Genomic DNA, 126669 nt, shown 5'->3' on the forward strand with positions numbered 1-126669 from the left:
CACTCTCAGTGAGCAATGGACTTGGACCCCACGTCCCTTTGTACCTCAATGCTATTAAAGGATCTATCATTTGCTGAATTCTTAATCCTTTCATTTGACATCCAGATGTGCAATATCTCATACTTCCCCAGATTCAACTCCATCTGTCACCTCTCTGCCCATATCTATAACTGATCTATATTCCACTGTATTCCTCAAAAGTCATTTACATTGTATATATCTCCACCAAACTTGGTGTCATCCACAAACTTGCTATTCCACCCACCTATATTTTCAGCCGAGTCATTGATATAGGTATATCACAAATAACAAAGGCTCCAGCAAAGGTCCTTGTGGAACACCCATTGGTTACAGACCTCTAGCCAAAGTAACAGTTTTCCATCGCTACTCTCTGTCAGCTAATGAATAGCCCAGTTCCAAAGTCAAACTTGCAATTCAGCCTGGATTCCATGCATCTTTATCTTGTGAATCAACTTAGCATGAGTGGCCTCATCAATTGCCATACTAAAGTCCATGTAGATAACTCCCACTGCCGTACCCTCATCAAGTTCTTTTGTTACCTCCTCAATCAATATGTAAAGTATGACCTGCTCTGTACAAAACCATGCTGACTGTCCCTAAGAAGACTATGCCTTTCCAAATTTGCAAAAATCTTATCCCTCAGTAGTTTCCCTACCACTGATGAGGTTTACTATTCTACAATTACATTGATCATCCTTATTTCTCTTATTGAACAAATGAACAACATTTGCTTCTCTTCAGTCCTCTAGAACCTCACTGACACTCGTGAGGATATAAAGATCTTTATCAAAACCTCAGCAATCTTCTCAATTGCTTCTTCCAATATTCTGCCATATTTGTCATCTGGCCCTGAGGACAGACCACTTCAGTGCTTTTCAGAAGACACAGCACTAAGTTATCCTTAATCTCAAGATGTCATGCTCCATTAATATGCCCTATTTTGTTTTCATTATCCTCCAATTCTTTCTCCTTGGTAAATACTGACTCAAAGTATTCAGTTAGTACCTCAGCCACTTTCTCTGACTCCAATTCCCTTCCTTACAGTAGAGTGAACGTACCCTTTGCTTAGTCATGAAGAAGGATTTTGGCCCAAAACATTGACTGCTTACTCTATTCCCGAGATGCTGCCTGTTCCTTCAGCATTTTGACTGTATTGCTTAGGATTAACAGCATCTGCAGATTTTCTCATGTTTCCTCTTTTTTCTTTTTAGAACATGTCTCGGGATTCTACTTAATCCTGCTCACCAAAGAAATTTTATGCCCCATTTTGCTTGAGCACTTTCCAACTATCATTATATTCTACAAGGATTCAGGCTGATCTTAGCTTCCTAAACCTTACAAATCCTCCCTTTCTCTTTCTGACTAAACTTAGGGCACCTTGGGTCATCCAAAATTCCCATATCTTACCTTCCTTGTCCTTATTACCAGAACACGCTGATACTGAATTCTGATCAGCTGGTCTTTGAACAATTCCCACATGTCAGATTTGGGCTTGTCTGGTAGCAGATGGTCCCAATCAACAGCTTTTAGCTCTAGTCTTATGCTGTCATAGTTTGCCCTCTCCCAACTTAGTACATTTATGCAATATTTGATTTTATCCTTCTTTATAGCTATCTTAAGCATAATGAGTGTGGTTACTATTCTAAAAATTTTCACTCACTGCCAGATTTTTCAGCTGCCCTGGCTCATTTCCCAAAACCAGGTCCAATATATTTTCTCTTATAGTCATTCTCTCCATAAACTGTTTCAGGATCCTTTCTTCGATGCACAAAATAAGTCCCAACACATCTAAACCTCTTGTGTTAAGTAAGTTCCAATTAATATTGGGAAGTCAAAGCCCCCCTACTATGGCAAACCTATGTATCTTATCATAATGTATCTACATATCTGTTCCTCCACTTCTTGTTGGCTTTTGGGGGCCCGAAGATCTATCCCATCAGCTTAATCCACCTTTTTTATTTCAGGGCTCCACCCAAATTGTCTCTGTGGATGATACTTCGGTGTGTCCCCTGTCAGTCCTGCTCTAACAGTCTCCTTTTTCAGTAGTGCATCCCTTCACTTTTATACTCCTTTCTAGAATGTTGAAAACAACAAAGCCCAGGAACACGCAATGCTGAGTTCCTCTAGTGTGTTGTACGTGTTCCCAGGAACACTGAGCTGTCAGTCCTGTCCCTCACACAATCAGGTCTCTGTAATTGCAACAACATTGCAATTCCATGTACCTATGGAAATATGCCTGTAACCCTGAAGCCTTTTTGAATTTATAACTTTTGTAAAATATGACGAGACAAGATGGAATCTGTGTGATCCCAGAGTGCTTAGCTGGTTTGTTGATGTAGCTGGATGGGAAGCCTGCAAGGGTATGGGATTTACAGCAGGGAGTGCTTTGGCATTACATGATTGAAAGCAGAGAAAAACAAGTCACGGTTGTTGGGGGAGGGGGTACAAGCCTCAAAGCAAAAACACTCATTAAAGACAAACACAGCTCATTCAAGAAGGGTGCTAGATAAATCAGGAATGCGGTTAAGGCATGGAACAACATCAAAGATATGAATTACCAGACTCTGTAAATGTATAAAAATGATCTTATTTGAGCTGTAAAATTGAAGTTACCTTAATATACAGAAGTAGTCTTTCCTTGCAAGTAATAAATACACTTATAATTTGATCCACTCTGAATTTGTTGTAGCTGGTACTATATATTTTGAAGACCTAGCTGAACAGTACATGACCTACTGATCCAGGAATTTGTTAGGTGTGTCCAGAAAGGATTTTTGACACAATATGTAGACAGGCTGACTAGAGGAGATGGCATACTGGATCTGGTCATACAACAGTTCTCTCAGTAGGTGAACATTTTAGAGAAACAAACCACAACTTTGTCATTTACCATGTCACCATGCCAGAGTGGGATAGGAGCAGATGACATGGGAAATGCTTTCTTGAAAAAAAAATAATGCAGGCTGCTTTAACTCTTTTATCATATAGCCATGTTCCTCCTCTCCTCTGTGAAATTAAAGTTACCTGACCTACTTCCCTCAGTGCCTCACATCAGGCAAATTCACACTCTGCCACCACAACCACTTTAGTTCTGAACTAAGCCAGGGGCTCACTCAGCTGAGACATCTTGCAGCTTAATGTTCTCACAGAAACTTGATCACGGACTAGATCTTGCCCATTGGCACACAGTCTGGGAGATCAAACTCCTAGCGGTATAGCAAGGAATAAGTGATTGGCCCAATTTTCTGACTGGGAGGCAGGTCAGAAGGCGAGCAATTCAGGGAATTGCCCACACATCTGACTACCTTTCAGCCAGTTAAACTGGGCCCATGGGTGTCCAGCAACACATAAAGCTGTCTGGAACAGGTCACTGTGCCTCTTATACAGATGGACTTCCAAATGCTCCTTCCCCAACACCTGCAGCCTCAAAAACTGCCCTAACCTTAAAACCTTTATATACAAATCACATTTGTATATAATGCCAGTTAATGAATCATGCTAAGCATATCACCAAACACACTACATGCATTCACAACAACTTCCCCTCTCTCTTACAGGAAAAGCTACTATATTATTTATATATAAACTACTGTACTGTGCCAATGGCTTTTGGGACTGCCTGGTGAAGGAAGTCATTGAAATAAAACTTGAGGAAAAGATATTTAACAAAGGTTTGGCTCTAAGTAAGAACTGGAATTCAATTGTAAATAAGTTGGGACAGTGGAAACCTGATTGGCTGAGGACAAATCAATTAGGAAGGAAGGACAGTGGGGTATAAATACCACCATGCTCAGGTATCATCCCTGTTGAAGATGGAAGAGTTTGTCACCAAAACATTGCCGAGAAATTGAGGCACACCTTTTTTTTACTGTACTAAACAGACATGACATACAGTACAAGCAACCAATCCAGTAATTCATTATATATGACAAAATTGGTGAAAGCATGAATTATTATTTTCATCCTAAACAATTTGGTAAAAATTTATCAGCATATCTCTGTATGGAAGCAGTGCCTCCAGACATTGCAGCTGCTGTATCATTGTTGCACTAAGGGAGAAAAATATGCTTCATAACAACTACATTACAGCAGCATAAGAGGCCATGAGTGGGTAAGAGGTAAATGAGATAGAGTGTGACATGACATGTTTTCAGTTTGTGCGCCCTAAGCCATTATGAATCACGGGCTTATCAGTAGCCAGTGATAGCAGCATTCATACCAACAAAAGAAGCCAGCAGTATTACCAGTAATGCTTGTAGACAAAAGAAGAGCATCGAAAAATTAGTCTGGCAGAGACCAAGAGCAAATTTTTAATGATGACATGTTCTGCTAATTTACTCCTAGTTTTACTTAGTGAAAATGCATTCTTACAACACAGTTTCTGAGAGAGAACATGGCAGACTATGAAAAGACTTCAATTTCTGGACCAATGTCTTTATATACATTGTTAAGTTCAGAAATCAGAATCAGGTTTATTATCACTAGCATGTGACCTGAAATCTGTTAACTTAGCAGCAGCAGTTCAATGCAATACTTAATATAGAAGAGAAAAAAATAAATTCAAAATAATAATGATAATAAGTAATTCAATTACAGTGTATGTATATTGAATACATTAAAACATGTGCAAAAATCAGAAATACTGTATAGAAACATAGAAAACCTACAGCACAATATAGGCCCTTCGGCCCACAAAACTGTGCCAAACTTTAGAACTACCTAGGCTTACCAATAGCCCCTAGTTTTCTAAGCTCCGTGAACCTATCCAGGAGTCTCTTAAAAGACCCTATAGTTTCCGCCTCCACCGCTGCCACCGGCAGCCCATTCCATGCACTCACTACTCTCTGCATGGAAAACTTACCCCTGACATCTCCTATATTAAAAATGTATATTAAAAAAAAGTGAGGTAGTGTCCAAGGGTTCAATGTTCATTTAGGAATCGGATGGCAGAGGGGAAGAAGTTGTTCCTGAATCACTGAGTGTGTGCCTTCAGGCTTCTTTACTTCCTACCTGATGGTAACAGTGAGAAAAGGGCATGCCCTGGGTACTGGAGGTCATTAATATTGGATGCTGCCTTTCTGTGACACCATTCCCTGAAGATGTCCTGAGTACTTTGTGGGCTAGTACCCAAGATGGAGCCGACTAGATTTTTAACCCTCTGCAGCTTCTTTCAGTCCTGTGCAGTAGCCCCTCTATACCAGACAGTGATGAAGATGACTGAGATATTGACCATCCAGCAGCCCAGCAACCAAATCTTCTGCTTCACACACTGCTCCTTGCACCACATTCTATCCCTGAACTCCCAACTTTCAATTGTGGCAGCTACATAATCTTCACAGACCCACCACAATCTACAGCAGTCCAGGCCTCCCAGCTAAAGACAGACTCACAACCAGATCAATTTCCTTTCCTCTTCTAGAAGATGACTGAACATGATCAACAGCAGCAACAGACTGACAGGGTTGTACCTGCCTGCTGGTTCAGCAGCCTGAGGAAGAGAGGGCAGTACTGGAGTAGCTGCCAGTGGCTCTTGGCTAATCTGTCTATTTTAATCTTCAGAATACAAATGGTCTAATGGATGCCCTGCTACTTCTACCTTCCGTCACCATGTCCCTCCCTTTGCCTCTTTCTTCCTTGAGATAGCCTGTGGCTGGGTGTTGGCAGGCTGCTCAGTGGAAGGCAAAGAACTGCTGAGTGGTGAAAGCAGCCCAGTCCTGGAAGCCAGTTTGCCCTCCATTAACTCTGTTTACACTTTCCATTGCCCGGGAAAGGAGTAATGTAATCAGGGTTCATACCCATCATGGTTACTCTCCCATCTTCCCTCACCTGCCAGACAGAAAACACAAAACCTTGAGAATGGTAAACCACCAGATTCAAGAGCATCTTCTATCCCACTTTTAGGAGACTCTTGAAAGGATCTCCAAGAGGCTAGGAGATGAACACCCCGTGTGCCTCTTTGTGGCTCTTGGACTTCATTCGTCTACCTGCACTGTGCTTTCTCTGTAATTGTAACAGTATATTCTACATTCTTTTTTCCCTTTAACCACCTAAATGTTTAATCAGGTATGATTGGATGGCATGCAACCAAAGACCTTCAACTGTATCTCATTACTTATGAAGAAGGCACTCCATGTATCATATTGGATAGAAGTGCTTCAGTCCGGTAGGAACTAGGAATAGGCAATGATGCTTGTAGCCAAAGCATCAGCTCCTCAGAGGATGACTGATGTTGTAGAAACATTGGAAGGTGAAAGGAAAATGTGAAGCAAACAATGTATTGAGTGCCATGATTAACAAATAAGAAACAGCGTACCCTGACACCTTTTACATCCTTGCCTGGAACTTCATTCAAGCTAGCTTGAGGACATCTCTGCCTATCTACCGCTAGCACATCACCTGTAGCACCAGAGGACCCAACACATTCGCCAATGCCACACCACCATAAAGAATGCCTATCGTTCTAATCCTCAGCCCCTTTTTGGGAAATCTGATCTCCTGGCTATCCTCCTCCTAGCTGCAAATAGGTAAAGGCTAAAGAGGCAGGCAACGAAGAGGTGGTCATGGGAGGTAAAGGAATGGATATGGCCGTATTTAAGCACTCATTAAAGGACCTGTTGTTACAGACTTTGTAAAAACATTTGTGGATGAACGTGTACCCATAATATCATTCAGCGTCTTCCCCAACCAGAAGCTCTGGATAAACCAAGAGATCTGGAATCTTCTGAGAGCTAGATCGGTGGCATTCAGGGCCCACCATCTCAGTTGTGATGGGGCAATTCCAGATCAAACTAGAATCACACAAGTATGCTCAACAGCTGTGGGAGGATTTAAGTGCCATCACCTCCTACAAAGCAAAACCAAACAACATAAATGACAACAAATTCTTGCTACCAGATGAGCTCATTGCCTTTTGTGCTCACTTTGATTGACAGAATATGGAGGCACCTTCATGAGCCTCCACGGACCCCAGCAATCTTGTGATTTCAGTCTTTGAGGCTGATGTGACAGCATCCTTCAGGTGTGCGAACCCATGGAAAACACTCAGCCCAGATGGAATGCCTGACCAAGTACTGAAGACCTTTGCTAGTCAATTGGCTTGAGTATAAACTGAGATCTTCAACCTCTCCCTTCAGCAGTCTGACATACCGTACCCACCTGCTTCAAGCAAGCTTCAGTCATACTGGTGTCTAAGAAGAACTTGGTAACCTGCCTCAATGACTATCGCCCAGGAACACTTCCACGGTGATGAAGTGCTTTGAGAGATTAGCCATGAACCATATCAACTCCTGCTTGAGTATTGACTTGGATCCACTCCCATCTGTCTACTGTCACAACAGGTCACCAGCAAGTGCCATTTAATTGGCCCTTCACTCAGTTTGTGGGACATTTGACCAATGGAGATTCATGTGTCAGGATGCTCTTCATTGACTACAGCTCAGCATTCAATACTATCATCCTCTCGAACTCATGACTAAGCTCCAAGACCTGGGCCTCGATACCTCCCTGATTTCCTCACTTGGAGATCACAGTTGGTTTAGAATGGTACTCCTCCATAGTCACCATCAGCACAGGTGTAACACAAGGCTGTATGCTTAGCCTTGTGCTCTACTCAATTTATGCCTATGAATGTGTGGCTAAGTACAATTTCAGTAGCACATTTAAGTTTGCTGACAACACTACTGCTGTTAGTCAAATCAACTGTGGTGAAGAATCAGCATATAGGACAGAGATTTAAAATGGTGACATAACAACAACTTCTCACTGAACATCAGCAGGAACAAAGCTGATAATTGACAAGCAGAGGAGGAAACAAGAGATCCATTGATCCATGGTCCTTTTTAATGGATTGAAGACAGGAGAGGCTCAGTAACTTTAAATTTCTTGCTTTACAGGGGCCAGCACCCACATAAGTACCATCACAAAGAAGGCACAACAGCACTTCCACTTTCTTAGACATTTGTGGAGATTAGGCATGTCATCTATAACTTTGACAAACTTCGATAGATGCACAAAGGAGAGACTCCTGATTCATTGCATCATGGTCTGGTATGGAATCTCCACTGCTCAGGAACGGAAAAGGCTACAAAAATTGGTAGATGTAGCTCAGTCCATCACAGGCAAAGCCCTCTGCATCATCGAGCACATCTGCAAGATGTTCTGCCACAAAACCAGCAGTTTCCATCATCAAAGACCCATCATCCAGGCCGTGCTGTCTTGCTACTACCATCAGGCAGGAGGTCCAGGAATCTTTGATCCCACACCATCAAGATCAGCAGCAGTTATTACCCTCCAACAACCGTGCTCCTGGGCCAGCGTGGGTAAGTTCCCTCACCTCAATCCTGAACTGACTCCAGAACCTATAGACTCGCTTTCAAGGACTCAACAACTTGTGTTCTCAGTACTATCTATCTATCTATCTATCTATCTATCTATCTATCTATCTATCTATCTATCTATCTATCTATCTATCTATCTATCTATCTATCTATCTATCTATCTATCTATCTATCTATCTATCTATCTATCTATCTAGCTAGCTAGCTAGCTAGCTAGCTATCTATTATTTATTTATTATTTATTATTATTTTATTTGTGCAATTTGTCTTCTTTTACACATTAGCTGTATGTCAGTCTTTGTTATTTATAGTGTTTTCCCCATCAATTCTATATATTTTTTTATTTTCTAGTAGATGTCTGGAAGAAAATGAATCTCAAGAAATGGTGGCATGTATTCTGATAATAAATTTACTTTGATCTGTGGCACGAAGAGGAGGGGTGCCAGGCAAACACACAAAAAAAAGTCTTGTCATTCGCTGCAAAGACGAAATGAAAAGCCATGGTTCAGTGTCTCAACAGCCACCTGCATTAAAGAGCGAAGTTTCAACAAAGAATCCCTCCGCAGAGACGGCTCAAACAGAGCCTGACAAGCGCCGCGGACGACCTGACGAGAAGAATCAGGGGTCCTCGGCTGATGCACAGCTGTTTCTAGCGGTTTGCACATCTGTGAAGTGCATGGTTTGGGGCGGGGAAAGATTTTCCCGACCATCCTCGTCTCATCTGAGCTCAGGATACATGGAGAGTTAAAAAAAAGCGCGCCATCCACAAGGAGCGAGAGCTGTTAAGTGATTGAACACTGGACCCCAACCTCCTCCTTCACCTCTGGTCTGTTACGTGAGTCGGTGGGCAGTGGCGACTCTTCAAAGAGTGCGGCTTCAAACTTTCTTCCCCGCTTACTAATGCAGTGTGGAGGGCGGGAGATGTTTTCACTTAACCAGAGTGTCATGAACTACAGCGGCGGAGAGGTAGGGGCTTTCTATGACTGGGAGGCAGCCGGTCCCTTCTCGCTCGGCCCCACTGGTCATCTGGTCTCCGCCGTGTTCCTGGGCATCATCGGACTGTTGGGCTTCACCAACAATTTCCTGGTGTTGTTGCTGTTCTGCCGTTTCAAAGCACTGCGCTCGCCCGTTAACCTCCTGCTCGTTAACATCTCGCTCAGCGACCTGCTCGTCTGCATCTTGGGCACCCCTTTCAGCTTCGCTGCCAGCACCCAGGGGCGCTGGCTCATCGGGAAAGCGGGCTGCATTTGGTACGGATTCGCGAATGCCCTTTTCGGTGAGCTTCAGCAGAATATCTCGTTAAGCAGTAAATTCCAAAAGGGAATTGGATCTATGAATGAGGGAAAACTTTGATTTACACGTCATATCTAACTCAGTGATATCTCATTACTAAATAAGAAATCCCATAATTGTGCCTGTCGTCGTTCTGCTAGTGAGAAATATTGTATAATCAGTTATTGTTTGCCATCGTTCAGAACTTCCCAGAGCTCTTTCTAGCCAAAGTTGTCAAAGTTCCAGTCAGCGTTGTAGTTACAGTGAGATGGAGAGGTTGCAGCGGGTGAACGGGCTCTCACAAACCCGTTGGATTAAGAAGAGGGTGATCAGTTTTAGTGATGCTGGATACAGACTGAGAACGGGGTAAACTTCACTGATCTTTCAGATAGTTGCATGGGATTTTAAGCATTTAACTGAGAGACATCCCATTTGAATGATGGTAGCTTTGACATCTCATCCCCCCCCCCCCACCACCAAAAGTGCCTCAATGGAATGTAACCCTGTGCTTACGCTTTGAGATTTATCCTGTAAGGTGGCAGCTATGTGATATTTTGATCATGTGCATATCAACAGATGTAGTAAACACATAAAATATAAATCTAAGTATCTTAAATTTGCAGTTAGTGTGTAAATAGTGAGAGTAGAGACAGGATGATTTGGCAGATAAATGTGTGGCTGAGAAGCTGGTACGGGGGCAGGGCTTCAGGTTCTTAGATCATTGGCAGCTCTTCTGGGGGAAGTATGACCTGTACAAAAAGGACAGATTGCACTTGAACCCAAGGTGGACCAATATTCTCGTGGGTACGCTTGTTAGAATTGTTGGGGAGGGTTTAAGCTAATTTGACAAGGGGATGGGAACTGGAGTGAAGGGACTCAGGATAGGATGGATGGTGAAAAAACAACTACAGCATGCAGTTAGACTGTCAGGAAGGGCAGACAGATGATAGGACAAAACTGCTGCCAGCAGGGTGAGTATCAGTGCATTAGGAATGCAGATACAAAAAGGGTAGCAAATACAGTATTCTATGTGTAATATCTCAATGCACGGAGTAAAGAAATAATGTGGATGATCTTGTTGTATGTTTACAGATTGTTGGGTATGATGTTGTGGCCATCACTGAATTGTGGCTGAAGGATGGTTGTAGTTGGGAGCTGGATGTCCAAGGTTACACATTGTATCAGAGGGATAGGAAGGTAGGCAGACGGGGTGGCGTGGCTCAGCTGGTGAAGAATGGCATCAAATTATTAGAAAGATGTTACATAGGACTGGAAGACGTTGAATCCTTCTGGCTTAAGTTAAGAAACTGGAAAGGTAAAAGGACCCCGATGGCAGTTATATACAGACCTTCCAAGAGTAGCTGGGATGGAGACTAGAGAATACAACAGGAAATAGAAAAGGTATGTCAAAAGGGTAATGATATGATAGTTGTGGGAGATTTTAGCACGCAGGTCGATTGGGAAAATCAGGTTGGTAAAGTATCTCAAGAGAGTGAGTTTGTTAAATGCCCATGAGATGGCTTTTTAGAGCAGTTTGTCATTGAGCCTACTGGGGGATCAGCTATATTGGATTGGGTGTTATGTAATGAACTGGAGGCGATTAGGGAGCTTAAGGTAAAATAAAAACTCTTGGGAGACAGTGATCACAATATGATTGAGTTCAACATGAAATTTAATAGGGAGAAAGTAAAGTCTGACATAGAAATATTTCTGGGGAGTAAAAGAAATTACAGTGGCATGAGAGAGGAATTGGAAGGAGATGCTGGCAGGGATGACAGCAGAGCAGCAAAGGTTTGATTTTCTGAGAAAAATAAGGAAGGTGCAGGATAAAAGTATTCCAAAAATGAAGAAGTACTCAAATGGTAAATAGTACAACCGTAGCTGACAGGGAAGTCAAAGCTAATGTAAAAGCAAAACAGAGGGCATGCAACAAAGCAAAAATTAGCAGGAGATAGAAGATGGAAAATGTTTTAAAACTTAGATAGCAACTTAAAGTATCACTGGGGGAAAATGAAATATGAAAGTAAGCTAGCAAACAATATCAAGCTGGATAGAAAATAAAAGAGAGATGAGAGTGGATATATGAGCCCGAGTAAATGAAGCCAGAGAAATAATAATGATGAACAAGGAGATGGTAGATGAACTAAATGAGTATTTTGCATCAGTCTTCACTGTGGAAGACACTAGCAGTGTGCCAGGTGTTGAAGGGTGTGAGGAAGATAAGTGAGTACATTTACTATTACAAGGGAGACAGATCTCAAAAAGCTGAAAGATCTAAAGTGCATAAGTCACCTGAACTAGATGAACTAGGGTTCTGAAAATGGTAGTAGAGATTCTAGAGACATTAGTAATGATATTTCTAGAATCTTTGGACTCTGGAATGGTTCTGGAGGACTGGAAAATTGCAAATGATGCTCCACTCCTTAAGAAAGGGAGGAGGCGGCAGAAAAATATATATAGACCAGTTAGCCTGACCTCAGTGGTTGGGAAGATGTTGAAGTCAATTGTTAAGGATGAAGTAATGGAGTACTTGGTGACATAGGACAAAATGAGACAAAGTCAGCATGGTTTCCTTAAGGGAAAATCTCACCTAACGAACCTGTTCGAATTCTTTGGGGAGATTTCAAGTAGGATGGTTAAAGGGGATGCAGTGGATGTTGTATATTTGGATTTTCAGAAGGCATTTGACAAAATGCCACATGTGAGGCTGCTTACAAAGTTAAGAATCCATCATATTACAGGATAGTTACTAGCATGGTTAGAGTATTGGCTGATTGGTAGGAGGCAGCTAGTGGGAATAAATCAATCTTTTTCTGGTCAGCTGCTAGAGACTAGTGGTTTTCTGAGGGGGTCAGTGTCGGGACTGCCTCTTTTATGCTGTAAGTCAATGATTTAGATGATGAAATAGATGGCTTTGTTGCCAAGTTTGGAGATGATACAAAGGTTGGTGGAGGGACAGGTAATGTTGAGGAAACAGGAAGGCTGCAGAAGGATTTAGACAGTTTAGGAGAGTGAGCAAGAATATGGCAACTGAAATACAATGTTGGAAAATGCATGGTCATGCACTTTGGTAGAAAAAATACATGTGCAGACTATTTTCTAAATGGGAGGGGGAATAATCCAAAAATTGAAGATGCAAATGAACTTAGGAGGTCTTGTGTAGAACACCAGAAAGGTTAACTTGCGGGTTGAGACAGTAGTGAGGAAGGCATATGCAATGTTAGCACTCATTTCAAGAGGTCAAGAATGTAAGAGCAAGGATGTGAGGCCTCACCTTGAGTATTGTGAACAGTTTTGGGCTCCTCATCTAAGAAAAGATGTGCTGGTATTTGGGAGGATTCACAGGAGGTTCAAAAGGATGATTCCTGGCATGAAAAGGTTATCAAAGGAGGAATATTTGATGGCTCTGGGCTGGTACTCACTGGAATTTAGAAGGATGAGGGGGAATCTCATTGAAACCTTTTAAATGTTGAAAGGCCTAGACAGAATAGATGTGGAAAGGATGCTTTCCATGGTGGGAGAGTCTAGGACAAGAGGGCACAGCCTCAGGATAGAGGGGTGTCCATTTAAAACAGAGATGCGGAGAAATTTCTTCAGCCGGAGGGTAGTGAATTTGTGGAATTTATTATCACGGGCAGCTGTGGAGGTGGGTCATTCGGTGTATTTAAGGTGGAGATTGATTGGCCACAGCATCAAAGGTTATAGGGAGAAGGCTGGGGAGTGGGGCTAAGGAGGGGACAAAAGGATTCAGACATAATTGAATGGCGAAGGAGACTTGATGGACCAAGTGGCCTAAATCTGCTCTTATGTCTTATGGTCTTAATTATTCATCCTGAGATGACTTATTAAAATCTATTTTTCATACTATAGGCTGTAAAAGTAAAAAAAAGGTACCAAAATTTAAATTCAAAAAGTTTAAGCCATTAAATAACTTTCCATGTTTTTATGCTGGGTTTCTGATTCAGGAAACAGTGATTGAGTGTATCATTTTGAATAAGACAGAACATCCTCTATCATTGTGCCTTGGTACATTCAATATTGTGAATCCATCATGTCACTTATCTTCAGCAGACTGATGATGTCTTGTAAAATGTTACTTGGAGAAGTCCTTTGAGTCCATTTCAGCTGACATCAATCCCTCTTTTAAAGTAGTCTGGAAAATTAAAATTTCTGATATAAGCAACAAGTTGCATGGCAGATTGTACAAGCAAGCATGTTTAGCAAGAGATCAAGGTTTAAAACTTGCTTTTTGTCATGAGTTACTGCTTCCTATCAATGCAAATTAAATCCGTACGTAGCTGTAACTTTGTGCAGACTTGGTCAAATTGGCCAAGGTTCTGCAAGTATTTGTGTAGATTTCAATTCTTAAACCCTTAAGAAATTAGCACATGTATACATGACATGTCAAATATTTAATCATGTCAAGGTTTTAAAAAAGGACTTGGAGGTACACATTGAAATCAATTGTTCACATCTCCTCACAGTTCAGATTTGCACTCTACTGGCAGTCAAAAGTACATAGATCAGAAGCCTAAATGAATTGTTATACGAACATGATTTCTTAGATACTTAAGGTTTTTATTTCCCATGTAGATGTTCCAACAATACGTACCATTCTCTATAATGTTGTTTGTCAAAAGCAATTCAAACTTTACTGTTTACTCAAATGAAGTTTGAATTAAAGTGTCGGGGCACTGAAATTAAATGATTAGGATAACTACAGGTTAAAAATAGCATTACTGGTTCTATCGTTTATATTTTTGTGAATAACCAATGACATATTGAAATATGACAGCAGGATATTATATTTATCCAAACAGTTGCTATTTACCACATGAAAGCAATAAGGGTTTAATAGCAGGTAATGGATATTAGTATTCAGAAGTCAGTCTTCAAATGCATAGAAATGATTTAATGATATCTCTAGCAACTCGAGGATGATAAAGAAACAGTTGTCATTCTATGTGCTGTGCTTACTGTTGTGCAAAGTAGCTGTTCTCACCTTTATCTGAATATTTTGGGAGCCTAATGATATCTTGGTAGTATTTCTTGCCTTAATATGTGGAAGAAAGGCACAAACATAGTATTTTCAGTGAGAATCAGAAACTATTGCAGGAGATGAAATGCTGAAAGGAAAGAAAATGCTTAAGATACTCAGTAGGTGACCCAGCAAATAAAGAGAATTAATATTAATATTTTATGTTGACCCCCTCAGAAGAACTGCCAATGAAGTTAGTCCCCCTTTTTAAACAGATTTACAAGACATTCCTGGGCATCACAAGTGGTAAGCTGTTACATAATTTCCATAGAAGAGGATTGTCCCAGAATATATTGTTCTGCTGTGTTTATCCTAGCTATTATCCTTTCGAAATACAAAGTCTAATTGTTGCAAAATAAACTAAGGTTCAGGACATTTTATCATGAAATTGCATAGGAGTGAATTGGTGTTTAGGTGTTCTCCTGTTTCAGGTCACTGCTTAGATAGATAGATAGATAGATAGATAGATAGATAGATAGATAGATAGATAGATAGATAGATAGATAGATAGATACTTTATTCATCCCCAAGGGGATTTTTCCAGTGTCCCATACACTTATTGTAGCAAAACTAATTACATACAGTATTTAACTCAGTATAAATATGATATGCATCTGAAATCACCCTCCCAAAAAGCATTAATAAATAGCTTTTAAAAAGTTCTTAAATAGTTTACTAAAGTGCATTGAGTGGTAACTTAAGCTCAGTCCTAACCCCGGCACTTTAACATGTCTTGCTCCTGGTGGTTGAATTGTAGAGCCGAATGGCGTTGGGGAGTAATGATCTCTTCATCCTGTCTGAGGAGCATTGCATTGACAGCAACCTGCTGCTGAAGCTGCTTCTCCGTCTCTGGATGGTGCTGTGCAGAGGATGTTCAGGGTTTTCCATGATTGACCGTAGCCTACTCAGCACCCTCCGCTCTGCCACCGATGTCATACTCTCCAGTTCTGTGCTCACGACAGAGCCCGCCTTCCTTACCAGCTTATTAAGATGTGAGGCGTCCCTCTTCTTAATGCTGCCTCCCCAGCATGCCACCACAAAGAAGAGGGCGCTCTCCACAACTAACCGATAGAACATCTTCAGCACCTCACTACAAACATTGGATGATGCCAGCCTTCTGAGGAAGTATAGTCAACTCTGTGCTTTCCTGCACAGGGCATCTGTGTTGGCAGTCCAGTCTAGCTTCTCGTCTAACTGCACTCCCAGATACTTATAGGTCTTAACCTGCTCCACACATTCTCCATTAATGATCACTGACTCCATATGAGGCCTAGATCTCCTAAAGTCCACCACCATCTCCTTGGTCTTGGTGATATTGAGACGCAGGTAGTTTGAGTTGCACCATATCACAAAGTCCAGTATCAGTTTCCTATACTCATCCTCCTGACCTTAGCAGCGAATTTTAACTTTGCTGCATGGATGCCTATATGAAACAGAGCATTGCTTGCTTAGAGCAAACATCTAAGTGAGATGCAAACTGCTGGAGGAATCTAGTAGGTGTAGCAGCACTTAAGAGACAAAGGGATGTTTCATGTCAAAACGGTGCTTCTGGACTGAGAATGCAGAGGGAAAATAGAGAGCAGAAAGAGGTGTGAGGAAGGAATGAAGCAGGGTCTGCAAGTCACTAAGTAGAACTAGATAAGGAGGGCACTGATGAACGGACAAGGCCATTGGGGGTTGGGTTTACAGTTTGCCAACAGTGACTGATGGATGATAGACAGAATCAGGTGAGAGATAAAAGGGGCAGATGGAGCCAGGTTGTGGAAGAGTTGGGAGATGGAGGTAAAAACACATGTGGAGAAAAAAAAGGCTTCAGATGCAGGAATCTGATAAGTAAGGAAGGTGACAAGGAATTAGATAAGGGACGGATGATAGACAAGCTGGAACCAGTGGAGGGAAAGAATAGGAGACTCAGTAGGTTGTGTATATGGGTTATATACAGGTAGAAACAGATGGGAAGGCAACCATATCTGGGTAATGGAGGCCTGGGCACTGTTGGAACCTAAGTGAATCAAAATAAGAATGGAACAGAGTACCTGAAATTAGGAAATTCAGTGTTCATACTGTTCGGTTGTAGACTATCTAGGTGGATTAAGAAGTATTGTTTGTCTCGATCGCATTTGGTGTCAATCTGCAAGTAAAAGAGGCTGAGGATATACATGTCAGTGCAATAACTTCTTTTTCTTTCTATATTATCATACATTGCATTGTACTGCTGCTGCTAACTTAAATTTCACAGCACATGCTGGTGATAGTAAACCTGATTCTGATTATGAATGAATTGCCATATCACTAGGAACTCAAGATGACCTTTGCAGTCAGAGTGTAGGTGTTCTGCAACTGGTAGTCTATTCTACATTTGGTTCCACTACAATCACTGGAATTAATGTCCAGTGTGACGTACAGTTGCAAAGGCAGAGTTTCTGCCCCTTTCCCTCTTATTAAATTTAAGCAGCTATGTTTGGATGAAGACTATAATAAGGACAAAAACAAAAAAATGAGTGAGGACAAAACTGAACCCTGGTGAAAGATTATCAATGAGCAGATACTGATTCATTTAGTTGCCATTTGCTTTACTAACTGTTGATGGAACGGTGATAAAATAGTAACTCGTGAGTGTATTCTTTCTTGGATTATACATTAATTTAATAATGTAATGTATAACCCAATGCCGCAGCTTTACTAGAACAGCTTGGTAAAAAGTGAATAAACTCAGCTACTCAGGCTCTTGCACTGCTGATATTTTCTGAGTTCACACCATTAAGTGTGTCTATATACACTCAGTGGCCACTTTTTTAATGAGAGTTTTGCCCACAGAATTGCTGCTCACTGGATAATTTTAGCTTTTTTTTTGCACCATTCTCTGTAAACTCTAAAGACTTTTCTGCATGAAAATCCCAGAAGATCAGCAATTTCTGAGACACTTAAACCACCCCATCTAGCACCAACAATTATCTCATGGTCTTAGTTTTGCATAGGCTGTAAAAAAATAGTTTATATTCTTGCCCTTATTGGTGGGGATTACAGCAAAAGATAGTCTGCTTGGCATTTTAATTGAAGATTATCCATCTTGTAAAAAGAATAATGCGATTGTCACCATTGCATTCAGTCGGTCATCTAACAATACTGTATAATTGATAATTAATTTGAAATTATCATTGTTGCTCAGTAGATGAATAAAACTAGAAACAAAAACAAAATAGTCAACAAATTGAGCTGTAAAGTCCAACAATTTGCAGCACTGTCAATATTGACAATGGCAATAACCCCTTGATGGTTTTCAGCTGTTACTAGAACAGCTAATGAAAGATAATGTCTTTTAAACTATAAAACATATTAGAAAAAGTGTATTGGACCCAATAGTACAAAATATTCCTTCATAATACTAGCTATACCACTGTGTTGACTCAGTTTGAAGAACTTTGTAAAAAAAAACTGCACCCTTGTAATTCTTTGAACAAATGACAAGCATATCATATGACAAGCTGTGGTGCGTTAACCTGGATTTTGTAGTTTGTAATTCTCAGTTACAGCTCTGATTCCTGATTGCCTCATACTTGCCAAGTTTAGTTCTGGAAATCTGAACTTGCAAGTAAAGAATGCTCTGTATCCAAAAAAAAACCAGCCATAAAATCACCCTGGAAAACTTTTGATAGATGGATAATCCATTTTTTTTAGCTTTGTCATTAATTAATTGTTATTAAGCTTGAATTCTTCTGAATAATCCAACATTCAAAAATAGAAAAAATAGTGAAATAAACTTATTAAAAGAATAATTAATAGCATCACTTAAAATCTAGGAAAGTAAAATCAATGTGGCTGTAAATAAGAATAACTAAGGAAAGTGTAACCAACCCTTTTATACATTATTCTACACAATTCTGAAATCTCCTTTCAGGCGAAATCCAACATGATGTCAAATTTGAGGGAGTTATAGGAGATCCGTATTTAGCTGTTGATTCAGTGGCTGAAATCTCTTAGCAAGTTTGAACTTGTGCGTTTGAAGGTACACGTGCTTTAGACTCAACCCTCTTGCGTTTATAGAGTTTTATGCTGGCAGATTACCATGGAATTGATAACATTTACCAACATACAGTGGACACATTGAGTTTGGAAAGCCGCAATTGACTTAATCTTCTTAGACAAAAGATGAGTTGCTGCTCCTCAAGGCTATGTAAGCTTTCATTATAATGCTATAGGACATTGGGATTTGAAGGATCCATTGGTAGGATAAGCAAACTATAAGTAGGTGTCCTCTCCCAGGTCAATAACTGTACGACAAAGCAATGGATAGGCTGTATTTTTCACATGCACAAGATAAGTTTCCTGAAATAAACGCTGTTTTCTGAGCTCTGTCATAATAAGAGATTGATCGGCAGCAGAAGAAAAGATTCAAGGATATTCTGAAAACTTTGGAAAATTTTCAACACCCTTTCAATCCCAGGGAATCCTTAAGCCTCAACAGTTCAAGACTGAGACACAGTTAGGATACTATCGAAATTCTTAAATCAACATGTTATAACTATTTAGAAGGCTAGCAGTGGAAGAATAAATAACCAAATTATGAACTAGCACATTGGAATAATTAGCATATTATTATAGTAGAAACAAAGCCTTCTTGTAACCTTGTACATTATATGTCGCATATATTTGTATTAATCTGTTGGGAATTGGAGGGTGCAGAACTGGAGGTCCTGGAGTCCATTTCTGGTCTTTCATTACCTGGCATCCATAATCCTCAGTGACGTTCCACTACTTTCTCTGCTTGATAAGTGAGTCAGGAAACATCAAAAAAATCCTCTCAAGCAAAAACACTTACTTTGATAATTAATTGAGCTGAAAGACTTAAATGAGCTTCTTGAAATGAATTATTAAAAGCATTACTCACCAGCAACTTGGTGAATAAAATAATGTTTAACATATAATAATCAAGACAGAAAAATGCTGGAAACACTCAGCAGGTCAGAAACCATCAAGGAAGAGAAAGAGACTTGATGTTTCAAATTGTGATGCTTTGCTCAAATTCAGAACAAATGCTTTACATTTGCTGCATTTTCTGATATTGCTCTGTAATTGTACAAGTGGCCATAGTGCTCACAAAGAGTTAATTGAACAAATTCTATCTGGCCATTGGTCTTTCAATAGATTAGAGCAGTGTACAGTGGAAAATCTGAAGCAAATTGTTGGAGAAGTGGCCTGCCCTCATTTCCTGGAATGTCTTCCATACTGTGACACTTTCAACAAACATATGGCCAATGTCTCTGCTTTAAGTCTGGCCAACAGAAAACATGGGAGATAATCCTGTTCTGCAGGTGTTGTAAAGCATTTGTAGTGAACAAATATGTACATGCCTAATTTGACACATCCACTGGTATGGAATTCCTGTAAGCATTGTTTTCAATGGAAATCTGGAATCACTATGTTATGAAGAGAGAGAGTTCACAGAATAATCATTCTGGTATCAGGCAACAAACAGAAGATTAAGATGGATGATTATTCTGGAAAGTTCTCTACGGGATTGATAGTAGTGAAACTGTAAAGAGAGTTTCTTCAGTATGTTCTTGGGTAGATATAAATTATATCGGCACTGGAGGTGAACTGGCCCATCAGATAATGCCCTGCTATTCAATAAAATTATTGGCTGATTTGACTGTATCCTCAACTCTACATTCCCACCTTCCATATGTAACTTTCCACCAGTTTGCATATCAAGGATCTATCTGTCACTTAAACAGATTCAAAGACTCTGCTTTTGCTGCCCTTTGTTCCAAAGATGCATAAACTTCTGTGAAAAAAATTCCCCTCCTCCTGAATGCCCAGAAAATATGGACATTTCCTTATTTTTATATTCCTAGTTGTAGATCCTTTGGTGAAAGAATATGTCCTCTCCATGCCACTCTATCAAGGCCCTCAGGATCTTCAAACGAGAGAAAAACTATAGATGCTAGAAACCCATTTGCAACACACACAAAATGCTGGAGGAACTCAGCAGGCTAAGCAGTATCTATAAAAAAAAAGTAAACAGAGGATGTTTCAGGCTAAGACCCTTCATCTGGACATAATAAGATCCCCTCAGGATCTTGTATATTTCAAAGTAGTCCCTTCTCATCTTCTAAATTCCCACCTGTATAAGCCAAGACTGTGAAACTGTTCTTCATAAGACAACCAGTCAAGGAAACTTTTGTGACCTGCTTCCAAAGTATTAACATATTTCATTAAATTAGGAGACGTAGACTGAACATAGTACTCCAAATGTTGTCTCACAAGTGCCCGATGTAATTGCAGAATAACTGCAATACTATTGCATTCAATTCCCCTAGCAATAAACAATGACTGCTTTCTGTTAACAGTTTTCTTAAAGATCGTCTTTAGTGGAGAAACTGAAGGAGTTGGACTTGGTGTGGCTCAAGTGTCAGGGAGGGGTGGGTGTGCAAAAACAGTGTGCAGTCTAACAGCAACTCGTATCTTAGTTGCTTTTCTTGTAATCACAAGGCCCTGTTGGATATTGTTAATGTGGTTAAGTTGGCGATTAACCATATCTACTCCTGCCTTAGAAGTGACTTAGATCCTCTCCAATTTGCCTACCAGCACAACAGGTCCACAGCAGGTGCCATCTCATTAGCTCTTCACTCAACCCTGGAAAATATGGACAGCAATGGTGCATAAATCCGAAAGCTCTTTATTGACTACAGTTCAGCATTCAGTACCATCATCCCCTCAAAACTAATCAATAAGCTTCATGACATTGGCCTCAATATCTCCTGTGCAATTGTATCCTTGATTTCCTCACTTGTAGACCCCAGTCAGTTTGGATTGGCAACAACATCGTCTCCATGATCTCCATCAGCACAGGTGCACCACAAGGCTGTGTGCTTAGAGCCCTGCTCTACTTGCTTTACACTTTTGACTGTGTAGCTAAGCACAGCTCCAATGCCATATTTAAGTTTGCTGATGACACCACTGTCATTGGCTGAATCAAAGGTGGTGACGAATCAGCATATAGGAGGGAGATTGGAAATCTGGCTGAGTGGTGCCACAGCAACAATCTCTCACTGCATGTCAGCAAGACCAAGGAGCTGATAGTGACTTCAGAAGGAGGAAACCAGAGGTCCATGAATCAGTCCTCATTGGAAGATCAAAGGTGGAGAGGATCACTGACTTTAAATTCCTCTGCATTATTATTTCAGGGGATCTGTCCTTGGCACAGCACATAATTGCAATTATGAGGAAAGCACATAATGTTTGTACTTTGGAGTTTGCAATGATTTGGCGTAACAGCTAAAACTTTGGCAAACTTCTATAGATGTCCAGCGCTGAGTTTATTAGGTGGATGCATCACAGCCTGGTATGGAAACTTCAGTGCCCTTGAATGGAAAATCCTACAAAATGTAATGAATATGGCCCTCCCCACAATTGAGCACATTGGCATGAAACATTGTCAAAGGAAAGCAGCATTCAACATCAGCCAGGATTTGCTCTCATCTCATTGCTGCCTTTAGGAAGAAGGTACAGGAGCCTCAAGACTCACACCACCATGTTCAGGAACAGTTATTACCCCTCAACCATCAGGTTCTTGAGTGAAGGAGCTAACTTCATTCAACTTCACTTGCACTGTCACTGAACTGTTCCCACAACTTTTGGACTCATTTTCTGGGACTCTTCATCTCATGTTCTCCATATTTATTGCTCATTTATTTATCATTATTATTTCTTTCTTTTTGTAATTGCACAGCTTGTTGTCTTTTGCACATTGGTTGAACACCTAAGTTGGCACAGTCTTTCATTGATTCTATTATAGTTATTATTTTATAATGGATTTATTGAATATGCATGCAAGAAAATGAATCACCGGGTTGTACATGGTGACATATATGTACTTTGATAATAAATTTACTTTGATATTGACTATGAATGCTCCAAATCCAATTCACTGACTTGTTGGCGGACTGCAAAGTAGCTGCGAGGCCACGGTTGCAGCAAGGACAAGATCTGAAGCTGCGATGTCACCTGTTTACAGATGCCCAGGGGAGAAGCTTTGGAGTCGGTGAGCTCCACTGAAGTGCTGGGAGCGGCGTGGCACAGCATCCAAGCTAGAGTTGGTGTTGCTCCCCAGTGTTTGCTCAGCAGAAGGCAAGCCATATTGTGTTCGACTGCAGATTACTGCAATATTCACGGACTCAGGGTTGTGGACTATATTTTTTTTTACATGACTGTATTTTACTGATATCTTATACATGCCTTGTGCACTGTATGAATGTTAGCACTGTGTTTGGTTCCTTGGCCCTGGATTAAATTTGTTTTGTTTGGTTTACTACTGAAGTGTTACAGTGAACTGAAACAGTCAATGCCTATAGATCAGTTCCCGGGCTGATTTTCACTGACTGGTCATTTTCCTATCAGCATCTGAAATATTCTTGGGTAAAGCATTTAAATAGTTATGCTTTGGGATGTACTGTTCAGCTTCTGGGATTTTTGTAGTTGCATGATTTTTCAGAGTAAAAGCTTAATTCCAGTTCTGGCTTTGTTCCATCTCTTGGCTTTGGGTTGCATCAGTAGTTATAGGCAAGCAACACAACAAAGGACTTTGATGTGCTCTACTGACTTGGCATCCAGTGGAAGATCTGTGCGCAGTTGTACAACAGCAACAAGCTCAATCTGAGACAGCCCAGCTGAGGTTAATTGAAACCCTGACCAGCAGATTACCAGTGAGTTCAATGATGTTGATATCAGACACTGAACAAAACTCATGTGCATCAGTTGTCGTATCCATTACCATGTTCCATTTCAATGCTCTTCAGGAGTTATGTTTGCATCATGGTTCAAATGTTATGAAGATAAGTTTTGGGTTGAGTTCACAAGTAAAAACAACTCATAGAAGACAAGCACTTTTCTCCAAAAATTGCTGAACTTGAGGGCTATTTCAACTGCATTCTGCCATAGAACTCATGAAAGATTATTTGAGAGACTCTCTGAGCAGTTTTGTAGTTCAGTATCTCTCTTCACTGTTCACTACCATTGCCTAAAACTTGTGAAACCCTTTCACCAAGCTTGGCTCATTAGGTAACTCTGCTGACAGCCTCATGACTCAGCAGTGAGAAGGCCACCTTTCATAAACAACATACGCCTAGGGTCAGTATGATTTGAGGTTCAACCAAACAGGAAAGTTAGGATGTTCCAATTAAGGAGCACAGGTAGTAGTGAATGTTGTGTAAATACTGCCTGTACACAGTAATCAGTAGCCCAGAAATGAGAGATCATACACCAACATAAAATTATAAAGAAAGTATATTTGCAAAATTTTCAACTTACAGTCACAGAAAACAAATAGAAAAATAAAAGGGCCCATTACAGTAAAACCAGTCCAGAGTGCACATAAATGTTGGAGCTCTTTTCTGGATTATTTGGAGGTGTATTGCTTTACTCTTGTGCTGGACCCACAGTCTGCCTCCACATTCCAAACTTCCTTTGAACAAACTAGCACACTCAAGTGTATTGGCCCTTTCCCCTTGGAGCGATTCATCTGCATAAAACACTTCTTGCACTGTCCTTCCAACAGCATTCTGCAGCATCTTCCCTTGTGCCCCGCTCTGCAGCTCTCACCAAAAGACCCCAAACCAGACTACAGTCCTTCAGAAATCTGATCCCACCCAGCTCTCTTGAATCTTCCACGGGGCAGAAAGTTACAACTGGCTGACACAACATTCCTCAGTTAGACAACATTGCCCCTTATCTTCAGCCAAAGCCAAAACACTCTTTCCAGCAGGACACAGTGCTTTTATAGAAAACTGCTAAAATAAAATACCTCACAGCATAGCATAGAAATCTTAAACCAGAACATTACATTTGTTAAAACATGACACTGATGACTTCATCGCACATGCTGGTGCCATCAGCCCCTGTATGTGAAGAGTTCAGGCCGGGTAACATGATTTAATCACAATTCAGATGTCTGATTCCTACTTCTGGGCTTCAGGCACCTGGCCATGCTGACATTCATAAACGGCTTCTCGCGAGACTGAAACAAGATCCTGATATGACCCTAGAAGCTATCATTGAAGAATGTCGACATTTGATGAGCCTGAAAAATGATTCCAACCTGATCAAACAGAACCCTGTCAATGCCGTTTCCACCGGCCCCGACGTCACTCAGCAGGTCTCTGGGCAGCCAAGCTCAACTTGCTGGAAATGTAATGCATGGTATTATGCAAGAAACAGCCCTTGCAGGAAACACAGTTGCAACAAATGCTAAAACCACGGTTATAAAGGAGGCTTTTGTGGTCCTTCACCAGGGACCAGTGAATCACAAGGATATGAAGGTTCAAAGGTGATAGGTGCAAATGGGAGTGGGGCAGGGGGTGAAGCAAAGAGCTGGGAAGTTGATTGGTGAAAAAGATAAAAGAGCTGGAGAAGGGGGGATCTGAAAGGAGAGGGTAGAGGATCATGGAAGAAAGGGGAGGGGAAGGAGCACCAGAGGGAGGTGTTGGACAGCTACGGAAATAAGGTGAGAGAGGGAAATGGGAAAGGGGAATGGTGAAGAGGGGTGTGCAATTACTGGAAGTTTAGGAAATCTTCAAACAGTTGGAGGCTACCCAGATGGAAATTAAGGTGTTGCTCTTCTAACTTGTATGTGACCTCATCACACCAGAAGAGTCTGTACTCCAGCTGAAGGAGCAACACCTGGCCGAGCTGATTAACATTTCTGGAATCTTCTGGCAAACGAGACAAAATCTGCAGATGCTAGAAAACCAAGTAACACACACAAAAATGCTGGAGAAACTCAGCAGGCCAGGCAGCATCTACGGAAAAGAGTACAGTCGACGTTTTGGGCTGAGACCCTTCATCAGGACTGGAGAAAAAAGATGAGGACTCAGAGTTGGGAGGTGGTGTGAGGGGAGAAAGAAACACAAGGTGATAGGTGAAACTGTGCAGTGGGGGAGGGGTGAAGTAAAGAGCTGGGAAGTTGATTGGTGAAAAAGATACAGGGCTGGAGAAGGGGGAATCTGATAGGAGAGGACAAAAGGCCATGGAAGAAAGGAAAGGGGAAGGAGCACCAGAGACCAGAGGGAGGCGTTAGGCAGGCAAGTAGATAGGATGAGAAAGGGAAAAGGGGATGAGGAATAGAGAAGGTGGGGAGCATTACCAGAAGTTTAAGAAATCAATGTTCATGCTATCAGGTTGTAGGCTACCCAGATGGAGTGTAACGTGTTGTTCCTCTAACCTGATTGTGGCCTCATCACAACAGTAGAGGAGGCCATGGATTGACATATCGGAATGGGAATGGAAGGTGGAATTAAAACTTGTGGCAACTGGGAGATCCTGCTTCTCCTGGCAGACAGAACGTAGGTGCTCAGCGAAGCGGTCTCCTAATCTACGTCAAGTCTCGCCGATATGCAGGAGGCCACATGAGCCACAGGAGCAGTCAGCAGAGAGGCATGTCCAGACATGCATACACATAGTTTACCACACAAGGATAAGCGCCAGGAGGGAGATCAGTGGGGAGGGATGGATGGACAAGGGAGTTGCATTGGGAGTGATCCCTGTGGAAAGCAGTAAGTATGGGGGTTGGGGGAGGGGAAGGTGTGCTTGGTGGTGGGATCCCATTGAAGATGATGGAAGTTATGGAGAATTATGTGCTGGATGCAGAAGCTGGTGGGGTGGTAGGTGAGCACAAGAGGAACCCTATCCCTGGTGATGTGGCGGGGGGATGGGATGAAGGCAAATGTATGTGAAATGGAAGAGGGCAGTGTTGATGGTGGAGGAAGGGAAGCCCCTCTCTGAAGAAGGAGGACCTCTGGAACCTTCTGTTTTTATTTTAGATTTTGAATATCTGCAATACTTCAACTTATTTAATGAAATCAGAATTATTTCCAAGGAAGTTAGCTCATTATTCTCTATTTCTCAAATCTGTGCTTTAAAAAAAAACAAGAAGGTGACAATGCAACAATAGCATACAATCTTGACAACATTCAGAACTAAATCAGTCATGTGACCACAAGTTTAATTGCTGTACTTGTCAAGCTGGAGATTTCACTTTTGTCTGATGTATGTAATCTACCACAAAGAACTACCAGAAGGACTTCTGCCATTCCTAAATTCCCTGATTCCTTTGGATGTCAGTGCTCTCAATTAGTAATGAAGCCATGCCTGCTAACTTTATTAACTTGCAATTACAAACAACACTTCTTTTTCTGTTTCTCACTTCACTCAGACCATCCACAGAAACCCATGTAACTGGACAAGGATTATGACTCATCAGCACATGGTGTTTACTCTGTAGGTAGGTTCCATGATGAGGCTTGAGTTGGAAGTGGTTCAGAAGGATTAGATTTTATTGCACAGCTTCTCATCCAACTTCTCTACACTTAAATGGATTCATGGAAAAGGCAGTGTTGATTATAAACAGTCTTGATATATTGTGTCTGGTGCTCCCGGTTGGCCTGCTATATATTGGTGAGACCCAATGCAGACTGGGACACCGTTTCACTGAACATCTATGCTCTGTCTGCCAGAGGAAACAGGATCTCCCAGTGGCCACACATTTTAATTCCATGTCCCATTCCCATTCCGGTATGTCAATAGACAATAGACAATAGGTGCAGAAGAAGACCATTCGGCCCTTCGAGCCTGCACTGCCATTTTGAGATCAGGGCTGATCATCTGCTATCAATACCCAGTTCCTGCCTTGTCCCCATATCCCTTGATTCCCCTATCCATAAGATACCTATCTAGCTCCTTCTTGAAAGCATCCAGAGAATTGGCCTCCACTACCTTCTGAGGCAGTGCATTCCAGACCCCCACAACTCCCTGGAAGAAGAAGTTTTTCCTTAACTCTGTCCTAAATGACCTACCCCTTATTCTCAAAACATGCCCTCTGGTACTGGACTCTCCCAGCATCTGGAACATATTTCCTGCCTCTATCTTGTCCAATCCCTTAATAATCTTATATGTTTCAATCAGATCCCCTCTCAATCTCCTTAATTCCAGTCTGTACAAGCCCAGTCTCTCTAACCTCTCTGCGTAAGACAGTCCAGACATCCCAGGAATTAACCTCGTGAATCTACGCTGCACTTCCTCTATAGCCAGGATGTCCTTCCTTAACTCTGGAGACCAAAACTGTACACAATACTCCAGGTGTGGTCTCACCAGGGCTCTGTACAAATGCATGAGGATTTCCTTGCTCTTGTACTCAATTCTCTTTGTAATAAAGGCCAACAGTCCATTAGCCTTCTTCACTGCCTGCTGCACTTGCTCATTCACCTTCAGTGACTGGTGAACAAGGACTCTGAGATCTCTTTGTATTTCTCCCTTACCTAACTCTACACCATTCAGATAATAATCTGCCTTCCTGTTCTTACTCCCAAAGTGGATAACCTCACACTTATTCACATTAAACGTCATCTGCCAAGTATCTGCCCACTCACCCAGCCTATCCAAGTCACCCTGAATTCTCCTAACATCCTCTTCACATGTCACACTGCCACCCAGCTTAGTATCAACAGCAAATTTGCTGATGTTATTCTCAATGCCTTCATCTAAATCATTGATGTAAATTGTAAACAGCTGTGGTCCCAATACCGAGCCCTGTGGCACCCCACTAGTCACCACCTGCCATTCCGAGAAACACCCATTCACCGCTACCCTTTGCTTTCTATCTGCCAACCAGTTTTCTATCCATGTCAATGTCTTCCCCCTGATGCCCTGAGCTTTGATTTTACCCACCAATCTCCTACGTGGGACTTTATCAAATGCCTTCTGAAAATTGAGGTACACTACATCCACTGGATCTCCCCCTTCTAACTTCCTGGTTACATCCCCGAAAAACTCCAACAGATTAGTCAAGCATGATTTCCCTTGGTAAATCCATGCTGGCTCGGCCCAATCCTTTCACTGCTATCTAGATATGCCACTATTTCATCCATAATAATGGACTCTATCATCTTCCCCACCACCAATGTCAGGCTGACAGGTCGATAGTTCTCTGTTTTCTTCCTCCTTCCTTTCTTAAAAAGTGGGATAACATTAGCCATTCTCCAATCCTCAGGAACTGATCCTGAATCTAAGGAACATTGGAAAATGATTACCAATGCATCCGCAATTTCCAGGGCCACCTCCTTTAGTACCCTAGGATGCAGACCATCTGGACCTGGGGATTTGTCAGCCTTCAGTCCCATCAGTCTTCTCATCACCGCTTCCTTCCAAATGTCAATCTGTTTCATTTCCTCTGTTACCCTATGTCCTTGGCCCATCCATACATCTGGGAGATTGCTTGTGTCTTCCTTACTGAAAACAGATCTAAAGTACTCATTAAATTCTTCTGCCATTTCCCTGTTTCCCATAAGAATTTCACCCAATTCATTCTTCAAGGGTCCAACATTGTTCTTAACTATCTTCTTTCTCTTCACATACCTAAAAAAACTTTTGCTATCTTCCTTTATATTCCTGGCTAGCTTGCATTCCTACCTCATTTTTTCTCCCCGTATTGCCTTTTTAGTTAAGTTCTGTTGTTCCTTAAAAACTTCCCAATCATCCGTCCTCCCACTCACCTTAACTCTGTCATACTTCCTTTTTTTTAATGCTATGCAATCTCTGACTTCCTTTGTCAACCACTGTGGCCCCTTTCCCCCCTTTGAATCCTTCCTTCTCTGGGGGATGAACTGATTTTGCACCTTGTGCATTATTCCCAAGAATACCTGCCATTGCTGTTCCACTGTCTTTTCTGCTAGGCTGTCCGTCCAGTTAACTTTGGCCAGCTCCTCCCTCATGGCTCCATAGTTTTCCCTGTTCATCTGCAACACTGACACCTCTGAGCTGCCCTTATCCTTCTCAAATTGCAGATAAAAACATCATATTATGATCACTACCTCCTAATGGCTCCTTTACTGCAAGATCGCTTATCAAATCCTGTCAATCCATGGCCCCCTCTACTGTCCACACTCTGTTATCCACACTCAGGTTGGAGGAACAACACCTTATATTCCATCTGGGTGGCCTCCAACCTGATAGCATGAACATTGATTTCCCTAACTTCCGTTAATGCCCCTCCTCCTCTTCTTACCCCATCGCTATTTTTTCCCCTCTCTTTCCCTCTCACAATAACTCCTTGCCTGTCCTCCATCTTCCTCTGGTGCTCCCCTCCCCCTTTCTTTCTTCCAAGGGCTTCTGTCCTATGATACTCCCCCTTCTCCGGCCTTGTATCATTTCTGCTCAGCAACTTCCCAGCTCTCAGCTTCATCCCTCCCCCTCCAGTCTACTCCTATCATTTTGGGTCTCCCCCACCCCCTCCCACTTTCAAATCTCTTACTATCTTTTTTTCCTTTAGTCCTGATGAAGGGTCTCGACCCAAAATGTCAACTGTACTTCTTCCTATAGATGCTGCTTGGCCTGTTGCGTTCCATCAACATTTTGTGTAAGTCTTGAGAATTATTCGTTTTGAACATATGAATAACAGTTCATATTTGCAAGGGTAATTTGCCTGAGAATTCCTTTCCTATCAGAAAAACAATCTTACAGGAAATATAGAAATGATTGGCAGTCATGATGGATCCCCTCCACCCAGGACATACCCTCTTCACTTTGTGACCATCAGGAAGGTAGTGTACACTCTCAGTGATTCAGGAACACCTTATTCCCCTCTGCCATTTGATCTCTAAATGGACATTGAACCCATGAACACTTCCTCAATAATCCTTTTTGCTTACACTACTTATTTTAACTTAAGTATTAATATATATGCTTTTTTATTGTAACTCAGTTTTAAAAATATTTATTTTTCATGTATTGCATTGTACTGTTGTTGTAAAGTTAAAAAATTTCAAAACTTACACTGGTGATATTAAATCTGATTCCACTATTTTGATACGCAACACAAACTGAAACACAATTCTCCAGAGACAATGAGCAATTTTAATCAATATCTGAATAAAAAAGGAATGTATCCAAAATTACATCTACTTTAGAATGTTCCAAATATTTATAATTGCATATTAATCAAATTTTGGTTAGGGCTATTGACTTGAATATTATCACATTAATATTTAATTTTGAACATATGAATAATCTGCTTGTTTTTATTACCAGGAACTGTATCGCTAGTATCTTTGACTGTACTTTCATATGACCGTTACATTACAATTACCGGGGTTGCAGAAGCGGACAGGACAAACTACAAGAGTGCTTTTGTTGGAATTTCAGTTTCCTGGATCTACTCTTTGATATGGACAGTGCCACCACTATTCGGATGGAGTAGCTACAGTCCTGAGGGACCAGGGACAACATGCTCTGTGAACTGGTATTCAAAAGACATTGCCAATGTGTCTTACATTATGTGTCTCTTCATTTTCTGTCTGGCCATCCCTTTTCTGGTGATCATCTGCTGCTATGGAAAAATGCTGCTGGTAGTGAAGAAGGTAAATGGCATTTCTATTACACAGTTTCATCAAAGTGCAAGCACTTTGGAATGGCCTAAGTCAATGGTTTGCTGAAAATGGAATTGTAGTTTTGTCAATCAACACAAATGATTTCTGTAAAAACACTGTCTAAACTTCGAGAAACCAATAACCTGGTAAGAGAGAAAAGAAAGCATGATTCAGCAAGGTGAGCTGAGAATGCCAGCCCTTAACATCAAGGCACCAATTGCTTTGGAAATGTGGCTTGGTGAGCCTGGTGAAACTGAAATCAATAGGCATAGCTGGGTAAAACACTCCATTGATTTGAGCCATACCTCATACAAAGAAAAGTGGCTTTAGTTGCTGGAGTCTAATTATCTCAATCCAGAATATCCTGGCAAGATTTGAACAAGGCAGTGGTTAGACTCAACTATCCTTAGCTGCTCCATCAGTGATCATTCTTACATCATAAGGGAACACATTCTTGTGATTGCAACATGTTCAAATCCACTTGCAACTCCACAGAAAATAAAGCAGGCCGTACCAGCCTAAGAGTATGTTAAAAGCTAAGAAACTAGACTGAGAATAAGAAATCGGTCATTCAGATTGTTCTATAGATCAAGGGTTGTGAACATTCAGCTTGTTCAAAGCTAAGTTCCATGAATTTTTGGACTGTAAAGAAATTGGGGAAATGGGGATTAGTTGCTAATGTGGAATAGAGGTAAACGTTAGCCTTGGCAGCCATGCTGATATTGTGCAATGGAATGAATGAGGAGTGGTAAGCATCTGGAATGGCTTCTCCTACTGGTGCAGGTAGGTAATTGAATCAATTCTTGAAGGAAAAAGTGCCAAACTATCTGCAGTTTCCTGTAAGTTCTGGCCTATTTATATTCAAATTTGATATGAACAATTAGTTTGCCAGGCAAAAATTTGTATATTTTAGACAGAGTGAGGAAATTATGACTTTCTACTTAAATCTATAACCACCGGTACTAAGTCAGCAATCTACTCCCCAGTTCTTGCTGTGGAATTATAATTATAACCTGAAGTTAGCTTGATGGTGAGATTACTTAATTTGACTGTGTGCAATTCTAGATCTATGTGGAGCAAGTAAGATGTACATGTATTGGCAGATCTCTTGAAGTGGGAAGTTATCAAATGAGTTTTTTGAAACAACATAAAAGAATATGTTACTAATTACATTTTCATGTTGCAATTGATGAAGTATTTTGATCTTTCTGTCAGTGTAATGATGTGACATGAAAGGAGTCAATGTGAGGGGCAGAAGTTGATATTTGAATCAACCTTACACAGCCAACATTATCATTGTCAAATTTCTGACAGTGTAACACAGGATTCTACTTGTAATCCATTAATGAGCAGAAAAAAAATACCTGAATTGCTAACCCCACAGCTGACAAAACGGTGGCATTTGACATTTCCTTCACAGGAGTCACTTACTGCTGACCTGCATTGCTTTTTAAAAGACTAGAGTTGTTTTCAAAACATATTAGATGATCAGGAGCAAAATTGCATCCTTTGTCATTTCCTATTGCCTGTGGTGACAGCATAGATGAAAATTAAATGGTGCACTTGCTATTTCCTTTGTTCCTAGAATCCAGTCATTAAGGTACTGCAGGAATTTGTTTTAAGAAAAGTGTAATGAAGACTAAACTAGCATACAATGAGTAAGCTACCATATACTGATAAAACTTAATAGTCTGACATGCTAGGGACTTTGATGCCAACCCAGAATATTTTTTCAGACAATTAGATGATACTCCTGTTAATACAACATGTTTTTCATCCACTTTTTTGAGATGTATGCAGTATTATAATAGATATCCCATTAAGTTTGAAAGAAGATGGGGAAAGGGATTTTGGGTTTTTTATAGAGAACATTGAAATGGGGCCCTGGCAAGTTGAAAATGAGTGCAGAAACTCCTGCCTGGTGAAGGGAAAAGGGACATAGAAACCAGGAACTTGGCAAGTTTGAATGGAGTGCAGCTGCTGTGTGACCCGGTGAGTAGAATGGAGCACAACAAACACAACCAAGTGAACAAGATGCTGAACCATTAGGATTTCTGAGTGGTTAGATAGTAGATTATCAGAGTTTTACTGGAAAATGCTCTGCTTTAGTGCCATTAAGTAAAAGTCTGAGGAGCATATGCATGTTGTTTTTTAAGGCTAAGTATTAATGAAGATTAAACTGGATCACATGGAATTTTCAGATGGACAAACAGGAGGAACTGAATAGGCCAAACAAAGAATGGTGGTCTTTATCAGACTTCAAGGAATCTATGCTCCAAAGAAGCTCAGAAAACCTTATGAAAGTTCAGAGCCCGTTTATAAATACCTGCACCATCCACCTTGAGACTGAGGGTGCTGCCTTTCACAGATTTCATTTGTTACTGCCATTATTCAACTGTTGATGCTGAAATACACTCTAAACATCTGAGCATTACACTAGATAAGTCCTCTAGTATCCAGGCCAAATCTGCATCCCACTGGTTTCTAAGGAGCTTGCAAAGTTTTGAACAGGAAGCAAGGAAGAAATCTGAAATTATTTGACTTTACTGCTTTAATTGTAGTTAATATAACTTAGTAATTTTTAAAAATGATTTACAGCAATTTTCTTTTAGAAACATAGAAACATTTCCCCCATTTTGAATGTAAGGGGCATTTAAAAACAGTTATTTTCATTGAGAGTTTCCATAGCTGGCAATGATCCACTATCGGTTTGCTGACTATTATAAGCCATGCAAAGGGTATAGCATAGAAACACACACTTTGACTGGACTTGTCAAAGCTGACGAGATGTCTGTGTATACTAATCCCACTTTCCTGCACTAATCCCATATTCCTTTATTCCATTCCTATCCAAGCCCCTGTGCAAATATTTGCTTGAATGTTTAGATCATACCTGCCACTGCAGTGTGAAAAAAATACTCCTCTGATCTCCTTTAAATACTTTACCTCACTTCTCTCAATTTAAAATTATGTCCTCTAGTTGTAGACTCCCTTACCCATTGACAACATACAGTAACTATTTGCCCATCTGTGCTCATCATACATTTTATAATCATCTATAAAATCACCAGTTCAGGGTGAGGTACATTTAGAACACCTCTTATGGACAGGAAGCAGCCTTCTACCAACTAGAAAGTAGCCCATACAGGAACTAATACAACATTGCACTAAAACTTGCAAACATATTTTCATACTGTAGTGACATGTGACAGAACAGGGGTGGTTGCACTTCAAAGGAAGTTAGTATCCATTAATATTCAGGGTATTATAAAGTTATATCTATTAGCACTGTTGCAAAGTTCTCATTCAGAACATGAGATACACTTGCCTTCAATGAGAAGCCACACTGCTGTGCCTGTTAAAGCTACTAGTACTCCATCCAGAAAGGCTGCTAATCTAACACATCTCAAGTGTAACCTTTGCTTGAGTGACACTGTTAATGTAAAGGTTTTACCTTCTTTCTATGGAACCCATAACAATAAAATAAAATCAATTTCAGAACAACCTAGAAAATCATCCCTAGTTGATTCTGCCAAATGCTCTATCCACAAACACCCTCTTCTGAAATTCATATCACTGACTCCACCTCTGTTCAAAGTTGAGCTTCTTTCAGTGACCGTTCATAATGATCCAACCTAAACTAAAATGATTTTTTTGCTTCAGATTTATATTCAAACTTATTGAGTATCGCTGAATGCAAAGCTGATTTGAAGCAGCACAATGAAGTTCTGAACATAATTTTTCATGTCAGCGTTGGGTCAGTAAGTATCACTGTTAGCTCTGGTTTGGATTGTTATGGTTTAAAGTCCGGCTTCAGTAAACTAGGCTGACATTTTTCAAATGAGCCATAAGAAAAACTCCACTCAAAGAAAAGACACATGGCACTACATTGCAGTATAATAGAGCAGTAATCCCACATGGCCTAGACAATATTTATACCATAGTACTCCAAAACAGGCAAACTGATCACTTTGTAGAAATTCAAAGCCATATTTCTAACAATACAATATAGTTAAATGACATGGGGATTCCTATATAATTTTTTAATTAATTTTACTTAGAGATACAGCATGGAACAAACTCCTTTGGGCCACCAAGCTGGTCTGCCCAGCAACCAATCAATTTAACCCTACCTAATCACAGGACAATTTACAATGACTAATTAACCTACTAACTGGTACATCTTTGGACTGTGGAAGGAAATTGGAGCACCCAGAGGAAACCCATGCACATCACGGGAAGGACAGACCAATTTTCTTATAGGGTACACCAGAAATGAACTCTGAACTCTAACTATAATAGCGTTGTGATACCTTAGGTTGCATTTTCTTGCAGGTATTTACAGGGGAAATGAAACATTAGAATTTTAAGAAAATCTATACATTAAAAAAAGGCTGATAACCTTTATGCAAAAGAAGAGAAACCATACAAAGAAAGAGAATACTGAGTACACAAGTTGTAAGAGTCCGTGAAGGTAAGTATGTAGGCTGCATATTAGAGTGGTGTGGAATTAAGTTATCCACACTGATTCAGAAGCCTCTTGGTTGCAGGGTAACAACTGTTCTTGAACTTGGTAATGTGTGACCTCCAGCTTGCTGTGTCTCCTGATGGCACAAGCAAGAAGGGAACGTGGCCTGGATGGTGGGTTTCTTTAATGTAAGCTGCTTTCTTGTGGCAGTGTTCAATGTAGATGTGCTCAATAGTGGGGAGAGCTTTGCCTGCGATGCACTGGGCTTTCTGTAGTCTTGGTGTTTCCATTCCAGGCCATGGTGTAACCAATTAAGATACTTTCTGAAATGCATCTATAAATGTTTGTCAAAGGTTTTGGTGACATGCTGAGTCTATGCAAACTTCTAAAAAGTAGAGGTCCTACCTTGTCATCTTTATGATGGCACTTCCAAGCTAGTCCCAGGACAGATCCTCTGATTTAACGCCAAGGAATTCATATACAAGTATTTAACCAAACTATGCAATTGCTAGGCAGTGTGTGATCCAGTATTGCAGTTGTGATGTTCCAAAGACAGAATGGTCTTCTGGACATTTTATAGAGATGCTTAAAATAATATAATTCGTGTTGAAATCATTGGCTTATGAATGAAGTAACTTTACATATTGCTGTGACTGGAGATCATGCAAGAAATTATAAATAGAACATAAAGTTTACTTTTTGTCTGAGCATTTATATTGACTGGATAGATTAAAGACTTGGAATTTACTTGGCCTAGAGTAGGTCTGCAGCGGCAGACATATGGTAGATAGGAAAAAAAGGTATTCTTTTGATTAAATCCATACTGGCATGCACTTCATGTTTCCTACTTGATTTGCCTGTCCATGGGCATGTGACTGTAGATTAATTTGATTTCTCAACAAAGAAACAGTGCATCAAAAGCTGCAATAGCTGCTGACACAGCTTGAGAGAGTATTTGAACTACTACTGCATGACTTCAGTGTACATCAGTAAAATGTCAACAATGCTGGGAATTGTGATCTGGATTGATCCTTCAAAGTTAGTGAATGATTGATAAAGTCCACTAAAACATATTTACATTTGAACACACAAATATATTTATGTGTTTATACAATTCCTGAAACCAATTGCCCTCTTTGGTGGAGATGATCCGGCAGAACTAGTTGAACAGGATATGAGTTTGTTGTGATGTTGTAGGGGGTATTTATCCCTCAGTCAGTCGTTAAAATAGATTATGTTATCAAATATTTAACCTATCCTTTTGGAAGATCATTGTGTCCACATTTGCTGTACTTTCTTTTACATTGTAACCATAAATTCGGTTCATAACTACTTCACCAGAACACTTCTTTAGAAGGATATTCTGAGGTCATCCCAAGCCCTTTTTAAATGTAATTGTATATTTAATCACAGAATGGCAGATGTGTCACCAATGTTCGATTAGTAGTTTGAAAGGTTCGAGGAGAATATTAAAATACTCTGACAGATTGTTTAGTAAATATATATTTGAGATTTTCAAGTGCAGGATGCTAACCCCAGCCTTCCAGCCAACCTCGACCCACTGCATTTCACCTAGCATTAAAAGAGACCTATGGTAGACACCATCTCTCTGGCACTACACTTATATCTCAAACAACTGGACAGTAATGATGCCTCTATTAGTCTATTGTTTGTTGACTACAGCTTGGCCTTCAATACTGTAATTCCAAGCAAACAAATCTCCAAACTCCTAGATCCGGGATTCAACATTTCTCTTTGCAGCTGCGTTCTTGACTTTCAGACCAACAGACTGCAATCAGTAAGAATAGGCAGCAACCCCTCTGGCCCTCTGCCATGGTTATTCTCAACTCTGGTGCCTCACAAGGCTGCGTCTTTAGCCCTGTACTCTCTTTCATATACAGTTATGACTGTGTGGCCAGACTCTGTTCTAACTCCATCTCCAAGACTGCAGATTGGGCTGCACCTCAAATTCCAACGAGTCAAAGAACAGGAAGGGGACAGAGAGCTTGGTGTTATGGCAAAACAAAAGAGCTGGTCAATGACTTTAGAATGTGTAGTGGTACATGTGATCCTGTCTACATCAACAGTGTTGAGTTTGTGAAGGTTTAGAGTTTCATATTCCTCGGAATTACCAACAGCCCATCCTAATCCAACCATGGAGATGCCAAGAACAAGAAAGCTCACCAATGCCTGTACCTCCTCAGGAGGCTAAAGAAATTTGACATGCCCCTGTTGACTCTTACCAACCTTCATCAATGCATCATTGCTTGGTATAGCAACTACTCTGACCATGACCGCAATAAAATGCAGTGAGTTGTAGACACAGCTCAGCACGCCATGAAAACAAGACTCCTCTCCTTAGACTCTATCTATAGTTCTCATTGCCACAGTAAAGCAGCTCATATAATCAAAGACCTCATCCAACCCAGAAATACTCCCTTCATTCAGGCAGAAGTTACAAATCCTGAAAGCTCTTACAATGAGGCTCAACGATCACTTCTACTCCACTGTTGCAAGACAGTTGAATAGTTTTCCTTGTATGATAAGATGGACTCTTGACCTCACAATCTTGATCATAACAATCTTGTTATGAACTTGCACCTTAATGTCTTCCTGCACTGTGCTTTCTCTGTAGCTGCTTTATTTTAATATTGTTTTACTGTGTACTACATCAAGAACTGTATAATTAATTGATCTGTATGAAAAGTATGAAAGACAAGCTTTTCGCTGTTTCTCACATGTGCCAATAATAAACCAGTCCAATTTCTGTCAGTTTCCTTGCAGTCTGAGAGATTGCACAGGATCAACATAAGCTGTAGAGCTGTAAATTTAGTCAGCTCCATCATGGACATAAGCCTCATGGTATCCAGGGCATCTTCAAGGAGCGATGTCTTAAAAAGGCGGCATCCATCAATAAGGACCCCAGCACACAGGTCATGTCTTGCTCTCATTGTTACCATCAGGAAGGTGGTACAGAAGCTTGAAGACACACACTCCACCATTCAGGAACAGCTTCTTCCCCTCTGCTATTGAATTTCTGAATGGATATTGAACCCATGAACATTATCTCACTACTTTTCTTTTGCAAGGACAACAAATTTCATGACATATGCCAGTGATATTAAACCAGATTCTGATCTGATTCTCAACACAATTAATATTGGCTAAATTTCACTTTAGAAAAGATATGCTTCAATTACTTCAAATTTATAATTTAAGACCTCATGATTCACGGCCATGTTCATTACTGCAAAAATATAACTTGAATTAATAATTTAATAAAATTTAAATTTTGTATAATTTCTTCTACTTATTTAAACTGGTTAATTGATTTTGTAAGACACCAGGACATATAAGTTTGCATTATGGCACTATGAATATTTGCAGCTTCTTGGTTATCTCTTAGTTTAACATCATCAGGTATTGCTCTGAGTTCCAGAATGCCAGAGTAGTGTCTGCCATTGTTGTTGCAGATGAGAGGAAAATAAGAGGTTATCCACTTTGGAAGGAAGCACGAAAAACAAATTGTTATTTAAAACGTATTACATTACAAAGACGTTATCATAAGTTCATGAAGGATACGGGTCATGGAAGCAGTTTTGTTCCCCTTTTCATGGTGTTACGAACCCCGTAACTGGGTCACTTATCAGCGAAGATAGAGAGGTCCGTTGAAGTCTGATGGTACTATTTTTTAAAAATTATTTATTGATAAAGGGCACAAAAATAAGATTAATGCAAACATACAGATAATATACGTCGTCAATACTAAATCTAAAAGCGTGGGTATCATAATAACCAATAAGAAATAGCTCTATCGTTGTCTAGGGGATACTGTATTGTCCGATGGAAATATAAAAGTCACTGTTAGTTTGTTCACGCTGCAGCATTTTGGGTTTGAGAGAGAGATGGATTAAACTTGCCCAGGTCTTTTATGATGCCAATCCTTTGAGTCAGGGAGTTGGTTTCCCTGTTGCTAGCTAAAAGCCGTTTTCCATGGTACCAGCCACCAGTCCCAGACAACGGAACTGAATGCACATGGCTTCCTTCAAATGGCTTCCCGCTGTTACAGGGTTGCTAGCGTTTCTTCTGGTGCGTCTGAGGGGCTGTTCCCCCAGACCCTCTTTTATCCTGACTCGCAGGGTCGCAGATGTCAATCAGGTTGGGGGTGATGCAATCTCTCCCTCAACCAGCCCACTTTGCCTGAGGGCTTCCACGTAATACAGTCTCCAATCCACAAATTCGCCTTCCGGAGACAATGGCCATGTCCCGTAGCTTTACATTGCCGGGGGAATGAGACATTCTGCACGTCTCTCTCTCATTTCCTGGGCCCCCTGACCCAACCCAACAGTGATCTTGCGATTCTCACAAAGGAGGGGGCTGCAGGCATAACACCCACTTTCTTCAACGCGTTTTTACCAGCGGTTAAAACGAAATAGTACAGAGTCTTACAGGATTGTGGAATCTAACACAATACAAAAGCTTCTCCTTTTCACTACAGAGGAATACAGTTATACAGTCAATTCAGCATCTAAACAGTTAATGATTACTGTGCTGTCTTTACGACAGTTATTTAGTTTATAATATTTTCGCTTAGTAATTCATTCAATAGTATTTTCTAGTTAGAATTAGAAGTGTTTAAAGTGTATTCATTGCATGTAAAATATATCGGCATGCGATGACGTCACATCCGGTTTCGCCGCGTCTTGTGGGAAAACACCGGTTTGAAATTAGCGCGAGGGTGGGGGCTTACCACAAGGCTCACCTGAGCAGAAGTTGTTTTGCAGGCATGAGAAATCACAGTGAGAGCAACGCTGTAAGTTAATAGATAATCGATATATTGAACTAAGATATTAATGCTGATCCTGATAGAGGTAACGACGGTAGATAATGTTTATGCTTTCGTTAGTTAAAGAGTCGCGGATAGTTTGCATGGAAGTGTATTTAAAGTAGTCAATGGAGCAGGTAACCTCTCCCTGTATACTGCACCTTAGTGTAATGTAGTTATAGTCACCTTTGCAAGTATTTACACTTGAAATGTGATATTAAGGAAGGAACAAATACTGTATCAATCTTGTATTGTTTTATCAACAGTTTTCACCATATGTTAATGTGAAGAGTGAACAGTAAATGGTTAATCTTACTGCGATCTGGTTCTTATTAACTGTGGTTTATCCGGACGTTAAATTCGGCGTTTCGTTACACCCGAAGGAGAACGTGACAGTGAAAAAGCGGCATTATCAGGTGTTTCAAGTGCTGCAATGTCAGCTCAATCCAGCATCAAGTCGACGCCGCTCAGCGACAAGGGCAGTAAACCGACATCAAGTAAGCCCACCCGGGCGTTATCAGGTGTTCCAAGTGCTGCAATGTCAGCTCGATCCGGGATCAAGTCGATGGCGCCCAGCGACAAGGGCAGTAGAACGACATCAAGTAAGTCCGCACAGGCAAGAGCCAAGGCAGAAGCCGCCAAGGTGCGACTGCATTACGCCAGACAAGAAGCAGTTTTGAAAATGAAACTGGCCACCAGAGAAGCCGAAATCCAGAAAGAAGAGGCTGCCAGAGAAGCCGAAATCCAGAAAGAAAGGGCCGCCAGACAAAGAGAAGAGGCTGCCAGAGAAGCCGAAATCCAAAGAGAAGAGGCTGCCAGAGAAGCCGAAATCCAGAAAGAAAGGGCCGCCAGACAAAGAGAAGAGGCTGCCAGAGAAGCCGAAATCCAAAGAGAAGAGGCTGCCAGAGAAGCCGAAATCCAGAAAGAAAGGGCCGCCAGAGAAGCCGAAATCCAGAAAGAAAGGGCCGCCCGAGAAGCCGAAATCCAGTTGGAAATGGCAAAAATATCGACAGAGTTGCAAGTGCTGCAGCTAGAAAGAGAAGAAGCTGCTGCCATGGCGGAAGCAAAGTACATAGAAGAAGCTGAAGGGTCGCGTGATCTGACCGCAGCAAGATCTACTTTAGAAAGGACCAGACTGGAACGCACAAGCGACTATGTACAATCTCAAATAGACAGGCAGGCTCGTCTCCCCTCTCCATACGTATTCGATAACTTCCCCAGCTACGAGGAACCTCAGAGAGTCACGATTGCATCACATCCATACGAGGAAGGAAATTTACCCTCACGGCTCCGTGATGAAGTCAAGAATGAAAGAACCGACAACGCTCCTTCACCCCCACAACAGGACGGCGGGGAGGGAGAGGTTCACTCCAGGACAACAATTGTCAGCTCGAACTGTACAGAAGTTTGCGGTCAAACTCAGTCAAGCCGTTCTTGTTCCGAGATCTGCCTCACTGAGGTGTACCCTAAAGAAGCACAACAAGACATTACCAAGCGTAAAGTAACCGACGAGACGCTAGGTCAGTCAGTTTTCGTTCAAACCGAGCACGGAAACAAACTTGCACAATCAGCTCAAGATACCATTTCTTTAAAAACCAAAGACACCAAGGTCTTCAGAGATGAAGCAAATAATGGGGTTGCCCCATTGCCAATCAGAGAACCACGCCAGCGCTCACCAGATAACAAAGAGCAGGCAGTCAAACGGTTCACGTCCTTACGGAAAACCTGGAAAAGGAAACCTGAGATACAGCAACGCACCCGATTGGCCCACGAGGTACTGTGCACCCTAATGGCAGAGGTCACAGCCATTATAAACGCACAATCATTCCTACCTGTGTCTTCTGACCCAGAAAACCCCTTTATACTTTCGCCATCAACGCTCCTTACGCAGAAGGCAGGAGCACCTCCTCCACCAGGAGACTTCTCAGACAAGGATTTGTACACAAAGCAATGGAGACAAGTCCAGGCTCTGGCAAATCAGTTCTGGCCTCGCTGGAGACAAAAATATCTACCTTTGTTGCAACAGAGACAAAAGTGGACAGAACCCCGAAGGAATCTTCAAGTTGAAGACTTAGTCCTGCTCAGGGACAAGCAAGTCGCTCGCAACAGCTGGCCAACGGCCAGAATCACTGCTACATTCCCTAGCGAGGATGGACATGTCAGGAAGATCGAATTGAAGACTACCGACCAAGGCGATGTAAAAATTTACCAAGGGCCAGTTACAGAAGTTATTCTACTTCTACCCAATGACTGATTAAAAGACTAAGTTCTGTACTCTGCTCATTGTGACCTTACGAAGGTCAAGCGGGGAGTGTGCTGTCTTTACGACAGTTATTTAGTTTATAATATTTTCGCTTAGTAATTCATTCAATAGTATTTTCTAGTTAGAATTAGAAGTGTTTAAAGTGTATTCATTGCATGTAAAATATATCGGCATGCGATGACGTCACATCCGGTTTCGCCGCGTCTTGTGGGAAAACACCGGTTTGAAATTAGCGCGAGGGTGGGGGCTTTCCACGAGGCTCACCTGAGCACAAGCAGTTTTGCAGGCATGAGAAATCACAGTGAGAGCAACGCTGTAAGTTAATAGATAATCGATATATTGAACTAAGATATTAATGCTGATCCTGATAGAGGTAACGACGGTAGATAATGTTTATGCTTTCGTTAGTTAAAGAGTCGCGGATAGTTTGCATGGAAGTGTATTTAAAGTAGTCAATGGAGCAGGTAACCTCTCCCTGTATACTGCACCTTAGTGTAATGTAGTTATAGTCACCTTTGCAAGTATTTACACTTGAAATGTGATATTAAGGAAGGAACAAATACTGTATCAATCTTGTATTGTTTTATCAACAGTTTTCACCATATGTTAATGTGAAGAGTGAACAGTAAATGGTTAATCTTACTGCGATCTGGTTCTTATTAACTGTGGTTTATCCGGACGTTAAATTCGGCGTTTCGTTACACCCGAAGGAGAACGTGACAATTACAGTGTCACTTCCTTTAATATCTTAACGTCTTGTACCTTACTAAAGTCTTGTAGCATCAGACTTCAATTTAATAACCACCTATTTTTATTTCCTCCCCTCAGCAACAAAACTAAGGACTTGTGATCTTAGCTTCCGTGCATCTACAAAAGTTTATGTAAATACTAATCTTTCGGTTGCTTTCAAACTTAACAGGCAGGCTTCCATGGGGTTGTCTTTATTATTCACATGCTTTGTCGAAATCCCGTACAACTGGCTTTGCTATTTAAAAATGGCATCCCCATTAACCGTTGCCTCTTTTCCGGTTAGTTCCCACGTGGGAAGCTTGGGTACTTTGGCGAGGTAAACTCCCGCCCGCCTCTTTCATAGGGGTTATTTTATCAACACCATGTCCCAAACTTAGACCATCTTCTGAATTTCCACCCAATTCTTTAATGTTACACAGGTGGCTAGCCCTCTCGTCAGGACCCTTCAGGCTATGTGTTTTCAGTTTGAAATCTTTGCTCAAGCTGCATTTCAAATTCTGCCTTTTCACACCACACTCTGGAATAACAATAGCACAGCCCCCCCACCGCCCCCCCCGTCATCTCCCGGCTTAATCTGTAAGCGATCCGCAGGGTTTAAAATTTTTTCATTAGATTTGGGAACTACAGATTTCCTGTTTCCTTCAATAATAATATTTATCTCCCCATTTTTGAGCTCCGCATTAACTTTTAACACACCCTCGAGCACAAACACCTGGGAAATCTCACTTCCCACTGTTACCAAGGTTAACCCTTTCTTCACTGAACCAAGTCTATCTGACCCACAAGGACGGCCAAATACCTCAGACTTTTTCTGAGCTCCGTTACTAGGTTCAGTACAACGTGCATCCCCTTCTTGGACACACTCAAACGGGACATTGGCCTCTTCCAGGCTTTCAATACCCGTACTCTTTTCAAATTCTAAGTTCCCCCGATCCTCCCAGTTACTCTCTGGGCAACTCCCTCGGAGTAAACTCAACCCTGCGGGCTGAAACAACCTCATCTGCCAACCCAGCAGACTTCTTCAAGGCAAGGGCACCCTTTTCATCTAGGATTGCCCTCATTTCATTATCGGGAACACCTTTAGAATTTACAAATTCTTCAAACAGTCCTGCCAAACCAGACAGATCATCCCTGTCCAACTCTGAACCACTTAACCACTCTATTGGTTCCTCATCTTTATTTTCTGCCTCTAGAACCTTTCTCCTCACTAAGGGCAGATCTACCTCCTCTTGCTTACCCTCTTTCACTTTACTACTCTTTGTTTTACCACCCTCTAAACCCTCTTGGTACAGGGTCGGTAGAAACGTCTCGGTCAAATCGAAACTGGCCGGATTTAAACTGCTCCCGTTCTCAGCTGCCTCTCTCGGCAGGCTGCATGCGGGGTAGATCTTGGATTCTAGGGGCAGGGCCACAGCACTCATCGGCCGGCGGGTCGGCCATGGCTGCCCAAACCACCTGCTAAATCATTACCGAGAAGGACGTCCGTGTCAGTTCTCGGGAATTCTGATCGCACCCCTATTTCAACTGGTCCAGATACCAGCTCACAATCCATAATGACCTTATGTAAGGGCACCATTTCTGTCCCTTTACTTATTCCCTTCACAGCTACCATTCTCGTCTTGCGACCAAACTCTAGTACCTTACTGCTGATCAACGACAGCTCAGCCCCCCGTCTCTCTCCAGATCCGTACGGGAACTGGTGTGTCTCCCTCCCTCACAGACATGGTTCCGTGTGACAGACAAGTCTCAGACCCTTCTCGTACTCTATCTACCCGGGGCTCTCTTGTCGATATACTGATTACCATGGCACATCTGATAGGGACTGCTGCTTTCCCTTTTCCTGTCTCTTTCCTCGGAGCAAAGCACCTAGATGCAATATGCCCACCCCCCTTTCCACAATTAAAACAGGTCAAGCCCGGAAATCTCTGGCCGTCTGGCCTTTCCCCCTCAACCTTACCACTAGCTCCTGGCGGGACCTCTGCCTCAGCCAGTGGACTTTCTCGATCATTCCCACGGTCTCTCTGGGAACTTTTATTCAAGGAAAACTTTGTCTTGTGGGTTAGGGCATATTCATCTGCGTACCTAGCAAATTCTGCGATGGACTTATTCGCCTTCTCATTCAAATACGTCTGGATATCCTCCGAAACACAACCTTTAAATTCCTCAATCAGAATTAACTCCCTGAGATGCCCATAATCCTCTTCCACTATCTCTGCTGTGCACCAAAGGTCCAAGAGCACATCCTTCTCATAGGCAAACTCAGTATACATCTGATTCCACCCTTTCTTTAAATTTCTAAACTTTTGTCTATACACCTCAGGTACTAACTCATAACTGCGGAGAATGGCTGCCTTTACTTTGTCATAACTCTCTTCCTCTCCCTCCTCCATGGCCAGCGCCATATACGCCCGCTGTGCCTTCCCCTTTAACACACTTTGTAACAGCGCCACCCACTGATCTCTGGGCCACTTCTGATTCACTGCCATCTTTTCAAAAAGCAAGAAATAACTATCAACATCCGTCTCCTCGAACGGAGGGACTAACCTCAACTCTCGACTAACATTGTACCGCTCCTCTCGGTCTGATCCCGGAACTCGAGGCTCTTGCTGTAACTTCTCCATCTCCAAGTCATGTTTCCTCTGTTTCTCTTCCTCAGCTGTTTCCAGCTGTTTTAACCGCATTTCATGCTCTCTTTGTTTCTCAGCTCTTTCCTGCTCCCGTTTCACCTCTAACTCCTTTAGCTGGAGCGCATGCACCCTCTCTCTCTCAGCTCGTTCATTCTCCTTCTCAGCTGCCTCCAGCTTCTTTAACTTAATTGCATGTTCCAACTTTAATTTCTCCAACTCTAACTGAGCTGTCCCACTAGCTGGTACCTTTTCAGGGATATTTTCCAATATCTCAGCTGCAAACACATTCTTCCCAATATAATACTGAGTTATTGCCCTTCACACCTCCCGCTTTTTCATTGACGACCTCACCTCTGCGAGGTTTAACCCCTTCGCCAAATTTATCAAGTTTGATTTGGTCGCCGCCTCTAGCGCCTCCAGAGTCGGGTTTTCTATAAATTCACCCATATCCATCTTTGCTGGTTTCCCGTCTGGCTACCCACATAACCAGATCCAAGTTTCTTTTTGACTTACAAGCCCGATTCACTGGCCTCCCAATTTGGTGTCAAATCCCGAGACGAGAACTCCACTTGTTACGAACCCCGTAACTGGGTCACTTACCAGCAAAGGTAGAGAGGTCCGTTGAAGTCTGATGGTACTACTTTTTAAAAAGTATTTATTGATAAAGGGCACAAAAATAAGATTAATGCAAACATACAGATAATATATGTTGTCAATACTAAATCTAAAAGCGCGGGTATCATAATAACCAATAAGAAATAGCTCTATCGTTGTCTAGGGGATACTGTATTGTCCGATGGAAAGATAAAAGTCTCTGTTAGTTGGTTCAAGCTGCAGCATTCTGGGTTTACGAGAGAGATGGGTTAAACTTGCCCAGGTCTTTTATGATGCCAATCCTTTGAGTCGGGGAGTTGGTTTCCCCATTACTAGCTAAAAGCCGTTTTCCGTGTTACAAGCCACCAGTCCCAGGCAACGAAACTGAACGCACGTGGCTTCCTTTGTTACGTATCCCGTAACTGGATAACTCACCAGCAAAGATAGAGAGGTCGGTTGGAGTCTGATGGCCCTATTTTCGAACGTTTTATTCATAAAGGGGGGCACAAAATTAAGGTTAAACCAAACATTCAGAACATATACATCGGCCAAACTCAATCTAAAGCACGGGTATAGCAATAATCATCATTAAGAAATCATCTCGACTGTTGTCTAGGGGATAATATATTGTCCGTTGGAAATATAAAAGTCACTCAGAAGTCTGCAGGCTTCAGTCTTTTGGGGAATCGCTGGGTTTCACATGTTTCAGAGAGAGTGAGGAGAAACGACAGAACTTGCCCGGGTCTTTGACGAAGCAACACCGTTGAATCAGGGGAGCGTTGTTTCCCTGTTATTAGTTCGAAGTCCTTCTCGGTATTATCAGCCACCCGCTCCCCAGGCAGACAAGTTACGGAGCGCACGTGGCTTTTGACTGGCTTCCAGCTATCAAGGGAGCGTTGAGCGATCGAGTCCTTCTGGTGCGTCTCTCTGGGGTACCGCCTTCTGCAATCCCCTTTTATCTTGTCTTGCAGAGTTGTAGATGTCCAGCAAAGTAGGGTGATGCAATCCCCGCCCCCACATTGCCTGAGGGTGTCCATATCCGTGGTAGCTGTCACGTAGCAGGGTTATGCCCTCAGCACAGGTGTCTCTAAAAGCCATGGCCAAAACCGTTACATTGTCTCTCATTTGCCTGGGTCCGAGACCCGAATTAATAGTGCTCTTGCGATTCTACGGAAGGAGGGGGCTGCTCCCGCCCCTTCGGCCCCTCAAAGCTGTGGTACATTCATAACACCTTCAAATGGCTTCCCGCTGTTACAGGGTTGCTAGCGTTTCTTCTGGTGCGTCTGAGGGGCTGTTCCCCCAGACCCTCTTTTATCCTGACTCGCAGGGTCGTAGATGTCAATCAGGTTGGGGGTGATGCAATCTCTCCCTCAACCAGCCCACTTTGCCTGAGGGCTTCCACGTAGCACAGTCTCCAATCCACAAATTCACCTTCCGGAGACAATAGCCATGTCCCGTAGCTTTACATCACCAGGGGAACGAGACATTCTGCACGTCTCTCTCTCATTTCCTGGGCCCCCTGACCCAACCCAATAGTGATCTTGCGATTCTCACAAAGGAGGGGGCTGCAGGCATAACAATGGAAAGATGTCCGTGCATTGGAATCAATGTGGAGAAGTATTGGTAGGTCAATTCCTAGGATGACAGGATTGTTCTACACAGAGAAGTTTGATAGTTTCACGGAAACTTAGAAGAATGTGAGGTGATTTAATTGAAGCATAAAATTTTGAAGGAAAAGAACAAGATGGCTGCTGAGGGTATTTTCTTTATGATGGTATCACATGAAGGCATAGAGTTATATGGCATAGATGAAGAGGCCCTTTGGTTAAATCATCCATGACAGTTTGCATCCTCCTGAGCTAGTATTTGAAAATCACTTTAATATTATATGATCACTATTCTACAATATTTTCTTACTTTCTAGAGCTGTTTCTCTAGTGCCAATCTTACCAAATTGCATCAGCAGTAGTGCAACTTACAAAACTTATCAGTTGTAAGATATTTAACTGTATTTGGCTGAATAATTATAGAGTTAAACAGTATGGAAACAGACCCTTTGTCTCAACTGGTTTGTGCCAACCAAGATTCACATCCGAAGTATTCCCACTTGCCTGTGTTTAGTCCAGAACCTCCTAACCCTTTGATATCCACGTTCCTGACTAAGTACCTTCTGAAATGCTGTTAATGTACTTGCCTCACTCACTTTCACTGGTAGCTCATTTCATACATTTACCACTTTCTGGGTAAAAATAAACTGCCCCTCAGTTTCCTAATCATTCTCTCCCCTCTCACCTTCAACCTATGCCTTCTAGTTCTTGATTTCCCAACCAGGGGGAAATGACTCTGTGCACTTTATTTCTGCCCCTCATAATTTGATATACTATTACAAAATATCCTCTCATTTTCCTATGTTCATATGAAAAATTGTCTCAACCTGCTGTATCTCTCTCTATTAGTAATTCCTTTGGTTCCTGTCAACTTCCTCCCAAATCTCCTCTGCACACTTTTCAGCTTAATGGCATCTTTCCTGGAGCAGGGTGACCAAAACTGAAGATAATATTGCAAATCCAACCTCATCAGTGCCTTGTACAACTGCAACATGACATCTCAACTTCGATACTCAATGCCTTGACTAATACTGAAGAGTCACCAACAATGTTATTTAAAGGGCCAACCATGATAAACATACATCCAAAGTCAGACTGCTGCACACTGCACACCCAGTTTACACTGCACATTGTTTGGACTGAAGACTGACCCTCAACATTTTACTGCAACTAAAACTGCACTCCCATTGGCATTTGTCTTAAGCTAACACTCTTCTTCATGGCCATACAAAAAGCATCCCCCAGACGCTGCAAGCATTCATGGGACCAGTTCACCTTCATTTACAAATTTCCTGTGTCAGGATTTTTCCAGCTTGCTACTGCAGCTCTCTGCAGAATTTCAGAACTGACCATATATTGCTGCATTCAGGAGATCACCTTCAATTCATACTTGAGAGAAGGTTTCACCCACTTTTCCTTTAGCCCATAGGAGCAGGCAGAATGGGCACAGAAATTTGCCTACATTGTAGGCATTCATTGACCATATTCATGTCCTGCAGGGAACACTTGACTGGGACCCTGGATGTTTAATGAGGTTTAATGTTTAATAAGTTTAATGAGGTTAGCCAAAAATTTCCTATTAGCAAGAAAATCTCATTTATTAAAGGGAAGTTGCCTGCTTTTGTTCTAACCTGTATCCTGAAGTTATTTATTTTCCTCTGTAGGAGAATGTTGAAAGTGGTAGAGTATTGCAAGAAACTTCAGCAAATCCTGAGCTATATAATTATTGAGATTCAGTGCAGAATAGGCTTCTCTGACGCTTCGAGCCATGCCTCCCAGCAATCCCCCGATTTAATCTGAGCCTAATCATGGGAAAATTTAAAATGACCAATTAACTTACCAAATGGTAGGTCCTTGGACTGTGGGAGAAAACAAGGGTACCAGGAAGAAACCCACGCGATCACAGGGAGAATGGGCCAACTCCTTACAGACAGCAGTGGGAATTGAACCCTGGTCACTGGTACTGTAAAGCATTGTGCTGCCATCCCAAGTCTCCTGGGAAACATATCAGTGTACTAATTACTTTGATCAACAACCATTGCAGAGAAACAACTGAGCAGGATGTTAAGAAAACTATCTGATTTGGTGAATATAATATTGGCAACTCTAGTCTCTAAGCACTTGTCCCACCTTTTGAAGTAAGGACACCCGTCTGGCAGGTTATGTGATGAGCAAGACTTTTGAAATTCCTTCCAATAACCTAAGAGCTCTTTTCATGCCCTCAGTAATCTCTGGTGCAGCCATGGAAAAGTAAGTTCTCTGATAACTAGTGATAGTGTTGTGTGGATATGTCTTTAGCAATGGAAGATGAGCTGTCATCTGTGTGTCTACTTAACAGCAGCAGCAAGAAATTTGTTCAATTAACACCTGCTGTCCCTGAAAAACATTACATTTTCTTTTCAGAAAACAGATAACCTGATTTCTGTTTTCGGGTAAACTTCTAGATCAGTGTTTCCCAACCCTTTTTAGTCCAATGTCCCCCTAAGACACCATTATAATTGCCAACGCCTCTCTTAGGCATAATATATTTTCCGGCACCCCCATAATGTAAAGACATGTCTACCAAATTCTAACATGAGAAAATTGATTCTGCTTTAAATTTTTATTTCTCTTTAACTTGGCTTACACAGTACCTGTGTGCTGTACAGCAGCTTTGATATAAATGTGATCCTTGAGCTTGATGGCTTTTAACAAGTGCTGAAATATCTGGTTCAAGTTGTGACAGCAACAGCCTTAAGTCTCCGTGTGTAGCAATGTCCAAGCAGTTTCTGATTTTTTGTAATTATGTGGTTCACTGCACTGAAGCCTCTGTCAACAAGGTATAAGGATGAAAATACTGTGAAGAGCAGTTTGGCTCTTCTCCAAAGACCAGGAAACTTTGTATGTCTGCGTAGCTACATACCACAAAAGTCGACAGTTTTGAAAAGCATTTTTGCTTCTTCATCATTCTGAACTTCAGTAACTCCCTCTTACAAGCTCTCTTCCTGTTTCTCGCAAGGAGATGGGTTAATTAACCAATCTGGAATTTCCCGATCATTCAAAACCTTGAATCAATTCTGAAAATCCTTCTTCAGTGACTGTAGGTATAAACAACACTCTTGAAAATGACCATCTTTGAAAGAGAGTGCCATATTTTCAATGCAGGGAAACTCTGTGAACATTCTGCTTATAATGTTTTGTTTATATATTTCCAATTTTCTGATAAAAGTGGATACTGCACATTTTGTCCAGATTAAATTGAAATTCTCACCCTGCAGTTTCATGTTTAGAATGTTCATTTTGTCCTACAGATCAGCTAGGTATGCCACGTCTCCAAGTAGAAGTTCAATCTTGTTTCCCAAGCTCTTGTCGACTTCGAGCAAAAATTCAATCACAGTATCAAAAAGATCAAAGAAACGTTTTAAGCCTTTTGACAGCCAACACACTTCCGTGTGGTAAAGCAAGAATTCAAACTCCTCATCATTATCTTGGCATAACTGATGGAAAATTATGCTATTTAACAGTTGAGCTTTAATTTTGTTGATAACAGATATTACAAGAGTCATACTTGAAAAAAGTTGCTGGCTAAGGTTTTTGGCTGCAAGATGTTGACAATGAATTACACAATGGATTGCAAACAGACTTAGAATTTATTTCTTCATAAATGCCACTAAACCGCATGGTGACCTGTCGTACTTGGTGCTCTATTTGTTGTACAAGAAATCATGTTCCTAATCGGAATACTTCTATCCTCAATATACATTTTGAGCTCTTCATTGATAGATTTTCCATTGATGTTTGCTTTTAACTTTTTACAAAAGAGAATCTCTTCATAAACTTTTCCATTTTTGATAAACCTTCCATATGTCATTAACAATGCCCCATTGTTTCACACAGTTAACTCATCCAGTTGTATCCCAAATTCTGTGTTTTGTAGCTTTGTGCATAGGTGATGCTCAATGTCTTCATTTATTTCATCAATACGATGAGCTGCAGAGTTATTACCCAGATGAATTGATTTTAAAATGCTGGCATCCATTTTGAGAACAGTGGTGAGCACTTCCGATACAGCAGGCATTATTAATCTTTCATCAATTGTATGAGATTTTCCACACTTTACTATTATTTTGGAAATGTTATAAGAAATAATGAGAGCACCAAAAGGTCATTTTTAGCTTTCTTGGCAAATGACTTGAGTGTGCAACATTTTTCAAATGCTTCTTTCATCTTCTGGAACTGAGTAATACCTATGGAGCCTTTTCGTGGTGTCTTTTACAGAAGTGCTCCTGCAATCTTGATGGCCTCATTAGACAGTACAGTATTAAAAATAAGACACTTGAGACATCATTAATCTGATGGGAATGAAATAAAACCATACTCCAGGTATGTCACATTGTATTGACTTACTTTCTCCAGTTTCTGTTTCTTATAAGGATTAGAATTCAAGGCTTCACTGCCTTCAGACTCATAGAGGTTGTGCCATATGTACAAACGTTTGTATTTATCTATCATTAATAAGGCTAAATTAAAATAAACTAACACAAACTGGGAACGCCTATCAGATATTGATGACAGCGGCGAGTTGAAACGGCTGGTCAGGTTTCATACCTCAAGTTAGGATGCCGCTTACCACAACCCCAAAAAATTTTGAAGGCCCCCTCCTCCTCAACAACTTCTATTTCCCCTAACACCCCCTTAGGGCATGTAACTGCCCCTGTTGGAAATCACTGTTTGAGATAAATATGCTACTTGTTTTTCATTCAAATGTTACTGCATACCTTGAAAGAATCTTGATCGAGAGGTGAATTGCACATTATGCTATCTCTATCTGAATTTAGCTCTAATGATTTGCAATTATTTTTGCTTGCATCATATCCCCAATAATGAGGTTGACATTCAAACTGCAAATGGTTCTTTTCTTACTCACAAAAATTACACCTTATACCAGCGAAATAGGGCCAGAAATAAGTTTAATCAGAGGAAAACTATGTTTTTCATGAACTGAAGTATGAACAATATTAAGGGTTCGGCATGGACTAGGAGGGCCAAGATGGCCTGTTTCCGTGCTGTGATTGTTATATGGTTAATATCAAGCTGAAGCATTTTTGTGCTGAGATCATAGATATTTTTGGAGCATTGGCCTTAAAGAATTGAGTACAGGAGATGGGATGTTATGTATTTGTATAAGACATTGGTGAGGGCTAATTTTGAGTATTGTGTGCAGTTTTGGTTGCCTACCTACAGAAAAAATGCAAATAAGTAAGAAAGAGTACTTAGAAAAGTTACAGGAATGTTACCCGGACTGGAGACTTGAGGTATACAGATAGGGTTAACACAAGCAGGTTTTTTCCACTGAGATTGAGTGGGACTACAAGCTGAGGTCATGTGAGCTCCATTTCAATGTTTAAGAGAGGTTTGGAAAGGTACATAGAGGGAAGGGGTATGGAGGGCTGTGGTCCCAGTGCAGGTGGATGGGAGTATTCAGTTTAAATGGTTTGGCACAAACTAGATGGGCCAAAAGGCCTGTTTCCGTGTTGTACTTTTCTATGATTCTATGATGTGCAAGGAAGTCACATTCATTCGACATGCTGTCAAGAATTATTTTTCCCTGCCAGAAATATGGGTGATCATTGTAGTTTCAAGTAAGGGATCTAAGGTTATTTTAAGTGGGTAGGATTAAATTGTACGGTGTGAGTTGTCAGTATACAGTACTTCTAAAGAGGCAATGAAGAGCTGTCATAACAGGACAGCAGTTGTACTAAAACAATTGAAACTATTGTGAGCTAATAAATGATCATTTCCAGATAACAGACAATCAGGCACATGATTAATCCCAGGCTATAAGATCAGGAATGAAAACAGAAGCGCTCAATAGGTCAGGGGTCAGGTACTATGTGTAGAGGATCCTTCTGACACATTTCCTTTTGCACTGGGTGTTTTCATCTCTAATGACCCCAATGATCCTCTCAGCAGTCCTCACAATACTTTGTAGGGACTTGAAGTCAGACACTTCGCAATTCCCGTACCAGACGTGATGCAGCTGCTCAGGACACTCTCAATAGTGCTCCTGCAAGAATTGGATAAAGTAGGGGAAGGGGAGGGCAGAGAATTTTTGATCAAAGAGGCAGTGTTAAGGGACCAGGTGATACAGTCTGATACAGAGGAGTCACGTATAAACAGTGAGGAGTGGTCAGCTTGCACCTTCCTAACGTTCACTGTCATCCCTTTGGTCTTTTCCACGTTGAGACTCAAGTTGCTGTGCTTGCACCGCTCTACCAGCTGCTCTACTTCCTCTCTGAAAGCTGCCTTGTCATTGTCAATGAGGCCAAGCACTGCTGTGTGGTCACTGAACTTGATGATTCGGTTTGACCTGCATCTAGCAACGCAGTCATGCGTTCGTTAGTAGTGTGAACAGCAGTGAGCCAAAAATGTTTTTGTAAACATGGATTGACTGTGGCCTTTCTGTTAAGTAGTCTCGAATCCAGTTATAGAGAGAGAGAGTCTGAGGCTCAATGAGGACAATTTACCCACCAGCTTCTGAACAATGATCATATTAAATGCCGAGCTGAAGTTAATAAAAACATCCTGGCATATGAGGCACCATTTTCTAGGTTGGACAGGATGGAGTAGACTGCAGAGGCTAGAACATCATCAGTAGGCTGATTTGAGTGAGAAACAAACTGTCCAATATAGCAGAATGTAATGTGATGGAAAGAGCAGCTGCTGTTGAGCTGATTCCCCCGATCTGAAAGCAGAATACCAATCTCCCAGCCATGTCCAGACCTCTGCTGTCAGCCACAGCCAATTTCCGCTCTAACTTGTTTCTTTTTCACATCTGCACAGCCCAACCATTGCTCTCAGCAGGGAATTTTTGCATGGCCTGAAAACTGTGAGGCAAGTTAAAAATATTTTTGTAATAAGTCAGAATATGAAATTTTTCAAATCAAACACAAACCAAACCCACAACACAAGTAAACGATGTTAGGCAGACAAAACAACTGACAGACACAATGGCAAAAATAAAATGTTTCGACTAGACGGTGTCGGCGTTCAGTGGGCTGACAGTTTATTAACAACGCGCTACTCACTTCCATTCTGTGTTTATTGCTACAACTTGTAAGAGTGTTGCCACTTTAAACCCTGACAATGTAAATATGTCAAAGCTCTAAAATGTGTGAAAGTAAAGGTACATTTATTATTTAGAAAATGTATAGATTATATTAACACTCAATTAATTACAGGGTATTTCACAATTATATTAACAGATTTCAAAGGGAGAGAAGGAATCTGAAAAGGTGGGGGGATGAAACAGCCTTTGATAAAGCTTTCAGACTTCGGAGTTCACCCCTAATTTGAATTGTGTGATGAAGTTTTAAACAGTCTTATTCTGCACAAGATGGCAACTAGGGGGCAGAAGCTGAGAAAGACACAGGGTATATAGTAAATCTGGGGACTGTGGATTTCCCTGTTCTCAGTGCCGCTCTACCCACTGAGTATGCACCAGCTCCTTCAAAGAACAAACCAGTTAATTCCTCTCTGGCCTTTTGCCATGGTACTACCACTCTATATTCATCCAAATGACGTTTACAGACAACTAATACAACAATACCACTTCTCCTCTCTGGTCAAATTTGAACCAAGCATTAAATAAAAATACATTTCATCACAGTTCCTTTATTTTTGTAAAAATCGTAATCGTTTCTTTCCCCTTTCTAATTGCACTATTGTGCTACAAACTATTTTTCTTTGTTTACTCAAGGTAAATTCTTCATTATTTTAAACATCCATACCAGATCACAACTCCGTTTTTTTGGCTTTCAGAAGAACTCAGCTTCCTAATTCTCCCCTTATTTCTGTAATTCCTTATCTCCAGAACAATTCAAGTAAATCACTTCAATCCAAAAGCTTCACGAGCTCATGAGCTTCCTGAAGCGTTCTACCAAGTGGACACAAAGTTACAGCTGTCAGCACATTAAAAGTCAATATTTATGGCAGTTTGACATCTGTATGTTGACAGATGAATTTTAACCAGACAGAATTTAAGTCTCCAGTGAGAAGTAGCATGAAGTAGGGAATTTTGATTACATCAATGAAAGCACAATTGATATAATCTTCAAAAGCTTTTGAGCTTTTCAGCTACACATGTTAAATACATAATTCATTTTATAGATCATTAACAATTATGTAGCACCAACCAACCTTACACTTGTACAAGGATTTCTTTCAAACACAGTCATTTCTTATGTATATTTAAGTGGCAAAGCAACTTGTCTTTGCACTGTTCACTTCCCCATCACCCCTTGGAACATATTCACACATTGCTATGTCACTGCAGACACAAAGTTTTGCATTGAACCAAGACTAAGAGCACAGAGATCTGCAACCCAGAGATCAGAACACCCATTTCCTTATGTGTACAGAACTTAACATCTGTGAAGCCAAAAGTTTCATTAAATAAATCACTGGGAGTTAAAATTAATTTCACAGATCAAAGCAAAAGAGCTAAGCTATTGTATTATCTGCTGATCTTTCACATATGGTGCAGCTGGGATAGGGTCAGCATTATGATCCATGCTCAATTAACTTGAAAAATTGGAGTGAGTCATCATCTTCAAAATCAGAATCAGCTTTATTAACACTGACATATGTTGTGAATTACTTTGCTTTGTGGCAGCAGTACACTACAAGGCCTAAAAATGACTATGTTACAATAAGAAATGTATGATAACATAATAAAACCCCTCAAGCTCTTAATGAAATATGTTGGGCCCAGGATAGATCTTCAGAGACATTGCCACTTGGGAAATTGAAGCTGCTCAAAGCATTCAATGCTGACCCCTTGATGAGGACTGCTGTGTGTTCTCCTGATGTCCTCTTTCTGAAATCAAAATCAGTTCTTTGGTCTTATTGACTTTGAATGCAAGATTGTTGTTGCAACACTACTCAATCAGCTAATCTATCTCACTCCTGTACGCCTCCTCCTCATCATCTGAGATTCTGCCAACAACAGTTGGTCTTTCAATGAACTTGTAGCTGCTGTTTGAGCTGTGCCTAGCCACATAGTCATAAGTGTAGAGAGAGTAGAGCAGTGGGCTAAGTACATAGCCTTGAGGTTCGCCGGTATGGGTTGTCAGTGAAGAGATGTGATTCCTGATCTGCATTGACTGTGCTCTTCCGCTGAGGAAGTCAAGGATCTGGTTGCAGAGCGAGGTACAGAGACCCATGCTTTGGGGCTTATTGACTAGTACTGAAGGGATGATGGTGTTAAACACTGAGCTGTAATCAATGATCAGCAGCCTGATTTAAGTATTGTTATTGTCCAATGGTCCAAAACCAAGTGGAGAGCCAATGAGATTTCATCCTCTGTCGACCTATTGTGGCAGTAGGCAAATTGCAGCGGGTCCAGGTCTTTGCTTAGGCTTGAGTTTCTTCTGGCCATGACCAACCACTCGAAGAACTTCATCATTGTGGATGTGAATGCTACTGGGTTACAGTCATTGAGGCAGCTCATCCTGTTTTTCCAGAGCAGCAGTATGATCAATGTTGCTTTGAGGCAGTGGGAACCTCTGACTGCAGCAGTGAGAGATTGAAGATGCCCTTGAAGTTGGTTGGCACAGGTTTTCAATGATCTGCCAGGTACTCCATTGGGGCCCGACTTGTAAGGGTTGTGATGCTGGCCTCTATGTCAGGCATCACAGGGTAGCCAGATGCTGCAGGGATTCACAGAGGTATACTGTATTATTCTCCCTTTCAAAGCATGCATAAACAGTGCTCAGCTCAGTGGGACAGGAAGCCTCACAGCATTCATGACGTTAAGTTTCACCTTAGAGGAAGTAATGGCCTGCAAACCACGCTATAACCAATGTGTTTCTTCTTTCTTTAACTTCACCCAGAAATGCTTTTTTACTCTTAAGTTAGCCTTCCTCAGGATATTCCTGGACTTCTTGGAGAGTACTGAGTCGCTGGTCTTGAGCACCACAGATGTAGCCCTCAGCAGACCTCTGACTCCTGATTCATCCGTGGCTTCTAGCTTTGGTATGTCCGGCATAGTCTCGAAGGCACACACACTCATGCACACATCTTGAAATCAGTGACAACTGAGGCATATTCATTCATATCCAAAGATGAATCCCTGAATATGGTCGAGTCCACTGATCCAAAGCAATCCTGTAAGCGCTACTCGGCCTCCCTTAATCATACCTTCAGTGTCCCCGACCACTGTAACCTATATTGTAAAGGTAAGTCCAGGTTGTGAAGGACAGTCTCTGTTGTGAGTCGTAGAAAAGTACAACATAGAAACAGGCCCTTTGGTCCATCTAGTCCATGCTGAAAACATTTAAACTCCCATCAACCTGCACTAGGACCATAGCCCTCCATACACCTATCCAAACATCTCTTAAACATTGAAGTTGAGCTCACATGTACCACTTGAGCTGGCAGCTCATTCCCACAATCTCACAACCCCAGAGTGAAGACATTTCCCCTTACGTTCCCAATAAACTTTTCACATTTCACCCTTAACCCATGACCTTTGGTTGTAGACCCACCCAACCTCCATGGAAAAAAACCTGCTTGCATTTACCCTATATATACCCTCATAATTTTGATATCTCTATTAAATCTCCTCTCATTCTTCCTTGTTTTGTTAAATAAAGTCCTAACCTACTCTATCGTTCCATGTAACTCAAGTCCGCCAGACCCAGAAACATCCTTGTAAATTTTCTCTGTACTCGTTCAACATTATTTACATCTATCCTGTAGGTAGATGATCAAAACTGCACACAATACTCTAAACTAGGACTCACCAATGTCTTATACAATTTCAATAAACAATCTCCTCTTTTGTACTCAATACTTTGATTTATGAAGGCCAATGTGCCAAAAACTTTCTTTACAACCCTATCTACCTGAGACGCCACTTTCATGAATTATGGATCTGTATTCCCGGATCCCTTTGTTCTTCCGTACTCCTCAGAGCTCTACCGTTCACTGTGTAAGGCTTACGCTGGTTTGTCCCACCGAAGTGCAACACTGTGACAGCACAGGCTGGCAATGCTAATTCTCCTACTCACATTGCCCATTTGCCCAGTTAGTCACTCCCCCTTGTTCTGTCCCTGGTCTAGCTTCCCCAGTAGTTCACACACCTTGCCCTACTGTTCTGCAGTTCTAGGGAGTTCACCATTTACAGACAAACAATTGCTAGCTTGGCAAATCAAAACAATCCCTTCAGTTAATGTGCTCTGCTGATTTATAGCTCATTAAAAATAAGGATTCTAGACAGGCATTCCAAACAGTTTCACTTATTTTCACTCAGATCATTACATCCATTAGTAGCCAGCAGAACAGCCCCAAAAGTCCCGAGGGACAGTTTGTGATGTCCTAAAATAATGCCTGGGTTAATGGGAGTAGCATCATCACAACTTACACGGGCAGCCCCACTGGTGGGGAGGCATTATTCTTTTATAATCTTCTGAGCCTGTGGACACTGATCTGTGGGTTTAACTAAGGCATATGTTGTGGAATAAAACTGTAGGGCGTTAGAATCCCTGTTTAAAATGTTCCAATTCTGCAACTGAAATAATTATTATGATCTGGTCACATGATTATCCCACCTTCCCCCTCCCCTCAGACCAGCAGTAGAATTTTCTGGTCCTTCTAGGCCAGGAGGGGGCAGACTTGAACCCTCAGTCTGGCTTTGCTAGGGAGGTGTGGAGCGTGGATTTGATTGTTGGTGAATACTTACATTGGAAAGTTAACAACAAAGCATGTTTGGAAAAAGCCTCTGTATATTTGTTAATTTTTGTACATATACATTTGTTTTTATTTGTCTATTTGTAGATACTTTTTTTCTCTTTACAACTACTGGGTGAGTTTTGTTCTTTTTTCTCACCTAGCACTAAATAAAACTCATTGCACTAACATGTTGTTGCCGCTTATCATCTGTTTTTTTTCAACTAGTGACCCTCAACTGACACTCTTACCCACACCTGATAGTGAGGTGTGACAAACACCTTACACTTGTTTTCACTAAGTTCCATCTGCTGTTTTTCAGTCCTATTTCCTGTTGGTTCAGATCCTGCTGCAAGCTATGACAGTCTTCCTCACTGTCCACTACATCATCAATCTTGGTGTCACTTGCAAATTTGCTCTTCCAGGTTACCACATTATTCTTCAGACCATTGATATAGATGACAAACAACAATGCACGCAGCATCAATCCTTGTGGCACTTCATTCATCTCAGGCCTCCAGTAAGGGAGGCATCCATCTAGAAGCTCTCTGGCTTCTCCCACAAAGCTAATGTCTAACCAATTTGTACCTCATCTTGAATGCTGAGCGACTGAACCTTCTTGACCAGCCTCCTGCACAGGATCTTGTCGAATGTCATGTTAAAGTCCATGTGGGTGTCAGGCCCTGGGGACTGATCCACCCTAATTTGCCTCAAGAAGCAAACACCTCCTCCTATGTAATCTGCATGGGGTCCATGAAGTTGATGGCATTTTGCCTCACTTCTATATACTCTATGTCCATCTTCTAAGTAAATACAGATGCAAAAAATTCATTTAAGATCTCGATCTTTCCTATCTCTTTTGGCTCCACCAATGGATTACCAGTCTGATCTTCTAGAGGTCCAATTTTATCTCTTGCAATCCTTTTACTCTTAGCTTATCTGTTGAATCCCTTAGGATTTTCCATCACCTTATCTGCTTGGGCAACCTCATGCTTCTTTTAGCCCTCCGGATTTCTTTCTTATGTGTTCTCTTGCATTTCTTATAGTCCATAAGCACCTCATTAGTTCCTACCTGACCTCTAATGCACCCCCTTTTTTTTCTTAACCAGGGCCTTAATATCTCTTGAAAACCAAGGTTCACTACACATGTTATCTTTATCTTTTATTCTGACAGGCAAATACAAGATTTGTGCTATCAATATTTCACTTTTGAAGGCCTCCCACTTACCAAGTACATCTTTGCCAGAAAATAGCCTGTCCCAATCCACATTTGCCAAATCCTTTCTGATACCATCAAAACTGGCCTTTCTCCAATTTAGAATCTCAACCTGCAGACCAGACCTATCTTTTTGCATTTTCATTTTGAAACTAACGGCATTATGATCACTAGATACAAAGTATTCCCCTACACAAACTTCTGTCACCTGCCCTGACTTACTCCCTAACAACAGATCAAGTATTGCACACTCTGTCATTGGGAGTTCTATGTACTGATGAAGGAAACTTTCCTGAACACATTTGACAAACTCTATTGCTTCTAGTCCTTGGAAAGAATGGGAGTCCCAGTCATTATGTGGAAAGTTAAAATCACCTATAATTATCTCCCAGTTTAAGACAGTGCTGGTGAACCTCAGCAACTCTGGCAGGTGGCTAACGAAACAAAGAAAGCAACCAAATATTTGGTTAATCAGACCTTTTTCTGGCAAACAATCATTGCAAGTAACTTCCCTTTGGACGTGGAGGCAATTCGATGCGGCAGAACTGAGGCAAGGCAATGCAGTGGGCCTGTTGTCGAGAGCAAGGAAGACCCAAGGTTTGATCCTTTTAAGCGCTGTGCCAAATCAGAAAGGTCAGTCACAGGCCAAATTGAGACGGCGGTGTCCAGGCCCCCAGAGCACCGGCAAATGAATTTGATGTTTGGACGGATTTCAGGCGCCGGGCGAGATTGGAAAGGTCAGGGTGTCGGGGCTTGAGATGAGGGGCATTCCAGTTCAGATTGCTGCACCACAACTCAGCTCCACGCTGAACAATGTGGAACTATGAGACTCTCTGGACTTCAGTTCAGAATGCTATTTGCTTGTGATTATTGTTTGCATGATGCTTTTTTTCTCTCTGCTCACTGGGTGTTTGATGGTCTTTTTTAATATGGGTTCTTTAGGGTTGGTGTGGCTGTAATGAAACCCAATTTTCCTCGGAATCAATAAAGTACGTCTGTCTGTCGGTCTGTTTCTTAGTTTCATGGCTGTCTACTAGAACACAAATCTCAGAGTTGTATAATGGGTACATACTTTGGTAATAAATGTACTTTGAACATTTACATCAACCTTATGTTTCTTGTAAAAGTCTGTGATCTCTCCACACATTTGTTCCTCTAATCCCTTAGATTGTTGGGTGTTCTATAAGATAGACGCATTAACATGGTCATACCTTTCTTAATACTCAGTTCCACCCATAATCTGAAATGCAAAGGGACATGGGCAGAGTTCCCTAAAGTTTAATTTGTAGCTTGAGTCAGTGGTGAGGAAGACAAATGCAATGTTAGCATTCATTTCAAGAGGACTAAAATGTAAAAGCAAGGATGTAATGTTGAAACTTTATAAAGCACTGGTGAGGCCTCATTTGGAGTATTATGAACAGTTTTGGTCCCCTTATCTTAAAAGGGTGATGCACCATCAATAACTCACTCTGAGACGTAAGGCGAGATATCGGCTTTTATTGACTGGAAGAAGGAACAAACCATACTACATCCTGGAGACAGAGAGGCTGGGCTCAGACCTCAATCGCCTTTATACAGGAGTCTGTGGGAGGAGCCACAGGAGCAGTCAGCAGGGGCCGTGTCCAGACAGGTATATGTAGTTCACCACAAAGGGATGTGCTGAAACTGGAGAGGATTCAAAGGAGGTTTACAAAAATGATTCCAGGCTTGTCGTATGAAGAGTATTTGATGGATGTGGTCCTGTATTCACTAGAATTCAGAAGAATGGGGGTAACCTAATTGAAATCTATCGAATGGTGAAAGACCTTGAGAGGGTGGATGTGGAGAGAATGTTTCCTAAGGTGAGATAGTATCAGACCAGAGGCCACAGCTTCAGAATAAATGGGTGTCCCTTTAGAATGGCGATGAGGGGGAATTTCTTTAGCTAGAGAGTGGTGAATCTGTGGACTTCTTTGCCACAGGCAGCTGTAGAGGCCATGTCTTTAGGAATTCTTAAAGCAAAGGTTGATAGGTTCTTGACTGGTCAGGGCATGAAGAGATAAGGGTAGACAGTAGGAGGTTGAGGCTGAGAGGAAAAATGGATCAGCCATGATGAAATGGCAGAGCAGACTCGATGGGCCAAATGGCCTAATTCTGCTCCTGTATCTTATGGTCTTATAATGCCTCACTAGATAAGTTCTCCAGTCTGTCCTGACTGAGCACAGCCATGATATTTTCCCTGATTAGTAATACCACCCCTCCTCCTTTATTCCCTCCCTCTCTGTCATGTCTAAAACAATGGAATCCTGGAATATCAAGCATCCAGTTCTGCTCTTCCTGCAGCCAAGTCTCAATAATGGCTGCAGTATCGTAATTCCAGGTGTTGATTCATGCCCTGAGATTATCTGCCTTTACTACAACATCTGCATTGGAATATACACAGCCCAAGATATTAGTCGCACCAAGCTCAGCCTTTTGCTTCCTGTCTTTGAGGATTTAACAGCATCTGTCTCCACAACCTCTTCATGATCTGTCTGACACTCTAGTTCCCATCCCCCCTGCAACTCTAGATTTTTTTCTCTTCAATCATCTAGTAAAAATTGCTTCTGCTTTCAATGAAGGACTGTTTTTTAATTGCATTCAATAAAAGAATAGTTGTGAGACTGCTTAACTCCAATAACTGCATGTACAGCCAGGTTACATCATCAGTGAGCTGCTCATGGTTCAGAGTAGCCAGCCAGGGTGTCATATGAGCTGGTGGTGGTTCAGAGACGGCGAGCTGGGCTGATGGACTGAGAGAGCTGGGTTGTGCCATCAGACCACAGGAGGAGCCAGACTGGGTTCAGAAGAGCTAACCTGGGTGTAGACAATGCTGCTGGCTGCTAGTCAGAGGCACCAAAGTTGGTGCCTTCGAGTTGGCATGAAGGCGGCGTGTAGTGAAACCATGAGTGACTGTGTTAGATGTTTCTTTTGCGGTCACAAGACCCTGTTGGATATTGATTGCCGCAGGCTGCTTCCCTTGTTTAGTGATGAGCCAGGTGACGAGACGGCAGCGTTGCCTCAGTTGTAGCAAGGACTGGGCCTTCAACAGCAGGCTTGCTTTGCAGGATGGTATCTGGGCTCAGTTGGGGGTGGCCTCTCTTGTCAGTGCTGCCTTCTAATGTTGGATTGTTGGAATTACTGGTTAGACTGTTGGGAACCATCAATTTGCAGGACTTGTCGCTTAGGATCTTACTAAAAATATGTTTTCTGACGTAACAATGTTCTGTTTTTTTCCCATTCTCGTTATTTTGAATGTGCATATATGCTTTTGCACCTTGACCCCAGAGGAATGCTGTCTCGTTCAGTTGTATCTATGTATGGTTTGAAGGACAATTAGACTTGTTTTAATTTGATAAGATAAAAACAAACAAAACCAAGCAATATACATTAGCACCGGAACTCCCCTAACACAGAAAACGTACACTCGGTGGTTACTCCTGTACCTAATAAAGTGACCACTGAATGAATATTTGATGGTCTTCTGCTGCTGTAGCCAATCCAGTTCAATGTGCTATGCATTTGGAGATATTCTTTTCCACATCACTGTTGTAACGCATGGTTATTTGAGTTACTGTTGCCTTCTTAGCAGCCTGAACCAATATGGCCATTCTCCTCTGACCTCTCTCATTAACAAGGCGTTTTTGCCCACAGAACTGCTGCTCAGCGGTGTTTTTTTTTTGTTTTTGCACCATTCTCTATAAACTCTAGAGACTGTTGTGCATGAAAACAGCAGTTTCTGAATTATTGAACCAGCCTGTCTGGCACTAGGAATCACTGCATGGTCCACATCATTTAGATCATATTTCTTCCTTATTCTGATGTTTGGTCTGAACAACAACTAAACCTCTTGACCATGTCCACATGCTTTTACACATTGAATTGGGTGATTAGATATTTCCATTTACAAACACGTGTCCCTAAAAAAGTGGCCACAGAGTATAGGTTTCAATTAAGGCTAAGATATTAAAATGCTTAAACATCTATATAATCTATTATTCTGCTTTACAGGACAGTTTTTTTGTGTCCTGGAAAACTAATATTAACTTTCAAGATTATTTAAATTCATTTGAACCTCACAAATGATTCTAAGGAAGTTAAGTGAGGTCAAAACCACTCGTACAATAATTAGTCCCACTAACTGTTGTACAATACTGTCTTGTTAAAATATTTGCAATCACTTTAACAATTTGATATTTGGGACATTTTGCCCTCCATTTATTCTGAAAGGTAATGGTGATGAGAACTTGTCTCCCTTGCCTGTAATCACATTACAACTTCTGAAGAAAATGTTATTGATGAATCGGCATGAGAAGGTTTAAAGTAGTAGCATTTTGGGCTACCAGTTACTACCATTTGGTCGACCGCCTACTATGCCTTGGTGATTCCACTGCTTGTCATTATGCTTTCTTATCATTGCATGATATCTATATTATTTTCTTCAATTTTAATACAATTGAAAAATGTTCAGCAAATAACTGATTGGTTAAAAACAATTAAATCAGCACTTTCTCCAGTAACAAGGGGTAATTAAGATGTCTTTTGACATATCCCACATAAGAAAACTTAGAGATTTTGACTTAAATAAGAGAATAAGCATGCAATTCATCAACAGTAGATATTCTAAAACTGTGACTCATAAGTTACGTGTTAACTTAATAATAATAAGTACTTTATTGGTCCCAAGTGGGAAATTATTTTGTTATGGCAGCAACATTTAAAAACACACAGCAATAATAAATAATAATAATAAATATAATAATAATATTAACTAATAATAAAGTACAGAAGAAAAATATACACAATAATAATTTACCAATGTGCAATATTACAGTCTTGGTTAATATTCTGTTAAATTTCACAGGTATCTCCAGAACTGTTTGGTTTTGATGTCAACCTACTTATAGCAGCTAAGCAGAAATAAATAAATGAGCAACTGAGACGTTATATTAAAAAAAAACAACGTTATGAAGTATTGTCAAGTAAATATCTGAAGATGGCCATTAGTTCCATAATATTTGGATCAGCAATAAACATAGATTTTTATGGGTATATTATGATTCATCCTTTGTAGAAGATTTGGAAAACAAGTTATAGATAGAGGACTGTAAGTAGAGGAGTCCTGGTGTCTGACATCCTGTAATGAACATTTTTCATGTTTAACAACATTCAGGTGTACTAGTTATTTATTCAGAATTCTGCTTCGCAAATGTGCAACGTCTATAGATAGACCATAATAAAAGAATCAAATAATGGCATAGTTCGAATGCCATCTATAAATTTGCTGATGATACAACCATTGTTAGCAGAATGTCAGATGGTGATGAAAAGGTGTACAGGATACCACTTAGTTGAATGGTGTCGCATCAACAACTTCACACTCAACGTCAACAAGTCCAAGTAGCTGATGGTGGACTTCAGGAAGGGTAAGACAAGTGAACACAAACCAATCCTCACAGACGGATCAGAAGTGGAGAGAGTGAGCAATTTCATGTTCCTACGTGCCAATATATCTCTGAGGATCTAGCCTGGATGCTATGTATAGATGCAGCTATAAAGAAGGCAAGACCATGGCTATTATTTCATTAGGAGTTTGAGGAGATTTGTTTGTCAACTAAAACTTTTGAAAACTTCTACAAATATGGAGAGCATTCTGACTGGCTGCATCACTATCTGCTATGGGTAGACTACTGCACAAGAAACTTCTGCAGTAGTTGCAGAAACTTGTAAGATCAGACAGCTCCATCATGGACATTAGCCTCCATAGCATCCAAGATATCTTCAAGGTATGATGCCTTAGGAAGGTGATGTCCATCATTAAGGACTCCACCACCAGGACATGCCCTCTTCTCATTGTTAATGTCAGGATGGATGTACGAATCTCAGAAGCACACACTCAGTGATTCAGGAACAGCTTCTTCCCCTTTGTCATCTGATTTCTAAATGGACAATGAACCCATGAACACTACTTTTTACTTACTTTGCACTACTTATTTTAACTTAACAACTTAGTAGGCATATATATGTTAAGTAATTCAGATTTTTTTGCTATATTTGTTTATCATTTATTTCATTGTACTGTTGCAGTAAACAAATTTCATGACATATGCTGGTGATATTTAACCTGATTTTGAAATCATCATTTTAAAATAATTAAAGTAAGTCTCCTTTGGTTAATAGAAATGAGTTACAAGTTTTAATACTAATTTAGATTTATGTAATCCAAATATGGTGGTTATCTTATTCATAGATGGGCATAGGTATCACTGGCAAATCCTACATGTTGTATTTCTCATATTTCCTGACTTCCTGATAGCCTCGTCTTACTCTCATTCCTCTAAACTCCACTTGGCTGCTCATTCTGGCTTGAAGGGCTGTTATAGAGAAATTCATCTATGGTACCAGCTGCACCATGTTATAACAGTGATGGTAGAAGTGAATTTTTAGGATGGGGGATTAATTTCAGACAGGTAGTCATGGTGTTGAGGTTTTGTGAGTTTTTTTCTGCTGCCACTTCTCAGGCCATATTTGGTTGCTGAATGCTAACACGGACTGTTATGACTTCTGAACAGATGTAAGCACAATTAAAAATTGTGCAGTCAGCAGTGACCCTATTTTTAATATAATGAAAGGTATGACATTGATAAAGCAGCTGAAGATGTTTGGAGTTAGGACAGTGCCCTGATGCACTCCCACAGTGATGTCCAAGGATCAGGATGATTGATCTACAATAGCCATAAGACATAAGATATAGCAGCAGAAGTAGGCCATTCAGCCCATCAAGTCTGCTCCACCATTCAATCATGGGCTGATCCAATTCCTCCAGTCATCCCCACTCCCCTGCTTTCACCCCATACCCTTTGATGCCCTGGCTAATCAAGAACTACAACCAACATCCAGTCTGTGAGTGTTGATGAAATGTGACTGACCGTTCCGATCTCCAGAATACAAAATATTTCCAGCATTTTCCAGTTTTATTCCTATGTGTGAGGTTTGACTAACACCATTCTCCTTGAATCCTATTGACTTTAGTTTTATTTGGATTCTCAATGCAGTATTTTGTCAAATGTCAAAGATGTTAAGGCAGCTACCTTCTGGAATATAGTTCTTTGGACCAAGCCTATAACTATTTCTGCTCTTCTGCTGAATGTTTGCTACATTGTGTCTCTATAGATAAGAGTAAACAACTCCATACGACGAGGAAAGGAGTACAAGGTGCTGTTCATGGTGACATGTATGGTAATTTGTTTCCTGCTCTGCTGGTTACCCTATGGAATTGTGGCACTCCTGGCTACTTTAGGACATCCTGGCCTGATCTCGTCATCTGCCAGCATTATTCCTTCAATCTTTGCAAAGAGCAGCACAGTCTACAACCCCATTATCTATGTATTTATGAACAGACAGGTAAGATGTTTTTGAATGTGTTTTCCCTTTTGCAATTTGTATCACAGGTATGCCAGCTTTTTCCTATAGCTTCCTCAATCTGTAACATGGTCTTAAATCCTCAGAAAGATAGTCCTTCATTCCAGCCATCAGTGAATGTAATGTAATCTTGGCTATGAATGCACACAACAATCTTACTTTGTAATTGCCTGAGGTAAATCTATGAAACATTAAAAATAACTGTTACAATTCTCATCTTGGTAAGACATGGATTATTAATGTCACCCTAAAGGCATGGTCTGTTAGGCTAGGTGCTAACATGTTTACAGAGTAAGTTGAAAAGACTCATAGACCAATAGCTGAAACTGCTACCAATACTGACTATATCCAACCAGTAACAGCTAATTATTGACAAGAGGAACATAAGAACTGAAGAGCCATTTAGTACTTTGAACCTGTTCTGAAACTCAGTTAGGTTCATGGCTGGATTGTGTCTAAATAACTCCAGTTTTAGGCCACAGTTTCATACACCTTGGCTAACTAAAATCTTAGTTTCAACATTTCAATTGGCCTAACCTTGACAGCTATTTGAGAAACTTTGTTCAAGGTTTTCACCGGCTTTCACCTGGACAAAGGATTCCTAATATCTCCTTCAAACCAGCATTTTCTGGTTGGTTGACATAACTAGTAGTATGCTACAGTGGTTGACGTTGGGACCTCTTTGTTTCATGTTATGTGTCCATGATCTGCATGATGGAATTGATGGCTTTGTGGCAAAGCTTGATGATGCCAGATAGGCAGTGCTGGGGAAGCACAGTGTCTGCAGGTTAGGAGAACCATCAAAGCAGTGGCAGATGGAGTTAAATGTAGGGAAGTGTATGGTGATGCATAGCAGTAGAAGCAATAAAGACGTAGCCTATTCTCTAAATGGGGACCAAATTGGAGGTGCTCATGCAGGATTTCCTAGGGGTTAACTTGCAGGGAGGAAGGCACGTGCAAAATTAGCATTTGCTTCAGTTTTAGTGATTATTAATTTTGGTTTTCCAGGAGAAGAATTAATTTCTCTCCATTGTTCAAAGAACAATGATAGCTCAGTGGAAAGTTACAGTGCAGATGACTGTTGATCGAGACACATGAGCTTCATTGCAAATTCAACCCCAGCTGCTTAAATGCATTTGGAATCATAAAAGTAGCGTCGGAAGCTTACACATAAAACTGAGATGTTGATAATAAGTCATCTGGTTTACCAATGCCTCAGAGAAAGAAAATGTGGTGTGCCTAACTGGAATACCCTGCACTGATTGCTCCTAACCAAATGTTTGAGGAAGCTACTAAATTCATAGATTAGGGATAGGAAATTAATGCTAATCTAGCTGCTGATGTCCAAACCTTAAAAAAAAAGCAAACCTATCTTATGTTGCTCACTTAAATCCACCTTAATCTTCTTGCTTAAGAAAATATAAATCTGATGCAGACAACCTGTTCTCATAATTTAACTCTTTAGCATGCGTACTGAATTCAGCCATTCTTTCCTTGCTGAGGAATGGTGCTCAGAACTGAACACAATTTAACGTTCTAACCAGAGCAATGTATCTCCAGTCCTTTGTATTCTTTAGCACACTAGCTTTTAATGCTGCCTTTTCCCCTAGATTTCCGTTCCTAACAGAATGTAGATTTTGATCACTTACCACGTCAAAAAGTTGCTCCCTGTCCTCATCCCAATATGAATATCCATTAAATAAGCTGTTCATTAATGAAGGTTAGGCAAGAGGGAAATCTTTAAAAGTGTAAATTCTGAGTTAATTTATCTTCCTGTTCATTTGTTTGGGTAATATTCATATTCTCACCATCATCAGTACAACCATGCAATATTCTTTGACTAAGTTAAAACTAAAGAAATGAAGGAAGGAACTGGACTATTAAACATTCAGCCAAATGCACAAGCTACTTAAGACATTAATTCTTAGTCCATCCAGAGGTACCCTCAGACATTTAATACTTTTTCCTTTTCAATAATAATTTATTTTAGGATTTATTCTGATATTTCCAACAGCAATGGACCTTTCTATGGTGAACACTATTGAGAACTATTCATTTAAAACTTCATCCACATCCTCTTATTCCTTGCAGAGAAGTCCATTTTGATCCCTATTTTTTTCCCTGGTTACCTTCTTGAACTTAGAGTACTTATATAATGCTATGAGATTTCCTTAATGTTGTGTATCAGTGCTGTTTTGTGTCCATGCTTTATACTTCTACTTGCTGTTTGAAATGATGCTACAAGGCAATTAAAACAAAACTCACTGAAAAGCAAGGATTTATTGGAATTTTATATTCCAATTTTGTAGTCTTTACTAAAAGGTAGGATTACTGAGTAATTTGTAAGTTATTCTTTTGTAGTTTTGTGACTTTGCCTTTAAGGAAGGTCTCACGGTTGTTGCAGGATGCTGAGCCATTTGATTCCTACTCTAGTATTGACTAATTAGAATTAGAATGTAAAACAAAGAAATTCTACTTGTTCAAGTGCAAGATTTTTCCAAATGCCATCATACATGGACTTGAAACCTTAAGAGCAATGAAATCCAATGTTTTCCCCATTAGACCAACTAATGATTAATTTAGGAAAGTAAGTTCTGCACATCAGTTGAAATTGTTGTGTGGTTATTCATATCTTAACTACATCTCTTAAAGGATAGATGATTATTGACTACAACATAGAACATAAAAGAGTACAGCACAGGAACAGGCCCTTTGGCCGAGCTAATTAAACTAGAAATTTAATACCAACTAAACTAACCCCTACTGCCTATGTAAATGTCCATATTCCTCCATTCTACACTTCTGTATGCCTACGTAAATGTCTCTATCATATTTGCCTTCACTACCACCCTGGCAGAGATTCCAGACACCCACTAGTTTCTATCTAAAAACATATTGTCTAGCACATTTCTTTTGAACTTACTTCTTCTCATCTTAAATGCATGCCTTCTAGTTTTACACGATACAACCCTGGAAAAAAAATCCCAGTTTTCTACTCTATCTATGCCTTTCGTAATCTTGAAGATTTCTATTATGCCTCCCCTCAGCCTCCAATGTTCCAGAGAAAACTACCCAGATTTGTCCTAATGCTCCTTTGAGAACATGCCCTCTAATCCAGACAGCATCCTGGGAAGTCTTTTCCAAAGCCCCCACATCCTTAATTGTTGGAATCTTTTGTGCTCCTTAGAGTGAACTACTTTGAAAAATATTAAAACAAACATGAGAGAAGACACACCATTCCACTGGGTGGAAGATGTTAGCTGATATGCTTGGGGCCAGTACGTCACCAAGTTCTGAGACGAAACAGTAGCAGTAGGAGATGTCCAAATAATGAAAGAACAGGCACTCTCAAGGCATGGTGCTTGTGCAGAAAAAAAATGTTTATTAATCTACCCACGTGGCTGGTATTTGTTAATACATCAGCAAAATCCATTAGTCAAAACTGGTATGCTATGCCTTATATTCCATGCACCACACTTTCCATCCCTCATAAAGTAATAACTTGCAGCCACTCAGCACTCTAATCTTGCTTTTCGCATGTTCTGCACTTACCATTGTTACAATTCTTAAATAAATGTCCTACCAGAAAGCATAACTTCCCTACTTTTGTACTGAATTCTCTGAGCAATAAACAATAATATTGTTACTTTTCTAAATATTTGCTATATTTATACAATAGCTATTTCTGAATTATGGACTTATCACCATTTAGATAACACGTTTTCATTTATTTATTCTGCTAAAATGGAGATTTTCCAATTCCCACTTTATACTAATTTGCCAGATCCTTGCCTCCCTGACTTAACCCATGTATATAATTTTATAATCTCCTTATGTCCTTTTCATAATTTTTCTTTCTTTCTTTGAGTTACCAGAAAATTAAAACATCATATCTTCAGCCACTTTACCTAAATAATTATTGTAAATTATAAAAAGTTGAAGGTCCGTTACTGATTCTGTTACCTATTACAAACATATCAAGCAGAAAAAAAATTATATTTATTCTCAGTCTGTTAGCCAGCTTGTCTTAAATATACGCCAATCTATGTTAGCTGAACCAAAAATATATAGCCTTTGCTTATTTTGGCCATCAGTCTTAAAGAGAAGGAATTTTGTACAAGTAAGAAATCAAGAATAATCATAACCAAATGAACCTAAATTGTATTTGGAGACACAAGAAATAGTGGATGCTGGAATCTAGAACAAATAAAATGCTTAAGGAGCCTAACAGGTCAGCAGCATTTGTGGAGATATTCCGTGATGAAACCCTGCATTTGTCTCAATCCATTATATTGACTATTCTTCAGACTCCACAAATGCTGCTTGATCTTATGAATTCCACTAGAAAAGGGGTCCCCAACCTTTTAAATGCCATGGACCCCTGCCATTAACAGAGGAGTCCACAGAACCCAGCTTGGGAATACCTGCTCTAGAAATTTGCTATTTTTTTGCTTCAGTTTCTGTTTGTATCGTTCATGTCTATTTGACAGGCTCTCTCAGCTGTCACTGGAAACCTTATTTTAAGTTTCATTTTATAATTACATCAACACTAGTACACTAGAGTTGTGTAAAATACTCTTGTAATCTCATTAAGATAGGTTTAATTAAATTTTAATGAATTAAAAACCAGATTGGAATGCTGGCAGTTGGAAGTGTGGAGGCTGGGCAACAAAAAGGCAACAAAAACATTAGTGAGAATGGGTATGGCAGGGCGTGCATGAATTTCTAAGATCTGGCATTCATACTACCGATGTAAGCTACATTTCTCCTTCCTTTCTCCACAGCAGTGCCTATAAGTAGTATTAAGGTGTCAAGTTAACTTATTTATATTTCTAAAACAAAGATCTAATTTTGTTTGCTATCCATTGCCTCATCATAATTTGCATGTTTAAAGACACAACCGTTCAGTACTTTTTAGCTAATTCTTCATGACGAATGAACTCATGTTGTATTAATGGCATTTGTGTTTTAGGTCAACACTATTCTTAATTGTATAACTGTGGACAGACCTTTAACATTAATGAGTTAAATTCTAACACAAATCCACTTTGGGTGGTATTTAGAAAGGCAACATCTTGACCAAAGACCTACATTTTAAGGAACATATGTAGTAGATGGAGAAGTATATGAAATGAGAGATTTGGGGAGGCAATCTAGGGAATAGGGAATATGCATTTGGGATAGTAGGAGGCTAGATTTTGAGGAATTAATCCTGCAGGATTGTAGGGTTGAAGTAGCAAATGGAGATGAAAAAGGAGAAGGCCCAGCAAGGCACTGAAAATAAGGATTTTTTTGAAGAAAGAAGTATTGCTTGACAAATCAGAATGAACAAGAGTAATGTACAGATGAAATATGGAGAGATGAAATCTCCTCTAGACAGCTTACCAGTAAGGTCTGAATATTCATTGATATGTGGCACCTTGGTGTTGCAAAACATTTTGGAAAGAGGACAGGAAGAGTGACTCCAAAAAAATCAGAAATGCAGCTGGGCCACAGGATTCCTTCTCCCGATCATTTCCCAATGACTGCAGCCAGGATACTATTGCAGAATAAAATTAGGATTGACTTTGACTGAGCCGCTAAAACCACAGGAAAACAGTCTGCTGGCATTCACAGTCTCAATTCAACAGATGAGGAATAACTAGCTGAGCAGTATTTGAAGTCTGCCTGCAAAGAATCATTTATGGAATGAGCTCCCATCTGGACAACGGGGAGTGCATTACTTCGATGCTATATCTGGCTAAGTATCCTATGCATTACAGGCAACTGAAACAATTTAAAATGTATTAATATTACAGTGGCTTGACAAGATGACGGGGCATGTCAGTACGCTTGTGAGAATGAAACTACATTACTGTTATTCTAAGGAAGGCAACACATTTAATCAATTTGGCAAGCCAGACATATTTTATAATGCTTAATACTTGGGTGATGGCACATTACTGCAGTACAGACAAAGAACCTTACACTTGAATCATGCTTGAAGTTGATATTTGGCATTGTGTGTGGAAAGTTTATTTCATTAGGATTCCTTGCTCTGACCATCAGAAATCTCTAGACCAAGGTATAACTGTTTTAGAACATAGAACATAGTACAGTACAGTTCTGAGCAGGCCATTCAGCCCATAATGTTTTGTGATACCTCAATGCCAGTTCATACTAAATGGCCTTATCCTTAGCATTCATATCCCCCCATTTCCTTCATATGCATGTGTCTATCTAAAAGCCTCTCAATCTCCACCAAACTACCTGATTTCTCTACTACTCTTGGTAACCCTTTCCAGGCATCTACCTGTCTCCAAGCAAAAAACTTGCCCCTTGTTGTTGTTCGTTTCCTTGCTCTGACCTCAAAGATATGTCCATTGATGTTTGACATTTTTACCTGAGAAACAGATTCAGACTGCTTACCCTATCTATGCTTATCATAATTTTACACACTTCTATCAGATGTCCCCACAGCTTCCAACACTCCAAGGCGAACAACCCAAGATTTTCCAATGTTTCTTTATAGCTTGTGCCCTCTAATTCATGCTGCAAGCTGGTAAAACTCTTCTCCACTCTTTCCAAATTCTCCACATCCTTCCTATAATGGGGCAATCAGAATGGCACAACAATGCTACAAGTATGGTCTAACTAAAGTTTTATATACTTACCTTCTTTACTTGTATATTTGACACCCCTATCAATGAAGGCAGTCATTACATACACCTTCTTAGCAATATTATTCACTTGCGTAGTTACTTTCAGTGACCTTTGTATCTGGACCCCATGGTCCCTCTTTAATTCAATTCTATTAAGAGGCCTGTCATTAATTATATACGTTCTCTTTCAATATGACCTCTCAAAGTGCAACATCTCACACTTGCCTGAATTAAACTTCATCTGCCACTTCTCTGCCCATATATGTAACTGATCTATATCCTACTGTAGTTTTTGATAGTCTTTTACACTGTCCAGTAATCCACTCTACCAATATAGGTGTCATCTAAAAATGTTTACTAATCTATCCATCTACATTTTCATCACTGATAAATATCAAAAACAACAGAAGTCCCAGCACAGATCCTTGTAGAACACCACTGGCCATGGATATCCAGCAAACTATGATGATTGCCCCTAAGCAGCTCTTTTCTTTCCAAATGTGCCTACATCCTATCCCTCAGTATCTTCTCCAGTAGCTTCCCTGCTGCTAGCCTGAGGCTGGTTGGCTTATAGTTACCTGGATTGTCCCCATTTCCCTTCTTGACCCAAGGGACAACATTTACTGCTCTCTAGTGCTCTGAAACCAAGACCCTTACAAGAGAGGATGCATACATCCTTGTCAAAGGCCTAACAGTCTCCTCACTTGCTCCTTCAATACGCTGGGATATAAGTCACAAACCTTGGGGACTTATCCACCTTAAGGCTTTTCAGGAGACTCAGCACTGCCTCTTCCTTAATCTTATTATGTTCCAGCACTTTAGTCAGTCAAGTCAAGTCAAGTCAGTCAAGTCACTTTAATTGTCATTTCGACTATAACTGCTGGTATAAAATGAGACAACATTTTTCAGGACCATGGTGTTACATGACACACTACAAAAACTAGACTGAACTACATAAAAAAAAACAACACAGAGAAAGCTACACTAGTCTACAGCCCTACACTGGACTGCATAAAGTGCACAAAAACAGTGCAGGCATTACGATAAATAATAAACAGGACAGTAGGGCAAGGTGTCAGTCCAGGCTTCAGGTATTGAGGAGTCTGATAGCTTGGGGGAAGAAACTTACATAGTCTGGTCGTGAGAGCCCGAATGCTTCGGAGCATTTTCCCAGGTGGCTAGAGGGAGAAGAGATTGTATGAGGGGTGCATGGGGTCCTTCATAATGCTGTTTCCTTTGTGGATGCAGCGTGTAGTGTAAATGTCCGTGATGGTGGGATTTAGTATGTCCCACTCAGTTTTCACTGAGGGCTGCAACATTTAACCAATTTTTCAGTTTTGAATACATATGTTTTCAATGATACACGGCTGAAGCAATGTGCTGTTTTTTCTTTATATTCCTATTTGAATTGATTTTTGGGCTTCCATTACAACTGTAATGGAAACAGTTGTGAACTGTTCACCAAAAGCAGGATAAATGTAACCTAGATAATCACCTATACCTCAACATCAACAAACTGGTAGAAGGAGGAGTTGAGAATCCTGTCATCAGTAATCTCTTCACTGATGCCCAATTTGAATTTTACCAGGAATTCTTGGCCACAATCTTCAAAACTTTTTTTTTCTGTAAATATGGACCAAAGGACTGTTTTCCAGAGGTCAAGTTTGAGAGATTGTTCTTGACAGTTCAGACAGCTACTGTTGAGTGTGGCATCAAGCAGCGCTAGTAAAACTGAAGTCAACCTGTTACTTGCCAGGATGAGTAGTATAACTGAGTAGTATAACTCCAACAAAGCCAACAGGCTCAACACCATCCAGGACAAAGCAACTTACTGGTCTCCTACTCCACTCACAACTCAACGGAAGCTGAAGGTGAACAGCTTCCCCAGCAGAAATAAAGTGTGTTCTTTCTTCAAAGTGTCAATGGGAGAACCTGGAAGATTGAGTAAATTGACTGCAACACGATAAAATCCTTAAAATTTCAAGGGAAGGGAAACAGAATATTAAATAAATGAAATACAATATCGAAAAGTATGAATAGATTCACCTGTAGCTTGTGGCTTATGGGAAGAAGCTAGATAGATAACTAATTAGAGGGTCTCTTGGCTCTTACAAGAGCACTGATTAAGGAAAATCAGAAAGGGCTTCAAACCATCATCACAGTTTGTTGCTCTGTTCCAATTATTTTCCAGTTCAGATAAACAATTATTGATTTGAGGTCTTAAGCTCCACAAGTATAGCCTGACTTTTAAACGTAGAGGATAGAACCATACAGACTCTATGGCCCATGGTGCAGTGCCGAACTTTTAACATACTCCAAGATCAATCGAACCTTTTCCTCCCACATAACCCTCCACAGCAGTAGGGCAACGGGTGGCAGGATTGAGTGCAGGAAAGATGGTATGACAGGTAAGACCAAAAGGAGGGACTGCAAGGGGTGATAAGCATGTCGGACTGATAGGCTGAAATATGTTTATTTCAATACTAGCAGTGTTATAGGTAAGCGGCATGTACATAGAGCCTGGATCATAAAACATAGATCATAACAGTACAGGCCTTTCAGCCTATGTTGTTGTGCCAAACATTTAATTAACTCTAAGACCAAGCTAACCCTTTCCTCCTAAATAGACCTCAATTCTTCTTTCATCTATGTGCCTGTCTGAGAATCTCTCAAATGTCCCTATACTTTGAGTAAAGAGGGGACCGGAACTGAACAAAGTACTCTAGGCTTTATAGAGCTGCAACAATACTTTGTTTCTCTGGAACTCAGTCCCCCAACTAATGAAGGTCAACACACCATACACCTTCTTAACTACCCTGTACACTTGCATGGCAACTTTGAAGGATCTAATGACATGAACACCATTATTGCTCTGTTTCTCCACACTGTTGAGTATCCTTGTACTCTACCTTTAAGTTCAGCCTTCCAAAGTGAATCATTTCATACTTTTCCAGATTGAAGTCCTTCTGCCACTTCTCAGCGCAGTTCTGCATCCCTTTCAATGTTCCATTTTAACTTACGAAAACCCTCTACACTACTTACGATACCACAAAACCTTCATGTCATCTGCAAATTTACTAACCCACCCTTCCACTCCTTTATATATTTCATTAATAAAAATCACAAAGAAGCAATGGTCCCAGAACCAATCCTTAAGTAACAGATCACTGGTCACCAATCTCCATGAACTACAACCCTCTGTCTTCTAACAGCAAGGCAATTCTGAACCCATATAGCTAAATTTCCCTGGATCCCATGCCTCCTGACTTTCTGAATGAGCCTATCACAGGGAACCTTGACAAATACCTTACTAAAATCCATATATATCACATCCACTGCTCTATGTCATCACAAGAGTAATGTTGAACGGATTCAATTAGGTGTATAAAGTGTTCTTGTACTTCTGGCAGCTAGCATAATGTAGAACAAAATGTCTGCTTTCAGTTTTTCAGGTTTTCAAGAAACAGAAATTTTTCAACAATTCAGTGAAAATAATGCATTATTTGATGTTTAACTGCTGTTGGGACTATTTTAAAGAATCAACTAATTACTTTTTGTTAGAATTTTAAATCTGAGAATATATTTTTAGTTGGAATATATTAAAGATGGTCTATTTTCAATGTAGAACAGAAATCCATTTGGAATCTGAACTTGAAAATATCCTAAAAATCACCCACTTGTTCTCACTGCTGGTCTCTACTATCTGTCAGTGGGATTTTGGGGCAAATTAATGAGTTATAAGGGAATTGATATTCCTTAATAATAAATATAAGTAAATTCAGCTGTCTAGCATTCACTCTCATACAAAAGAGCCATTTTCTTTGGAGCGTGTCTTTAATGTGAGGATCCTTGGTGATGTGAGGAGGGACTAAGTGGCCTTGTGAATTTAAAATAGAACTGGGGGATCATATGTGTCAGTAACATCACAGAAATAGCATCATATTTAAAATTAATTATGAAAAATGACATATTGCCGATGAAGCTAAGAAGCGACTCAGTGGAACAGAATATCTAGACGCCTGCAGCTGGCGGATTCTGGATTGGTTCTGGAGGACTAAAAATTACAAATGTTACTCCACTTACTCTCTGTATACCCATGATTGTGTCCCCACCCACAGCTCCAATCTGCTAATTAAATTTGCTGATGAAACTACACTGATTGGTCTAATCTCTAATAATAACGAAGCAGCCTACAGAGAAGTCATCACCCTAATATAGTGGTGTCAAGAAAACAACCTCTTTCTCAATGTTGCAAAAACAAAGGAGCTGGTTGTGAACTACAGGAGGAATGGAGACAGGCTAACCCCTATTGACATCAATGGATCTGGGATTGAGAGAGTGAACAGCTTTAAGTTCCTTGGTATAAACATCACCGAGGATCTCACGTGGTCTGTACATACCAGCTGTGTGGTGAAAAAAGCACAACATTGCCTCTTTCACCTCAGACTGTTGAAGAAGTTTGGTATGGGCCCCCAAATCCTAAGAATTGTCTACAAGGATACAGTTGAGAACATCCTGACTGGCTGCATCACTGTCTGGTATGGGAATTGCAGGACTCTGCAGAGAGTGGTGTAGACAGCCCAGCACATCTGTAGATGTGAACTTCCCAGTATTTAGGACATTTACAAAGACAGGTGTGTAAAAAGGGCCCAAAGGATCATTGGGGACCCAAGTCACCCCAACCACAAACTGTTCCAGGTGCTACCATCTGGGAAATGGTACCGCAACGTAAAAGCCAGGACAAACAGGCTCCAGGACAACTTCTTCCACCAGGCCATCAGACTGATTAATTCATGCTGACACAACTGTATTTATATGTTATATTGACTATCCTGTTGTACATACTATTTATTACAAGTTACAATAAATTGCACATTGCATATTTAGAAAGAGACATAATGTAAAGATTTTAACTCCTTGTGTATTTGAAGGATGTATGTAATAAAAGTAAATCCAATTCAATTCAATCCACTCCACAGAAGGGAGAGAAGCACAAGAAAGGAAATTATAGACCAGTTAGTCAGACCTCAGTGGTTGGGCAGATGTTGGAGTCGAATGTTAAGGATGCAGGTTTGGGGTACTTGGAGGCACATAGGCCATAGTCAGCATGATTCTTTATGGGAAAATACTTAGTTGGAATTCTTTGAAGAAATGACAAGCAACATAAACAAAGGAGAATTGGTGGATGTTATGTATTTGGATTTTCAAAGGCCTTTGACAAGGTGCCATACATGAGCCTGCTTAACAAGATAAGGGTATATGGTATTACAGGAAAGATACTAGCATGGATAGAGCACTGACTAATTGGCAGGAGGCAGAGTGGCCATAAAGGGAGCTTTTTTCTGATCGCCTGCTGGTGTCTAGTGGTGTTCCACAGGGGTCTTTTTACTTTATATCTCAATGATTTGGATGATGGAATTGATGGCTTTGTGGCTGAGTTTGCAGGTGATACAAAGATAGGTGGAAGGGCAGGTAGTGTTGAGGAATATTACTACAGAAGGATTTAGACAGATTAGGAGAATGGGCAAAGAAGTGGCAGATGAAATATAATGTCAGGAAGTGTGTTGTCATGCACTTTGGTAGAATAAGAGCATAGACTAGTTTGTAAATGGAGAGAAAATTCAAAAAAATTGTGGTGTGAAGTGACTTGGGAGTCCTTATGCAAGATTCCGTAAAGGTTAATTTTCAGGTTGAGTTGGTGAACAAGGCAAATTAATTTCAAGCAAATTAGAACATCAAAGCAAGGATGTAGTGCTGAGGCTTCTTAAGGCACTGCTGAAGCCTCACTTGGAATATTGTGAGCAGTTTCAGGCTCCTTATGTAGAAAAGGATGTGCTGAGATTGGAGAGGGTTAAAGGAAGCGGAACAGAATCAATAGGCCAAATGGCCTAATTTGGTTCCTACATATCTTATGGAGGGCCCCACCACACTTTTAAAGAAATTACTCACAGGGTGTTGGCTGCAGTAGAATCATTCATCCTCAATCACGAATAATTGACTAAGAAAAGAAGAAAGGGGAGAGGGGTAGAGGGCAAATTGCAACAAAATGAGGAGGGTTCTGAGCCACAGACTGTCAAGAAAATAGTAGTAGTATTATGCCTCCGTTAGTCTCGATAGACCATGGATTTGCACCTTGGAAAGTTTCCAGGGTGCAAGCCTGGGCAAGATTGTATGGAAGACCGGCAGCACCCATGCTGCAAGTCTCCCCTCTCCACGCCACTGATGTAGTCCAAGAGAAGGGCATTAGGACCCATACAGCTTGGCACCGGTGAGAACAATGTGTGGTTGGGTGCCTTGCTCAAGGATGCACACTCAGCCTCAGCCAAGGCTCAAACTAGCAACCTTCAGATCATGAGACAAACACCTTAACCACTTGGCCACGTGCCAACACTGTCACTAAAATACATGGTAGGTCAATGTATAGTCCTTAAGGGTCAATAGATTCCAGGCTTATTGCTACCAGGGGACAGCAATCAAAACCAAATATTCCAGCCAAGGAAGACATTGGTGTATAATGAAGCAGACAACAAGCCAATTTTGCAGTTAGAAGTACAGATTATAAAAACTAGGAACTCCTCTGAACTGTGAAGATTGAGAGGTGATTCAATAGAAATTTTCCAAATAAAGAAGGGTCTAAACCAATTGAATACCAAAGATGGCATGAGGAAAGCCTTCTACGTGCGAAGAATAATTATGACTTGAGTGTCTCAGTAACTTTCAAAAATTAAGTTCCTGAAGAAAAATTGCAGGGATATGAAACAAAGTGCATTGCTCTTACAAAAAGCTGAACAAGCTAGATGGAGTGATTGTTCTCACTTTTGAAAAACAGCCTTGTGAGCCCCGGGAGGGTAGAAGTACGTATAGTTTGCCATTCATAGGCTTTGCAGAAGGTTACTGGAATACTAACATAAGATAAAATAGATAAAGATAAGACACTAGAAAACTGGCAGTTTAAAAACAGGATGGATTGCTGAAGAAAATCAGGGCTAAAAATTGCAGGTGTGCTGATTACTCCCTTCTGGTGCTTCTTCACTGAAGAGGTGAAAACAGAGAATTAAAGAATTGTAGGTATTACACCATTGTTCAGAGAAATACAGCAAAGAAGGTCATATATGGTTATTACAGACCAGTTAATTTAACAAGAGTGGAGGGGGAGTACATAAGTCAACACCTACAAAAAAATTAACTGTATTACTCTTCGTAAATTAACCAGAAAGTTAATGAAACTGAAGACTTCTCCCAGTTGTAGAATATTGTAGTTCTTTTTCCATTATTTATGACATTCAAATAAAACAATTATGTTCCTCTATATTATGATTAAACACAATATTTAAATTTCAGTCATTGCTAACAAAACTATTTTATCTGTTTCCCCAGGATGATAAGAAAATAGCAAACTAATATTAAAAGAGGAATGTTATCTTTTTGTTGAACATTTTAATGTTTTAAGTTATTATTCATCATCTCTACTTTGTTGTACCTGTTCCAGGTCAAAAATATTCTTTATAAGATCACTCTACCAGTTGTATATTTTGGTGATTACTTTTTGAAAACTTTCTTTGCTATTTGGCTCAGCTTCTGATTGAATATGAAAGTAAAGTTTATACAAATTTGCTCTTCCATTTGAGGGGAGTGAATTTGATTTTTTCTGTTTAGGTATACAGTACCTTATCTCTAGTGGGGGACTTGAAGCCTGGAGTCAATAGGTAACTTTAATTTCAAATCCTTAATTTTTTTGAATTAAGTATAATCACATAATGGAAAACTTGTAGCAGATTCACTTTCAATGTAACAAAATTCAAGTTTCCAAGAAGAGACTGATTTACATGGAAGAAATTGAGAAAAGTGTAGAAGGACTAACTGAATACCTAATGGTGGTAGGAAGGATCCAAATATTTGCATTATGAGAAGTAGGCAAGATCAGCAAATTCAGCTCTTGAATAGACCTAGCTACAGGCACAAAAGTTGGATTACATAGCCTTGAAGGAGAGATGACTTCCAGTATTGGGCTGATTTCAATTGGGGATAAAATAGTGTCTAAAAAATGTGATAAATCAAGATAACTGTAGAATCATTCTTATGAATGTAAAATGTGTACTTATGAGAATTAAAGGATTGAATTATGCGTTCATTATAAATCCAGTCGGTTTCACAAGTATAATTGCTTATTCTGTAGCGTTAGTCAATAATCAATTTGCTGAATGTTTACTTTGATTTTCTGCTCATTTATTTCAACCAATCCAGTTCTACAAATGCTTTAAATCACTTCTGACCTGCCAGAATTTGCCTCTCGATTTAAGATCCAAATGTCTCTCTAAGACTATAAAAAATGACCGCACCAATCCAAAGAACTACAACAATACAAGCTTCATAAAGGCCTCCAGAATTCCACGAACAACAGCCAATGAAGATCACTGTGAATGCAATTAAAATGGTACAAGTAAATAACCTACCCAGTGAAGTTTCACACCCTCCACGAACTTGATTACCGCACAACAGCATATGGCTATTTCCGATGGAAAGTCCAAAGCACTGCAACAATCCTTTGTAAGGAACTTCTCAAGTTCTCGTGGAAACTGCAAGATGAGTCAGCTTAAGAATCAGCAATTAATTTGTATCAGCAATTAAAATGAAAAAGAGATTGCTTGAAAGACTCAGCTGGTCAAGTAGCACCCATGGACGGGGAAGAAAAGAATTAATCTTTCAGTTTGACTATCTTTCACCATAATTTGTAAAAGAAGCATTAACATTCTGTAAACTAAATGGCTTATAGTGAAAGATACGTAAACTAATGAATTTATTATGTTGTTAGAATATATATATATGTGATAAAAACCTATCATCAAAAAAATCATTATATTTCATTCTTAAGTCTAGTTTGTTGACTTTGCAGGTGTTTCTGAATGACAATACTGAGAATACTTTTGGTGTGTAATGAAAACATTTGAACCTATTTTGTTTTGCCAAAAGCTTGCTAAATGTTACATGTGATCTTTTATTAGTGTTGCCATCAAAAGAGCTAATCTTAGAACAGTTATCCTTGAATCAAAGGCTCAATTGCAACCAGTGAAAGAAGCCAACAAACAAATTTGATAGAGTGTAAAGCAATGATTTTCATTTGGCTTTAGCACTTGTAGCTGGAATAGATGGCATTTCAAGCTGATGTGTAAAGAATGGACTCATTTTCAGCAGAATCCATATAAAGACATTGAAATTCAGAGCACATTGTAAGTTGCTTCAGTGTGACTTTTTTAATATAGTAGTAATTCACTTACAGGAGTATTTTAACAAGTATGTAATGGGGTATATTGCCTTGTCAATTAAACTAAAGCTATGTTAAAAACTATTTTTGTTTGCCAAGTTGATAACCTATTATAGTTAAAACATTGTATTAAAAGTATAGTTTGATGCATACATTTGGCTCGAAGTCAGATTCCTTGGTTCACATAATGCATGCAATTGGGCAACTCAATTAAATGCATTGAAAATAAATACTCTTTTGTTTTCTGAATGAGAGAATGGGAACAATGTCGGGGTTACAGTCACAGAACTACAATATTAGAAAAGGGAAATATTCCATTTCAACCATTTAATTAAATCTGTGGAGTTGCTGCTGAAGTAAACTTCAACAGCAGCATTTCTTGAATACAACTGTTACTTTAAAAGAACTCTTCAGAATGTTACAGGTGATCACCCGATGCAAATATTAAAGCTAATTTTCATTCCAAATAAATTCAAATAGATGTGGCAGATTTAAAGATATTAATTCAGCAAAACATATTTGGTGTTCAGGGAAAAAACAGCTCTCCATGGTTTGTTTGATCTTCGGCTATAACATATAATCAAGCTAAATACGATCTTTTCAGTTCAGCATAAATTGTCATGATGGATTTTGAAAACCGAGCTAGAACCTAGTTGGGTGTATTTGTCTCTTACATCACTCCAATGGGACCCACTATTAACAAATTTCATTGAACTCAAATCCTGTTGTTGTTGAATTATAAATCAAATCAGCAAAAACGAGAAATAATTCTGTTCCACAAACTTTTCACCATTTTTAAACGCAGAGCAAAAAATGTACTTTATGCTTTTGGCTCTATAATCCAGAGCTTTTTTTCTCAAGAATAACATTTCATGATCAAGTTGTTGAATGGAATTTTGACATTAGCATGATATGCATAAAATGTGGCACCTTATTCTGTAGAAATGCAACATATTATAATCTATAGACTGCCCTCCGAAACTGTCTTTAGAGGTCTAACGTGGCATCTGACTTGTGCATCCACAATCATGGGATGAATCACACTAGACTTCATGATAGATTGTCATTCTCTATCATCACTGGATGCAAATCTTGGAATTGCTTACCCAAAGGCTTTATGTATCTTCACCAAAACGACTCCAGAACTTAAAAGGTCGCCTACCACCACCTTCTCAAGGGCATTTTGGGATGGACAATAAACTTCTGGCTTCCCCAACAAAAAAGATACCATATTCATGACATTTAGATCTGTAATGAAATTTCATCAGATGTATATGAATCAGGCAGATTCTGCCATTATTATATTACACTGATTTGGACCAGTGATCTAGCCAAAACTGCCTCGTAACCTCATGAACAAGCGCTCAGGATAAAAAAGACCCCTACCCTCCCTTCATCCTCCAGTTCACCCCTCTTCTTCCATCAGTGCTTTTAAGAGGATTTAGTACCTTGTGAGCTTATTTAGGTGTTATTCAAATGTTTCAAGTGTTTATTGTTTTGTAAAATTTATTAAGTTACAGGAATCCATAAGATGTGGTGAGGAAAGTGGTGAATGAATAGACACAGAGCCTTCAGGACAGACAAATTGTCCCATAAACTGAGTACGTTATTAGCATTCCCTTTGGAAAACAAGATAACTGGGAGAGTAAATCCAGTAATATGATACAATCGGCATGCCTTCAATCTATAGCTGTCTGCTATGGCAGCTGTATTCAGTCACTAAAAAAAATCCTTTTACCCTATGTGTTCTCAGATATCTTGTCCACAGTGTGAATTTGCCTGACCCTACGTGCCATGTGTTTGGAGGAAGTCTGATGAATTTCAGAGAGGGAAGCTGCAAAGGCCTTAGAGGACGATCTCAACTATCCTGAGACCCAGGAGTGCTGGCTGTCGCCAACTAATTGGACTCTGAAAACTCACATTCGTTCCACAATCACACTTTATTTACATGTACACAAGGAGAGCAGCGTGACCCCAGCCACCACACTGTTCCATAGTTTGTACAAAGAAATTGCATTTTCATACAGAAATTGACTAGTTGGGTACATTTATTGACCAATGAGTAACCTTGAGTTTGTTCAGATTTCTTATTTGTGCAATCAATCATAATTCACACTACAGTAATATAGGAGTCAATAGTCAATATAAACTACAAGTGAACAACTGACCACTTTGACATTACTAATTTCCCTCAGTTGGTATGTGACTTGCATCCTTTAATTACATTCTTATGGTGCCTTAGTCTGCCAAATGGCTCCCTGCTGTGCAGGGGAAACTAAGCTCTTCAAAGACATTTCTTCAAAGGCCTCTCTTACCTTGGTTAACTGTGCACACTCTCTGTAAACTATCCTTGCCTGGACATTAACTTAACCCCTGCTTGTTGCCAGTTATGCACCAGAAGGGACTAGCAGCCTATGCCGATTGACAGGTGAACAAAATGAACTGGCAAGTTCACTACTGTAGTTGAAAATTTGGGTGGTTACAGTCTATCCGCATTTAAGAGCATGGCAGTCTGTGTACCATGGTTTGTCAATTCCCTGTTTTGCCTATTCATTAAACCTAGTACATTTTCACATGTGCCAAAGTACAATGAAAAACTTACTTTGCATACCAATCATAAATTATTTTATTACAACAGAACATTGAGATAGTACAATGCAAAACAATAAAAGAGTGCAGAATAAAGTGTTAAAGTTAGATAGAAAGATGATAATGAAGTGTTATAACAGCTAGGGAACTGTTCAATAGTCTTTCAATGACAGAATTGGATCTTCCCTTGAGCTTGGTGGTCCATGCTTTCAAGCTTCTGTATTTTCTGCCCATTGGGTGTGAGGACAAGAGTGCATATCTGGGGTTGATGGGGTCTTTTATCATGTTGGCTGCTTTACTCAGGCAGCACAGTTTGGTCAGAGGCCGTGGAGGGGAAGGTGAGCTTCCTGAGCTGTATCTACAATTATCTACAGAATCTTGTGGTCATAAGCAGAACAGTTGTTCTATCTAACTGTAGATTGGACAGATTCCAAGAATAGTATGATACTTTGCAAATGACTTTGCTTTTCAACTGTACAAATGTGATGAGATTTGTGTGACATTTTCAAATGTGTTTGCTTCTCAAATGTCAACAGTTCCAGTTTGTACAGAGAGAAAATTGAACGTTGATGATATTGCTCTGACCTTCCGCTCTGGCAATCATCTGTTGCTGCAACTTCTATTGCCTACAATAACCACAGCATTGTTCAACAAGGTTGAGTCCACAAATTGTCTTTCACTTGCATGCTGAATAATGTTCAAATTTTACAAAAAAAAACATGCCCACTTGGAACTGGGTTGATAGTTTTCCAAGGAATTGGAGATTTGCATAATATAGCTTTATTTTTTGTTAAATATTGTCATCAATAGATCTCATTTAAAGTTTAATGCTCCTATATATATTTATTAACCTAAGTAATATCAAATAACAAAGTTAAATATTTCTGAACTACATTAACTGGTTATTACAGCTGACAAAATAAAGTAAAACAAACTGAAATTCTATGGAAAATAAATGGTATTCTGTCAATATTAAATTTTTCAACAGGGAGTCTCAGGATTTTTCTGTTGGCCCTTTGTCATATTCATCTCTGAAGATTTATGGAAGGAATATCTTCATAATTTGATAAGCAAATGTTACTAAATTACCATATTCAAATCAGAACATCATTAGCTCCAATACTGAGATAATATTTTTTGCAGTATTATCCAGCACATTATAACCTATCTAACTTGACTTTCAGTTAAGTATATGGTTATAGATAATATGAGCAGAATTACATTCTTATTGTATTCCTTACACTGCGAATCACATCAAGTTCAAATAAAAGTTACATACAGTACGGTATATGTTGTCGTAGACTACATTGAGATTCATTGCCTCTCAGGCATTTACAGGAAAATAAATACAACGGAGTGTATGAAAAACTATACCTGTACATAAAGAAAGAATGATAAATATCTAAGAGGCTCTTAAAAGACCCTATTGTATCTACTTCCACCACAGCCACCAGCAGTGATTTCCACACACCCACCCCTCTCTGTGTGAAAAACTTTCCCCTGACATCCCCTCGGTGCCTATTTCCAAGCATCTTAAAACTATGCCTCCTTGTGTTAGCCATTTCAGCCCTGGGTAAAAGCCTCTGCTATCCACACAGTCAATGCCCCTCATTATCTTATACACCTCTATCAGGTCACCTCTCAGCCTCCATTGCTCCAAGGGGAAAAGGACAAGTTCACTCAACCTATTCTCATAAGTTACACCCTCCAATCCAGGCAACATCCTCGTAATTCTCCTCTGCATTCTCTATATAGTATCCACATCCTTCTTGAAGGTGACCAGAACTGAACACAGTAGTCCAAGTGAGGTTTGATTAAGGTCTTATATAGCTGTAACATTACCTCATGGCTCTTGAACTCAATCCCATGGTTGGTGAATGCCAACACACCACAACACTGTCAACCTGAGCAGCAGCTTGTACTATTGGCACGGACCGCAAGATCTCGCAGATCCTCCACAATGCCAAGAGTCTTCCCATTTAACTTACTTTCTGTCTTTAAATTGGACCTACCAAAATGAACCACTTTACACTCATCTGGGTTGAAGTCCATTTGCCACTTTTCAGCCCGGTTCTGCATCCTATTGATGTCGTGTTGTAACCACTGACAACCCTCCAGACTATCCACAACACCCCCAACCTTTGTGTCATCAGCAAACTTACAAACCCACCTACTTCCTCATTCAGGTCATTTATAAAATTCACAAAGAGCAGGGGTCCTAGAACAGATCCCTATGGAACACCACTGGTCACCAACCTCCATGCAGGATACAAGCCATCTACAACCACCCTTTATCTTCTGTGGACGAGCCAATTCTGGAACCACAAACGAAGGTCTCCTTGGATCCTATGCCATCTTACTTTCTGAAGGAACCTTATCAAATGCCTTACTGAAATCCATATACACTACATCCACTGGTCTACCTTCATCAATGTGTATTGTTACATCCTCAAAGAATTCATTCAAGCTCATAAGGCATGACTTACCCTGGATAAAGCCATGCTGACTATCCCTAGTCAGATTATGTCTCTCCAAATGATCATATATCCTGCCCTCAGGATCTTCTCCAACAACTTGCCCACCACTGAAGTCAGACTCATGAATTAGAAATAGTCCTTGAAAATGAATCTGTAGCTTGTAGAATCAGTTCAGAGGTGTGTTGAGTGAAGTAATCCATGCAGTTTAGTAGCCTGATGTTTGTAGCTGTCCCCGAGCCTGGTGCTGTGAGACCTACAGCTCCTGTATCACCTCCCTCTTGGCAGCAACAAGAACCTAGATGGTGGAGTCCTTGATGATGGATGCTGCTTTCTTGTGGCAGTGCTTCATGAAAATTTACTTAATGGTCACAACAGGGCTATAGCAGCTGCCATTTCATTGGCTTACCACTTAATCCTGGAACATCTGGACATCTACACCCTAGTCATCAGGAAACCCTTCACTGACTACAGCTCTGCATATACCACTATCATCCCTTCAAAGCTAAACTTTAAATTCCTCGGCATTACCATTTCAGAGGATCTATCCGGATTCCAGTTTGCAAAGATTTGGTATATCATCTAAAACTTTGACAGACTTCTATACATGCACAGTGGGAGGAATACTGACTGGTTACATCACAGCCTGATATGAAAACGCCAAAGCCATTGAACAAAAAACCCTCCAAAATGTAGTGGATACAGCCTAGTCCATCAGGGGTAAAGCCCTCTCCAACATTGAGCACATCTACAAGGAGCACTGTTACAGGAAAGTAGCATCTATCATGAAGGACTCCCACCATCCAGGCCATACTCTCTTCTCACTGCTGCCATCAAGAAGGAAGTTCAGGATTTTTAGGTTCCAGATCCTGGAACTGGTATTACTTTTCACCTATCAGGTTGCTGAACCAGAGTGGATAATTTCATTCACCTCAACACAACCAACGGACGCACTTTCAAGTTCTCTACAATGTGTGTTCTCAATATTTATTACTTATTTATTATTATTATTGTTGTTATTATTATTTTGTTTTTTCCTTTTTATATTTGCACAATTTGTTGTTTATCCATCTTTGTTTGTGAGCAGTTTTTTATTGATTCTATGTATTAATTATAGAGTCATAGAGACATGCAGTACATAAACTGGCCCTTTTCCCATCTAGGCAATGCAAAAACCATTTAAACTGTCTACTCCCATCGACTTACACTAGGACCTTAGCCCTCCATACATCTACCAACCATTTATCTATCTAAACTTCTCTTAAACATTGAAATCGAGCTTGTGTGCACCAATTGTGCTGACAGCTCATTCCACACTCTCATGACTCTGAGTGAAGAGGTTTCTCCTCATGTTCCCCTTAAGCTTTTCACTCTTCACCCTTCACCAATGACCTTTGGTTGTAGTCCCACACAACCTCAGTGGAAAAAGCCTGCTTGCATTTACCCTATCTATACCCCTCATAATTTTGTATACCTTTATCAAATTTCTTTTCAATCTTCTACATTCTAAGGAATGCTATCCTAACCTATTCAATCTTTCCTTATAGCTCAGCTCCTCCAGACCTGGGAACATCGCTGCAAATTTTCTCTGTACTCTTTCAACCTTGCTTACATCTTTCCTGTATGTGGGTGACCAACACTACACAATACTCCAGATTAGGCCTTTGTATTTCTTTGTATTTACAGCGATTGCCCAAAAGAGAATGAATCTCACTGTAGTGTATGGTGAAATACATATACTTGGACAATAAATTTGTTTTGAACTATGGTGGGGAGGGCATTGCCTGTGATGGACTAGTCTGTATCTGCACTCACTGTAGACTTTTCCATCCCTGGATCTGCTGTTTCCACATCAGGCCATGGTGCAACAGGTTAAGATAATCTCAACTGTTCTTCTATATAAGTCTGTCCAAGTTTTTGGTGATATACCAAATCTATGCAAGCTCTTAGAAAGTAGAGGTGCTGTTGTGTCTTTCTTGTGATGACACTTATATGTAGGTCCCAGGACAGGTTGGCTGATATGACAGTGCCGAGCAATTTAAAACTACTGACTCTCCATCTCCGATCTCCTGATGAGGACTGGCTAATGGACTTCCAGCATCTTCCTCCTATGGTTGATAATCACCTTTCTGATTTTGCTGGTGTTCAGTGAGAGATTGTTGTTGTGGTACCATTCAACCATTTTTTTTTCAATCACCTTCCTATTTGCTGAATTGTCACCACCTTTGATTCACCCAACAATAGTTGTGTCATCAGCAGACTTAAATAGATGATTGGAGTGAAACTTCGCCATACAATCTGAAGTATAGAATGAGTAAAGCAGGGGGCTAAGCACACAGCCTTGAGGTGCACCTGTGCTGATGTACAGTATGCAGACATTGTTGCTATTCCACACTGACTTGGGTCTGCATGTGAAAAAATCAAGCATCAGTTGCACAGGGAAGTATCGAGACCCAGGTCTTGGAGTTTTGAGTTTCCTGGGGATGATTGTGTTGAATGCTGAGCTGTAGTCAATAAACATCATTCTGATGCTTGCATCTTCCTTTTTATCTGCACTATATTTATCTATAATAATTTGATGACTTTGCACTATACTGCTGCCACAAAACAGCAAATTCCGCACTATATGTCAGTGATAATATATCCAATTCTGATTCTGATTCCTACCAATGCCAAAGTTCATTATAATAACAAAATGTTACACAGTAATTCAATGCATTTGAAGAACTAAACAAAAATGTCATATTGAAGGTATGTTTCCCATAACTCTAAGGGTGTAATTTTTATATTTGTCAGCTATTTTCATTTATCATAGCTTTTTTAGTCTTTCATCTCCAATCTCCTAATAAATTCCTAAGATGCCAAACCCTTGTTTCTATATTCCTTAATAATAAAAAGAATTCAGATGCTATCCCTTGGTTGTGAAAACAGAAAACAGATTTTAGGTGGTGTGCCTTCAACAATGGCAGAAACTCACCAAAGATTGACAGCATTTCCCCAATCTCATCTTTTACCATTTTGAAGATCAATGGCAGTGTGCACATGGAAGTAGGAACTTCTAAATTCCCTACCAATCTAAACATCATGTTGGAAATATAATGCCATTCCTTTAATACTTTTGAGTCCAATTGCTGGAATTCCCTATGTAACAGCAGCATAGTAGTAGCTTTCCCAAACACACAGTAGCCATCCAAGATGGCCACCCACCATCACCTTCTCAATTAAAGTTAGGTAATAGATGATGGGCTTGTAAGCAATACTCATGTAGATACAAAAAATGTTATCAAAGTTGTGCTTGAGTATAAAAGGATACTTTATGATAATTAGTTGTTCTTCTTGTTTTACCAGGGTCACTCAAGGTACCATTCTTCAAGTAAATATTAATGCTGACCCAGTTTATCAGTATTTTACACAAAACTGTACATCAGTGGCTGAAATAATTCCTATCTTCTGAATACTGCACTGTGTGTGACAACTGGTAAATAAAATTGCAATGTAGCTTTCATTAAATCACCGAAAGAAGCATCTCATAAAAATATATCAAATGATTTAGAGCAGCATCTACAACACAGAAATGAATACCACCCTGTTTGTTGATAGTGAGTAGATGCACCCTCCTACTCAATGATAATAACTTGTTGTGCCTTAACATACAGAGATGGTCAGAAATTAAAGCTGGCAAAATCTCTTACTTTTTTTCAGAACTTAACATTAGTTCTTTGCACCCACTTGTCAAAATGAGTAGCTTTTCAAGCTTTCATTTTGGATAATTTGTCATAGTAATTTAGATCAGTGTAGAAATAAAAGGGTCCTTATCATAAGACCTCAAGATATAAGATCAGAATTAGGCCATTTGGCCCATCATCTACTCCACCATTTATTCAAGGCTGATCCTTTTTCCCTTCTTGCCCTGACTAATCAAGAATCTATAAACCTCTGCCTGAAATATACCAGAAGACTTGGCCTATATAGGCAGACAGAATGGGGATTATCGGGTAATTTGCTTGTTAATTAAATTTGCTGACACAAGAAGCTACTGATGCAAAAATCCAGAACAAAAAAATAAATTTGCTTACTGGATAACTCTACTGCTATCCAGTGACCTGTGAATAGACATGCATTGATAATATTTAACTGTCCTCCACACATTGGTGAGTTTCCCTTAAAAGGATCCAGAACTTGGAGTGAGAGCCCCAGACATTTAAAAGAAGTATTTCTCAGGACTTTCGGGTGAGTGGCCTTTTGTGACATCAGTGATTCATCAGCTGCATGTCACATATCTGACTGTCCGCTTTGCAAGCTCGCCCTTGTGAGTTTCAAGTGGCAAGGTACTGAAAGGGCAGGTGAGTAGAGTTGGAGGAAAGGACTGAGCCAGCTGTTGGGAGTTTTCCCTCAGGCAGGAAGTGGTGTGGTGGTACAGATGATAGGAAATGACGGGGAAAGCAGAAGTAGCAAATGGGAAGTGATACTGAGTGAAATGAGTTGTATGGCGGAAGACAAATGGCAGATTTCTGGGAAATGGAAAAATAATCAGCCTTTTGAGGATTGTAGTGGATTATTGTTTAGTGATGAAGGCAGTAGACAGGCCTTAAATAAAAGAAGGAAGGAAGTCAGTAAGATTTTGTTGAGCTTTGAATGATGAATGAGTACCTGTTTCTGATATCAATCCAATTAGACGAACTAAGGATTTTTAAAAAGCATTAGGTGATATTGTGGGTGCAAGATCTAAATAGATGGGGCAGTCTAAGCAAAAATAGTAAGCAACGTGAGTAGGATTTGGGTTAAAAGCTGTGGGAAGAAGGAAAGTTACACCAAGAAATTATATTTAACAACAGTGGCTTTGGTGCATAATCTCAGGAGTACCTCTAAATGCATCCACGGACCAAGTTATAAATAATTTAGTCAGGGGAAAGTTGTGGATGTTAAACATTTGAAAGAGTTTCATTGTGGATTTAGAACAGATAGCTTATTGGTGTTGATTAAATTTGATGGAGAAATTTACCAGGTAGTGCTAATTTAAGTTATTAAATATGAGTTATATGGTTCAAATCTATGTATCACCCCTCTAAGATATTTTCAATGACACAAGTTTGGTCATGTGTGTGTAACAATAAGAAGAGGTGTGGGAGATGTGGTGGAGAACATGATCATGGCAATTGCAGATATGGCTTACTTGTAGCAGCTGTGAAGGAGAGCAGGAGAACATAGCTCTATTTATGTAGGATACCTTGTTTATAAGAAAGCCATGAAAGTGGAGTGTGTTTGGGTGGAAACCGGCATATAATTTGCAGAGGCTCTGCAGGAAGTACAGAATACAGTGACAATGCAATCTATTAATATTCAGAATGCAGTTAGTTTAAAGAGTGTATAAAGTGCTTAATTGTATAATAAAAGGCTTGCTGTTGATGAACTTAAGTTTGTCATTTTCATGGCAGATGTGGTAAATTGTACAACAGAAACTAAAAGTAGGACAGAAAAAAGAAACAAAATTAATGAAATTTACAGGAAGGTGCTTCCTGCTTGGCATTGCTGCCTGCCCCACCTTGAACAGCTCTCTTAGGTCAGGTGCACAGTCACCAGCCAGAAACCACTGCTCATTGATGATTTGCTTCCTTCACCCTGGTACATCTCCTGGTGGTGGATCAGTGGTAGGGACATCTCCTTGCCACCCCCTAGAGCTTCCAGTGGGGTTAGTCAGTCCCCAATTTTTTGTCGTTCCTCCTCAGCCACAGCGAAAAGCTGCCCTTTTCTGCCTCTTCAGCCAACTCTCTGATGGCCCTGCTGACAGGTGCTCCAGTCACTGCCAGATCATGGGGTAACCTTGTTGCTGATGTGCTGATGAAGCCCCGGCATCTTACCTCCACAGGGTAGATGATGGTCATCCAGCCAGCTTCAACCTCTTCCACTTGTGGGCAGCTTCCTCTCCCTCCTCCCATGGGATGGTTAACTCAATGAGGAGGACTGTCTTGGTGACCATGGATCACAGTGCCATGTCTGGGCAAAGATTGTGGTGGTACTTTCTGAGGGGAACTGTAGCTTTCTGCTGAGATGTGCGCTCATGTAGAAAAACATCTATAGATTAAATACTTAACTTTCTAGGAGTAAATAATGTTTAGACTTTGAAGGAGGTTTGTTAATGTTTTTTTTCTAATCTTACAATGGAATGGCTTCTAGCCTGTTAGTCAATGGTCAGTAGTTCAAGAAATTTATTAAAGAATAACCAAATAAACCTGATGTTATATGCGTACAGGGAGCCTTTTTGAAATTTTGTCTAAGTATTACTATACAAGGTTATGTTGATATAAAACACGATTGGAGAATGGATAATGGAAAAGGATTGATTGCATTTCTCAAAAATGAGAGCACATAGAGTTTTGGAGCTTGTGGTTTTGTATGAGTCAATTGTGGTTGAAACGGGTATAGGTAACAAATTTTATAACCTTTGTGGTAGTTTAATACATAATATATTGGAAAGTGTGTATGGAAATGGGAAAAATAAGGTTATTTAGTGTGCGGATTTCAATGCTCATTATACAATGTGGGTTTGTAGTGACACAAATGTGAATGGGACAATTATGCAAGGCTATCTGAAGAAAAAATGTGTGCTTGGATGATGGTAAGTGTCCAAGGATAAATCTATTTAATAACACTGTTTCTGCTATAGGTCTGAGGATTTATCAATGGTGTGTGACTGGGAAATGATACAATGATGGAGAGTGATTATTTCTCCATTATCTGTGCAATGTATTAGAAGAAAGGTTTTTCATATCCCCAGATGAGGTTTTAAAAGGCAAATTGGGATGTACTTGATGATTTATGTGAAAGTAGATTTCCTGCTTATTTGGTCTTGGATAGTATTGAGTTGAGTCATAATACCTTGTGCTCTGTACTCAGCTCAATAGGTAAGGAATCAATTCCCAGAACTTTGGGAGATAATTAAAAGACAGCTGTTCCCTGGTGGACTGATGAATGTAAAGGAGCTGTGAGGGAGGGAAATAAAGCTTTTGGAAAGCTAGGCAGTGTATTGCTTATTCATCTTTTATACAACATGAAAGAGCTCAAGCTGTAGTTAAAAAAGCTGTGGTTGAGATAGACAAGGATAATATATTGGAGAACATACTGTGATAGCATTGGGAGAGAGATCCAGGCACGGGAAGTTTGAGGTGTGATACAGAAAATCAAGGTTTTAGAAAACTTGATACATTACCAGCTTTATATTGTGGGGAGAGGATTGCAGCTGCTGACTCTGAAAAAACAGAATCATTAGCAAAAACATATGCCAGTGTACGAAGTTTGACCAATTTGAGTAAAGAAGAGAGATCCTTTAGAGAAATAGTTTTGGCAAGTAATCCTCAGATTGTCAAGCAAAAACAATGTTCCAGTTCCTGCTTGGGTGTCGAATTTACATTGTTGAAAATAAAAGGGCTATTAATGGTGTTGGTCAGACATCACCTGGGAAAGATGATATTTCTTATAATATGTTAACAATAGATAATAGACAATAGGTGCAGGAGTAGGCCATTTGGTCCTTCGAGCCAGCACCACCATTCAATGTGATCATGGCTGATCATCCACAAGCAGTACCCCGTTCCTGCCTTCTCCCCATATCCCTTGACTCCACTATCTTTAAGAGCTCTATCTAACTCTTTCTCGAAAGCATCCAGAGAATTGGCCTCCACTGCCTTCTGAGGCAGAGCATTCCATAGATCCACAACTCTTTGGGAGAAAAAGTTTTTCCTGAACTCCGTTCTAAATGGCCTACCCGTTATTCTTAAACTGTGGCCTCTGGTTTTGGACTCCCCCAACTTCAGGAACATGTTTCCTTCCTCTAGCATGTCCAATCCCCTAATAATCTTACATGTTCCAATCAGATCCCCTCTCATCCTTCTAAATTCCAGTGTATATAAGCCCAGTTGTTCCAATCTTTCAACATATGACAGTCCCGCCATCCCGGGAATCAACGTCGTGAACCTACGCTGCAGTCACTCAATAGCAAGAATGTTCTTCCTCAGATTTGGAGACCAAAACTGAACACAATACTTCAGGTGTGGTCTCACCAGGGCCCTGTACAACTGCAGAAGGACCTCTTTCCTTCTATACTCAACTCCCCTTGTTATGAAGGCCAACATGCTATTAGCTTTCTTCACTGCCTGCTGTACCTGCATACTTACTTTCAGTGACTGATGAACAAGGACACCTAGATCTCGTTGTACTTCCCCTTTTGCTAACTTGACACCATTCAGATGGTAATCTGCCTTCCTGTTCTTTGCACCAAAGTGGCATAACCTCACATTTAACCACCTGCCATGCATCTGCCCCCTCACCCAACTTGTCCAAGTCACCCTGCATTCTCCTAACATCCTTCTCACATTTCACACTGCCACCCAGCTTTGTGTCACCTGCAAATTTGCTAATGTTACTTTTTAATCCCTTCATCTAAATCATTAATGTATATTGTAAATAGCTGCGGTCCCAGCCTTGGTAGCCTTGCGGTACCCCACTAGTTACTGCCTGCCATTCAGAAAAGGACCTGTTAATCCCTACTCTTTGTTTCAACATGATTGTTGGATTGAAAACGTATATTGGTTTTGAAATTCTTTAATAAAATATGTGTTGAAGGGAGACATCCTGTTTCCTGGAATTAGCAGTTGTTATCACTATATTGAAACCTGGTAAGGATCAATCAGATCCTTTCGGTCATTGAACTACTTTGCTAACTTCACGTGTACGTAAGATAATGGAATGAATGGTTACAGCAAGGCTTTCATATCTTGTGGAAAGTAGTGGAGAATTAGCTGTACACCAATCTGGATTTCATTAAGAGAGAATGATCATGTATTCTTGTTAAGTTTGGAATTTGATATGTTAATAAAGAATCAGTGGTAGCAGTTATCTTTGATGTAGAGAAAGCTTATAATGTGTTATGAACACAAGAATTGCTGCTTAAACTGGAAAAGATGGAAATAGGTGGTAGAATGCTCAATTTGATTCAAGATTTTTTATGTGATAGAAAGATACGTTAGCGTGGGAAGAATGTTCTCTAAGCAGTATGAGATACATAGAGAATGGACTCTATGTAGGAATATAAATTATATAGTTAGGAAAATGCAGGCAGCTATTACTGAAATAGAGAAATGGGGACATCATTTAAGTTTTCTGTGGCAAAGATTCAAGTTATTTGTTTTTCTAAAAGGAACATTACACCCACAATTGATCTCAAATGTGGGAACAACGTTCTCTAAGAAGTATGAGATACGTAGAGAATGGGACTCCACAGGAGAGCATGAGTGTAGCCCACTCCTTTTTAATATTATGATTAATGATAATTTCTTAAATGTTGCTTTGATGTTTCCAAATTATTATATGCTGATAATGGTGCAGTGTTGAAGAGAGTGTTATGAATGTGCCACAACTCTGAGGGGCCGAAGGGTACAAAGTAGCCCCTCCTTTGTGAGAATCGCAAGATCGCTATTAATTCGGGTCTGGGACCCAGGAAATGAGAGAGGGACGTCCAGAATACATAGGTTTGGAATGTGTCCTGGCCTCCGAAAGGCGGAACTATTGATAATGGCTATTGTCTCTTGGAGACGGAATTGTGTATTGAGTACTATACTATTCATTGAAGCCCTCAGGGAATGACCAAAGTGGGCTGGTTGAGGGATTGCATCATCCCAAACTGATTGATATCTGAGATCCCGTGAGTAAGGATAAAAGAGGGTCTGGGGAACAACCCCTTTAGATGCACCAGGAGAAACGTATGAGACTGGTGGGGGCTTGTGTGTGTCCATCCTTGCCCGGATGACAAGTCTTCCACAGAACGGCCTCGCTAAAGGATGAATACGGATCAAGATCGGATAAAGGAAAAGCTGGCAAGTTTCAAAAATCTGTCTCTCTCTCCAACCAAAAAGCTGCAGCCTGAATGAACTGAGTGACTTTTATATTTCCATCGGACAATACATTATCCCCCTAGACAACGATAGAGCTATTTCTTATTGATTATTATTATTATACCCGCACTTTTAGGTCTAGTATTGACAACGTATATTATCTGTATGTTTGCATTGATATTATTTTTGTGTATGTTTACCAATAAATACTGTTAAAGATAGTACCATCAGACTTCAACAGACCTCCCTATCTTTGCTGGTAAGTGACCCAGTTACCCAGTGACCCAGTTCGTAACAAGAGGCAGGGACATAAATTATATAGTTAGGAAAATGCAGGCAGCTGTTAATGAAATAGAGAAATGGGGACATCATTTAAGTTTTCTGTTGAAAAGATTCAAGTTATTTGTTTTTCTAAACGGAACATTACACCCACAATTGATCTCAAGTTATATGGTAAATCTCTTCAACAAGAGTTGATAAAGTTTCACATGTAACACTTGTTAGGATATCACTGACATCGTAATGTATATTAGTGCATATTTGGCTTTTCGATATTATTTGAGGAATTTTTTGGGAGGGGTGGGAATTTAGTGGATATACATCCTGCATCTTTGCTTCACACTCCAACTTAGTAGGCGGTGGCAATGCACCTTATGTTGATCTGCAAGAAGAAGCTGAGAGGTCTTTGTTAGAGTGGCCAATGTAAGAGTGGAGAGTTGAGGCTTTAGACTGAAAGGGTGTAGTAAGTGCCAAAGGTATTATCAGTGAGGGCAGCCCTTCAGAGAGAAGGCACAGGTATAACCAGGTAAGCTTTTATTTTGTTGTTAATCCTTAGACCTTGATTCAGTGCAGGCAGAATGGTAGTTAGTCTAGTGGAATGCTCTTCCCCAAAATGTGGGAGGTCAAGAAACTTCATTGTCTTCCTGATGATTACATCTAGTGGTAGGGCACCAAGCTGTAGCTACTGACAGACCAAGTCAAGAAACTGGAACTACAGTTAGATGTTCTCAGGATCATCTGAAAGGCGGAAGGCTTCATTGACAAATGTTTTAGTGAGGTGGTTACACCTAAGGTATTGGCTTCAAACAGGTCAGTGACCACCAGAAATAAGGGAAGTAGGCAGTCAGTGCAGTGGCCATTCCCCTCACAAGCAGGTATACCTCTGGGCACTGTTCAGGAGCATGTTTTTTCAGGGGCTGGTGGCAAAAATCAGGTCTCTAGCACCGTTAACCTGTGCCCTAGGGAAAAGGTATGGTCAGGCACGTGATAATGGCTGGAGACTCAATAGTGTGAGGGAGAGACACGAGATTCTGTGGCTGCAGAAGAAGTGTCAGGATGGTGTGTTCTGCCCCAGCCCCCAGGCTCAAGGATGGATCTGAGCAGCTACAGAAAATTCTTTTGGTTTCAATTTCTTAAGTTTTTTACTCTGAAAAACTTCATTCTTGATAGCCCTATCTTACTTAATTTTTTCTTTAAACCTTCTTTAACAGATCAAGCTTTTAGCATATGGAAAAGGAAAGGTATAATATGTTTTCGTGATCTTTTTTCTGAAGGTAGGTTGATGTCTTTTGACCAACTTTCTAACAAATTTAAGTTACCTAAATCTAATTATTTTAGATATTTACAAATTAGAAATTTTTTTGTATAAAGTTTTACCATCCTTTCCTAATTCAACTTTGATAGATTTTTCAGATATGATTTTTACTTTAAATCCCTGTCAGAAGGGATTAGTGGCTCTTATTTATAATATGATTATGAAGATACAACCAGAGGTATCGGGCAGAATTAAACAGGAATGGGAAAAAGAACTTCAATACAACATATCAACGGAAAAATGGGAAAAAATTTTAAAAATCGTTAATTCTTCTTCTATATGTGCTAAACATGCTCTAATACAATTTAAGGTCGTACATAGAGCTCATATGTCTAAAGATAAGCTTGCTCGGTTTTATTCTCATGTTAATCCTCAATGTGACAGATGTCATTTAGATGTGGCTTCATTGACCCACATGTTTTGGTCATGTCCCACTTTACATAATTACTGGAAGGACATATTTGCCACCATTTCCTCAATTTGGAATATTGATTTACAACCTCATTTTATCACTGCAATTTTTGGTATACCAAATGAAGATGATAGTCGATTCTCCCCTTCAATTAGATGAATGATTGCCTTTGTAACATTAATGGCCAGGAGATCTATATTACAAAATTGGAAAGAAGTAAATCCTCCTACCACATTTCAGTGGTTCTTTCAAACTATTTCTTGTTTAAGTTTAGAAAAAATTAGAAGTACTATTTTTGATTCATCAATTAAATTTGAAGAAACTTGGGGACCGTTCATTCGACACTTTCATATGAATTAATTTGGCTTCTTCCAGACCTTTACTCTTTTTATTCTTGTTCTGGTATGGAGTTCCGGAGTTTCTGACACTATCATATACATATAAACTATTATTATTGCCCATGTTAGTTTAGGTTTATTTTTTTTATTTCTTTAAATATACATTTTTTCTTGCATTTTACATTTTTTTTTCTTTTGATGATTATTTTTAATTTTTTTCATGTATAATCAATATAGGTTAGATTGATTATTGTACGATCTTTTTTTTGCTAATAGCTTAATAAGATATTGTTATCTTGTTACTAATTTAATTCTAAGTCTAATGTATTCATAACCTATTTAATACAATACTGTTATGTTTTTTTAATAAAAATTAATAAAAAGATTGAAAAAGAAAGAAAATTCTTGGGTGGGGGAGGGTGAACAGCCAGAGGTTGTTGTACACTTGGTACTAATGACAAAAGCAGAACAAGTGATGAGGTCCTGCAAAATGAGTATAGGGAGCTAGGTAAGAAATTAAAATGCAGGCCCTTAACAGTAGTGATCTCAGGATTTCTCCTGCTGCCACATGCTAGCAAGTCCTGGAATTGGAAGATAGGTCAGGTAAAGGTTTAATTGGAGAGAAGTGGGGTTCAGACTAAGGACAAAGTCAGTGAGATGATGAGGATACACGAAACAACTAATGAGTGTAAAAGGGTAGATAGGACCACAGATTTAAACTACATCTGTTTCAATGCAGATAGCTTAACAAGAAAAGCTGATGAACTGGGGGAGGCGGGTGGAGTGGATTGCCTCCAGGGACTAGCATATTGCGGCCATAAAAGAAATGTGATTGAGATAAGGGCAGGACTGGCAGCTCAATGTTCTGGGATTCCAATGCTTCAGGTGTGACAGAGAAACCGGTTAAAGTGGGAAGGGTTGTTGCCTTTTTGATAAACAACATCACACAGTGTTAGAGATATTCTAGAGGGGTCACCTAATTATGTCATTTAAGTAGAACTTAGAAATAAGAAAGGAATTTTCACCTTGGTAGTGTTGTACTATAGACTCCTCTCAGGTCTCCTCTCCCCCCCCCTCCCCCACTCCAATAGTCAGTAAGAACTGAGGAGCAGGTAGGTGAAGAATTACATGTTGTTGTCAGTTAATTGTAAATTTTCTGACAACGCCACTATCAAAGGTGGTGATGAATCAGCATATAGGAGAAAGATTGAAAAGTGCCATACAACAACCTCTTACTCAAAGTTAGCAAGACCAAGGAGGTTTTTTTAAAATTCATTTATGGGATGTGAGCATTGCCAGCTAAGTCAGCTGCCCTTGAGAAGGTGGTGGATGATAAGCTTCCTGCTTGAACCACTGACAATAGACTTCAGGAGAAGGAAACCAGAGGTCCATGAGCCAATCCTCATCAGAGGGTCAGAGGTGGAGAGGGTCAACAACTCTTTTCCTTTCTGTTATTATTTTGGAGGACCTGCCTCAGGCCGAGCACGAAGTACAATTATGAAGAAAGCAAGGCAATGTCTCTATTTGCTATTTACAGCTTTGAAGGGCATTAAGGTGGGAAATATCCAGTGTCTGACCAAGTGCACCCCCGGACTTTATGTGAGGCCAAAAAAGAAATTACAGAGGCCCTTGTAAATACTTGCTTCATTGTTACCCACTAGTGAAGTTCCAGGAGACTGGAGGGTGGCTATTATCTTTCCACTGTTAAAGAAGTAAAGCAGGAATAAGGCAAGGAACTATAGGCAACTGAGCTTGACGTCAGTTGTAGGAATGTCATTGGAGGGAATGCTGAGGAACAAGAATTACTATCATTTGGATAGTCAAGACATGATCAGAAATAATCAACGTGGTGTTGAGTGGAAGGTCATGTCTGCTATGTGCATACATCTTCTAATGTCTCTGGACACATCTTCAGTGATGTTCCTGGAATCATCGGGTGTTTCGGGTCTTTCAACATCATACACCCTTCTCCAGGTGACCCAGCCGGGGCTGGTCAGACCCCTGCTTGTGTCCAGATGACTAGCTACACATGACTCCATGGCTCCCCTCTATTGAGCCACAGCCACCTTGAGACTCTCTCTGCTGCATCGGTGGTACTGTGGATGGCCCTCTCTCCCTCGATGCCCAAATTGCTGAAGGCTCTGGCTAAGGAACGGGCTGCGAATCCCCTACAACCATCTTCCACTGGGAGACACCTCGCTCTCCATCCAGCCTGCTGGCAGTTGCTGACCAGTCCTGCATACTTGGAGAGCTTCCTTTCAAAGGCCTCTTCCAAGCAATCTTCCCATGGGACTGTCAGCTCCAGCATCACCACCTGCTTTGTAGACTCAGACACAAGGACGATGTCTGGGCACAGGGTGGTGGCTGCGATATGGTTGGGGAATTTCAGCTGCCTTTCGAGGTCCACCAACAGCTGCCAGTCCCTTGTGGAGGTCAGGATGCCTGCAGATGTTCTTTTGGTGGGTATTGGCTGATGAATATTTTGGAGTTTTTTAAAGAGGTAAGTAAGGACATAGATGAAGGAAGGACAGTAGATGTCTACCTGGACTTTTTTGATGTCTTGGACAAGGTCCTGCATGCCAAGCTGGTCTGGAAGGATAGGTTGCATGAGATTTGGAGCTCATGAGCTAGATTCAGAATTGGCTTGATAGGAAGCAGAGAGTGATGGTAACATGGAGGCCTGTGAATAGTGGGACCAGTGTTGGGTCCTGTGTTATGCATTCATTATGTAAATGATTTGGACAGGAATGAACATGGCATGATTAACAAGTTTGCTGGTGATATTAAATTAGGGGGTCTTAATGGTGAACTAGGTCACAATGGATTACAATTAGACCTTGATCAGTTAGAGAAATGGGTAGAGGATTTCAACATGGGTAATTGTAAAGTGATGCATTTCAGATTTTCAAGCCAGAGTTACAGTGAGTGGCAGAGCATTGACATGTTATCGAACAGTAGGACCTGGAAGTACAAATGCACAGATCATTGAAGGTAGCCATGCATGTAGACAGGGAGGTGAAGGAATTTATCATGCTCGCCTTTATCAGTCAGGCAGTCATATTCTGCAGTTATATAAGTTGGTGAGGCCACTCTTGGAGTAACGTATACAGCTTTGGTCACCCTGTAATTGGAAAGACATTGCCAAGCAGGAGAAAGTGCAGAAAACTTTTATGTAGATGCTACCTGGACCAGGGAGTCTGTGTTATAGCAAAAGTTTGTCCACACTGGATTATTATTCCTTGGAGAATGGGAGAATGAGGGATGTCAAGTTCATAAGGTACAGGATGTTTAAGATGGACCCATGGCTGACAAGGGAAATTAGGGATAGTATTGTGGTGAACTACATATACCTGTCTGGACACGACCCCTGCTGACTGCTCCTGTGGCTCCTCCCACAGACCCCTGTATAAAAGTGATTGAGGCCTGAGCCCGGCCCTCAGTCTCCAGGATGTAGTATGGTGGTCAACTACTGCTTGTTCTTTCTTCCAGTCAATAAAAGCCAATATCTCGACCACGTCTCAGAGAGAGTTATTGATGATGCATCAATTTTATTGACTGGATGTTTTAAAAAATGGAAAGCGTTTTGCATCCGGAAAGATTGGATTTGGACCCCCAAGACCCTGAAGCAGCTCTTGCCTTTGAACTCTGGCTTGCATGCTTCCACTCATACTTGGAGGAGGTTAGTGCAACTGAACCGGCTGTTATGCACCGAATTCTCCTCTCGACGGTCACCCCGAAAGTTTACTCACTTATCAGAAGCCGGCTGACCTACGAAGGGGCACTGCACGCCCTCAAAATACAGTACCTGCAGCCGGTGAACACCGTCTACGCAAGACATTGCTTAGCTACGCGATGACAGTGGCCTGGAGAATCAAGCGCAGAGTTTCTCCGAGCCCTACAGACACTCGTGTGGACTTGCGATTGCAAAACTCTCACAGTGGAACAGCATGCGGAGCTCCTTGTACGAGACGCCTTTGTTACAGGAATCAGGTCAGTGTATGTGCACCAGCGGCTGCTGGAAAATGCCGATCTTACCTTACGCTCGGCAATCGAGGCGGCCGACATGCTGGAGGCTGCTCTGCACATCGCTGACGCTGTCCAGCCGCGCGATTCCCCGCCGGTTCCGTAGACACCTCAGACCCCGCCGCCACCGGGTCCCACGAGCGAATTCGCCAACGCCGCTGCCAGTCGCGATTCCACGAACTCCCCAAACCCGACCACAGCTGCTGCCAGTCGCAAGCCCGCGCAGTGTTACTTCTGCGGACTCGAAAAGCACTCCCGAAAACGCTGCACGGCCTGAGAAGTGACCTGCTTCAGCTATGGGAAGAAGGGCCATTTCGCCAAGGTCTATAAGTCTGAACCACGAGTGGGGTCAGGCAGCACTGCGTGTAAGGCATGGGGGCCACCATCTTGCATGCCCAGATGGAGGCGGTCATCTTTGTCGGCGCCAACATGCCCCGCCCCCTACCCACCGGTGCTTACTGGGCACCAAGACGTCAGTTCAGCTCTGGCCACCGTAACCCTCGACCAAAGCATCCCACTCCAGCTTGCAAGGTCAATGATGGACATGCTGGTGGAGGGGCACAGGACTAGCTGCCTGTTTGACACGGGCAGCACTGAGAGTTTTATTGACCAGGACACAATGCAACGCTGCGGACTCGTGACACGGCCAGTAAGTCAGAGGGTCACCTTGGCTTCTGGTCGCATTCCACAGACATCCAGGTGGGTTGTGTAGCGACATTGGTGGTGCAGGGAACAGAATATCGGAACTTTGCGCTACTGGTCATGCCTCAACTGTGCGCCTGTGCTATCGGGGCTGGACTTCCAGAGCCACCTCGAAAGTGTGACTATGGCATATGATGGGCCCCTCCCACCACTCACTGTCAGGAATCCTCAGTTTTGTGGGACCTCGCCATATACCCCACTACTGACCACACACACACACTGACCTGCACAGCCCACCCAGCACCATGCTGACAGCTGCGCTACTGACACCACTTGCAGCCTCTCCACCCTCAAGATCCCTCCCCCACCGCTGTTCGCCAACCTGATCCCGACTGTAAACCTGTGGCAACTAAAAGCAGGAGGTACAGCGCGGGAGACAGGGCCTTCATTCAGTCAGAGGTGCAGCGGCTGCTCAGGGAGGGGATCATTGAGCCAAGCACAAGCCCTTGGAGGGCCCAGGTGGTTGTTGTTCAGACCGGGCAGAAAAATAGGATGGTCATGGACTATAGTCAAACCATCAATAGGTTCACGCAGCTTGACGCGTACCCCCTACCCTGCATCACAGATATGGTCAACCAGATAGCTCAGTACAAGGTGTACTCGACAATAGATCTGAAATCCACTTATCACCAGCTCCCCATCCACCCAGAGGACCGCCCCTACACCGTCTTCAATGCGGGCGGCAGGCCCTATCACTTCCTGTGCATCCCATTCGGTGTCACAAATGGTGTCTCGGTCTTCCAGAGGGAAATGGACCGGATGGTGGACCAGTGCCAACTGAAGGCCACATTTCCCCATCTGGATAACATCACCATCTGTGGTCACGACTGGCCGGATCACAACGCCAACCTCCAATGATTTTTCCAAGTGGCCAAAGTCCTGAACCTTACTTATAATAGGGACAAGTGTGTGTTCAGAACCACCCAACTCGCTATCCTTGGGTATGTCGTGGAAAACGGGGTCATTGGTCCTGATCCCAACCATATGCGCCCCCTGTTAGAACTCCCTCTTCCCACCACTCTCAAAGCCCTCAGACGGTGCCTGGGCTTCTTTTCCTATTACGCCCAATGGGTCCCCCATTACGCAGACAAGGCCCGCCCCCTAGTCAGGTCTACTACTTTTCCCCTCTCTGCCGAGGCCTGCGCGGCCTTCAGCTGCATTAAAGGGGACATTGCCAAAGCAACGATGCATGCGGTGGACGAGACCATTCCCTTCCAAGTAGAGAGTGACGCCTCCGATTTCGCGTTTGCTGCTACCCTCAATCAGACAGGCAAGACAGTAGCATTCTTTTCTCGTACCCTTCAAGGCTCTGAAATTTGGCACTCCGCGGTGGAGAAAGAAGCCCAGGCCATAGTGGAGGCTGTTAGGCACTGGAGGCACTATCTCGCTGGCAAAAGGTTCACCTTGCTGACCGACCAGCACTCAGTTGCATTCATGTTCAGCAACCAACAGTGGGGCAAAATCAAAAATGATAAAATTTTGCAGTGGAGAATAGAACTCTCCACTTACAACTATGATATCCTGTACAGGCCTGGAAGGCTCAATGAGCCCCCCCCCCCCGATGCTCTATCCCGGGGAACATGTGCCAGGGCACAGCTCGACCAGCTATATGCCCTCCATGCACATCTTTGCCATCTGGGGGTCACCCGATTTTACCATTTTGTGAAAGCCCGGAACCTGCTGTACTCCCTTGAGAACATCAGGACGATGACCAGGGACTGCCAAGTCTGTGCTGTGTGCAAACCGCACTTCTACCGTCCTGAAAAGGTGCAACTTATCAAGGCCACCTGCCCCTTTGAGCGACTGAGTGTTGTCTTTAAGGGCCCCCTTCCCTCCACTGATCGCAATGTCTGCTTTCTCAATATTATTGATGAGTACTCGCGGTTCCCCTTTGCCATCCCCTGCCCCGACACCACTACCACGTCCGTCATAAAAGCCCTGCGCCAGCTCTTCGCTCTGTTCGGATATCCTTGTTATATCCACAGTGATAGAGGGTCCTCCTTTATGAGTGACGAGCTGTGCCAGTACCTGCTAGCTAGGGGCATTGCTACTAGTAGGACCACGAGTTATAATCCCCGGGGAAATGGACAGGTGGAGAGGGAGAATGCCACAGTGTGGAAGGCCACACTTTTAGCCCTTAAGTCAAAAGGGTTGCTGGTCTCTCGATGGCAGGAGGTCCTCCCTGAGGCACTCCACTCTATCCACTCTCTGTTATGTACGTCCACCAATGCCACCCCTCACGAGTGCCTATTCTCTTTTCCCAGGATGTCTGTCACTGGGACCACCCTACCAGCTTGGCTGATGTCCCCAGGGCCAGTGCTGCTCTGGAAACATGTGAGGAGCAATAAATACTCCCCGCTGGTCGAGAGGGTTCACCTTCTACATGCGAACCCCCAGTATGCTTACGTGGTCTTACCTGATGGGCGGGAGGACACGGTCTCCGTCTGCGACCTGGCGCCCGCAGGAGCAGCAGACCACTACCCCGAACACTCCACAGTAACTGTGAACTTTGTACCCGAGGTGACACCACGCACACCGAGCCCTACACAGACTCCTCACGACACTCCTATACCGGGCGTCTCGTACGCGCATACACCAGGTGCCTCGCACACGCATGAGGGATCACTGACGCCTAGTGGGCTGACACCTCCAGTTAGGCTGGAACCAGCACAACCACCGTCTCCGGTGCAATCACCACCGGCACCTGTGCAATCACAGCCGGTGCTACGTAGATCGCAGCGACAGATTCGACCGCCTGATAGACTTAACCTGTAAATATACTTGTAAGAAACTTCGCCCCATGGGGACTCTCTTTTAAAACAAAGGGGGGGTGAATGTGGTGAACTACGTACACCTGTCTGGACACACCCCCTGCTGACTGCTCCTGTGGCTCCTCCCACAGTCCCCGGTATAAAGGCGATTGAGACCTGAGCCCGGCCTCATTCTCCAGGATGTAGTATGGTGGTCAACTACTGCTTGTTCTTTCTTCCGGTCAATAAAAGCAGATATCTCGACTTCACATCTCAGAGAGAGTTATTGATGGTGCATCAAGTATCAAGTCCAAAGAAGAAACATAAATTAGCAAAAAAAAAGCGGCACACCTGAGGACTGGGAGAAATTCAGAGATCAGCAGAGGAGGACAAAGGGCTTAATTAGGAAAGGGAAAAAAGATTATGAGAGAAAGCTGGCAGGGAACATAAAAACTGACTGTAAAAGCTTTTATAGATACGTGAAAAGAAAAAGATTGGTCAAGACAAATGTAGGTCCTTTACAGTCAGAAACAGGTAAATTGATCATAGGGAACAAAGACATGGCAGACCAATTGAATAACTACTTTGGTTCTGTCTTCACTAAGAAGGACATAAATAATCTTCCGGAAATAGTAAGGGACCGAGGGTCTAGTGAGATGGAGGAACTGGCGGAAACACATGTTAGTAGGGAAATGGTGTTAGGTAAATTGAAGGGATTAAAGGCAGATAAATCCCCAGGGCCAGATGGTCTGCATCCCAGAGTGCCTAAGGAAGTAGCCCAAGAAATAGTGGATGCATTAGTGATAATTTTTCAGAAATCCTTAGATTCTAGATTAGTTCCTGAGGATTGGAGGGTGGCTAATATAACCGCACTTTTTAAAAAGGAGGGAGAGAAAAACCAGGGAATTATAGACCGGTTAGTCTGACATCGGTGGTAGGGAAAATGCTAGAGTTGGTTATCAAAGATGTGACAACAGCACATTTGGAAAGAGGTGAAATCATCGGACAAAGTCAGCATGGATTTGTGAAAGGAAAATCATGTCTGATGAATCTTATAGAATTTTTTGAAGATGTAACTAGTAGAGTGGATGGGGAGAGCCAGTGGATGTGGTATATTTACATTTTCAAAAGGCATTTGACAAGGTCAAATTAGTGTGCAAACTTAAAGCACACGGTATTGGGGGTATGGTATTGATGTGGATAGAGAATTGGTTGGCAGACAGGAAGCAAAGAGTGGGAGTAAACGGGACCTTTTCAGAATGGCAGGCAGTGACTAGTGGGGTAACGCAAGGCTCAGTGCTGGGACCCCAGTTGTTTACAATATATATTAATGATTTAGATGAGGGAATTAAATGCAGCATCTCCAAGTTTGCGGATGACATGAAGCTGGGCGGTGGTGTTAGCTGTGAGGAGGATGCTAAGAGGATGCAGGGTGATTTGGATAGGTTAGGTGAGTGGGCAAATTCATGGCAGATGCAATTTAATGTGGATAAATGTGAGGTTATCCACTTTGGTTGCAAGAACAGGAAAACAGATTATTATCTGAACGGTGGCCGATTAGGAAAAGGGGAGATGCAACGAGACCTGGGTGTCATTGTACACCAGTCATTGAAGGTGGGCATGCAGGTACAGCAGGCAGTGAAAAAGGCAAATGGTATGTTGGCATTCATAGCAAAAGGATTTGAGTACAGGAACAGAGAGGTTCTACTACAGTTGTACAAGGCCTTGGTGAGACCACACCTAGAATATTGTGTGCAGTTTTGATCTCCTAATCTGAGGAAAGACATTCTTGCCATAGATGGAGTACAGAGAAGGTTCACCAGATTGATTTCTGGGATGGCAGGACATTCATATAAAGAAAGACTGGATCGACTAGGCTTATACTCACTAGAATTTAGAAGATTGAGGGAGGATCTTATTGAAACATATAAAATTCTAAAGGGATTGGACAGGCTAGATGCAGGAAGATTGTTCCCGAAGTTGGGGAAGTCCAGAATGAGGGGTCACAGTTTAAGGATAAAGGGGAAGCCTTTTAGGACCGAGATGAGGAAAAACTTCTTCACACAGAGAGTGGTGAATCTGTGGAATACTCTGCCACAGGAAACAGTTGAGGCCGGTTCATTGGCTATATTTAAGAGGAAGTTAGATATGGTCCTTGTGGCTAAAGGGATCAGGGGTTATGGAGAGAAAGCAGGTACAGGGTTCTGAGTTGGATGATCAGCCATGATCATACTCAATGGCGGTGCAGGCTCGAAGGGCCAAATGGCCTACTCCTGCACCTATTTTCTATGTTTCTATGGATAGTCATAATCTTTTCACCAGTATCGAGAGTCCATACCCAGAGGAAACAAATAGCAGATAAAATGGAAGTTATTTAAGAGAGTTGGGAGGAAACTTCATTACTCAGAAGCTGGTGAGTACCTGAAAGAAGCTACCAGTGGAAGTGGTCAAGGCAGATGGTTCTCAAATGTTGCATTTAGATTGGTCGATGGAATGGAGGATTTGGAGGGTTATGGGATGAATGTAGGCAACTGGTACTCACAAGGAAGAGGCTGGCATTGCATGAATTAGTTGAGCTGAAGATCCTGCTATTCGGACCCTACTCTATTAATACTTTCTGGAAAGAAAGTATAAACTTCACCTATTGAATGGTACATCACTATTTTTAATGTCCCCAATATTCCCCAATTGGGTGATATTGCATTAATTAATAGTCTGCAAATCAAACAAGTTTACTGTTTGTATTAATAAATGACTTCATAGTTTAAAGATCTTTGTCAAAAAAATTGTACCTATTTGCATCTATGTGTGAAATACATAAATTATTTTTCTTAAGTTTTAAAGAAGTTTATGCCCATTTCTGGTGTAGGTGCACCCATCATGAAACTGGAGCATGTACTTCAATAAGTACACTTAATAGGTAAATTTAATGTCAGCGAAATGTATACAATTGTTACAGGGACGTGGCAGGAAGAATGAACCCATGTGCAGGACTCTGACGCGGAGGCAGGATCCAATAGTCGTCGGACGGTGAAGGCTGGATGGTTGTCAATGGTTCGGGCTGGTGGGGGAGCATTGAGCAGTGGACACAAGGGGCTGACCGAGACTGGTTTAACTTGGGAAACATGGAAGGTAGGGTGGATGCGTAGGGAACTTGGTATCTTCAGTTGGACCGCCGTAGGATTGATAACCTGTTCTACCCTGAACGGACCTAGGAAGCAAGGAGCGAGTTTTCTATGCTCATTCTTGAGCAGAATGTCTTTGGAGGACAGCCATACCAACTGCCCAGGTTGGTACTCCGGTGCCGGGGTCCGGTGTCGGTCAGCTGTCTCCTTGTAGCGATCTGTTGAACAGGCTAGAGCCGCACGTATCTCCTCCCAAATCCTGCGGCACCGGTCAATATGATCGCGGACGGATGATACAGCAATCTCTGCTTGCTGCGCTGGAATCAATGAGAGCTGATATCCCAGTGAGCACTCAAACAGGGATTTTCCTATGGCTGAACTCACGAGGGAGTTGAGGGCAGACTCAACTCATGAGAGTTGGTCACTCCAGGTGGCTGGGTTGTTTTTGGTCACACAACGCAATGTCACTTCCAGGTTTTGGTTAGCCCGCTCCATCTGTCCATTTGTCTGGGGGTGGAAGCCGGATGATAGGCTGACTGAATCACCAAAGGCTCAGCAGAATGCTCTCCACACCTTGGAGATGAACTGGGGACCTCGGTCCGAGACGATGTCGGCGGGGATTCCGTGGCGGACAAGAAGATCAGTGGTCTCTTGGGCCGAGGGGAGTTTAGGTAGGCCTACAAAATGCACAGCCTTAGAAAATCTGTCCACCACAGTGAGGATTCCCGCGGGATTTGGGCAGATCCGTAACGAAGTCCAGGGCGATGTGCGACCGCGGGCGGCCAGGAACAGGCAGGGGGCGAAGCAATTCCGCAGGGGGCCGATGCGAGACCTTTCCCCGGGCACAAGTGGGACATACCGCCACTTAGAAGCGGGTGTCTGCCTCCATGGAGGGCCACCAAAAATGTCTTCTCAGGAGTGCCAGGGTTCGATTACCTCCGGGGTGGCAGGCAAATCGAGACGCATGCCCCCACTGGAGGACCTGAGATCGGACATGTTCGGGCACAGAGGCGGTCGTTGGGTCCCTTACCTGGGTCCGGGTCATCTCGTTGGGCTTCCTTTACCACGGACTTGATCTCCCAGGTGAGGGAGGCCACCATGCAGGATGGTGGGGGGGGGATGATAGTTCCTGGACTGGAGGTGTCCTCCCTGGAGTCATATTGGTGGGAGAGTGCGTCCAGCTTTCTGTTCTTGGACCCTGGGTGGTAGGGGATGGTAAACTTGAATCGCCCAAAGAATAATGCCCAACGGGCCTGGCGGGAGTTCAGGCGCTTAGCGGTCTAAATATACCCCAGGTTTTTGTGATCTGTCCAGACAACGAATGGATGCTCTGCCCCCTCCAGCCAGTGCCTCCATTCTTCCAACGCCAGTTTGGCCGCCAATAATTCTCAATTTCCCACATCTTAATTCTGTTCCACGGGGGACAATCGGAGGGAAAAGAAGACACAGGGGTGAACCCTTTCGTCCGTACCGGACCTTTGGGACAGGACTGCTCCTACCCCGGAATCTGAAGCGTCCACCTCCACGATGAATTGTCGGGATGGGTCCGGGTGGATCAGGATGGGGGCGGTGGTGAAGCGTCTCTTTAAGCTATCGAATGCCGCTTCCACTTTGGCGTCCCAGGAAAAGGGTTTGGAGTGCAAGGTAAGCTGGGTGAGGGGGGCAGCCACCCGACTGTAGTCCCTGATAAAACAGCGGTCGAAGTTTGTGAACCCCAGGAACCGTTGGAGTTGCTTGTGGGTCGTTGGCCTAGGCCATTCCTCCATCACACAGATCTTCTCGGGCTCCGCTCTCACCTGTCCGCCTTCAATGATGTATCCTAGAAAGCTGACTGAAGGGACATGAAACTCACATTTCTCCGCCTTCACGAACATTTGGTTTTCCCACAGCCTCTGAAGGACTCTAAGGACATGGTGAACATGTTCTTGCAGGCTGCAGGAAAAAAGTCAGAATGTTGTCTAGATAGATGAACACGAAACAGTTAATGAAGTCCCTTAACACATCGTTGATGAAGGCCTGGAAAATGGCGGGAGCATTCGTAAGGCCAAACGGCGTTACAAGATATTCAAAATGGCCCAGAGGGGTGTTAAAGGCTGTCTCCCACTCATCCCCTTCTCATATCCTAATGGGGTGGTAGGCATTCTGTAGATTCAGCTTGGAAAAGATGGTCATTCCGTGTAGCAGGTCAAAGGCTGAACTAATGAGAGGTAAGGGGTACTTGTTCTTAATGGTGATATTGTTCAAGCCTCGATAATTGATTCAGGGGTGAAGCAATCCATCTTTCTTCTCCACAAAGAAGAACCCGGCGGCCACAGGGGAGGAAGAGGGCCTGATGAGGCCCGCTGCGAGGGACTCGCCCAGGTATTTCTCCATGGCCGCCCTCCCTGGTCGTGATAAATTATAGCAGCAACTGGTGGGCAGCGGGGCCCCAGGGAGGAGGTCGATGGCACAGTCATAAGGGCAGTGCAGAGGCAGGGCAAGTGCTTGTTGTTTGCTGAACACCTGTCTCAGGTCGTGGTATTCAGCGGGTACCCACGAGAGGTCAAAGTCTTCAGAGACCGGCGGAGTCGCTGGAGCCTCCCTGGGAGGTGGGGCCGACCGTAGGCAGTGGGCGTGACATGCCGGACTCCACCTGGCTATCCTCCCGGCGGTCCAGTCGATCTGGGGATTGTGGGTATCCTAGTACCACCGGGGCTTGAGGCGAGTGGATTAGATCAAATCTAACCTTCTCTTGGTGGTTACCGGACAGGACTAGTGTTAAGGGCGGAGTGAAATGGGTTACCCAAGCCAGCAGCCTACTTGTGGTGAACTGCATATACCTGTCTGGACACGCCCCCCTCCTGCTGACTGCTCCCACAGACCCCGGTATAAAGTTTACTCCCTTATCAGGGAGCTGCCGACCTCTACCGTCCAGACCCCAGGCCTCCACGGGGGTGGTGAGTGGTTCTCGAGGGACTCCGGCCCGGGCGGCTTCGTCTTCATCCATCAGATTCCCCTCAGTTTCCAGACCTTCTTTCTGCTTATTCATGTTCAGGTATGGAGTTCTGGAGTTTTTTGACACTATCATATACTTGTAAGCTATTATTATTGCCCATGTTAGTTTAGTTTAGTGTTTTATTTTTCTTAATATATATTTTTTTCACATATTTTCAAATTTTTTCTTCTTTTAATGGTTATTTTTGTTTTTTTTCATATATAATCATATGGACTTGATTGATTAAGGTATTTTTTTCTGTTGATGTTTAATAGGATATTGTTATCTTATTATTAACGCGATCTCAAGTCTATTGTATTCATAATTTACTCATTATTATGTTATGTTTTTTTTATATGTATATATGAAACTCAATAAAAAGATTGAAAAAGAAAGAAGAAAGATTCCCCTCAGCACCGGAGTCTATCAAGGTAGACAAGGACAGGGACTGTTGGTTGTAGGTTACCGTAGCTGGGATCTGCATCCGGGTTTGGGGAACTGAAGGGAGTGTTGTCTGATTCACCAGAACCGTTGGAGTGGGGGCAACGCTAGGAGCGGACGGGGAACAGAGGCTAGCCGAAGGTGGTAAGGTGGGCCATAGGATGCCCCGAGGGGCAGGGTGACCGACCTTCTCTCTCTGACGTTCTGGAAGTCGGTTATCTAACCGGGTGGCTAGAGTGATCAAAGTCCAGGCCGTTCATGTCATCCCTGGTCGCTAATTCATCTTTTATCTTGTCGGAGAGACCCCGTCGAAACACTTCCCATAGTGCTTCGTCATTCCCCCCAGAGTTGGCCGCTAAAGTTCAGAACACTACGGAGTATTTCCCTACACTTCGCGAGCACTGACGGAGAGTCAGAAGGCGCCTAGCAGCATCCTTCCTGCAAATGGGCTGTTCAAAGACCTTCCTCATTTCAGACATGAAGGTGGAGAAGGAGGATCAGATCTCTAGCCTGTTTTCCCAGATCGCAGTAGCCCATGATAAGGCATCCCCCGTAACAGCCCCATGATGTATGCAATTTTTGATCTGTCCGAGCAGTACGTACGTGGCTGTTGCTCAAAAACCAGCGAGCACTGCTCTTCCACAGAAAGCCCGGCTCTTCCCTAGGTCCCCGGCGTAGGGTTCTGGTTCAGGGACATATGGCTCTCAAGGGGATCTTGTTGACGGTTCCAGGGGTACAGATGGTCCAGGTTGCCCGGGTGAGTCAGCCAGAGTTCTCGGGGGTAGAGGCGGACCAAGGAAGACGGACAGCCGGTCCACCCATTCACTGACCTTCCCCACACTTGTGGTCAGCATACGGAGGTGTTCAGTAACTTCCCGGAGAAATTGGTCGTGGGCGCCCACCAACCTGCCCTGGTGGGCGAGGGCCTGTTGCATGGGATCCGAGTCCGCTGGGTTTACGGCTGGCCAGATTGTTCTGTTACACGGACATGGCAGGAAGAACGAACCCAAGTGCAGGACTCTGACACGGAGGCAGGATCAGGAAGCCAAATCTTCATAGCGAGCGCAGAATCGAGACCAGGCTGAGTCAGGACTAGGGAGCCTTGATTCACAAAGAGATACAGGGTTGAAGATTTGGAGCAAGGTTCCTCTCTTTCTGAGAGTCGACCAACAATCTGGCAAGGGCTGACTGGAGCTGTTGGGGACTTATCCTCCAGTGGCTAATGGAAACCAGGTGCTGGTGATTGAGAGGAACTGGGAAAGATTAGGAAACAAGTGTGGGGATTAAGGACCAATTAGGGAGGAAAGGGAAAAGGTGGGAAATGCCAGCCAGGACCATGACAACAATATACATCCTGAAATTCTTTTTCTTCGCAAACATCCATGAAAACAGAGGAGTACCCCAAAGATGAATGACAGTTAAATGTTCGAACCCCAAATACTCCCCGGTTCCCCCCTATGCGTAAGCTGTAACATAGCAATGATCTCCCCACTCCAACCAGGACAAACGCATTGACATCCAACCCACCGAATACACAAACGTGCAGCAAAGCATCAATGAAGACATAGAGACATGTCTATGCAGTCTTTTGGGGGTCTTTGCAGTACCCCAAAGACTACTCGTTCACCTGGTAATTCAACGTACTACAGGCTCCAGACACAATTGACTTAGACTGGTTGTCACTTCCTGGGCATGCATCCATGCAATGATGTCATCAACATGCATAATAAAACCTACAAACAATTTGCCTTTGTCACTCACAGAAAAACAAACAATAAACCTTCAACTAAATTGCTAACCATGTATCTTAAAAACTCACAGTATGACTTCAATACTTTGGCTGCCCATTTGGCTGATCTCAGCATAGTTGGGTTTTCTTTCCTGTCACCAGACTGCCTACAAAATTCTTCACTGTAGATGCCTTTGGTTTTATCTCTGCCTGATGGATGTACCTCAGGGGTGTGCAGCCAGTTAGACGTTAGAACCAAGTGCAGGGAGTGGGAATGGTCATAGTGTGAATATGGGCCCCTCTCCACAGTAACACTTTCTCCATCTATTACATCTGCCATAGGATTGCAGAGTTAAAACTTGCAAAGACAACTGCAATACTTTATGCAGTTGCCACTGAAATCCTCTGGATTGATATAACATGCCGAACTCTGTGAGTTTGTGTGTGTGTGGGGGTGGGGGGCAGTTGAAAGAGTAGTTACTCTGCAGATCTTTCAGGAGTACATTTTACCAAGTTTTAGCAGCAACTCCAAATGAGCATTCACCAAAATACAGCACAAATTTATCACATCAAAAATGATGGAATTCCAATTTCCAGACATTTAATAGTGGAGCATGATGTAGAGATTAGCATAGAATTAGTTGAACACATGAATCAATCTGCCCTGAGTTCTTTTTCCTTCCCTGCAGAGATTCATTGATCACAATTCTCCAGAGAACAAACAAGGCAAAGATTGCACTTTCTGTCCAGCTATGCAGAAATTCCACAAAAATATTTGTAAACAATTTATACTGCTTCCTGTTCCCACTGAAACGTAGTTAATGGAGTTGGATTCCCATGGTTGATAATCATAACTTTAAGAAACAATTGAAGGAAACCATCCAATGCTGTGCAACAATACAGGGACAAGATTCAGACACAACTCTCCACCAACAACACACGCAGCTTATGGCAAGGTCTGCACACCATCACCCACTTCAAAGCTAAACGCAGTGGAGTTTCCAACATTGTTGCCTCTCTCCCAGATGAGCTAAATCTTTTTTACACTCGATTTAATGTTGCCAACACTGAGCCCCTGAGGACAACGACAGCTGATGCAACCGGCAGCTTGGTCATCTCTGAGGCCAAATTACGCAGGTGTTTATAATACGTAAACAGTCACAAGACTGCGGGACCAGACGGCATGGCAGGGTGAGTACTCAGGATGTGTGTGGTACACTGGCAGATGTGTTTACAGACATTTTTAATCTCTCCCTCTCCCAGAGTAACATGGCTGAATGATTAGCTTCCTGTTGCACTCACCTCAATAATAAGCAAATCCTTTGAGGGGCTGGGCAACGACTACATCTGCAGCTTGCTACCACCCACACTGGACCCCCTACAGTTCGCTTACTGACGCAACTGATCGACAGCTGATGCAATATCCACAGCTCTACACACCATCCTTACACACCTGGAGAAGAAGGATGCTTATGTGAGAATGCTGTTCTTGGACTACAGTTCAGCATTCAACACCATAATTCCCTCCAGGCTTGACAACAAACTCAGGAACTGCAGCTTTCACACTGCCTTGTGTTGCTGGATCCTGGGCTTCCTGTCAGATCACTGGCAGTTGGTAAGAGTGGCCTCCCTCACCTCTGCCCCTCTGCCCCTCAACACGTGCCCCTCAGGGCTGTGTACTAAGCCTCCTCCTTTACTCTCTGTATACCCATAACTGCGTCGCCACCCACAGCTCCAATCTGCTAATTAAATTTGCTGATGATACTACACTGATTGGCCTAATCTCAAATAATAATGAGGCAGCCTACAGAGAAGAATTCATCACCCTGACACAGTGGTGTCAAGCGAACAACCTCTCCCTCAATGTTGCAAAAACAAAGGAGCTGGTTGTGGATTACAGGAGGAATGGAGACGGGCTAACCCCTACTGACATCAATAGATCTGGAGTTGAGAGGGTGAACAGCTTTAAGTTCCTTGGCATAAACCTCACCGACAATCTCACACGGTCTGTACATACCGGCTGTGTGGTGAAAAAGGCACAACAACACCTCTTTCACCTCAGACGGTTGAAAAGTTTGATGTGGGCCCCCAGATCCTAAGAACTTTCTATAGGGACACAATTGAGAGCATCCTGACTGGCTGCAACACTGCCTGGTAGGGGAGCTGTACTTCCCTCAATCACAGGACTCTGCAGAGAGTGGTGCAGACAGCCCAGCGCATCTGTAGATGTGAACTTCCTACTATTCAGGAGGTTTACAAAGACATGAGTGTAAAAAGGGCCCGAAGGATCATTGGGGACCTGAGTCACCCCAACCACAAACTGTTCCAGCTGCTACCATCTGGGAAACGGTACCACAGCATAAAAGCCAGGACCAACAGACTCCAGGACAGCTTCTTCCACCAGGCAATCAGACTGATTAATTCATACTGACACAACTGTATATGTATGTTATATTGACTATCCTGTTGTACATACTATTTATTATAAATTACTATAAACTGCATACTTAGATGGAGAAATAATGTAAAAAATTTTACTCCTTATGTATATGAAGCATATAACTAATAGAGTCAATTCAATTTAATTCAAATGCTATTCCTGCATTTATAAATAGTTACATCAGAGAACAGAATTAATACACCACAGTTGTTATGGAGCTTTTAAAGACACATATGCACTGGTATCTCCCACCCCCCCCCCCACAAAATCAGAGTCTTCACCAACCAGAAGCTGTAGATGAACTGCTTTCAGGGGGTTGGTCACACAGCATATCAACTCTTGCCTGAGTGGTCACGCAAACCTACTCCAAATTGCCTATTGTCACAGCAGCTGAACAGTAGATGCCATTTCATTGGCTCTTCACTCAGCTCTGGAACTCTTGGACAATGAAGATGCATACGTCAGAAAGGTCTTCATTGTCTACCACTCAGTATTCAACACTATCATCCCCCAACTCATCACTGAGCTGCAAGACCTGGGCCTCAGTACCTCCCTGTGCAACTGGATCCTTGATTTCCTCACTGGCAGTCCCAGTTAGTACAGGTTGGTAACAACATCTTCCTTAAACTCACCATCAGCACAGGTGCACTAGACTACAGAGCCGTGTGCTTAGCCCCCTGTACTATTCACTTCAAACTTATGAGTGAGTGGCTAAGTACAATTCCAGTGACATATTTAAGCTTGCTGATGACACTACAGTTGTTGGCCAAATCAAAGGTGGTGATGAATCAGCATACAGGAGGGAGATTGAAAATCTGGTTGAATGATGCCACAGCAACAACCTCACTGAATGTCATGAAAACCAAAAGCTGATCATGAACCACAGGAGAAAGAGGGCAAAGGTCCATGAGCCAGTCCATATTTGGGGAACAGAATGGAAGAGGGTCAGTAGCTTCAAATTTCTTGGTGTTAGCATATCAGAGAATCCGTCCTGGGACCAGAACATAAGGGACATCAGAAAGAAGGCATGACAGCACCTCTATTTTCTTAGAAGTTTGCGTAGACTTGGCATATTGCCCAGAACTTTGACAAACATCTGTCGATGCTTGGTAGAGAATATCCTAACTGGTGGCATCACAGTCATGTATGGAAACTCTAATGATCAGGAATGGAAAGCAGTGAATACAACCCTTTCATCACAGGTAAAATCTTCCACACCAATACATAAATTTACATGAACTGCTGCCACAAAAAAGCCGCATCCATTATCAGAGACTTACCCCAACCAAGAATGCCCTCTCGCGACTACCATTGGGCAGGGTATAGAAGCCTTATTGTCCCATACCATCAGCTTCAGAAACAGCTACTACTCTACAACCATCAGGCTCCCGAGCCAACAAGGATGATTTCAGTCACCACTCCTCTGAAGTGATTCTATAACCTACACACTCGCTTTCAAGGGTTCTTTACTACTCTTGTTCTCAGTATCTTCTTTTTATTTACAGAGTTTGCCTTCTTTTGCACACTGGTTGTTTGTCAGTTTTTGTCTTTTCCCATGTATAGTTTTTCCTAAATTCTGTTGTATTTCTTTCCTGTAAATGCCTGCAAAAAATGTATCTCATGTTTGCAAGGTAATAGGCACATATGTACTTTGATAATAAATTTACTTTGAATTTGAACTTCAAACTACAAAATTACAAAAAGGCTAATGGTCAAAGAAATACGTACATGGAGTTTTAATCTGGATTTTATTATATCAGATGAACATAGATCTTCAAGCATTGATGGGGATTAGAAATTGCTTCACAGAATGGAAACTAAAGTACTAACATAAATCTAGGAATCAAATACGGCAATTGGGGATAATGCACCACAATTTGTAACCAGGTGTTGTGTACCTTACAACAGCTATTAATAAGATCTCTTCAATGGAGTTAGAGGAGGAAGTCAATTTTTACTCTTTATTTTATCACCTTGATTATCTCACAACATGACTTGTGATGTTACAAAAGGCAAAGAACTGAGATTATCTATTCCTTCAATCAAGCAACATAGTTGACTGAGAATCCTTTAGCAAACTTAATAGATGGCCAAGTAATTGAAGTGATAAGTGTGACCCTCTTCTCAAATGGAGAACTTGGAATGATGAGGATTCAAATTTATATGGTATTAAGTTTGCTTTCTTAATTTCACACTCAGCTGTCACCAGGTGACTTTCTCCTCACCTCTATGTACACCTATGCTATCTTGAACCCTTCCTTTCTCTACAAGTTAAGAAATGTTTTATTTATCTATCTATCTATCTATCTACCTATCTATTTATTTATTTATTTATTTGGAGATACAGTGTAAAATAGACCCTTCCAGCCCAGTGTGCTGCACTGCATACCAACCCACTGATTTAACCTACTTTTAACTTTTCATAGTTCTAATGAGTAATTGGCCACTGTGTCTTTGTTCTTCCTTTATTTAGTCACTTTGTAAACAGTTTTATTTTTATTGCATTTAACTGATTTAAGATACGAGTCTCCTCAATGCATAATATAAATCAGCCCCATGAGAAATGGGCTTTTGAAATAACTGTGTGTTCCAGTACACTCAACCTACTGATGACCAAAAAGTGCCGGAGATACATATTAGGTCAGGCAGTACGTATGGCAAGGGATGCTCATCTAACATGGCCAAGTATATTCTAACTTGCTGGGAAGGTGAGTAATAGAGACAATAAAGATAATGGCTGTGTTGGGGCAAAGATGAAAGAGAAACTGAATAATATAAAAATTGGTGATGCTGGCTGAGAGGGTATCTTTTACGCTTTGTAACTCCACAAACTAAGCTAAAGAAAAGCATGGAGCCGGGTACAATGTGTTTATTTCATTCTTACTTTAGTGAGGTGTGCTCATACAAGGTGGTAGTGTAATGATGAATGCAGTTCACGTTTAACCCATAATAAATTATGTAAACAAGAAAGAATGCTTAAGAAAGCAATACAGCGTATCTATAATATTGAACAAAAAGTAAATACACAACACTCCTCCCTGCTTAACTGTAAACTCCAACTCAGTATAGAATGCATCTTACTATATACAGTTACTAGATAACAACTACTATACAGACATAAACCACATAGTAAATTCTCAGACCCTAAGATTTAATTGTTGTGAAGGATTTCTTACTCTTGTGGGACTGTGTCTTTCCGTATAAGGGGTAAATCTGCCTGGTAGCTAGGGTTTGTGGCTGTGAAACAATCTCAGGTTCTGTGGACTCCTCTGTGGTGCTTGTGGGAGTTGACTGTGGGTCTGCAAGAAATAGTTCTGACAGCTCAGGACACCTTCCTTCTTTCTTCTCTAAGACGATCTTGGCATCTACTGGATGTGTTGGCTACCTGAACATGGTAAGCTGCTTGATTTGCTCATCTATGCCACCAGACAAAGCTTTGACAACACTTTCATTTTGATAATACCTGGATGACTAGCATGTAGCTCCTCCAACATTTTACCTCTCAGCTTGGATGATACAACTCTCAATGCCCACATAATGTACGTATAGGGCAAGTTCCTCCCGGTGCTGGTAAAAATGGGGAACTTGAGTTTCTGCTACACATTCCAGCCATTTTGGCTTGCCACAGAGACCTGAGACAGTGTGGAGTCTTTTCTGGTTTCCCTTTGGATCATAGGGAGACTTTTGATTTGCATGAAGGAGAATATGTACCTCCAAAGCAGTGTTTTCTTTGTAAATGTTTTGGGTATTTCCTTATCCAGGGGTAAATAGGACAAACGTCAGCATTTCCACAATTCGATGTTGTAATTGTGTCCAACAAGAAACAGTGCATTTGTGCTGCTGCTGTTAGTTGAAGATTGCACTGGTGAAGTTCAGCGTCTACTTGCTGGTGGCCAATAAAACAAAGAAAGCAACTCAACACTTGAGTCACAATTCTTCTGGTAAATGATCACTGCAAACAATACCCTGCAACTTTCCGGTTGGATATGGACTTTTGAACCACTCGTACGAGCTGACATTTTTGCAGTGTAAACTGAAGTCCCTGATGCACTATCAATAACTCTCGGAGACTGGAAGTGAATGATAGGCTTTTATTAGCAGCAAAAAGGGAGCACGACATCTGGGAGACTGAGGGAGGAGCAGTGCCCCAATCGCCTTTATACCGGGGTCTGTGGGAGGAGCCACAGGAGCAGTCAGCAGAGGGGCGTGTCCAGACAGGTATACATAGTTTACCACATTCACACCCCTCTTTGTTTTAAAAGAGAGTCCCCACGGGGCGAAGTTTCTTACAAGTATATTTGCAGGTCAAGTCTATCAGGCGGTCGAGTCTGTCGCTGCGATCTACGTAGCAACGGTGGTGATTGCACCGGTGATGGTGCTTGTGCTGGCTCCGGCCTGACTTGAGGTGCCAGCCCGTTAGGCATCATTAATCCCTCATGCGTGTGCGTGACGTCCGGTATGGTAATGTTGTGAGGTGTCTGTGTAGGGCTTGCCGTGCACATCCAGATTTATCCAAATGTATGAGGTGGTTCAACTCAATTTTTGGATGTGTCTGATGGAGCGATACATCTATTTAAATGTAATCTGCAGCTCTGTTGCTGTTTCTAGTGAGGGATCAATTACACAATCACCAGTTGATCATAGAGGATCATCAAGAATTCATTCAGTATTAAAGGAATAAAATCCCTTCTTGTTCTCAAAGGTGTATGAGTCTTCAGAGGCGTCCTTCAATGCAATGCGAATAATATCAATTGTCCTAAGCACTTTGAGGAAGTCAGCTATTCAATACATTTCAAGTGAACTCTGCTACTGGTCAACAATAGAAGCATTAACTCTTGTGAAATCATGTACTGCACATAATGATATGTCAGTGAACTGTTAGGTGCTACCCTTAACTGCAACTTGGTTGGTCTGACATGATTCCTGGAATGAATTGGTTGTAAAATTCACCTCAACCACTATGGTTAAGCTGATTGGAGATAGCAAAATTAGATTTTTGGTAAATTACAAAACTGGTCAAGATATATCTCAAAAAGGCAGCATCCATCATTACAGACCCCCACTACCCAGGACGTGTCCTCTTCTCATTGCTACCATCAGAGAGGAGATACAGGAGCCTGAGGACACACACTTAACACTTTAGGGACATCTACTTCCCCTCTGCCGTCAAACTTCTGAATAGTCTATGAACCGATGAACACTACCTCACTATTTTCTCTCTTTTTGTACACACTCAGTGGCCTCAACTCCTGTACAATTGCACATTAATGCAAATATTGATTCAAGTCAATGGGAGCAGAAGGCAGGAAGGTGAGCGGGAGTTCAGCACCATCTGCCTGCATTTGACCTGCCTCTCAGTCCCTCTCACTCGCTGCTGCCAGAGGAAGGTGCCTGCATTTAACCAGTCTCTCTCTCCCTCTTGTCAATGCTGCCGGACTCTTGGGTCTTGTATAAAATTTAATCAATGCAGGTTATGAATTGGACTCTATCATTCTTGTTATATGTGTTTCTGATTTCTGATTACAACTTATTGCTGTTTTGTGCAATTTTAATTGGGGCAGACTGGCTCTGCGGTCTGCAGTCAATGAATACCACAGCACTGAATTGAACTGAACTGAAATAAACTGAACATTGTATACTGCATACGTACTTAGACAATAAATATACTTTGAATCTTTGAAGGACATAATGCTGAGGCTTCATAATACATGGAATATTGTGAGCAGTTTTGGACTGAAATTCACTGACTTTGCTTGGAAATATACAAACACGGTAATGTCTTGAAAGCTTATGAGTTCCATAATTAACACAGGTGTCCTCACTTTGTAGTAGATTCCTCACTCCAAGTGATAACTTTCAGTAATTTCCTTTAGGCTCAATTTGTTCTGCTTTGTGTTTCAGAAGTTTGTCCTTCGCCATTGCAATGATTTTTTACTTCATATTTTTTAAGGGCTTTATTCACCAAATGGCATTCTTCAGTCAAAAGAATTGCCCTTTTTCTCCGGAGCAATATTTGGATCATTGAGGTATACTTAACATATCTTTTATCAACTTACATTTGCACCAAAGGTGGTTGGGTTACCACAATGGGCTGGAGAAACCCAGCAGGTCAGCTAGCGTCTATGGAAACGAATAAACAGTTGATGTTTCAGGTCAAGGCCCTTCTTCAGGACTGAAAAGGAAAAGGAAAAACTCTGGAATAAAAAGGTGCTGGAAGGGGAAGGAGGACAGCTAGAAGGTGATAGGTGAAGCCAGGTGGGTAGTACAGATTAAGGTCTAGAGAGAAGGAATCTGATGGAAGTGAACCATGGCAGAAAAAGAAGTAGAGGGAGATTCAAGGTGGAGGTGATGGACAGGTAAGAAGAAGCAAGAGGCCAGATGGGTAATAGAAGAAGAGGGGAGTGGAAGAGAAAAATGTTTGTACTGGAAGGAGAAATCAATATTCGTGCCATCAGGTTGGAGGCTACCCAAAAATAATATAATTTGTTGTTCCTCCATCTTGAGGTGTCATTTTCGTTCCAATTTCCTGACTGTACCCACTGCAGTCATTTCCTAAGGCAGAAATGTAAGTTGAAAACATAGCAACTGAAACAAAAGTCGGCAGCAAATTGGGTCAGATGTATTTAGAAAAAAGTTAAAGACTCTACAGGCAGACCCAATTTACAGCAGTGTTCTGTTCCTGAGAGCAGTTAGTCAGACAGAAACTA

General features: G+C 41.4%; 2 protein-coding genes across 2 annotated transcripts; both read left to right on the forward strand.

Annotated features, from left to right (window-relative positions):
* The first annotated feature begins 9278 nt into the window (after window positions 1-9278).
* On the forward strand, window positions 9279-84558 carry LOC132403652 (opsin-3-like). Its single transcript, XM_059987158.1, has 4 exons — window positions 9279-9633; window positions 30745-31073; window positions 68333-68563; window positions 83467-84558. Exons 1-4 carry the CDS (start codon window positions 9279-9281, stop codon window positions 83650-83652), a joined length of 1101 nt encoding a protein of 366 aa, XP_059843141.1. The 3' UTR covers window positions 83653-84558.
* Window positions 40283-42814, forward strand: LOC132380088 (uncharacterized). Its single transcript, XM_059948638.1, has 2 exons — window positions 40283-40363; window positions 40642-42814. Exon 2 carries the CDS (start codon window positions 40809-40811, stop codon window positions 42627-42629), a length of 1821 nt encoding a protein of 606 aa, XP_059804621.1. The 5' UTR covers window positions 40283-40363; window positions 40642-40808; the 3' UTR covers window positions 42630-42814.
* Window positions 84559-126669: the final 42111 nt, after the last annotated feature.

This window comes from Hypanus sabinus, chromosome 2, assembly GCF_030144855.1.
Source record: "Hypanus sabinus isolate sHypSab1 chromosome 2, sHypSab1.hap1, whole genome shotgun sequence".
In the NCBI taxonomy this organism is placed as follows: Eukaryota; Metazoa; Chordata; class Chondrichthyes; order Myliobatiformes; family Dasyatidae; genus Hypanus; species Hypanus sabinus.

Coding starts and splice junctions, on each gene's coding strand:
- LOC132403652 (XM_059987158.1), top strand. CDS start 9,279: ATGTTTTCACTTAACCAGAGTGTCATGAACTACAGCGGCGGAGAGGTA. Junction 9,634..30,744: donor ATTCGCGAATGCCCTTTTCG/GTGAGCTTCAGC, acceptor TTTTATTACCAG/GAACTGTATCGCTAGTATCT. Junction 31,074..68,332: donor TGCTGCTGGTAGTGAAGAAG/GTAAATGGCATT, acceptor GTGTCTCTATAG/ATAAGAGTAAACAACTCCAT.
- LOC132380088 (XM_059948638.1), top strand. CDS start 40,809: ATGTCAGCTCAATCCAGCATCAAGTCGACGCCGCTCAGCGACAAGGGC.